The following is a 144,179-nucleotide window of genomic DNA, read 5'->3' as shown; positions in this document are numbered from 1 at the left end:
TTCTTTCTTTCTTTCTTTTTATAAGTCCATTCAAACAGGTGGTTTTCTAACGCGATGAGATCTCCTAAAATTATTATTATTATTATTAAATATAAAAGTAGGCAATAAGACTTCAAACAACCCAATGTATAGGTATACATTTTTAAAAAAAAATAATTATTCAACCAAAATTTGGGTCAAATATGGACAAATCCAACCGTGAATAATTGGGTTTCTTTTAACACTGAAAACAGGGAGAGCTTGATTGCAGCAGAACAGCAATAAAGTACAGGGCTGCGTTTCCCGAAACCTTCTTAACGCTACGTCGTTCTTAAGTTACACCTTAAGCTGTACCTTATCGTTAATACGTGTTTCCCGGAACGTTCTTAGTTAAGTATACCTTCTGTAAGTCATACGTTCGGAAGGTTGGTCTGGACCACTCTTAGCTTTACCTTATCACTGTTGCAGGGCTATATGAATATAATTCTGAAGTTTTAATACACCCAGACAGTGTTCAATTAGGCTAATTCAAGTGTTTTCATGCAAAGAATAAAATTGTCATTACACTGATTGTTGTTAAATGTTTAATTATATTGTTATATATATTATATTATTACCATTTTTCTTGATTGCTTAAACACATTTCTTGAAACTATGCCTCGTATTCTCAAAACTATAAACACAAATCCACAACGTCTCACCCAATTCCCCAAACATCCTATTTTCAGGTCAAAATGAAGCTCTAAACTCAAAACCATTCACTCTTGCTGAAAAACCAAACTTTACCCTCAGACAGGACACACAAGCCCTCAAAATCACACACACTACAACATAGTCTAACACACTGCTGCAATAAATTCTAAACAACATTTCCAAAACTGGTAAGTTATGTTGCTTGTGCCTAACCCCCCCCCCCCCCCCCCCCCCTTTCTCTCCTCTAATTTTTTTTTTTTATATTTACTTACAGTAAGATGTGTGTGACCAACATATGACAGTAAAAGAGCAGACACAAACCATATTCTAATATGGAATTCGAATTGTATTGAAATGGTAAAGAGTGTTGGGACGTGACAGGAGGGCCTCCACTCAAGGATACAATATGATGGATACGTCTATGAATGTTCCACATATGGTTGAAATACCATCATTTGCCTAGAAAGATAACATTCTGGGGGTCAAGACTATAAAGGAGAAAGGATGCCCTCCCTTCACTGTCACACTCTGCAGCCACTCTGTGTGACTGTACGACTGCTGGCCTTTTCTTGCAAGAAAATAAACCTCATCAAAGACTATTGGAAATGTTTGTCTCTTATTCAGTGATAGAATTTTGTTTGCCACCACTCCTCCATGAAGGTTCTCGAGGCGACGGTAAAGCGACTCAAATTTGGCCTTACTCGTAGCCCAGCCTCCCTCATAGTCACACCATTGACAAAGACATGGGCAACTAGAGTGGCTTGAATTTCATCTGAGACTGCTTGTCTTCTTGCCCTTGCCCTTCCTCCTCCTCATTCTTATCCCTCCTCAATCTCTTCCTTCATGTCTTTCTGGATCCATTGTTCCAAAACGCAATAAACTGATTTGGGCCCTTTTCTCTCTATTGAAGGATCTGATTGATGTGTGTTAAATTTTGACTCTTAGTGTTTCCACCTGGATAATTGTGTCTAACTGAGCTGAAGCTGTGCTGATTTGAGTGAACAATATTGAATGCTAGTGCTTTATACATGACAACATGGTCTAAGCAATGAGAAATGTAGGGATTTGTGTGTAGAGTTTTGCAGTGACAGTTCAACAAATCTGACTCATGTGTCAAAACAGGGAATAGTGTTTATAGTTTAGTGAAATGGGTGTGCTTTTTGATAAATGGCGTTATGGTTTTGAAATTTTAGTTCAAAAGCCTGGTTATAGTGTTTAAGCAATTGAGGAAAAACTGTAATTTAATTAAAGAGCGCTTTTAAAGGCCAGTGAAGGCATAGGCTACTATAACTGCCACACATATTATTTCTGTTATTTAAATTGTTTTAATCCATTCATGAATATTGAGTGTCGATGTTAACTAGGAACTAAAGTACATTTTGCGTTGCACACGGACACTTTTAAAGGTGCAACAGGAAAAACACATATTTGGTGAGAAGTTATTCCCAGGGGGCCAATGTTTCGGAAAACACTGAAGCTTCCCCGGGCGCCACCATTGATTAGCAGCCCATCACCTGCTGTTAGCATCCCATTGACTCCCATTCATTTTGGCGTCACTTTGACAGCGAATAACTTTACATCTGAGGTGTTTAAAGACTCCATTTGTCCATTATTTATTTCTGAAGAAACACGAAAATGTATAAAAGGCTCCATTACCTTGTATCTTACGTTATGGCCCCGTAGAAGCAGTTTTTGTAAAAATAGGCTAACGATTGCGTCATAACCACACGACTCTCTGTCGCACAGTAGAGAGATTACCGTATGGACAGGAGGAGAAGCTTGCGGGCAATCAGGGGGATGTGGAGGCAAAATGACAAAATAATTAATCAGAATACTTAGCAAAAGTTTCTCCTGCTCCAAGCTCATGAACAGCTCCTACTCACACTCTCCGTCTCTGCAAGTTTCGGAAGGGAATGATTCAGATTTCTCTTGGCACAGCTACTAGAAGACAGACAGGTTGCTCACGTCACATCTACGTCGTCAAGCTCAGTTTGAGTCTGCGCAGTACGCTCAGCCATCAGGAAGCGAGTGCTTCTAATTGACTTCACTTGTCTCCATTGAATCCAATGGGGTTGCTGTGTCCATTTCTTACTGTCTATGGTTATTCTCCATGCGTGGATTTCAAGAGTTACTCGTGTTTTGAGCGAAGAAGTAAAGATGTTTTTCATTTTTGTTTTTTGAACCGGGTATTTTCAAGTGAACTCATTCCCTCTTGGTTATAACACATTTTAGTTTTGGCTCAATTATTATTATTATTATTTATTTATTTATTTACACAAGCAACATACACATCACTGCTACAAATGAATACTTATGACCTATCATTTTCGTACAGTTGCACTGAAAGTGACAGAAGTGCAAATGTTACAACTTACCCCATATGTGGGGTTAATTGTAACAGACAGAGGGGTTAGTTGTAACACTTGTGTGTAACACATAATTCAGTACTATTTTATCTGTATAATTTGATATTGTTTGTACATCTATATAGATAGATATCCAAACATCCATCCCTCATCCAAACATCCTTCTATTATGGATCAATATCATGGATAGAGATATAGGAAAGGGCTGCACAGTTTTGTAATAAATAAATAAAATCATAAAATATTGTAATTGCTTTTGAATTATATTTGTGTGTGGCAGCTGCATGCAACATTTTTATTATTAATAATAATAACAGTAATAATAAAAACGCTCAAAATCACATTTTAAAGGGTTTATTGCATGAAAAACAGGCTTGAGTGATCAATGCATTCCAGATTTGGTCCTGTGGGCGTCAGTATCACACAGTGATCACAGTTCACACAGTGAAGCCCCTCACACAACAATTCACCAATAAATACTGGGAATATTCAAGATTTTTAATATTCAGAAAATAAGTGATTTAAGAGCAGCCATATGTGTGAATAAGTTATTCTACTATTATAATCATGTGTTTCTGTCACTGTGAACAAGAGGCTGGCAAGTGAATGGTGTGTTTACAGCTGTACTCCTATTTCAGGCCCGTAAGAATGTGTCATATGGTGAAGACCTTCCCACCTGTCCATCTCTTAAAATATCTGTAGAATGCGTTACCACTTTGGGAAGGATGTGTGGATATATACTTGAGTGTGAGACAGGACTCTGCAGTTGTTTCAGCAGAAGCTGCTTAGCTTTATATATTTAAAGAATAAAGTCCATCTCTGGCATCAGAACCCCAAGACTGTGTTGTTAAAGATGGAGTTTATTAAAGAGGAGATTGAAGAGATGAGTGATCCAGAACCATCCAGCATAAAACATGAAGATACTGAGGAACTAATAGGTTAGTTTCCATTCTTGATTTTTCAATAATTCTATGAATTAATAATCAGTATATGGATGATAAATGATAAAGAAATGCATGTAAATGATCATAACCTTGTATATAACTGAACTGACCTTTCCAGATCAAAGATACATTATACTCACAAGAGACAGATACCTTATGTTTTTTTTTATTCTAACAGCATAATACATTTTATTTTAGACCAGCTGGAAGTGACGGAGAAAAGGCAAAAACTAAATGACGTAAAGAAACACTGTGACTTCAAAACTCAAGAAACAAAAGTCAAAAAGCTGCACTCCTGCTCACAGTGTGGAAAGAGTTTCCAAAAGAAAGGAAACCTTAAGATACACATGAGAATTCACACTGGAGAGAAACCGTTCAACTGTGATCAGTGTGGTAAAGATTTTATTTCATCATCAAGTCTAAAATCTCACATGAAAGTTCATTCAGATGAGAAGCCTTATGTGTGTCCTCTCTGTGGAAAGAGTTTTTCACGGCTTAACAGTTTTAAACTGCACCAGAAAACACATAATGAAGTGAGAGATCATGTGTGTTGTGACTGTGGGAAGAGCTTTATTACAACTGGTGATCTGAAACCTCACCGAAGAATTCATACTGGAGAAAAACCTTACAAGTGCTCATATTGTGACAAGAGTTTCACTCAGTCTGGATCTCTGAAATCTCATGAGCGAGTTCACACTGGAGAGAAGCCGTACTACTGTACTCAGTGTGGAAAGAGTTTCCAAAAAGAAGCAAAGCTTAAGACACACATGAGAATTCACACTGGAGAGAAACCGTATACATGCAGTCAGTGTGGAAAGAGTTTTAATCAAGCATCAAATCTCAGTGTTCATCTGCGTACTCACTCTGGAGAGAAACCATTCAACTGTGATCAGTGTGGTAAAGATTTTATTTCATCATCAAGTCTAAAATCTCACATGAAAGTTCATTCAGATGAGAAGCCTTATGTGTGTCCTCTCTGTGGAAAGAGTTTTTCACGGCTTAAAAGTTTTAAACTACACCAGAAAACACACAATGGAGTGAGAGATCATGTGTGTAGTGACTGTGGGAAGAGCTTTACTAGAGTTGACTATCTGAAACTTCACCGAAGAATTCATACTGGAGAAAAACTTTACAAGTGCTCATATTGTGACAAGAGTTTCACTCAATCTGCATCTCTGAAATCTCATGAGCGAGTTCACACTGGAGAGAAGCCGTACTACTGCACTCAGTGTGAGAAGAGTTTTAATCATTCATCAACACTCAGTGTTCATCTGCGCATTCACTCTGGAGAAAAACCATTCAACTGTGATCAGTGTGGTAAAGATTTTATTTCATCATCAAAACTAAAAGAACACCTGAAAGTTCATTCAGAGGACAAGCCTTATGTGTGTCCTCTCTGTGGAAAAAGTTTTTCACGGCTTAACAGTTTTAAACTACACCAGAAAACACATGATGAAGTGAGAGATCATGTGTGTTGTGACTGTGGGAAGAGCTTTATTACAGCTGGTCAACTGAAACGACATCAAAGAATTCATACTGGAGAAAAACCTTACAAGTGCTCATATTGTGACAAGAGTTTCACTCATTCTGGACACCTGAAATCACATGAGAGAATTCATACTGGAGAGAAGCCGTACCACTGCACTCAGTGTGAGAAGAGTTTTAATCAAGCATCAGCTCTCAGTGTTCATCTGCGCATTCACTCTGGAGAAAAAAACATTCAACTGTGATCAGTGTGGTAAAGATTTTAATTTGTCATCACGTCTAAAACAACATCTGAAAGTTCATTCAGATGAGAAGCCTTATGTGCTCTCTTTGTGGAAAGAGTTTTTCACGACTGAACAGAAAACTGAAAACTTATAATGAAGTGAGAGATCATGTTTGTTGTGACTGTGAACTAAAACGGAAACTAAAGAATACTTAATTTTATTATAATTGTATTTGTTAATGTACCAAATGCAGTTGCTCAGATCTACTTTTTTACTTACAGTTACTCAGTTCATATGGTATATGTCATTAATCAATATTTTTAAGTGTTAAAATGTTTCACCAAAAAAAAAAAAAAAAATTAGTAAATCATAGTAAAAGTTGTTAGAGTGAGTGTGAGAAGAGTTTTAAACATTTATCAAGCCGTCACACTGTCATGATTCCTGCCTCATGTTCCCCTTCTCTTACAGTATGTGGACTTTTGTCATTTCCTGTTTCATGGCATGTTTTGTAGTCCTTTGTAGTTTTTCTTGTTGATTAGTTCCTGATTGTTCCCAAGTGTGTCTTGTTTGCCAATCACCCCTTGTGTATATATACTTCAGTGTTTCCCATGTTCTGAGGCCTATACCATGAAGCCGGTTTAGGTGGCTAGCCAGATATGTTTCAGTTTAGTTTGTGCGAACCCTGGGTTTTAGGCACCATCAGAGAATGTCTAATATGGCGAGAAGTAGTGATGGCAAAATGAGGCTTCCTGAACCACTGAGACCTTGCAGGCCATTGCTTCAGCTAAAGGTTCATTACTCGAAGCTTCATTCATCATTGCTCACTAGTGACACCTAGCGACTGTGCAAAGAAATAGCAGACAAAAAATTAATTCATTCTGAACCAGTGTCGCACCCTCCCTCCCTCCCTCCCTCCCTCCCTCCCTCCCTCCCTAATTTTATAAAAAATATTTATTTTATTAAAAAATATATATTTTATAAAAATGCTTTAATAAATAACAATATTTATTTGTAATGTAAATATATTTATATTTAAATGTATATTTTATAAAAATATTTTTATAAATAATAAATATTTATTTATTTATTTTGTACTCACTGTTGATGTTTGTAACCTTTCATTTGCAATAATAAAAAGACATGATCAGACATTTGTCCATTACTGTGTATAATATAAAATATGTATCTTTCTCTGTCTGAATTTACTTGTCCAGAGTCACACACACAGTTAATTAATTATTCATAAATTGTTTGGATAGGGACAGTATGAACAACAACAGTGACACTGTTGAGTGCAGTGCTTATGTTAGAGGGAGTGTAATAAAGTACATTTATTAATTTAACAGATTATAGATAACAGATTAAAGTAAACTGCAACAGAATAGTCCGGAAGGAAGGAAAATAAAAATTGATTTTTTTATTGAGAAACAGAATTATTTCAAGTGTGTTGGGGTTTAGATGATTCCTCTTCTTGGACAAAATCTCTCTAGCCTTGGAAAAGATCCTTTTACAAGGAACAGAGGATGAAGGGGAACGTAAAAATGGCAGTGGTACAAATGAGGACACTGATGCTTCTGTTGAGCCCAGACAGGGGAGGATTCCCTCTTTCTTGCTGGCTCCATTACCAGGAAAAAGGAAGAGTCACAAAAAGCAAACAAATCCAAAAGGGCAATCCAAATCAAAAAGCAGTCCAGTCCAGATCCAAAAATCCAGAGCAATCCAAATAATCTTATCTAATTAATATAACAAGACTATAATATAGGCCTACTATAATAATAATAATATAACTACTAACCTGATAATGTAATAATATACAGCCCTCACATATGACACAATACTATGATAGTTTTATAACTCTCTGACTCTCTGACTCTACAACTGCTTGTACTACTGCTGACAACACCCACAAGGAGGCGCGAGTTTCGAACCTATGGCAAGCCATTTTAACATTTAAAAGCTAGACTGGATATGTGTTGCAGATATCTTTAATTCAGTTTTGCCTAGTCAAAAAGAACATTTCAGATATCCGCAACTACATTCTTCCTATCCATAATTGTCATTTCAGATATCCACAAAGACATTCTTCCTAGGACAAATGACATCACTTTTGCCATTCATTTGAATGGGGTTTATCATTACAGATATCTACAATTCAGTTGCAGATATCCACTAAATTACGGATATCTGTAACTGAATTGTAGATATCTGTAATTCTAGTTTGAGATATCTTCAATTTGATTCCGACTAGTCATAACTCCAGTTCAAGATATCTTTAATTCACCTCAATTCAAGATATCTACATGTTCTTTTTCAGATATCTTAAATTAAGTTTTGACTAGGCGAAATTACGTTGTAGATATCTGTAACTGGAGTTATGTCTAGTCAAAATGGCATTGTAGATATCTCAAACTGGAGTTAGGGATAGTCATAATTTAATTGTAGATATCTATTATCAAGTTAAAGATATCTTGAAATTAAGTTTGATTAGAGATATCTGAAATTTGAGATATCTGTAACTTTTATTCTGCCTAGTCAAAATGTAATTATAGATATCTTGAATTAGAGTTTTGACTAGGCCAAATGACGTTGCAGATATCTGTATGCATGCATCACACTTTAGGCGGGAGCAGAGCGTGTTCAAATCATCAAATCACATAGCACCTGTTAACTGTTAACTTTAATTAGCACTGATTAGCACCATGTCGGAGCAACCAGAGTTTTTAATCGTCTTTTTTCATGCTGTTTCAAACTGAAAAAATAAAATAAAAAATAAGAACTAATCTGAACTAAGAACTTTGTTTCTCATCTAAGGAAGTTAATGTTATTGTACTTTCAAGAATAGCATGCATGTAAGCATCTTTATTAAAGTGAATTAGTGTGAATCTTTTTCACGCATAAATCTTACGGCAACAACAACCTTTTAAGCATGAACATAAACATAGCATTGTAAAAATTATTATTATTTTTTTTTGTATATAAAAAACATTTTCTGGTGTTTTTTTTTGATTACAGCCAACGCCATGCCTGCTTCTTTCTTCTTCCATTCATAGAAATAAAGAAATTAACCTACTTTTTCTTTGATTATGGTGGGGAGGGGAAATGGATATGTAAAATAGAGCAACGTCATGCACAATAATTTGCACTAGTCATAATGACGTTTGAGATATCTTTAACTTTCATTCTGCCTAGTCAAAACTGAATTACAGATATCTGCAATTGTCATTTAAGATATGTGACGAGTTGAATGTCATTTTCAATGATGTCATTGCAGATATCTGTAATTCAGTTTTGCCTAGTCAAAACTGAATTACAGATATCTCTATCTGTCGTTCGACTAGTCACAATTACGTTACAGATATCTTGAATGACAATTCCAACTATCCAAAATGTAATTACGACTAGTCAGAAAGACATTGTTGATATCTACAATGTTAATTCCGGATAGTCAAAATTTGCTTTTAAATGTTAAAATGGCTTGCCATAGTCAGAAAGACATTGTTGATATCTACAATGTTAATTCCGGATAGTCAAAATTTGCTTTTAAATGTTAAAATGGCTTGCCATACTAACAGGCTTTAATCCGGAAGCGACACTCAGACCGAACCGATGACGTAGCCACACAAACCGAGGCCTCGTTTGTCATTAGTCACGTGATTTTCACGTTAACAACACAAGCCTCGAATCGCGGCTTCATCTGGCACGCCCACTTTTTCTCGACACACGCTCCGACGCCTCGGTTCAAATGTCACATCACTAGCGAGAAGTTTCACTCTCACTTCTGGCTTCTGAACTGGTTGCAGTTCCTCTCTGATTCCATATGAGGGCGCTCACAGAACGAGTGCAGAATGAATGTAGCCTGGTAATACCAGACTCTGCTACTTCACTTTGCTTCGTAGAGAGAGTCTGGAATAGCATAATAGAGAAGTGTTTTCTCTCGCGCGGGGGGGGGGGGGGGGGGGGGGGGGGGTTAAAATCATTGGTTACCCGTAAGCCAATCACATAACGTTTGGTTAAGGCGTGTGTTATGCGCAAACAGAAAGCTCTGAAGCTGTCTCAGACTGAGTACAGAAGCGAAATGAAATTGAGCGGAAGTACGAAGTCTGACGTAGTCAGGCTAGAATGAATGGAGGTCTATAGGCTTGTTCGACTTCATGCAGCTCTGCGCAGACCGATCGGCGGCTGACTTAAAGCAGTGCATGTCGGTTAGAAATTTTGTCCGACTTGATACAGCGCCGACGCCACGTGACTGTGACGTATGCCATCAAAGTACCGCGAGAGCAATTCGAGAGTAGCCGGAGAACTCAGCCAGCGCAGCTTCTCAAGAGCGGCTGCACTGGGCTGCAGGAGGGCTGATGACGACACAGCTGTTCCACGATTGGCCGGATTCACCGCATGACAACGATCACGTGTGTTTCGTGTTTATTTCGAACACCTTTAGTTCCTCTAAAGCTCTCAAATCAGTTTATTATAACAGTGAACACTCTTTTCATGTCGTTGTCATGTTATTTTGTGTCATGTTTATCAAATTAAAACTGCTTAAAAAGCGTAGACTCCACTTCATTGATAGTAGCTTATGTTGAACTTTATTCTTGTTCAACAGACGCTGTATAAAGCTGTGCATAAAGTATTGAATGAAAATGTCTCTGAAACATGTGTATTATTTGGCAAATATTGCATTTATTTCACTTCAGCTGTGGTAAAGTATGCAAACACCACGTGAGCGGTCACTACGGGAACCAGAAAGTGTCCGACTTCACGTCTCCGTTTGCAGCTCCTCCCCGCCTGCACGCGGCTACTCTCGCCGATCGGTTACATCCAGCCGCAGCCGATGTCGAACACACCTATTGGCTCTATACACATTAAAATCCACTTTTCTCAGGATAAAATTTTTTGTCTAGTAATTTGAATGTTGTATTCGAAAGGAGATGCAAAGAAATTACACATTGCTGGGTGTTAGATTTTTTTAGAGTCACTTATTTGCTTTAAAAAGTCTTTTAAAGTGTCAATGACGTCATACACATTGTACGACCAGAGATACTGCTTTATGGCAATCCTTCAGTCACTTTGGTGCTTTCGAGGATAGATATCATATATAAACGTTAGATGTCTTATGGCGCAGTCACTTCCGGCATCACCGTTCGGCCATCTTGTCACAGGCAGGCTTAATGTAAGGTGAATGATCAGCACGCACACATATCCTCTTATCTCCCTGAAATCTTGACGGATTTACAAACGGTTTGGTTTCTTACATACCTTATTAACGTGGCTATAATTCCGAATGCTTGAACATGTATGTTATAATTATTCATATGTATGCAGTGTATGTATGCAGTGTCATAACTCCATCTCTGACGTTTATAACAAAAAAAACGTTTGAAAATCGGTAGAAAACTGAGCAAGTTATGGTTATTTAAAAGTACATGCACCATTAAACGAGTGAGCGAGCTGCCTGTGGCATGATGGCCGCCACGTGCTGACGTCGACCTCTCTCGAGGCATCGACAACACAGCTGACACAGGTAAATACACGTGCTAGAAGAGTTTTTGTTTTGTTTGTTTCTGGTCCCGCTTCGGATGACACAATGAATATTTCCATACAATATAAAATTGTTCCTGGAATTGTTGGACTATGCAGATTCATTGCAATCTCAAGGTCTTATTCTTTTTCTTGATTTTTACAGAGCCTTTGACACCACTTTCTTTTAAAAGCACTTAAGTTGTTTGGTTTTGGTGATTCTTTATTTCTATGTTTTATAAAGGTGTTAACAGTTCTGTTATTATTAATTTTGACACTTCTCATAGATTTGATGTAAGATGTGGTGTGGTTGCCTTATTTCTCCTTTTTTATTTTTATTAGTTACTGAGTTGTGAGCATTGTTCAAAATCAAAAATGGAAAGGAATCTCTATTTTTGGGAGGGAAATTAAAATTTCACAGGTGGCAGATGACACCCGTTGTTCTTAAAAGATGGAAAATATGTGTCAAAGGCTTTAGATTTAATTTACCAATTTTCTTGTGCTTCTGGTTTAGAATTCAATATCTCAAAATGTGAGATCATGCCTGTCCATGGTTTAAATTATGATTCAATAGAAAATATCCCTGTTAAGTCCACAGTGAAATAACTAGGCATTTATTTGAATTAAAATCTTTTGGCTAGACAAAATTTTAACTTTTCATCTAGGATCATTAAATCTAAAAGTATTCTTAAAATCTGGCTACAGCGGGACCTGTCGTTATAAGGCAGAGTCCTCCTGTCAAAGGCAGAAGGTCTTTCTCATTTTGTTAATCCATCTTTATCTTTATTTGTGGAGAACAAAATTGCTAAAAAGTCAATAATTTATTTATTTTTTTCATTTGGAAAAGGAAACCTCATAAACTAAAAAAAGAAGTGCTATCTAACGACAGAGCAGATTGAGGCATTGAGTTTTTAGAATTTTCTGACATGTAAATATCTTTCAAATAAATTGGCTTTAAGATGTCTCGCCAATCCAAAATCAATTTGGTACTTTATCTGTAACCAAATATTAAATCAAATCTGTAGTCTCTCCTTTATTCTAAAAAGGTAATTTACTGTCTAGCTAGCTATCGCCTTGTCCAGATTTCATCAACAGTGTCTCCTTAATTGGAAGCTGTGTTACATTCACGGTTTTTCACCTCATAAAACACTGTTATGGAATAACATTGATATCACTGTCAGAAATAAATCTTTATTTTTCCCCAGGTGGTTCCAAAATGATACAGTGCTATTGTAAGACTGAAAATACTGGTTGGGGCCTGGTCTATGAGACAAAAGGGCTTTACTGGCTAATTAGCATTCAACCTCCCCATACAGCCTGACTTCCTCTCAGAAACAACGAAGAACTCACACAAGAACATGGTTTAATGTGAATGTTTATCAATAACTTATGTTTTTGGTGTCATTTGAAAGGTCTCAAAGTGAGTGGTACAGATATCTCATATCCAGATAGATAAAATAAAAGGTAATAAGGTTTATAGAAGTTTAGAGAAAACTGGTTAAACCATTTGAGGGTGGTTTTCCCCATCCCCCATATCACCTGGGCAAACAGTATAAAGGAAGGTGTGCTTGCTCTATCGGGTCTCTTCTTCTTGGCTGGACAGAAATGGGATAGGTGTCTCTCTCTCTCTCTCTCTCTCTCTCTCTCTCTCTCTCTCTCTCTCTCTCTCTCTCTCTCTCTCTCTCTCTCTCTCTCTCTCTCTCTTTCCCTTTCTCTCTTTCTATCAGGTAAAAGCTGGGTAAGATTATTTGGTGTAACCAATGTATAACCATGTTCTAGATATTTGAATTGATTGTGGAATTGATCTCTGATATCTGAAACATTAGGATGTTACATTTGATTATTCTAACTGATCTTGACATTGTTCCTTCAATGGTTAAAAGGAATAGTCAAACATTCGCTCACTTTTAGTGAGGCACAGATATTATTAAAACCTTTCATTTATGGAGTCAGATGAATTAACGAGAGAATACATAACTAAATGTATTGTAAATTTAACCAACCAATACTTTGCACGAGTAAGGACAGAACATGTGATAACCTTCCCTGTGTTATTGGAGGACCGGCATATTGGACCAATTTCACGGCCTTACACTATGCATAAGTTTAGACACCCATGCTAAAGTTGACTAAAAAGAGGAATAAAAAATCATCTTTTGGAAATTGAACTTAATGCCTTAATTTAAAAAATGAGGAAAAATCCAACCTTTAAAGACACCAATTTTCTTTGTGAATGAATAATGTATCGTAAATAAATCAATGTTCTTCCTTAAAATACAGGGTGCATAAGTTTGGACACCCCTATGTTAAATTCCCATAGAGGCAGGCAGATTTTTATTTTTAAAGGCCAGTTACTTCATGGATCCAGGATACTATGCATCCTGATAAAGTTCCCTTGGCCTTTGGAATTAAAATAGCCCCACATCATCACATAGCCTTCACCATACCTAGAATCTCTAGGTATGGTTTTATTTCAGTTAGCCTAATAGCTGGTTTGATTTGCATTGAGAGATGATCTTATGGAAAGTACTCCATGCCAATCTCTAGGTAAAAACCCATAGAAGTTAGTTAGTTAATTTCTTTATTTTATATAGCAAATTCTTTATTCATAAACAAAAGTTTGCAAATGGTATTCTCTCCTTATTTTGACACTTATTTTGACACTGGATTAATCTCACTTCTTAAATCTCTTTGTTATATAAATAATAAAAAATCCCTAAGATTTAGAAATATTTAAAGAAAATACATGCACTTAAAGGGACAATGCATAGCTTTTTAGGTATTTTATTATCTAAAATCAATATTTTTATTCATAAATATGCCCTCAATGGTGCACAAATACCTCTGCCAATGATCAGACTAATCCTAGTAAACGAAGAATTTATTATCTTTATATACATGGGAAGGGTAGGTCCACGGAGGCTTCCATGTAGTTCCGCCATCTTGAAAAACTATAATAGCAGAGAGGGACAAAAAGTACTAGACCAACGCGTTTTGTTTAGAGCCAGCGTCACGTGACTGAAGTCAGCAGAAGCGGAGGAGCAAAGCAGAGAGAGGCACTTGTCACTGTCGCGGCAAGTTTAAAAGGCTGCACTGTACGGTTATTTATACACCGTTCATTCATACATATGCGGAGTCACAGGATAAGGAGTCCTCATCATCGAAAAAGTCCTAAATAGACCGTAAAAGGAAACGTGACCGGAGATTACAAAAACAAGGGTTAATGTCGGGACAGCTAATGCAGGAGAAAGCTTTCAAAAGAGACGCTGAAGTTGCCTGGTTTCTTCTCGACAGGTAAGTCAATGTTACGGTCTTAATTACAAGCTTTTTTTCATTGCTTGGTTGTGTACTTTATTATATAGACAGTAGAACATTTACAGTGCCCTCCACAATTATTGAACCCCCTGGTAAATATGATCAAAATTGGCTGTAAAAAATAAATCTGCATCGATTATCCTTGTGATCTTTCATTCAAAAAATGTGCAAAATTCTAACCTTTCATTGAAGTAAAAGAATTGAAAGTGGGGGGAAATCACATTATGAAATAAATGTTTTTCTCCAAAACACGTTGGCCACAATTATTGAACCCCTTTTATTAAATACTTTTTGCAATCTCCTTTTGCCAAGATAACAGCTCTGAGTCTTCTTCTATAATGCCTGATGAGTTTGGAGAATAACTGACAAGAGATCAGAGACCATTCCTCCATACAGAATCTCTCCAGATCCTTCAGATTCCCAGATCCATGTTGGTGCTTCTCCTCTTCAGTTCAGCCCACTCATCAGGTCAGGGGACTGAGACGGTCATGGCAGAAGCTTCATTTTGTGCTCCACAACAAATTTTTGTTTTGATTTTGATGTTTGTTTTGGATCGTTGTCCTGATGGAAGATCCAACCACGGCATATTATAAGATTTCTAGCAGAAGGCGTCAGGTTTTGATTTTTTATCTGTTGATATTTGATAGAATCCACAATGCCATGTATCTGAACAAGAAGTCCAGGACCTCCAGCAGAAAAATATGCCCACAACATTAAAGATCCAATGGTATATTAAATTGTACACATGGGGTACTTTTTATCCTTGTGTTCACCAAACCCATCTAGTGTGTTTGCTGCCAAAAAGCTCTGTTTTAGTTTCATCTGACCACAGAACCCTGTGCGGTTTGAAGATCCAGTCGTGTCTGACAATTACATTTGCTGGAATTTGTTTTTGGAGGAGCGAGGAGGTTTTTTTTTAAACCCTCCCAAACAACATGTGGGGATGTAGGGGTTGTTTGATAATTTTTTTTTTAGGCTTTCTGACCCTAAGACTCAACTAATCTCTGCAATTCTCCATCTGTGATCCTTGGAGAGTCTTTGGCCACTCAAACTTTCATACTCGCCGTGCATTAAGACAGTATAGACACACGTCCTCTTCCTGGCAGATTCATAACATCTTTAGTTGGTTATAACTTCTTAATTATTGCCCTGATGGTCAAAATGGGGATTTTCAATTCTTTAGCTATTGTCTTACAGCCACTTTCTAGTTTGTGATGCTCAACAATCTTTTGCTACGCATCAGAACTGTATTCTGTGGTTTTACTCATTGTGATGAATGATTAAGGGGATTTGGCCTTTGTGTTTCCTCATATTTAAACTTCTGTGAAACACGAAGTCATAGCTGGACAGTTTCATGTTCCTAGTCACCCTGGTGTACTAAAAAAGGTAAATATTAATGGGAATATACTTCAGAGATATTTTACTCATAAAAAATTCTAGGGGTTTCAATAATTGTGGCCAACATGTTTTGGAGAAAAACATTTATTTCATAATGTGATTTCCCCCCACTTTCAATTCTTTTACTTCAATGAAAGGTTAGAATTTTGCACATTTTTTGAATGAAAGATCACAAGGATAATCGATGCAGATTTATTTTTTACAGCCAATTTTGATCATATTTACCAGGGGGTTCAATAATTGTGGAGGGCACTGTATAGTTAAAAGTTAAACAGGCTCTTTGATGAATAGCAGCTATTGAGTAAAGTAGAGAAGGCGCTGATGATGATGATATCTAACAATGCACGTACTTCAAAAAATATAACGAGTAAAGAAGGCATTACTACTAATTACCATAGTTCATGTTTTTCACAGTCAGTAATTCATACTGTAACATTCTTTTTTTCGTTGTTTCAAGTTGCAGTTTGTTTTAAATAACAAACCTGTTCACCCGAAGAAAAACTTGATTAAGTAGAAGACATCCTGTCATAGCTTTTTGGTACATAACGGCTACCGTAGATGCGACACGCGTTTGAAAACGCAAGGCGCTGTAGAGCACAATTTGTTTGAATGCAAAATACAATTTCACCACTAGATGGGAGAAATTCCCACACATTGTCCCTTTAAAAGCTTTCCTTGTATACAGTATGTATGTTATTGTGTCAATGCAATTGTAGGGTATGCCTTGTCATATCTCTTTGCCTTGTCATCCTTTGTTTTTCATTGTTTTTGTATAATTTTTTTTATTTTTTTATGTATTTGTATGTAATTCCTTGACAATGTTCTTATGTTATAGAGCATAGAATTTATATTTATTTATTGTAAAAACAAGGACTTAGACTGGACTAAACAAGGAGGCGGGACGAGCACATGGCAAACACAAAGACAGAGCCATGTACTCAAACATAAGACAAATCAGGCAGAACCCTGACAATGTGTGTATAATATTTTTATTTAATTAAATTATATTGTCATTTTAATAATTCATGTTAAAAATTCTAAAATATTATTGAAATAGTATATTGTTTAAACTATTGACTTATATTTATTATTATCAATAATAATTATATATTATTATATTTTATTCTATAATAGCATGTCTATAGTAAACCTGATGCTGACTGTACTTAATGGAATATGATTTCAATTGTTGCTGTGTGGCTTGTGCAAACAGCATTTGTAGAAAAAAAAGACCTTTATTATCTGTTTGACACATCAGTGATCTGGCAGTTTTTTTCAGTCCTTACAGTCATGTAGAGTCAAGATCCTGAACCTCTGGTCCCGTAATTATGTATTTATGTGTCATCTAAATATGTGCTAAATATATATAGCATTTCATATTCATGCCACAGCTTAAACGTATAAGATAATAGAAGGATATCATCCATATGACTGAAAAATGTGTTCTTATAGAGTGTTTAAATGAGATGATACTTTGAACCACAAATGATGCTCAACAAAATGTATTTTTATTTGTTCCAGCATTATGCAGACATGCTGACATTAGTTTACTCTAACAATAATTACCAGCTAATCAAGCACACGCAATATCACAATTTATGCATTTCACAGATTGTAGAATTTATTTGCCAATTTTAACGTTTACTGCAATTGCTGTAAAAAGGAAAAAATCCTTAGCTAAATAAAACTGTCTATGTGTGAGGAAAGAAACTAAAGTATAAGCATTACTTACAGGCGTTCACATTCAGCTTGGTTTCTCTCACACTGATAATATGGCAAAGAACGTGCAATTGTCTTCAGTCTGTTTATCACTTCATTCCTTTCATCAGATCCTCCTTCCCATGCAAGTTTGTTTTGGAATGCAAAGGCTTTAATTCCATTATATCTTTGTAAACGTCTAAGACTGGTTTTTATAGTGGAATGCCCTGATAGGCATTTTGACAAACAGGGGGAATTAAAAGTGAAATAAACCACACATTTATCACCAACATTCAATATGTCCCCCAGATAATTCTTCAGGCGAAACTCTGAATCTAGTTGTAAATCTTTATCAGCCTTTGCAGCAATGAGGTCACGGTCATTACTCCGATAAACCTCATTGTTCCGAAGTGTTTCATTCACTTGAGTTAGTAAGATCTGATCTGGATAGCCAGAAGCTTCAAGACATTTGCTCTTCTCGACTCTGAACACAACAGCGTATTGTCCTATGTCCTCAGCCAACCTGGAAATGAAAGCAGTGGGAATTTAATTTAAGTTGTGTGTTAAAAATTACAAATATTAATAGAAGTATTGTATTTATTTGTATGTAATTATGTAGTATTATAATAAATATATGTAAAGTTTAATGTTAAAATTATAACATGATGATGTAATTAAAAAAGACAAATACTTCTGATTTATAACTTTTAACAACCTCTGTTACTAAATCCACTACTTTTTTAGTTTTTTCTTTATATATTTCTTGTCATTTCTTTATTTGGTTGTGTACAGTATACGTCATTTTTCTTGTTTTTTATTTATTTATTTTTACTACTAATATGTTCAGTCAAAAACACTTACACATTCTGAAATTTCTGCACAATACTCATGAGGGTTTTTGGGTCCACATCCTCTCCTACTGCACAAGTGCTAAAGTGAAGCAGGCAGAGCAGGAGGATCCTCAGTGGCACAGCGAAAACCTGGAGCAAATACACAAACACTTATACAAAATAAATGCACAGTACACACAAAGTGCATATACATTTAAAACAGCATTCTGTTTGTTGTAGGAATGGAATTTTCCTTGACATCTTATGGCCACTTTTTTAAATATATTTTTGGTAAAAATTATGAGTTTTCGGGAAAAAAAACTTGAGCAAATGTGCAGCTTTAGCTCCACTAACAATTATTAAGTGATAAAGAAGTATGAGTGTAACTTACCATGTTATCTGTTGCTCAGATCAGAAGGTTCAGAGATGTTGTGTGAGTCTGCAGTGAAGCAGGAGTGAAGAGGAGGAGGAAGAAGATGCTTTTTATTCTGACACTCGACCAGCCCTCTTCTTCAACTCCATGAAAAGACCAATTAAAACGGTTCACACTTGCAGCACTGACTCCTTTAATAATGTCACTGAGCATCTTTGTGTGTCTCGCCATGTTGGACTTCCTCAAAATGGTCAATAAGAAATAAAACAATGAATAATTCCTCCAATAAAGCGATCCAAGGAAACGGATTTAAAGCAAGCAATTGCCTTGGACCCCAAATAATGTGCAGGAACATAATTATGAAAATGAATTATGATCTTTAACAATGTTAAGTAATTGTAGGCCTAATTGCAGTCACATTGCATACAATATATATATTTTTTCTTTCTTTTTTTCCCTCCCTCAGCCATTGCATTAGAAACATAGATTAGATTATCTGAGTTATATTTAAAACTATCCTTGCTCTTCTAAGCTTTATAATGGGAGTGAATTGAGGGTGAGATTTTGAAGGCCAAAAAAAATGCACACATACATCATAAAAGTAATCCATATGTCTCCAGGGGTTAATAAAGGCCTTAGGAAGCAAAGCGATGAGTTTGTGTAAGAAAAAAAAAAAGTTTTCTGCGTTTCTGTGTTCGTCAATACATCATGCTGTCTGCTGGAAGCTAGTTATTATCTGATAAAGTTTTAAATATGGATATGTTTCTTATAAAAACCTATCGCTTCACTTCAGAAGGCATTTATCAAAATCTCGCCCCCCATTCACTGCCATTATAAAGCTTGGAAGAATTAGGATATTTTTAAAAATAGCAGATTGTGTTTGTTTGAAAGAAGAAAGTCATATACACCTTGGATGGCTTGAGGGTGAGTAAATCATGCATGGTATCATTTTTATTTTTGGTTGAACTATCCCTTTAGTTATTTTTTTTTTAAATTAACTGCCAAGGAAATATAACACAAAATATAGCATTGTATGTTATTTAACTTTTGTACTTAGCTTGGGTTCTTTTACAGTCTCAGTTCTAATAATCTCCTGTGTGACTAACATTCAATCAGTGTCTTTGAGCCGAAAGCAACGGTTGTCTTTTACACCAATGCCTCTCTGTGACGCCTCTTCCTCCAGTGTGAGGATGACTGCTGGATTGGCATTTTTTGTATATCGTGGACTTTAGCTGTACGATGTCTTTGTTTGTGTTGTTGCCAAAGAAGAATATGCTCTTCTGCTTGATGATACACGTGTCACTGTTAAACACCAGACATGTTTCCACAGCTCTTTCCATCAGGCTTATCAGATTCTGATTCACGGCACAATGTTTTTTCTTCACTGGTCACGAACACTCATGCGGATTATTCTATAGTTGTTCACCTCCAAAACTCACCTAAACCAGCAAAGCATTTCATTTATGTCTCAAAATAAGCTTGTTCCAGCATAACACTGGCATCAAATCTCACTCAGAAAGCATCGTCACTCATAACTCATTGTCCTTAAATTAACAACAGGGAATATTTCAATAATGATGACATTTTATTTTTCACATAAATCAGTATTTCATTCTAGAATAAGAATAGCATCTTTACATTTTACGGGCTGTACTACAGCAGTTGTAACAAGAATAAATCAGAAACTTTGCACATAGTGATTTATTTGTAAAAAAAAAAAAAAAAAAAAATGTGAAGTGAGTGACCTACTGGAGATTACAGTTTTTCTTCGATTGCTTAAATGTGAAATTAAAAAAGGAGACCTTTCTCAAAACTCTAAACACAAACCCATAACTTCTCATCCATGTCCTTAAACTTCCTATTTTCAGGTCAAAATGAAGCTCTCCACACAAAACAATTCAATCTTTCTGAAAAAAACAAACTTTGCCCTATGAGATATGACACACAAGCCCCCAAAACACACACACACACACACGCACGCACACACACACACACACACACACACTCACTCACTCACACTACAACATCTTACACACTGGTGAGATCATTTTAAAAAAAAACAGTAATACGCAAATTATTCACACGACTGTAACAACTGGTAAAAACTGCCAGATCGTTCACATGTACAGAGATAAGTGTCAGATGGACCGTAAGGCGCTGCAAAACACTGCAGTATTGATCAAATCTGCTGCTTTCACAAGGCCAAACAGATCAAGCTGATAAATAGTGTCGCATTTCACTGATCATGTTTATTATTATTAACGTTTTTTTGAATTGCTAAAACACTAAAACCAATTCTCTGAACCACATTCTCAATAACCAATTTGTTGAATAAATCACTCTTTCTGTAAAACATTAAACAAGTTCATGTAGTTAAAACACTGTTTGCAAATCTCATGCACTCTTTTTGCAAAACTCTAAACACATTCTCACTCACTAAAACACATTTTGCACTGTGATGCACTTTTGTTTCAAAACGCTAAACACAGGCAGGCAAAAGTTAAACACAACTACTACACAACAACAAGATGTCATCGTTTACACACAACGACTCAATATTGTTCACACTTATTTCTAATGATGAGCCCAAACCAACTGTACATTATACAAGTCAGTTCAGAGATCCAAAATGGACTCACAATGTTGCACTGAATGTTGACCAACAATGGATGGAAACAATTTAAGAGGGAGAGGAGGAAGAGTGTGTATAAGAGGAGGTGAACGAGGATGAGGAGGAAAAAGAGCAGGTGTGGAGAATGTTGTCAAGGCTGGATCTGCTTTAGGGTTTGTTTGTTTTTAAACCTTTGACTGCAGAGACGACAGTGTGTGTGATGTGGACAAACTCCTCAGATCCAACATGAACACATGATGCTGAAGCAGATTCAGTCTCTCTCACTGGCTGTAATGTACTGTAATACGCTTTTCATTTAGAGGTTTTTTACTGTAACCTTTTTGGCTTTTACAATTGGGTCACTGTATTTTCACAGTACACAAGTGCTGAATATACAGACATTCAATACTATACAATATCCAGTACAATACTATACTTGCAGTGCATACAGTATTTATTCACCTTACTACTGTAAGTAGTAAGCCTGGATTTTCAGTTTGTTTCCCCCAACTTTTTATATTCACAAGTAAATTACTATGTGCAAATTACACATTTTACAAAAAAACATTCTTGTTACAACTGCTGTAGTACAGTCAGTAAAATGAAAAGATATTCATATTATTCTAGAATGAAATACTGATTTATGTGAAAAATGTTAGCGTGACTGAATACGCGCAGAATATCTCACCCTGTCCAAATAAAAAAGTGCCAGATCATTCAGAAGTTTCAAAACACAGTTATTACAAATGATGTTTGCTCAAGACCCACAGCAAAATTCTAAATTATTATTTCATAATTTCATAGTTAGAGTTCACCTCGAGTTTACCCCGTGCCACCAAATTCAGTTCACACATCAGTGGTCACCTACTGGTCATACTACAACACTGTTGAAATTGTTTAATTGGTAATGTACCGTTTATCACAACAGTATGTGGTTATGTATGTTTAACATTTAGTTATTTACTTATGTTTATTTGTTTATTCCCGAAACTACCTATAATGCATAATTCATGTTTATATGGTGAAACCCAGCCTGCACATAAATAAAAGGTGGAAAAGATATGATGACTCCTACTCCCTGATCAGAGTACTGAAGTGATTAAGAACATTTAAAGAACCGGCATTCAGTGGGGTAATCCCCAACATGCATAGTTAAAAAATTAACCATTCAAAGTGATGACAACCTACTAGCCTACTTCCAATAACACTATTTGTGTGTTATGAGCCTTTAATGTGACTGACCATGTTGTTTGTGATAAGGAGTGATAAGAGGGAAAGAGGAAGTGGGTGGGATTTATTCTGAGTGTAGACCAGCCCTCTTCTTTAAAAGACTAGAGAATTACAAAGAAAACTGTCGTAATCACTGACTTTCACAATCTTGAATAATGCCATTGGCATTTTGTGTTCATAAGGCTCTTAGAAAGAATCCGTTATGAATAAGAAAAAACAACAACATATTATTGGTTTTAATAAATATCTGCATCAATGTTTAAGCATGTTTGCATATTTCTTTTAGAATTTAAAAAATCAATATGGCAATAATACTTGAGGTTAAAGTTGACCCGATGTCCGTATCATGAATAAATCACTCTTTTAAATATTCAAAATTCAGTCAAGTAGGAATATGCTTTGAATCCGTTTACAATTCTGTCTGAATCTATTGAAAGCTTCACTCAGGGAATGCATTATTTGGAGCGCTTTCTTATTCTGAGAAAGTTTATAACACAAATAACTAAAAGGGTGATGGAGGAAGAGGATATTTAGTACCTTGAAACTGAAGGGGGTGGATTGGAATCCACTGCTGCTTCAATGTATATGTAATGAGTGATTATAATCAAGGTATTAATCAATATTTTTCCTTCTAAATATCACATGAGTTGAATGACTTCTCTAGGCATGTGAGATTTTACCCTGTTATAGAAGTTACCAGCATGATTACTGAAATGCCTTTTCATGTATTCTTTAATGTCTGTATTTTTGCTTTTTAGCCCAGCTTCCAGAAATGAAATAGGGACTTTTTTTGTCTTTGAGAAAGTTCTTCAACGTGTTAAAAAATATAAGGGTCATTGAAGCCGATAGTTTAAGGGACCATTTCTTTGTTAAAGCCTTACTTTCCTTTTAAGTGTAGCTCTCCTTGAGAGAAAGAACACATTATCTTGATGTTCTGAGAGGACTCTCCTGTTTATAGTTAGAGCCAGGCCCTCTCCAACCTTGAGGATACTTGGACTTTCTAGGGCTTTGTGTGTGCGTTGAATGTTCTGTGCAGGTCTTGTATAGTTATGGAACACTGTATGCAACAACAGACCCCGAGGCGCCTTTCTACGACCTCCGAGGTCACCCACAGACTAAATCTTGGAATTGGACGACAACTATCTTGACTAATGGCGACATACCCTTCTATCTATCCACGTATGTTTAGAATTGTTTAGACTTTGTTTTCTTAGCCAATCAGAAACTGCAACTTGAAGCAAGGACGGAGCTTAGACCTTGGTGAAGGGTATAACTTCTGTGATCTTTGTAACTGTATAAGCGGGGCGGCCTACAAACTCTTTGTGAGTATTGAAGCTGATCTCTGCTGATGAAACTGCAAACTATCTTGAGTAAAACTTTTCTTCAATTTATTATAATTCTGACTCCGGGTCTTCATTCATCATATCTGGTTGGGGATATTTTGGGGATATTTAATTTTATTCTGTCAATCAATAAATTCCACTAGAAACAAACTTTGTTGTATTATTTTATTTTAATTTAATACTGTGAAGCTGCTTTGATACAATCTGTATTGTGAAAAGCGCTATACAAATATACTTGATTTGATTTGATTTGATCATATCTGGTTCTGGGTCTTTGACTGTAAATCCCCTTACAAAACCAAACCTGAAAATCTATCATATCATGTGTCAGAGATGACAAATGTCTTTTTTGTTTAGTTTGACATGTATTTGGAACCTGTAAACGGCACTTTACTTCAGGAAAAAACTGTTTCCAATCGAAGGAAACACATTGTAGAATAACATTGGCGTATGAGGCAAAAACAATGTGAGTATTGATTTAGTACCAATGTATAGGCCTATATCAAAGTACAGTGATTTTCTCATGTTACCCATTACTGTACAATAGAGTTATGGCACCTGTACGCTAACTTTATGAAAGAAAATTTGCTACTGATGTGGGGAATAATGGAAAATATTGTTTGTATTCTGCAGTAAGACAGGACATTGTTAACACTTTAAAGGTGCCTTGTGTCAAAAAAAAAAAAATTCATACTCCACATTCCATACCAGATGGGGGCAGTATACCTCCAGAAAGTGAGTTGGTCTACTCTAGAGTATGAATATGACATCTTCAAGCTACTCCCAAGCGGGAAGGAAGTCGACCGGAAGTTGAAGCCGGCCGCGTGCCACCATCTTGTAGCAGAACTTCACCTGCTGTTAGCATCCCATTGACTCCCATTCATTTTGGCGTCACTTTGACAGCGAATAACTTTACATCTGAGGCGTTTAAAGACTCCATTTGTCCATTATTTATTTCTAAAGAAACACGACAATGTATAAAATGCTCCATTACCTTGTAGCTTATGTTATGGCCCCGTAGAAAGCAGTTTTTGTAAAAGTAGGCTAACAATTGCGTCATAACCACGTGACTCTCTGTCGCACAGTAGAGAGATTACCGTATGGACAGGAGGAGAAGCTCGCGCGCAATCAGGGGGACGTGGAGGCAAAATGACAAAATAATTAATCAGAATACCTAGCAAAAGTTTATCCTGCTCCTAGCTCATGGACAGCTCCTGCTCACACTCTCCGTCTCTGCAAGTTTCGGAAGGGAATGATTCAGATTTCTCATACCACAGCCACTAGAAGACAGACGGGTTGCTCACGTCACATCTACGTCGTCAAGCTCTGTTTGAGTCTGCGCGTCAGGAACGAAAGTCCTAAAAAATCGCTAAAAATGGGCTTCACTTGTCTCAATTGAGTTCCAATGGGATGGCTCTGTCCACTTCTTATACTGTCTATGGCTACTCCCCTTCACCTTTACCAGTAAATATGTTCATATTCGTTTTGTTCATATTACATTTTTATTGTTAGTTTGAATTACATTAATTTGACAGACAGCATTCGCTGATGTTGACCAAGCTAGCGCCAACGTATAAAGTACCCTTTTCCTTGTACACTCCATTTAGGTCAAACAGCCTACTTTTGTTTCTTTACACGAACACACCTGCATTACATTAGCACAATCTTATTTTTTCCCGCCAAAACAACAATTATTTATTTTGTTAAATAAAGGGGAAAAAAACTATTATATAAGCTAACTATCAAAATCACTATCTCCTGCCCTCCAACTGTTCTTATCCCTTGTCCTGATCCATCTATGACTCTCCTTCTTAACCTATTCTTGTCTCTTACTCAGATGTCTCTCTCTCTGCTTCTGTCTTGTTGTGCATCCATGCTTAACAAAAGCAATTCAAAGATTGTTTTTTGTGTGTGTGTATGTCCAAGTAATGTAAAGAACTTCAACACCTGACTATGTCTCCGACTGAGAGTGGAATCAGCTATTTCTCAATATTTCACTGATCTGTTATCTAAAACGGCTTATGTCTCAATATTTTAAGCATATTTTTTTCAGTACTTCTGAGCTACTGTTGTTGCTGAAGTAGAGGCTTTATACTATATTTACAGTCTTGAACATAGGTATTAATTTCTGACATGCTGTGTTTAAGCATTTGTATTGTGTAGCTGAATAACTGTTAATGTGTTGCGTTAACATACCGGACACCTACTCAGCCTGTTGTTCTGTGTGCTACTGTGTAGTTGAATAACTTGCCTTTCCAGATTAAATGTCTGTTCTTGGTCTTGGATTTTGTGAAATAAAATAAAATAAATGTTTTTTTCCTCTTCATGACGCATTTTTTGACTGATGCGATTTATACTCCGGAGCGACTTATAGTCCGGAATATACGGGTATATTCATTCTTCGTTTGTAGTTTTTATTAGATCGTTTCCTTAAACCATTTGGCATGGTTGGGCTTAGATATGCCTTGCATGAATTGCCCAGTTAGGACCCACATAAGATCCTTACAGAGCCCACTTTAAGCCCATAGGGGCATTCACGGTTGAATCCTGGTGCAAGCCCACTTTAAACCCCTTTAGGCAGGTGGGGCCCAAATGGGTCTGGCATGAATTGCCCAGTTAGGACCCACATAAGTCTTACAGAGCCCATTTAAAGCCCATCTGGGTAGCCATGGTTGGATCCCGGGTGCAAGCCCACTTTACCCAGCTGGCATTCGACTGACCTTAAACGTTTAAATGTGGTTGAAATAATGTCAGTTTATGAAAAAACATTCAATCAACGTCAAAACAACGTTGAACACCAAATGGCTGAAATGGTGTTGTTAACTAACTATGGATTCAACATAGAAATATAAATAAAATTTGAGTTGTACGTCAAATCAACATTATTTTTACAACCATGACTTTTAAACATTTTGTTGAAATATATCAGTAGAAAAAAAACGTTCATCGTTGATTAGATTCGCAAAATCTGAACAAAATCCAACGGTTATCCAACACTGACACCTGACGTTGATTCAACGCTGACTCGACGTTAAAATGCCAGCTGGGTTAGACCCATTTGGGCAGGTGGGGCCCAAATGGGTCTGACATGAATTGTCCAAGTAAGACCCATGCAGGTCCCACTTTTAGTACGTCTGGGCTTCCACGGCTTGCCCCAATGTGGATCCCGGGTGCAAGCCCATAATGGGGCCCACATTTGCTGCCCATGTAGCCCTAATCTGGGCCCCACATGTCATTGCTGGCTGGGATTGCATTACAGCAGAGAATTCAAACAACAGGCGGAGCATGTGCATGAGAGCGGTTTCTGCAGTTTTTTTTTTCTGTGCTCTAAACATGAACCCACACTGTGTATGCGCGCATATTTAATCACGTCTTCTTCAAACAAAATACATGTGCACTAAGTCATGACACTTACATTTACATTTAACCCTCAGACGGTCTTCGTTTCGGAGTCACATCCTGGGCCTTCCCGGTCAGAAGTGACCGGAGGCCTAAAAATGAAACTTCCTCCATCCCAGTAAAACCACTGCAATTTATTTTTGTTCTATAATATTTATTCTTTTTAATTTTGTATTTTGAGATCATTTTATTGAATGTATTAATATTTATGCAATATTTATGGTCTATTTTTGCCATTGAAATTAATAAAAAAAATTATATAAATATATGTATTTTTTTATTTTTTATTTATGCAGTATTTTAGTTTAATATAGAGTCTAGGCCTTCAAAAAAAAATGTTTGAAGCAGATTAGCACCATCTGGTGAGAGTATGGAGAGAAAGCGTAGAAGCATGGTGTAACCACTAGATGGCATCTATACAGTTCTCTATGGAGAGGCATGTGAATTCCCCAGCTGTTTATGGACACATTTACTTTTTTTTTTTTTGTACAGAATTTGTAACAAAAAATGCAATTCATTCAATTGACCCTTCGCTAAGCCCCGCCCTCCTTAGTTACTGTTGCTACGCCTGTCAAGCTTTTGCGCCTGGCACGTCTATTACAGTATGTATGCACTGGTTTTAGACATTCCTAAGGAGATAATTAGTCATTTTTAGCGGACAAGTGAAAATTTGAGAGAACAAGACTGCAGTATGCATTCGAGGGCTATATCCACGTCATAATATGCAAACGATTAGAGAATAATTTAATCAAAATTGAAGCTAAAGTCTATAGTCTCAGCGCAAGCAGCAGCGCCTCATACGCTGACCATTCAAATGGGAAACACACAAATTGAGGAACAGCTTTGTGCAAGCACAGCAGGGTAAGTGAAATGTGAAAATATTCTAATATTTATAAATCAAACTTATCTTTTACTTTTACTAGAACTAACACCGGGAGAGTCGCGATCGGATTGGGGTAACGTTACTAGTTTGGCCGCCGTCGATTAACAAAATGCTGAAATATATTTTGAAGTACCGTTAAGTTATGTCAGTGAGCCTCCGTCCTGCCTTTAATCACACTGCTTGATCCACGAGCTGGACAATAACTTTATTCTAGAGCTGCTATAAAGCCAAAACACTTTACTTTTAATTTCCTATTATCAATGTAAAGCTGCTTTGGAACAATCTACATTGTTAAAAGCGCTATATAAATGACGCCCGGCATTTCTCCCCTTGGGTTTTAGGTTTCGTGAAGGGAACAAAATCCACCACCCCGTCCAAAATTTTAGGATACCGGGTATCAGATTTGCACAATCCATACGCACAACGCTTCGGCATGTTTCCCTCTCGCTCGAAAGCTTGCCAGACCTCCCGCGCCTAGTTACGGTTGCTAAGCCACGATTGGCCTGTGGCGATTTTCGGGCGTGGCTTAGCGAAGGGTCAATTATAACACTTTTTGTAAAATAATATTTATTTTTTTTATTTTTTTTATTTTTTTTTTTTATTTTTTTTCAATTTCCCATTCATTTTCTATGGGGGTCATTTTTGACCGAAGACCACAAGTGTGACTATTTTTTTTACGACTACTTAGCATGCTCGAATCATGACCTCAATTTTTTTGTGTGTGCACATACTGTACCTAATGCCATACAAGTCACCAAGTTTCGTAACATTCCAATGAAGCTGTGATTTCTAAAAATTCAAAACAGATTTTTTGTAATCAAAATTTATTGGTGTTTATGTGTATAAAAGTGTGTGTGTATGTGTGGGTGGGTGGGTGGGTGTGTCTTTTTTGTACTCTTGATGTTGTAGAGTGTCACCCCTTTACAGCGGTGTACTTTTTTTTAGGATTGAGGCCGTTTTGTAGATTGTACACACAAAAATTCGGAGAATTTTTTATTTTTTGTCAATTTCCCATTCATTTCCATATGGGTCGGTCATTTTTGACCGAAGACCAAAATCGTCACTATTTTTTTTTACGACCACTTAGCATGCTCGGATCATGACCTCAATTTTTTTTTGTATTCACATACCTAATGCCATAAAAGTCACCAAGTTTCATAACATTCCGATGAAGCTGTGATTTTTAGAAATTCAAAACAGAAAATGTTTCGGTCAGAAATGACCGAGGACCGTCTGAGGGTTAATCATTTAGCAGACGCTTTTATCCAAAGCGACTTACAAATGAGGAGAACAATAGAAGCAATCAGACCAACAAGAGGGCAACAGTATACAAGAGCTGTAATCTCAGTTAGTCTAGTACAGTACACAGCAAGTTGTTGTTGTTGTTTTTTTTTGTTTTGTTTTTAAATAAAACACAATAAATAGAATAGTTAAGTATAGAATAGAAAATAAAAGGTAAGTGCTATATTTGGTCAGGTTCTGACGAAAAATATGTCTTTAGGTATTTTTTGAAAATGGCTAAAGATTCAGCTGCATTTTCTTGCTATAAAGCATAAAGACTTGCTTGATTTTCTGTCTCTATCCATTAAAATAAACCTACCATAACAATTCTAGACCCTTCATTTCTTTGTAAGTGGGCGAACATACAAAATCATCAGGGGATCAAATAATTATTTTCTCCACTGTATTTTCCATTATTCCCCACATCAGTATCAACATTTTCTTTCATAAAGTTAGCGTACAGGTGCCATAATTCCATCGTACAGTAATGGGTAACATGAGAAAATCACTGTACTTTGATATAGGCCTATACATTGGTACTAAATCAATACTCACATGGGTTTTGCCTCATGACAATGTGTTTCCTTCGATTGGAAACTGGTTTTACCTGAAGTAAAGTGCCGTTTACAGGTTCCAAGTACATAACGTCAAACTAAACAAAAAAGACATTTGTCATCTCTGACATATCATATGATAGATTTTCAGGTTTGGTTTGTAGGTACAATCCTCTTCCTCCATCAACCTTTTTGTTATTTATGTCCTAAATGTCTCGGAATAAGAAAACGCTCCAAATGATGTCTTCCTTGATTGAACCTTTCAAAAGTTTCAGACTGAATTGTAAACGGATTCAAAGCATATTCCTATATGACTATGAATTTAATTCCAAAAGAAATATGCAAACATGCATAAACATTGATGCAGATATTTATTAAAACAAATAATATCTTGTTGTTTTCTCTTTTCCACAATGGATTATTTATAAGAGCCTTATGGACACAAAATGCCAATGGCATTATTCTAGATTGTGAAAGTCAGTGATTGCGACAGATTTCTTAGTAATTCTCTAGTCTTCTAAAGAAGAGGGCTGGACTACACTCAGAATAAATCTCATCCACTTCCTCTTTCCCTCTCATCACTCCTTATCACAAACAACATGGTCAGTCACATTAAAGGCTCATAACACATAATTGTTATTGGGAGTAGGCTATTAGTTGTTGTTGTTTTTTCACTTTGAATGGTTAATTTTTTAATATTGTATTTATAATTGTATTTTGTTTTTATGTGTGTTTTTTGTGATTTCAGAAGTTCACTGTGTTTCTGAGTGGACTGCTGCTCTTCCTGCTTCCCGACTGGACAGAAAGTGTTGAAAACACTGAAGACACTGTGGACATCAATACTCTCGCCCGCATTATTAACTTCTTTGAGCAGAAGTAAGTCTGTCTCCAGTGTCTATGAAAAATTAAAAGCTCATAGTCTGAATCAAAGTTAGCAATGAGGAAGTATAGCAACAAGAGGGCTTTTCACACTGTGGTTAACCCATGGGTTATGATCAATCTAAACTGCGCTTTTAACCAGTAGATGATGGGATATACAATATTATCTTCGGGGGTGGGTGTCAATTTTTTACTTAATATGTAGTGAAAAAATTTGAAGAAAAATATTTTGTTTTTTCAAAAAGTTGATTTTGAAAGTCTGTGTTTAAAATAAAGTTGCTTTTAATTTTCACTGATGACTAATTATTGCAGTGTTCAGACCTATTACTGTTATTATATAACTTATATAATTAATTGTATAATAGACCTCAATGAGGCATAAGCTATCTATCTATCTAATATTTTATTAATATTTTATTATCCTTGCATTATGTCGGTTATGAGGTTGTGCGCTATGAAACTAAGGTGGGACAAATGAAATGATATTAATTTAATAAAAGTAGGCTAATAATAACAATAATAAATTATTCATATCTTCTTCACTCCAAAAGACGCAGTGTGTACCCGTCCGCTATGATACAGATCTATACAGTATCTACTTAAACAGTAGCCTATGTGATTTCGGACGCAGCGCTTGAGTTGTACGTGTAACATAAGACTCTTCCTTAAAATAAAGGTGACATAAAAAATGAAAAATGTTATTGATTAATACAAAAGGAATAAACCTATGTAAAAAGATAAATAAATGTAATGACCAAAAATAAATCATACAAGAAAAAAACTTCTTCTTTTTAAATACTGAATTGTTATTCAAATAAAAAAGTAATTTCTACTTTTTTATTTGAAGATATATACTGTTTATCGCCATTCAGCCATCAAATACAGAGATATGATTTTTTTGGACATTGGCCACCCCTAGTCCACAATCTGTGTCTGCATTAAAGCATAATGCCCTGATTTAGTGAAAGAAAGCTAATGCGAAAAAAATAAAACAATAATTTCATTTTCACTAAGCCTACCTGCTCACCCAGATCATGTCTTATCATGTCAAAAAAAGCCAAGGAAGTGCTATCAGACAGCACTCTTCAATGCATAAGACCGGACCCCATCTCGAGGCCTCCTTTCAGGTGCCTGCCTAAAAACCCTATAATTAGAACCACTGGTAACCACTTCACCGGCTACATACAGTATGTTTGAGTGGAAAATGTCAAATGGCAACGGAAAAAGCATTTTTTTGAAGTGAAGAAGAGCTTTTAATTCCGTAAATTAAATTTCAATTAATCTTTATAGTCTGAAAAGTCCATTCAGAAAAAACTTGACAGTAGTCGGTAATGAGGATGCGCTAGAGCCTCATGTGAACAGGTTGTTTGCTATGTTCGTTTAATCAATGACATTTAATTTCCAAATATACAAGAACGTTAACCCACGGTCTAGAAATGTACAATGTGAAATGTCCATGTATGGATATCCATTAATTAATTGTTAACCCCGGGTAAATTATGAGCAGAGGTGGGAAGATTAATAAAATATTCTACTAAAATAAAAGTACTACAACTTAAAAAAAAGTTGTACGTTTTTTAAGTACAAGGTAAATTACCAGTCTAAAAATCTACTCAAGTAACAGTAAAAAAAGTAGCTCATTCATAATTTACTCAGAGTAAAAGTTACTCAGTTACTTTTTTAACAGCGGGGGTGGGGGACACTCGTGTGGGGTTTTAACGGTATGAGATTTCACAGTATGATAACGTCTCAGAAAATATCACGATTTATGGTATTAATCAATTATTATATAAATAAACGGTATTATTAAATTATGGTTATTATTATTATCATCAGTTAAAATGGCAGTTAAATGAATGAAAACATGTTTTTTGGTTGAACAAATGCTTTTATTATAACAAACTTGAAACCATTTGTTTGTTTTGTTTATTCAAATTTCAATAAAACATGTCTAATCTACTAAATTCAATAATTGATAATGAATTAGATTAACAACTTATTCTTAACATTAATAATTTATTGAAATGTTAGAAAATAATAGAGTCCTATGAAATGTATTTTATTCAGAAATACAAACATATCAAAAACGGTGGTAATCAAATGAAGTGATTGATTGACTACTCATTGAGTTAACAGCTATAAGAGAGTCGCTGAAGAAGATGGTTTTCACTATCAGTACGCCATCGCCATCAATGTGCCGAAGGATCAGTGTCAACAGAACTTCAATCTGAACACCTTCCTGACTCAGGAGAATGCTGTGAAAGTGAAAAATGCTATTGATGATGAAACAAACGCACTTTACCAGCAGGATTCGGATTCAGAATCAGATCTCATCGCTGCAGGAACTAGGAAAGTTGTAAATAAAAAGAATTATTACTACAGGCATTCAGAGTCTCTCCTGCTGAATCCTGCTGACAACTCTCCCATGACCAATCTTTTGAATAAAAGAAAAGACGGCTGCTCTGTTTTCTACACCTTTAATTCTCCTTGTGTTAAAACGTGTCTAGATGCAACAGGCAGACACAACATTTTAGATGCTCTGAAGAACTGGAAACAACATGATGGAATTAAAGCTTTTGTCTTCAGGAATTTCTGGACGGCTGACGAAAACAACACTGATCTTGAGACTAAGTTTAAGCAGATTGTGGCTCATGTTCCTCTCTTCCGCTGTGTGAGTGAGAATGAGTGTTATGCTTGTAAAGGGGAAGGAAACACTCCCATAGACGCGCACTGTCTGCCTCCAAAAAAGACCAATATTGAACTGTAGCATTACAGGTCTTTTCTTTTCTATATGTGATTCTATATTAAGATCTACTATCTTTTGTTTTAAAATTCAGCATATATTAACCAGGAATTTAAAATTCCGTTTTAAAATCCATTTAAAAATAATCTTGTCGTAGCAATCGTTTTTGCAAAAATTATATTATGCTTTATTGCGCTAGAAAATAACGTAGCTTACCTCCTAACCAAACCGATATCGTCAACCTCATATAAAATCCTATTTACCGAAGCAACATTTTACCTGTTTTTTACAGCACTGCGGCTAATGAATTGAAGTCTCTTACAGACACAGAAAATAGTCTTTTTTTCCCAGAAAACTGAATTTAAAACCAGCATAGGGCCTCATATAATGAACAAATTAGGTTAAATATTTCAAGAGGGTTACCAACGAGACTATGTTAGTGGTTGGTTAGGATACAATTGAATAATTAGTGCTATAAAATATTGAAAAAAGAAAAAAATAGGGTAATTGTTTTTAACCTGTTGTGTGTTTTATGTTTTTGTTGTAATGCTTACAGTATGTGTGTTGTAACTTTGATGTAAAAACTGTATGTAAACTGAGCTGCCTACACTGAAAAAAATGATTTGTTGAATTTACTAAAAAAAATGTATGGTAAGTGGTTCCACACAATTGATTTTAGCTACATTTAAACAAATGCATTAAGTTGAACTAATTTAATAAGTTCAACATGCATTTGTTTAAATGTAGCTAAAATCAATTATGTGGAACCAATTAACAATTTTTTTTTAGTAAATTCAACTAAGTCAATGAATCATTTTTTTCAGTGTTGAAAGCACTTCTACCAAAGTTACATAGTGCACCTTTAACAAACTCACATTAACAAGAGGAAGTCTCGACTCTTGTGCGACAGCTAAAGGAGAAGGAAACATTCCCATAGATCAGGACTGTCTGCCTCCAACCTCATGAATTAACATGAGTTACATTACACTTTCCTAAACAGGTTAAGCTTGACATGAGTCTAAATGAGTAATGATTTAGACCAGCACGTCGCAGTAATGGATTGATGTACAAAGACGGACATTTTATTCAGAGATCAAATGGGTTCAGAAAACCACCTTTAAAAAACTTTTTAAAAAAAAGAGAAAAGAAAAAAATGTTTGTGAAAAAAAATAATAATAATTGTATGCCTTGAATTGTAAAATGGATTGTTAATTGATTGCTTGTTTTGCCATTGGGCTGGTGTGAATTGTTGATAATAATGTGATGTTAATGATGTAAAACTTTTTTACATCAGGGATATAATGAGTCTCGTACAAGTTGTTGTACGATTGTACGAGTTTAGTGCATTTGCTAAGGAATGGTGTGGTAATTTGTGTATGATGGGTGTTTCATGTGGAATAAAGACGCCAGCACCCACAATCCCTTTCTCTTTATTTGTGGTCTGTTGAATAATACAAAACTGTTTTGCTTTGTACATTTTAACAGAATTCCCCCATGTTCACAGACAAGGCTGAAGTTTAGTCCTAGACTAAAATGCATGTTTGAGCTGTTTTAACTGAAACAATTTGCAATTTAAAAAATGTCAGTTCCATTGTTTTGTCTCAAGATACACTCCAGTAATGTTTTCTATAAGACATGTTTAAAAGCTACTTAAATGTCCTAATTGATCCTAAAGGCCTAATCCTTGCTTAATCTAAGCCCTGTCTGTGAAACCAGGCCATTATGTTTGATCATCAGTGATTCCCATAAACCTAAAATATTCAGTATTTGCTTCGTTAAGTATGTAAAACAGATGTTACAACTTTGTAGCTGGCAATAGATTACAATAATTAATCATGATTCATTTCATAACTTCTTTGTAGGCTTCTTAACATGTTAATAATGCATTTAGCTGCATTTAGTTTCTACACAATGTAGAAAATACAATTCACTGTCAACAAGTTCCACTGCCTGATGTCAAATCTTATGACAAGTAAGCTTCATGTGTCTCATTAAAAAGAAGAAACTGCTTGGTGAGTTTGTTTTCTGCCATATTGTTGGTCAATTGGCGACCCCTACTCATAGACAGTATATAAACTGGACACAGCGACCCCATAGGTTTCAACGGAGAGAAGTGAAGCACATTAGAAGCCCTCATTTCCTGATTGCCGAGCGTACTGCGCAGACTCAAACTGAGCTTGATGACGTGGATGTGACGTGAGCAGCCTGCCTGACAGTTGTAAGTCTTCTAGTAGCTGTGCCAAACGAAATCTATAACCATTCCCTTCCGAATCTTGCAGAGACGGAAAGCGTGAGTAGGATCTGTCCATGAGCTAGGAGCAGGAGCAACGTCATGACTCTCTATGGGCTTCTCCCTTGACTTTATCGGACTTTATGCCTCCATGTCCCCCCGATTGACTGCAAGCTTCTCTTCCTGTCTCTACGGTAATTTCCAGAGAGTCGCGTGGTTATGACGCAATCGTTAGCCTACTTTTACAAAAACTGCTTCTACGGGGCCATAACGTAAGATACAAGGTAATGGAGCCTTTTATACATTGTCGTGTTTCTTTAGAAATAAACCATGGACAAATGGAGTCTTTAAACGCCTCAGATGTAAAGTTATTCGCTGTCAAAGTGACGCCAAAATGAATGGGAGTCAATGGGATGCTAACAGCAGGTGAAGGCTTGTTAGCCAATGGCGGCTCCCGGGGGTACCTTCAAAATAATATGAAACGCTGCCCCCCTGCCCCTACTGGACAGTTACTTCTACATTACTTGGATACTCTCTACATAATAATTTGTTACTGTTATTATTAGGCTACTTTTATTATTAGATTAATATTATTTAATTTGCCCCATAGGGTGAGACAAACAATGTAATGACAAACAAGTGAATGCAATAATTCATCATGAGTCTGGGCAAAGGATTATGGGGACTGAAGTTCATGGCTGAGTGGTAAAGGTCAGAGAAGGAGTGCCCTCTAGTGGTCAACCTGGGCACACCAGCTGGTGTCTGTGACATTCGCTGTCAACTTGCAATTTCATATTCCACAAGTGCTAAGTGTCATGTTTTTCTCACAGCAAAATCTTTGATCTGATCTTTGAAATCAAGCCGTCTCGTGTTGATCTGAGGTATAGTTATTTACTTGGTTAAGCTTACTGAAGGCTCTCTGTCCACTTGCAACACTTACAGGCAAGTGCACAATATGTGCAAGGCAATGCACACTTCACTGAAAATCTGGAGCAGCATCTTGTAGATTTGATTCAAAAGCTAAAAATTATTATTATCAATTATTCACTAAGTGAATAACAAGTTTAACACACCAGCAGCTCCAAAAAGAAACTTGGAAATGATCTAAAACAGCGACAGGATCATTGAATCGGTGATTTGAACTCGAGAACCAAATAAGTTCTATTCATGAATGAATCATTCAGACTGGTTTTATCAACAGGTTTCTCCTATTCATTGAAATGGGCCGATTCAAATGATTCATTCACAAACTGGACATCATTACAACTTATTTCATAAACTCTACCGGGACAATTAAGCCATATGTATATGACTTGTATATGACAATTAAGCCATGACTTGTATATGACAATTAAGCCAGATGTGTAAAGTATGTACATCGTACATTTTTGTGATTTTCTGTCTTTTTTGAAGCTCAGTGGCATAGGCACACCCCTATGTAAAATTATACCAAACATGAAAGGGAAAAAACAATAGATTCACAAGATACATCATATGTGGTATGTAGGCATTCTTAGTGAACTTTCAGTGCCTCTAATAAGGGGAAAGTAGAGAGAGTCGGTAGAGAAGGGGATGCATAGATAAGCAAGGAGAGAAGATTAGGCAAGGCGTGTCTTAAGCTCTTTCTGTGAGATCTTCTCTCTAGATCACATTGTAAGTTTTATTGTTTTGTTGCAGGGGGTTTTATCTCAACTTTTGCCTTAGCAGGAAAACCAAGTTTTACAGGCCTCCCCTGGCCCTTTGGGGCAAATTCTGATGGGCCACTTTTGGACATGTCATGTTTTGGACATTTCATTTTTGACATTTCATGAGTCGATGATTTCAGGTGTAAGGGTGGAATTCCTACATTGGTTCAGGCTGCAAGAACTGCGGAATGACTAAAGAAATGTTATTAGCAAGATGGTAGAAAATTGCACATTTCTTGTCTATACCACCCACTGCCACTTATACCAACGACGGAAATAAGAGCAGTTACAATAAATATTTGTGGGAGAGCATTGCTATAGATAGTGACCATATGGCATTGCAATATGTTGCACTTCAAAGTCAGTACCAAATCAAAACTAGTTAGCACATTAGTTGTAATTGAAAATGTTTAATGACAAAATATGTTTATGATTACACTTAAAATAGTTACAAAATAGATTTATGAAATGATGATAACTTATATTATTAATTGTACCCAGCATATATGAAAAATGTTAGAGAGAGAAAGAGAGAGAGAGAGAGAGAGAGAGAGAGAGAGAGAGAGAGAGAGAGAGAGAGAGAGAGAGAGAGAGAGAGAGAGAGAGAGAGAGAGAGAGAGAAAGAAAAGAGGAGCCCTCAAGAAAGGGACCCAGAGAAGAAGATAGCCAGAGCATCAAAGAGACAGAGCAACAGTTTCAATCTTCTGTTATTCTTTCCTTGACCATGTGACTAAAAACAAACTGTGAGACATTCAAACTGACCAATCAGATAATTACACTCCCACCACTGTACTAAAGGTGTGACAATTCATCAACCCCCAAAGTACAAACATTTGGCCTGCAGGCCTACAGTGATCACTATCAGCCCCTCTGTGCCTTTAGGAACTACAAATGGCCATTGTGATAGAAAGAGGGGGTAGAAAAACAGTCAAGCAAATATCTTTGTTCATTTAAAATATCTTGGATTATTTTCAATTCTACACAGGGGTCAAGTAGTCACCTGAAACAACAGCATTTAGACAGGGTTAGCCTTAAGATTAAAGCACTGTAAAATGCACCTCTGTGGCACCTTTAGGTGTGGTGTACTGCGCTGAATGGATGCGGTAGCATCTGGACAGGATGTCTGCAATCCTGTTGATCGGGTTTGCTTCTACCTGCACTTGTTTGTGGTGGTAATCATTCTGTAGAATGACTTGTTGCACCAAGTCAGTCTGTTGTGTTGGTCTGTGTCCTCCTCAGTTGGCTTAACTGACCCTCTGAGAAGTCCTCGGTCACCTCTAAGTAGAAGTTTTGGTTTGCCGGGCAGGTCAGATCTCCACAGGTTAAGGAATCATTTCACTGATGACGCTCCATTGCGTATGAAAAACCCGGACAACTTTTTAATGACGATGCAATAATTGCACACTGATGAATTTGTTGTTATTGTAAGATGAGAAGGGAGTTGTTAGACAAACACAGGAACATAAAATAACACATGATGAACTCATGTCAAAAGTGCAAGTGGCTCCTTTTCAGAATCATATATTTAGTGAGCTCATTTGATCACATAGTCTTCACTTCCACTGCGATATGGTAGTGGAATGTGCTGCGTCCCAATTCGCCTACTTATACTATGCTCTAAAAGTATGTAGAAAAAGTGAGTGTGTAGCAAAAGAGTAGGCAAGCTTTGGGACATACTACCTCGTCATCTTTAACGGACAGATCTGTCACGTGCATCCTGTCACCGTAAACTGCCCTGTCAATCATCTCATCACAGTTAAAATCCTCCATTCAATCTGATTTAATTTCCTACCGTTTCGGAGAGAAATGTAGTTGCATGTTCATCTGCCAGTCGTGGGTCTTTCATGCGGAGACTCTCCTCATGTGTTTGCAATTTGAATATAATGATGCATTTAAAAGTTAATGGCAAAACGTATCTTTACAAAAGTTCACAATGCTGCTGCAGATGCAATATAATGTAGACAACATTGAATAAATAACTTTTCGTCAGCTTAGACACTGATAATTAATCACTCAAACCCCTTTATCTAAACCTCTCTTCATAACCGCCGGTCGCGTGTCCTCCATGACTGTAGTTTTTTAACACTTTTCACTCCTGTGTGTAGTTCTAACCAAATCCCCGTCCAACGTGCGATGTGTTATTAGCAATATTAGCCGTTAGACTGCGCATCAATCTGCACTTCGGATTCTGACCGGAAATAGTAGACCATCCGGGTCTCTTTGGAACACTCATTTCAACATACTACAATTTGGGATGTACTAATTCTATTTTCGAATACTATTTAGGACGGATAGTATGCGAATTGGGACGCACCGTTAGACTTTGTCTGGATGAATTAAAGGAAAGGTAGCAAAATAACAATAACATTTTCAATAACTAGTATATTTACCAGCGGTATGCATAATTAAAATATAAAACATAATTAAATATAGAAATACACAATTTCATAATTACAATTATAAAATCGTCTATATTAGTTGTTTTAATTGCAAATCATTAATGCAAACCTAAAGTTTTAATCAGGTCAATTAGAGAATTCGATTTACAGAAACAGAGATTTAAAATCCCTAGTTTAATTCAACACAAGACAGATTTTCTTCACACTGTCAGGATCCTACTCTTACTGTCTTGTCTGTTTTGTCATTGTTTAATGTTTTCTTGTTGGTTTTGTGTCTGAGCACATGTCTCTGTCTTTGTTTGTGTTTGCCATGTGCTCCTCTTGTCCTGCCTCCTTGTTTTCTGTTACCACACCCCCTTGTTTAGTTCTCGTCTTGCCCTCATTTCACTAATTGTGCTCACCTGATCCTCATGTGCTTTGGTGGTTCGTTTTGGTGTGTTGTCTGTGTTCCATGTGTGTATTAAGTTTCCACAGAAATTGACAACTTCTGGAGATCGTTTGGAGTTCTTCATTCCGGTTCCCGTTTGGCTTCCACTCAGCATTATTCACACCACTCATCCTCTCCGTTGTTTTATGTCCTGGTCGCCCGCCTGCTAAATGTGGTGTTTCGAGTATCCTCATCTGTACGAACTGTCCTTAAAGGTGAACTAAGTAACTTTTTTATCTTAACCGAACAGCTTCGGAGTCATTGGAATGGTTATATGACTGTTTTCGGGTTGAATGGTGGTCTTCTCGCACCCCTCGAGCGCCTGTGAGATGAAAAACCACCCTTGAACTTTGGGCCGGCGGGCCGCAGCATCAGGAAGTATCGCGTGATATCAGGTCTCGCGATGTAACAAACTGCTTTACGGCACTGCACACATATACTATCTAAACATTTATATGCTAGCCTTCTGTGTATTATACATACCTCAGTGGACATGGCTCTGTGCGTTCGCCGGGTTCTTTGAAAACAAATGCACATGACCAGCGGGAGAAGATAGGACGAGCCAACAAGTTTTAACGACAGTGTTGTCAAATATCTATTCCGAAGCTGTAGGGGGGAGCTCTATAGAGAAACCCGCGAGCAAAAAGCGAGAAAACGGCGAAGAAGTCGGCAAAGCTGCATAATGCAGCTTTAATAAACTGTTTGCTCTGTTCATTCTGCGCCTAGGTTCTCGCTCTCTGAATCGTGACATAACGAACCAGCCCGAATCGGACCCAGCAGAATGAGCATTCGTGTGGGTCCCCCCGCTTCAGCTCAGTAGAGACTAGCACTCCAGCAGGCGTTGGCATCGCTACGCCAGCAGGGCTGTGAGGTAGGATGCTTTGCCCAGTTCTTCTGGACAATGGCTAGGGGATTGGATTACCATGATGCAGCTCTTAAAGAGCCTTTCAACCAATGTCTGGATGATCCCCTTCCTCAGTGGGAGATGGAGGGTTTAAGGATCCTGGACTTTTGGAAATTCACCTATTACCTGCGGCATCGCAAGGATTGGAGGATCCTGCCACCATTAGAGCCTGATTGTATTGACCACCTTACCCATCCTTCTTCGCCGAGTCAAGCTCTTGCTCTTTCGAATCCAACTGAAAGACGAAAGTTGAGAAGGAGGAGAGCAGCTCGGACTGCTGCATCAGTCTTTGTCTCCGAGTCAGTTCAAGATCTTCCTAAGCCAGTTCCAGTCATCCCAGAGCCTGCAGAGATTGTTCCAGTCATCCCAGAGCCTGCAGAGATCGTTCCAGTCACTCCAGAGCCTGCAGAGATCGTTCCAGTCATCCCGGAGCTTGCAGAGATGGTTCCAGTCACTCCAAAGCCTGCAGAGACCGCTCCAGTCACCCCAGAGCCTGCAGAGATCGCTCCAGTCACTCCAGAGCCTGCAGAGACCGCTCCAGTCACTCCAGAGCCTGCAGAGACCATTCCAGTCACTCCAGAGCCTACAGAGATAGTTCCAGTCACTCCAGAGCCTGCAGAGATCGTTCCAGTCACCACAGAGCCTGCAGAGATCGTTCCAGTCACCCCAGAGCCTGCAGAGATCGTTCCAGCCACTCCAGAGCCTGCAGAGATCGTTCCAGTCACCCCAGAGCTTGCAGGGATTGTTCCAGCCACCCCAGAGCCTGCAGAGATAGTTCCAGTGTTGGCTCCAGCCCCGGAGCCATGTTCAGTGCTTGCTCCTGAAGCCCCCGAGGGCACCCCAGGTTCAGTGTCTGTCAAGTCCACTCTAGTGACTCCTGAGTCTGTCAAGTCAAGTCCAGCCACCCCAGATTCAGTCAAGTCAGTTCTAGTCAGCCTGGTGTCAGCTGAGACTGTTCCTGCAGTTTCCACTGAGTCAGTCAAGACCACTGCAGTCATCCCAGAGTTCGTCAAGCCTGTTCCAGTACCTCCAGAGTCTGGTTGCAGTGACAAACTTTCTCTCCCACCTTCGAGTCAAGTCCTAGATCGTCTTCTGACTCCAAAGAAATGAAGAAGGAAAGCAAATAAGATCACTGCATCAGTTTATGAACAATTTGAGTCTGCTCTTGTCAGTCCAGAGCTTGCCGATTTGGAGGATGCTGCCTCAGAGCATGCCGGTGCAGCCCAGGAGGGAGCTCCCGAGCCAGACCCTGAGCATGCCAGTGGAGCCCAGGAGGGTGCTCCCGAGCCAGAACCTGAGCACGGCAGTGCAGTCCAGGAGGACGCTCTCGAGTCTATCCCTGAGCACGCCAATGATATCCTGAGAGACACCTCAACAGCCCTTGGGGACATCCTAGTATCCAGTCCTGTGTTTATCCCTTCAGCTACGGAGAACAGTTCCGAGTCGGTGTCCAATACTGTTCAGGTCTCTCCTGAACACACTCCCCTGACACGCACCCTTCCTGCCTGTTCATTCTGTGCCTGGGTTCTCTCTCTCTGAATCGTGACACACACACAATATGAGTTGCAGTCTGACACGTTTTTCCGCACCCTTTTGATTGACAGGATATAATTGCCACTGATCATTGGCTGTTTTTAAACAAGTGTCTGTTGGCCGATAGCAAAAAATAATAAGACTTAATCATCCGATACTGATTATTGGTACTGCATTCAGTACAACACCATTGTACCATCTCATACACAGAAACTATTGAAACTCTGTCTGGATGTCTTAAGCTGTCTTATAAAATACGCTTTCACGGATTGCCCTAAGACTTAAGTAAGATCCAAGCTCAGCTTTATTGGAAAATCCAGAATCATAGTCATGCCAGGCAATGGGTCAAAACACTTGCAAACAATTCACAAAAAAATGAGAAATGATAGAGAGAACATGGTACAAGTAGGGTGAGACAAACAATGTAATGACAAACAGGTGAATGCAATAATTCATCATGAGTCCATGCAAAGGATTATGGGGACTGAAGTTCATGGCTGAGTGGTAAAGGTCAGAGAAGGAGTGCCCTCTAGTGGTCAACCTGGGCACACCAGCTGGTGACTGTGACATTCGCTGTCAACTTGCAATTTCATATTCCACAAGTGCTAAGTGTTGTGTTTTTCTCACAGCAAAATCTTTGATCCGATCTTTGAAATCAAGCCGTCTCGTGTTGATCTGAGGTATAGTTATTTACTTGGATAAGCTTACTGAAGGCTCTCTGTCCACTTGCAACACTTACAGGCAAGTGCACAATATGTTCAAGGCAATGCACACTTCCCTGAAAATTTGGAGCAGCATCTTGTAGATTTGATTCAAAAGCTCAAAATTGTTATTATCAATTATTCACTTAATGAATAATATGTTTAATACACCAGTAGCTCCAGAAAGAAACTTGGAAATGATCTAAAACAGCGACAGGATCATTGAATTGATGATTTGAACTCGAGAACCAAATAAGTTCTATTCATGAATGAATCATTCAGACTGGTTTTACTAACAGGTTTCTCCTATTCATTGTAATGGACCGACTCAAATGATTCATTCACAAACTGGACATCATTACAACTTATTTCATAAACTCTACCGGGACAATTAAGCCATATGTATATGACTTGTATATGCCAATTAAGCCAGATGTGTATCTACATCGTACATTTTTATTGATTCCTCACAGAAAGTGGTACCAAGGCTTCGGAAAGCCTGAATATACATCACTGGGCTAGTTTTATTGTGGCTTGGTGATTTTCCGTCTTTTTTGAAGCTCAGTGGCATAGGCACACCCCTATGTAAAATGATACCAAACATGAAAGGGAAAAAACAATAGATTCACAAGATACATCATATGGTATGTAGGCATTCTTAGTGAACTTTCAGTGCCTCTAATAAGGGGAAAATAGAGAGAGTCGGTAGAGAAGGGGATGCATAGATAAGCAAGGAGAGAAGATTAGGCAAGGCGTGTCTTAAGCTCTTTCTGTGAGATCTTCTCTCTAGATCACATTGTAAGTTTTATTGTTTTGTTGCAGGGGGTTTTATCTCAACTTTTGCCTTAGGAAAACCAAGTTTTACAGGCCTCCCCTGGCCCTTTGGGGCAAATTCTGATGGGCCACTTTTGGACATGTCATGTTTTGGACATTTCATGAGTTGATGATTTCAGGGGTCACGTAGTCACCTGAAACAACAGCATTTAGACAGGGTTAGCCTTAAGATAAAAGCACTGCAAAATGCACCTCTGTGGCACCTTTAGGTGTGGTGTACTGCGCTGAGTGGATGCGGTAGCATCTGGACAGGATGTCTGCAATCCTGTTGATCGGGTTTGCTTCTACCTGCACTTGGTTGTGGTGGTATTCAGTCTTTAGAATGACTTGTTGCACCAAGTCTGTTGTGTTGGTCTGTGTCCTCCTCAGTTGGCTTAACTTACCCTCTGAGAAGTCCTCGGTCACCTCTAAGCAGAAGGTTTGGTTTGCCGGGCAGGTCAGATCTCCACAGGTTAAGGAATCATTTCACTGATGACGCTCCATTGCGTACAAAACACCTGGACAACTTCTGAATGACGATGCAATAATTGCACACTGATGAATTTGTTGTTATTGTAAGATGAGAAGGGAGTTGTTAGACAAACACAAGAACATAAAATAACACATGATGAACTCATGTCAAAAGTGCAAGCGGCTCCTTTTCAGAATCATATATTTAGTGAGCTCATTTGATCACCATAGTCTTCACTTCCACTGCGATATGGTAGTGGAATTTAGACTTTGTCTGGAAGAATTAAAGGAAATGTAGCAAAATAACAATAAAAATGTCAATAACTAGTATATTTTCGAGCAGTATGCATACTTAAAATATAAAACATAATTAAACAGAAATACACAATTTCATAATTACAATTATAAAATTGTCTATATCAGTTCTTTTAATTGCAAATCATTAATGCAAACCTAAAGTTTTAATCAGGTCAATTAGAGAATAAGATTTACAGAAACAGAGATTTAAAATCCCTAGTTTAGCTTTTGCAATCATCCTCTGTGCATTTGATGTACAGGCTATGTCCCTCTCGATAATGCAGGTCTGACTGGGAACTGTGTGGTTGATTGATAGAAATACCTCCATTCCAGATCTAACTCTAAATTTGTATTGTCATTAGTCATATTTTGTGGGTCCTCCTAGTTTACAACAATGCAAATGACTGGACATAAACATTTTATAAAAAGAGACCAGTTGCACTGCATTTGAATGTGGAATTTGAATGATTAGAAATTAAATTAATTGATGTGTGACTATAGCCATAAACACGTCCAATGCACATTACAGTGTTTTACATACAGGAAGTTAACAAGACTGTAGCGCTGTAAAATTGTTTGACACAATTGAGAAGAAATTATGAATGCTTTTGGCCTGGATAGTCCTATGATCTATGCCAGGTAGAGATGCTGTGAGGTTGTAGTAGTGAGGGTGTGTTCTGTATCTTTGTGTATAGGAGATGGGTGGTGTCTCTCCTACCATAATCTGTGGTGTATAATTTAATTCCGGAGCTACACCAGGAGGCCATGGATCTGCCGTATGAGTGCTATGAGGTGTGAATTGCCCCTTGAAGTATCTCCACACCCATCTCCTACATTTCAAGATGTGTGTGTCCTGGCCCAGACCCTTGTTGACCCTGATTCTGAAAAATGGCAACCATCAGCCTGAAAGGAAAACGGACAGGGAGAAAAACTGTTTAATCTTGAACCTTTACACAAATTGCAAGAAATGTTATCTTTAAGATGTGTGTGACCATCATGTGACAGTAAAAGAGCACACACAAACCTTATTCTAATATGGAATTGTATTGGAATGGTAAAGAGTGTTGGTACGTGAAAGGAGGGTCTGCACTCAAGGATAACATATGATGAACAAGTCTAAGAATGTTCCACATTTGGTTGAAATACCATAATTGGCCAAGAAAAAGAACATTCTGGGAGTCAAGACTATAAAGGAGAAAGGATGCCCTCCCCTCACGGTCACACTCTGCATTTACTCTGTGTGACTGAATGACTGCTGGCCTTTCCTTGCAAGAAAAAAAACCTCATCAAAGACAATTGGAAATGTTTGTCTCTTATTCAGTGATATACTTTTGTTTGCCACCACTCAAGATAGTTGTTACAGATGGCTTTCATCTGCGGTTTTGTGCCATCAAGGAAAAATTGTTTTATTTTACAAAGACATGGACCATTATCATGATCATGTTTCTGCAAAGAAAAAGGCCAGCTAAACTGAGTGATAATGGTCAGATGGTTACTGCTGGTAATAAATAAAGTCCTTCTGAAGTGAAGCGATGTGTTCGTGTAAGAAAAATATTCATATTTAAAACTTTAACGACTAAGATAACTAGCTTCCGACAGACGACCGTACACAAGTCGTCTTATGCCAAAAGAGTAACATTTGATGATATATGACGTAGGATGTAGGAGTGACGCCTCTCGTGGTTCAAACAAACAGGGCTGGGCAACCGCATTCATTATTACATTGTGCATCAAATTCAAGGGTTACTCTTTCACCATAAATCGATGCGTATGGCCGTCTGCCGAAAGCAAGTTATTTTAGTCAATAAAGTTTTAAATATGAATATTTTTCTTACACGAATGCATCGCTTCACTTCAGAAGGCCTTTATTAACCCCCCCCAGAGCCACGGAGAGCACTTTATTCAGGGATGGATGTGCTTTGAAGGACTTCCAAAAACCCATTCACTCCCATTATAAAGCTTGGAAGAGCCAGGACATTTTTTAATATAACTGACGTTCCGAAGCTTTTTGAGATCCTGAAGCGCAGATGTTTTAAAACACTGATCCGAAGCGTGATTCAAAACACCCATGTCACGTGACTTCGGCTAAATGAAGCTTCGGAGTGTTTCACAAGTGTTTCAACACGTGGCATGGTCCGCCGAATCAGCGTTTGATTGACAGGGTCGGGAACAGACCACACAATCGCACATCTGTATAAAAGTGAAGTCAACGCATCTTGACCTTGTGGGTTTTTGTGAGAGGAGTTTGTCAAAGGCTGGAGAAATTATCTGTAAAAAAAGAAGTAGGCTAAGTCCTTCCACAGGAGAAAAAATAATATTTTTAATACATTTTCTATAAAAAAGTGAGACATTGTGGCTTGATTTATTTTATTAATATTAATTTTTCATGACCAAAATAACATTATGCACAGTGAGGAGCCTACATGTTACAAGCTTCACATATTAGAAAAATACAATAATACAAAATAAAAATAAAATTTGATTGGCTCATTGTCAAGGTTGTTTCAGATCAACACCTGCAAGTGACCACTAGGTGTCACCGTTGAGACTGGTGTCGGATTGTTTCGAAGCCTCAACACATGGCACATTTGCTTCCACTGTTTCATTGTTTCACGAGGCCTCGATCTGCCCACCACTAATGAAAACTCAAAAAACAGAACATGAACAAAGACTTACAAACAGTGGTCTACAGGAAACAATACTTAACAAAGACACATGGCAAACATGAGGGCTAAATACGCAGACTAATGACAAGACAGAGGACACCTGTGAAAAATGATCAGACAATTAACCAATGACAAGACACATGGCAGGATCACATGACAAATGGAATCACATGACAGACATGAAGCGTGACAAGAACAAACCCAAAATCATAACAGTGTGTGATAGGGCGCTTAGTTGTTTGACCTCTAGAGTGAAGGTATGTGTTCACCTTGACAACTTCATCTTTTAATTCCAAACACAATGACTTCAGTTTTGTCTTTGTTTAACTGAAGAAAGTTTTGGCACATCCAACTGTTAATTTCATCAATGCATTGGCACAGGGAGTCAATGGGGCTGTAGTCTTTAGGTGATAGGGCTAAGTAAATCTCAGTGTCGTCTGCATAGCTGTGGAAAGCAATTTGGTTCTTTCTCATTATTTGGCTCAGTGGGAGCATATACATGTTGAACAGAAGTGGTGCGAGAATTGAGCCTTGAGGGACTCCACATGTCATGGATGTCCACTCAGACTTATAGTCTCCTATACTCACATAATAACCTCTCCCATCTAAGTATGACCTGAACCATTTTAGGACTGTCCCAGAAAGCCTGACACCGTTTTCCAGCCTGCCAAGAAGTACGTTGTAATCGACAGTGTCAAATGGAAATGCCATTAACGTGAAACTATGTGCGTCGCGTTCATATGCTCTTGTCTGTAGCCTATAGTTTTCCTCCCATAAGAGTCTATTATAAAGAAAAAGCTTAACGTCAATTCAGTAAGATGGTGATATTAAAACTCAGTAGCCTATACACCTTATTGAACATGCAACGTGCTATTGCACGTTAAGCGTTTTATAGTGTTGTACGTTCACACCGCCGCCGGCGAGAGCGCCAAAATTAATTGAAAATGAATGATTTCCGGGCACTTTGATGCTCTCGCCGGTGGCGGCGTGAACGCAGAGTAACAGCTGTCGTCTTTTGCTAACAATGACAGAAGTGTGTGATAGGTTGTTTTGAGGTTTGTGATATCTATGGTTTTCAATGAGACCAGAGATGACCCAACAGTAGAGCTAGATTATTTACGGAGGAATTATTACTGCTCGATTATCTTAAAAAACCTTGTCTGCTTTACACAATTTAGCTACCTTGGAGTTAATCCTAGTCCATAGTTATGCAGCTAGCTCGCTAACAGACTTGATAGCTATAGAAAGACCTGGAACTACAGGACTCTACGTTGAAAATACCCGTTTGTTGCCCGCCAGGTATCCGTGGTAGTCACGTGACTGCAAAGTATCAATATAGGTAAATTGTCATAATATTTCACAATAATATTTTTTTTATATATATTGTTTTTATCAAACAAATGCAGCCTTGGTGAGCAGAAGAAATTTCTTTTAAAAACATAAAAAATCCTACCGATCTAAAACTTTTACTTTTAGTGTGTATGGCTATATATATATATATATATATATATATATATATATATATATATATATATATATATATATATATATATATATATATATATATATATATATATGTGTGTATGTATGTATGTATGTATGTATGTATGTGTATATATATACATACACACACATATATATATATATATATATATATATATATATATATATATATATATGTGTGTGTGTGTGTGTGTGTGTGTGTGTGTGTGTGTGTGTGTGTGTGTGTGTGTGTGTGTGTGTATATATATATATACTAAGGGTTAAATTCAACGAATAAGGAAACGTCGAAAAACTTTCTTTCTTTCTTTCTTTCTTTCTTTCTTTCAAAATTCCTTGGGGGGGAAACTGCCCTCTAAAACTCTATGCACAAATGGGGTTTCCATTTACTTAAGGGAAAATTATAATTTCGCAAGAGATTAGTTTCAGATTTGGGATTGAATGTAGTGCCCAAACTGACCAACCCACACACTGTCATACAAGACTGTCCGGTGGCGGGATTGTATTGGATATAATCTAAATCAAACTATTGTGTATAGGAAAAGTATTATACTTCTTTGAGAGGCCATTGAAAACTAGTTTGTGTATTCTGGAAGAAAAAAAAAAACCCGTTTGGCATCATATTAATATAGCCTAGAGCTCTCCCGTTTGGTATCATAGCCTGAAGCTTGTCTTGAATCAGAACTCTCTGACCTCATTGGAACTTTTTTAAACATGCGGGTGTGTTCTATTGTTCTCCAAACATCCCGCCCCAAACTCACGCCATTGGTTGAGCGCTAACTTAAATACTCTCTCATCCTGAGACAAGTATGATTTTCCAGCAGTTCATTGTATGATTGCAGGTGGAGAGGATGACAGCTCGAGTATATTTCGCTGTGTTATTGTGTCTGTCTGGATGCTTGAGCACATCAGAAGCTGCTCTAGGACGAAATAGGCCTACAGGTGAGAAGATCCATGTTCTTTAACTTCATTATGCAGTCAGCTGTAGCCTGAACCATTTTTCATTTTAATTATACTAATGTCTAATTAAAACGTCTACAAATAACTAAAACTGTAAAACCCATAGACACTTGTTCATTGGTTCTTCTCATTGACTCATGATTCATTGACAGATCATCGCCACCAGCGGGGAACCATTGAAATTTCACATAATGAAATTTCATGCGTATATGAAGCCTCGTTTACTGAAATCTGGTGACTCTGGCCGTTTGAACCCCGCTACTAACCAATGATTCGGAACAAAAGCTCGACGCTTCATGAATCAGTGTTTTGAAATTGCCGTGACTAATTTGATCTACCAACTCCAGTGGAGTTTGGTAGCGTTGTTGTTTGTGTGGGCCCATGTCCCATCTAGTGGAAGTGCAGCGAGAGCAGCGGAGTGTATCGCGCACTGTGTTCATTAAGCTTTTAACATTTTCCAACTATATTGCTGGCCAAATTGAAATGGGTGGATGTAAATCCTTTTATTATAAAATGGTAGGCTACTTAATTTTTTGAACAGACAGAACCCAGCAGGTGGTAAAAGATTAATAAGATGATATCTGATTCTCATTATCACGTAGGCTTACAGGATTCCCTCAAGTGTCTGTGCACACAATGGTTGTGTGAGCAAAAACATTAACAATTGCATTGTGAATTTCAGTGCTGATACTGCCATTTATTTTTTTTTAGCCTGGCAAGCCAGACCTAGGTCTGGGCGATATATATCGTGATATTGATATGCGCATCTCGTTAGTAAAGCCAGTTCCTTGATTAGTAGCAAATCGCCATCACCTGCTTTCAGATGGAGCGGCATTTACTACACAGAGCCGTAGTTAACTGACAAGCTGAGCCATATCGCATTAATTATCGCAGGCGATACGTCCGTGATAATTTATGCGATATGGCTCAGCTTGTCAGTTAACTACAGCTCTGTGTAGTAAATGCCGCTCCATCTGAAAGCAGGTGATGGCGATTTACTACTAATCAAGAAACCGGCTTTACTAACGAGATGCGCATATCAATGTCACGATATATATCGCCCAGACCTACATCAAGATGTTAGGTCTGGCAACTCTCCATAGACAGGGCTCAATTCGAGGGGCGGGATAAACGGTTGTCTCTCAAAATCCCTCTGCACGCAATAGGACAGCACTACAACCAATCAGAGCAACAAGCGGAGCTAATCGGTATCAGAGCCATAGAGAGAATGAATAGAGAATCTCTCTATGACTCTGATCGGTATATTAAACTTTTTCCGTATCCAGTCGGCAAAACTCCGAACACATCTTCCTTTTTTAAAAAATACTGAAGTGCCGTTCTTTGCTCTTTTCTCAAAGAAAAACTTAACTGCAAGTCCTCCAGTGTCGCGGCCAAAGCCGATTCAAAAGACCGCTGTTCGCCAGCAGCAGCCGCCATTCTTTGTTTTCAAGGTTCCCTAACCGTCGCAACTGTCATTTTGTTAAGCCCGCCCCACCGACTCTATACACGACGTGATTGGCCTGACCCAATTTAGGTTTTTGCGTCTATTTAGGTCTATGGAGAGTTGCTAGACTACCCTGGCTGCAAAATACATTTTGCTGCCGCTAAGGTGCATCTAGATTTCTAGGCTAGCTATTTTTAGCTTGTATAAAAATCAAGACGTCTCGTCTTGCCACTCTGAAATGAAGTTTGTAGAGTGGTGTGATGCCCACCACATAATTGTGAATTTAATGGGGTAATGAACTGGCTTTTTAAACTTTTTTTTTTTTTTTTTTTTTTTAATTAAGTAAACGCCTACTGCTATGATTGGATAACAGTTTTGCATAATGAGTTTCATGTAATGTGTGAATTGGTGGGCGGGGTTAAATGGGCAGTGTTGATGTAGGCATTGATCTTCTGCGGAGGTGGTGATCCCCACTTTGAAAAACCTGTTGTTTGCTGTGTCAGCTTTTATTTGACCATGCGGCAACATTCTGATCTGAAAAATGAAGCCTACCCGGAAGTGCGAAAAACTGCAATACATCGAAAATCCGCTAGAGGAAGGTCCCAAAAGGGAGCAAATGTCCATAGCCCCCATGTTAAAATGTCCGTTTTCACAGCATAAATTCATGTTTTTACAGGTTGGTCCCATGGACTTTTATTGTATTTTTCGATAGGTTCCGAGTGCCTGACAACCATGAGGGCTGTGAATTTTTTTCTAACTCATTAGTTTAGATCGTATTTAGATATAAAATGTATGACAATAAGGGCGTGGTTAACTTTGATTGACAGCTTGATTGACAGCTGACAAGGCAGCGCCACGGAGAATGACAACATAAGAAGCGCCATTTTTTAATACAGTTGACATATAATACTACTGTTTCTGTATCATGAAATGTAGTTTTAAGAGTTTTTCAGGCGAGAATGTAGTTGTTTAAAGCTCAAATCTGTGGTTTATTTATAAAGATTTATGAAAATTGTATCCAGGTTGTGAGATCCAGCGATGACCCCGGCGCTCATGTACCCCGCCTGGAACAGCCTTTTCTCGGCTTGTCGTTATGAGGTTTGCCGCTGTCTCTGTAGTGGTTAAACATGAGATATAATTCGTCTTGTGTATATCTAACGGGCGATTTTTGGTTTCGTGAATCTATAATTTGTTCCCTGGGCAATCGTTTTGGCTGAGGGGAAGTTTCATAACTTTATAAGCTATTTAACTTTACCGATGTATGGTTAGACTAGAGCGCTGACTTTGTATGTTTGACTGAATTGTTTGCTTTATTTGTATAGCTTCTTGTAACTTTACCTTTTACTTTTATAATGGCTAATATTGATAAAAGTGAAATTTAACAAAAAGAGACTGGGTTGAGTTTTGTCATTTTAAATTTTAATACAACGAATATGATCTGTAATGTTGTTTACTGCAACATCTGTTGTTTAGTACAAACGCACATATTGCCTGGACCATATTAAAATGTTTAATATTTTTATATTAGATTTAAAACGAAAAGAGGCAGGTTTGTGTTTTATATTTTGTTTTTTTATAAATAGGCAAACGTTATGTGCAGTGAATATAATCAATACGCGTTGCCTGAACCACATTTGTGTGGCTATAATGTTTAAGATTTCTTTAAATGAAAACGAAAAGAGTTAGTATGGTGTTTTATAACATATTTCGTTGCCTAAAATATACACAGAGATAACCGGAGTAGCAGAGCGAGCTGAGTGACGCGCGCTGCGTCAGAAGGTGGGCGGGGTTAGGATTTTCCAAGATGGCGCCGCCCATACCCCCCATAAACGGCTTCAAACCCGTTCTTCAGAAAGTCTATGGGTGACGTCACAGACGCTTTGTCCATATTTTTTACAGTCTATGTATTTGACTAACAAGGAAGTTTTCAGTTCTGAAACTTGCAGGATATTCTTATAGTATGATGACCTCTTATGTCAAAAGCTTTTCTCAGTTCATCACCCCTTTAAAGAAAACTGAGGCCTAGTCCACACGGACACGGGTATTTTTATAACCGGAGTTTTTCCTCCTGCGTTTTAAAAAAAATCCCGTCCACACATGCTCGGTTTAAAAGAAATCTCCGCCTTCATGAAAATGCAAAAACACACTATCACGCGCTGTCAAGAGCATTCCACACCAGCAGGCGGCGGTCGTAAAGCCACGTTGGCCAATCAGAAGCCTGAATCAGAAGCATTTCGTTACAACACAACGAAATTAATCCACAACACAACGGAAAATGTACAACACAACGAAATAAAGCCGCAACACAACGGAAATGCTCCCGACCACTAGAGGGTTCTCGGAGCGCGGTAAAGTTAGTTTTCCTTGCCATTGTTCTATAGAGTCGGTAGTCTTAATTTATCAATCCCACGATTAGTTTTTACAGTATGCAACATTGTATATCGAGATAAAATATACTTCAAAATCACCAACATGAATTATAGCTGTGTATTTATACTGGAGAATTATTTGACGTGCTACCACAGCGCATGATCCCCAAGGGAACGTCTGGCAATTCCACCAAGTGGTTAAAATGTATCATTTATAATATAATTTGATAAATAAACACAAACCATTTGGTGAACTGCAGAATTACAGGAATGAGACAATTTCACCTGTAATAAGTCAGTCTGGTCACTAGGAACCTACCACAAGCTTTAGGACATGAAAAAAGTAGGCCTATATTGTTTTTATAAAAAAAACCTAATTGTGTACTGTGCATATTGGCACAATTTCACCTGTTGTAAGTCAGTCTGGTTAATAGGAACTACAACCTTTGAAACATGATAAAAGAGAAAAAAAACTTTTATTATAGCCTATTACAGAAATGTCCTAAAAAATAACAATTGTTTACTGTAATGAAGGGAGGTATTGGAAAGAAATCAGCTGTAGTAAGTCAGTCTATTACCAATACAATAAAGCTTTGGATTTGGAACATGTCTGTTTTTGAATGTTAAAAGTAATTTTAATTAATACAAATTATACGTTTTAACAACTTGAAAGAATTGGCGGAAGTTCCCTTAGGGATCATGTGCTGGAAACGCGTCAAAACATTCTAGACTCTAGAGTATAAATATGCAGCTATAATGCAGGAAGGTGATTTTGAATGAATAAATGTCGATATACAATGGTACATACTGTTAAAAATAATAGTGGTGTAGTTAAATGTTTTAGACTCAGTGGCATTGAAAACTAACCTTATCGCGCTCCGAGAGCCCTTGGGAGCATTTCCGTTATGTTGTACATTTTCCGTTGTGTGGATTCATTTCGTTGTGTTGTGCACTACTGGGCCACCGTAGTTCCGCCCAACAACTTTGTTTTAAATTCACTTAAATTATATTTTCACAAACTCATTGTAATGTCACATTTACCTCCCCTTCAATATATCAGAGGTAATTTCTTTGTCTTGTTTCTGTATAACAGTGAAGCCAGGAGTGTGTCCAATCCCAGACTATAAAGGAGTGTGTATCATGGCGCGTCCAGTGAGGTGTGCCAATGACACTGACTGTGCCGACAAGAAGAAATGCTGCAGCACTACATGTGGTGGACGTGAGTGTATGGCTCCAGTTACAGGTATTATATTATATTATATTATATTATATTATATTATATTATATTATATTATATTATGCAGTCAATAAAAATAAAATTAAACTAATTGCTCATTTTCTGTAATTAAGCGCAATGAATCACACCTAATATTAAAGTTATTTTACATATTTCTATATTGTAGTAATTTCACATTTAATCTCAGTTAATTTAGAAACAACATGATATGGTTGATGGCTGATATTTCAAATATTTGTTTAATGCCATCTTTTTATAAAAGGCATCACTGATACCAATACTGCTCCTGATGTCTCTATGAAAATGTTTTTTATTTTTCACCTTAAATTTTAGCCATTAATTATAGGCATTCCTCATTACAGTATAATTAAAAGCGATACATTTTTCTATTAATATATTATGTTTTAGTTAAATACAGCTAATCACTTCTGTAATCGCGATTTAAAAACATCAGTTAATCTTTTTATATTGTAGTAATTTCATAGCTGCTCTCCAAATCGATGTAGAAACAAATTAAAGACGGTATATTTTAATGATTTGTTGTAATGGCATCTTTTTATGAATGAAGGCCAGGATCACTGATATTAATACTGGAACTGTCTCTGAAATTGATCTTAGTTTAAGTTGTATTATTAAATATTGAGACATTCAACACTACAGTAATTGAAGGCTATAAATTTCAACATTTATTGTGCTTTAAAAAAGTGAACTTAAAAAATCTTCACATTAACCCATTATAATAATTTACATTTTATAAACCTTTTCCTGTGGCATTCCTACCTGTCTAACGGGTCGAAACATATTTTGAAACAGAAATTGAATAAAGTTATCAAACACTTTATAGTATTTATTGCATGAATTATAAATTAAATATATTTCTCACATTCACTATTTGCTTTCTATAATTCACATTTATTTTACTGCATTGTTATTATTTAACATATTTGTGTATGTAAGAAAACAAAATCACAAAAGAAGAAATAAAATAAACCAAAGTGGGGATTTGGGCCCCCCTAGCGTCCTGGGCCCAAATGCCTGATATACTCTGCACCCCCTAGACCAGCCCAACACCCCCATTATAAACGCACCCCTGACTACAGGGCTGTTAAATGCTTGAATCTGATTGGTTGACGAAGATTCTAAGGTATGCAATTATTTTTAGGGGAAAGAAGGCTAAAGTAATTCCAGACAGGTCTTGACCGCATTACATGTCCATATCACTGCACCAAATGTTTTCAAAGATATTTCTTTTAAATAGCAAAATAACCAAAAAAGTTAAAACCTAGTAAAAGATGTGCTCGAAAACTGTTGAAACTTTGCACACAGGTCAGAACCCACGGCCATCAGGGCCGGGCTGAAGCTGGTACCCGGGCGTGGCAGGGGGGGGCTCAACAGCGCCCCCTTGAATGGGGTCCGAAAACTTGGTCCATATATTAAACCCGCTTGCATGAATTAATATGAATCTCGGTACACATATCTCATCGGGCCGAGCAACTTGCAATCTATGTTATTAGCTCCACCCAACAGGAAGTCAGCTATTATGGGTTGTTTGAAAAACACATCCTCTGGAATTTGAAATACTCCTCCTAGAGAATTCATCCGATTGCCACCAAACTCGGTGTGCATGAAGACAAGACATTGAGGATGATAAATTGCAGACAGATTTTTGATATCTCGAACGGTTTGGCCGTGGCAAGGAAACAAATTTATGGCGAATAAGGGACACAGGAAGTGTGTTATAACTTCAGCATACATTAACTGATCTTGATGGAACTTCAGCAGTGTGTTCGTTGTAAGAGGACGATCTCATGGATGTAACTATTGTGAGTCGAATGAACCTCATTTGTTGTCCCGAAGTTGAACGACATGAGGGTGACTTATTGATGACAGAATTTAAATTTTTTTGGAGAACCCTCCAAGTAAATTCTATAATCTCTGGTACGTTTACCTTGAAGGTCGTCCCAAGACCCCGTGTGAGCAGGAGAGAGACAGAATTCAGAGTGAAAACGGTGGTCGGATTGGAGCCTACATCCCTCAGTGTGATGAGAAGGGTCAGTACAAGCCTCAGCAGTTCCACGGGTCCACAGGTTACAGCTGGTGTGTGGACAGTAGTGGGAAGGAGATACCAGGAACCCGAACTCCACCTGGACCGAACAGTATAAACTGTGACAAGCCTGGTAAGCATGTCTACCTGAACCTGAAGTTTTTTTGTAGAAAATTGTCATAGTCCTCTCTCAATAGGTCACATGTCCTATTTTAAATAACTATTTCTAATGTTTTTTACTAATTAATTGTCTTGGGATTTGATATTAGAGAGGTAGCAAATGCTTTTTTGTTTATTTGGGGTCAGTTTTAAAGTTCTTAAAATAAGTCTCTTCTGCTCACGAAGGCTGCATTTATTTGATCAAAAATACAGTAAAAACTGTAATATTGTTATTAAATATTACTACAATTTAAAACTAGAATGCATTTCCGGAGGAACTGCGAAGTGTGCTTGCTCGGGTGCGGTTCACTAACGTGAGCAGGAAGTGGATAAGGGTGTGTTGAAGTTTGCTTGATCTGAGAATTTCAATAGTACTTTTTTCAAGATTGTGCAAAAAGGTGAAAAGTTATGTGCATTAAGAGACATGCAATGTAGACTAGTGCCAATGGCATTGTTTATGTGGCTTGGTTGATGGTTTTGAAATATTTGGTTATGAATATACAGCAGAGAGTGGGAGTGTTTTGGGTGATGAAATAGTATTGAAAAGAAGTTAACAGTCTTCATTTACTGTATCCAATAAGCCAATAAATAACTCGCTCAGCTGTTCTGTGGTTGAGTGTTCCCTTTGATTAGGAACAAATTTACTATCTCAAATTAAGGTCTACTGTAATTAGCGCAATGCTTTGATTGCTGCTGTCAAGATGGTTGTCATCACCTAGAAACGCTGATTTTTATAGCCTACCGTCAGTCCTCATATTGTAACTAAATGAAAAACGCTATCAGTTTCACTATTAGCTTACTCTAGCGATGCAATCGCAACAACATGGATAACGCTGTTTGGCCTTGCCTAACTTTATATGACATATGCGCCATATGCTAGAGTTACACATCCCGCTCCCACATCCTGGCCGTAGACAGATCATATGTTTCACGCTGTCAATGCAGTGGTCTGCGTTGCGCTAATCTTATTCACACTATCGAGTGTAGGTGCAGCATTCTAACATTGAGTCATAAAGCTGTTTGTGAATAGATTATCCGCTTCCAAATTATGTCATTTTAATCCCGAAATTGAAACATTAAAAACCATTTTTCTCTTTATGGTGTGCGAGTGATAGAGCGCGGCAGCAACGAACCGACTGATCAGCTTGCAGCGTAACAACATTGAATGTTCGGCCGAACAGCTGATCATAGCTGTACAGGGTGCCTTATTATTTTTCATCTCCATAAATATATCTAGTAGTAAAGCTAATGCAAGGGCTAGAAATCAATTAATCCTTTGCTGATACTTCCTCGTCATTATGGAGAGCGCAGTTCATGGTTGCATAGCAACGACAGACGCCACGGGAGAGCAAGCGCTTGTGGAATGGAGAGAACGGTGCGCTCACGCTTTCCACTTGTTTTGACCATAGACTGTAAAAAATAGGTTTTTACACATCTAGAGCGACGTTGTTGATTGTTTGAGCATGTGACTGTGCGTTTCTCCTTGTTTTCTATTGTGATGCGCAGCATATTTCCCGCGCGCACAAACACAGCCACAGACAATGAATTGTTCGGTTAGCGAAGAAGAGCATGATGTATTTTGTATAAAGTTTTTTTTGTTTGTTTTGTTATTAACTGTTTTGAGAACTGGAAATGCACAATTCATGCATACAAATCTGTAGATAAATTAAGATTAATAAATGAAGATGATTAAATTAGACCGATGCATCAAAAGTTATTCTTGTGACCCATGTAAGCGGTGCAATTCCCTCCCAGTTTAAAAAACGAAATTCAGGCCCTGCATTTAAGACAAACCTAGTAAAAACGAATGCAGTCTATTCACTGACTTGGCAGCTCTGTGAAATGTAATACAACAGTGCCACCTACTGTCTAAATGCATTAACATTAAAAGTGTGAGATGAAACTCTTTTGCATAGACATAGGTAAATGGGTTTGTCAATTAGCCTGAAATTTAAAAAAAATCAAAAATTCAGATCTTGTGCATCCTCACATTGGAGTCCCGAGTTCATGTACAAAGTTTGGTTTCGATATGTAACCGAGTTCCTGAGATATGGACGACTTCCTGTTTGGCGACTACGCCGCCGATTTCGTTTGGCTGTGACGGGCAAACGCTTCCGAAAATCAAAAATCCTTCTAGTAACTTTTGTGAGGCTTGGTCCAAGGATCATGTACATCCAGTTTCGTGAAGTTCGGACCAAATTTGTGACCTGTGAAAATTTAGTTTCACTTTCTGTTCAATCCAATATGGCGGACGAACGACATGGACTCGTGATTTCATCTTCGCGAGCAACTTACACCGGTACTGACCGTACGTTTTAAAGTTGGAACGGTGTCTCTGTCTCAAAGGGCCTAGGCGCAGGAGCTGGCCAAAATATATAGAATAAGAAGAATTAGAAGAAGAAGAATTAGAATAAGAAGAATTAGAAGAAGAAGAAGAAGAATTAGAAGAAGAAGAAGAAGAAGAATTAGAAGAAGAAGAATTAGAAGAAGAAGAATTAGAAGAAGAAGAATTAGAAGAAGAAGAATTAGAAGAAGAAGAATTAGAAGAAGAAGAATTAGAAGAAGAAGAATTAGAAGAAGAAGAATTAGAAGAATTAGAAGAAGAAGAAGAAGAAGTGCTGTTTTCAGCAAGCACACTTAATAACTGTTTCTGTCAGGACCACTACCGTCAAATATGATTGACAATTAGCATACAGTTTGGATTGGCGGAATGGTTCCGTTCTGGGCGAGAACTCCCTGCGCATCCATGCAGCCTAGCATGGATAAGAGCAGGGAGAGCAGCAATAATCCCCCAAAACAAAACCATATGCCAATATCCCCCAAAACCAACTGACAGCGCAATCTGGATGCTTTGTAGTTACCTGAGTGAGCCAAGGCACCTGAAAAGCTTGAGCAACAGCATGTGACCAACAATACCAGAAGCCTTAAGCAAGTATGTTGCCCTTACCTAGATGGCCTAAATGAGTATGATGCCAATACCCACATAAGCCATAGCAACAAGCATGTTGTTAATACCCGAAATGTTCAGCAGTAAACATGCATATTGCAATGAATGACATACCACCTGAAATGAAGAAGTTAAAGTTAGATATCAAAATGAATCAGCTGCTTGCTTGTTGTATATCCACAGTCCAGTTCCAGTTTCTTGAGTGACGCCTGTGAGCTAGAGATGAGAGATGGAGATTTAATTTTCAATTATCTTTTTCATTGGAAATAAGTACTGAAGTACACAATACTGAAGTAATCCTGGTGGAAACTTCTGGTTCACACAGAATTAGCAATACTGAATTAGAATTAGCTGGATGGTTTAATGTAACAAGCATGATGCTGACATTTACTCAAAGTTATAGACAAGTAATTTGTTGACGTGTACTGCGTACACTGCCACCTGTCAATGACGTCATAACCTTGTTATACTTGGTTGTAGTTTACTTCTGTAGAAAAGAAAAAAAAATTATAAAAAAAAAATATATACACACACACATTTTGTTATTATAATTTTTACACCCACCATGACTGAGGCTGATAGAATGGTTACATCCTGATTTTAGCATCATATGTTGAGCACTATATATATCCAATCTAATTGGGGAAGCATCACACCAAGCTGGAGCAAGCCAAGGACACATGGCAACAAGCGTGTTGCTGTAGCCAATTTAACAATTGTATGGGATCTATTGGGGGGAAGCTTACACCCCTAGCGGCAGCAAATCTAATACAAGCATGTTGTATAAATCGCGGAAATATGCTAAAACTAGTGTAGTTTGGCAGGGGAAGCATACACCCTACAGCAATAGCTCCGACTAGCAGCAACAAACTAATACAACAATCATAGTGTGTAAATCACAGAACTATTGCTAAAACTAGTGTAGTTTGGCAGGGGAAGCATACACCCTACAGCAATAGCTCCGACTAGCGGCAACAAACTAATACAACAATCATAGTGTGTAAATCACAGAACTATTGCTAAAACTAGTGTAGTTTGGCAGGGGAAGCATACACCCTACAGCAATAGCTCAGACTAGCGACAAGAAAACTAATACAACAATCATAGTGTGTAAATCACAGAACTATTGCTAAAACTAGTGTAGTTTGGCAGGGGAAGCATACACCCTACAGCAATAGCTCAGACTAGCGACAAGAAAACTAATACAACTAGCATGTTTGTATAACCAAAGGACTAGTATTAAAACTAGTGTAGTCCGGTCGGAGAAGCATACACCCTCTAGCTCTGAGTCAGATGCAGTGTGCACTGCGCAGCTAAGCAATGACATACAGTGTGCTTCCTCATTAATGAACATGATTACTGCTCCCGTCCTACGGATTCCTTCGGCTGTGGAGGTGAAGATGACGACTCCCATGATTCCACACTCCTTCACAGGACCAACAAGCTACAGTGTTGTTAGTGTTGAATACCAGACCTCTGCGGTGAATGTACTGTGAATTAAGCACAAGTATGTTACTGATATCTAGATAGCTTTAGCCACAAGCATGTGGTAACTTTAACACATTGTTGCAATAATCAGATAGAATAAAGCACAGGCATTTTTCCAATGCAACCAGATAGCATAACAACGCTTGATTACTATAGCATGTTGCGGAGGACAGCATGCACAAGCCGAAGTAACAAACACATATTCGATAACATTGATTTAGCAACCACTATACAGTACTGATAGCTGTAGCAACAATGGGTTGTACATTAATATTAATATTAGCTCAAATGATCTATAGGGAATTTTAATAATTAATCATGAATATGATTAATATTTTGTATGTTACAGTTAAATTAATTTATCGCAGCTGAACTAGATTGATATATGAATGATTACCATAACGGGTTATGGTTCGTCATTAATACATCAAATAGTCTTATTTCAGCTCGAAGTAATGGGATAACTTTAATGGAATTAATTTAGTTATCAAACAATCTGTTTTGAACGTAAGATTAACTTAATTCTCAAGGAAAATTATCCTTCTTACAAACACGAGAAAGAGTATCTTTTCCAGGCCTTGAAAAGACAACTTTCTATGTTTGTAAAATTAGCTTACTTAAATCGTACCAAGATAAAGCATATAGCTAAGATCGAACATTTCAGGGACTAAGTAACATGGGCAATTAAAACAGAGTCAGTCAAGGACATATGGAATTTAATAATTAGACTAATACTACATTGAAACTACGAGTATACACAGAGTAAATACATATTTACAACAGAAACATACGGATGAAAACATTACAAGACCAAACGGATAACAGATGAGAGAGGGAGAGGATGAAAGGGAGAAAGTGAAACTAAAGTTCAGGATGAGAGAGATCACCGAGATGATCTCTGCATGGCAAAATCACAGGCAACCTTTTGAGAGACAGCAAGGAATCAAATCACATTAAAAGTTCAATAAACTTATCTTGCAAAATGGTTCTCTTTGTTGCTGAAGAACGCAGAGTTCATGCGTGTGTCCTAAGACCAGCGTGCGTGTGTTTCTTTAAGAAAGCAGGGCTCGCGCTCTCGTGTCTTCTGGTGAGCGCGGTAGCGGGGTTTTCGAAAGAGTCTTTCTCTTTGAGTTGAAGTTGTCTGCTGCGTTTGCTTCGTGGAGTCCGAAGACGAAAATAAAGAAAAGACTTAAAGAAAATTGAAAACGCTCCCAAAGGGAGCCATAAGGTCTTCTCGCTGACGAGGCGGGTTCGTGAAAATGCAGGAACAAAACAAGACGAAAGGAAATACAGAACAGAACTCAGCGGAACGCGGAGTGTAACCGCTTTTCTAGGGCACAGGAATTTCACTCCTCCCTGGGCTTGAGCCAATTGGAATGCGAAATTCCAGGCGGGAGAAAAGTTCTTTGTCTCACTATGAGTTTGATTTGCATGTTTTATGGCAGTCTTAGGATCATGCCATTTCTACGTTAAACGATTATAACTGCAGTAAAATGCATTTTATCATAATTTGGTATCCATATCTTTCCTACGGGTATATGGAGGTTTAATTCAAGACCAAATTTGGTATGTTTAAAAGCTACGGCCTAGAAGTACCTTCTTACTCTGTAAGATAAGTATTAAAAGTTCGATTAACAAACTGGGAATAAGACTAACCTAAAATGTGATGTGCATTTACAAGTGGGAATGAAAATTGGACTTTTAAAAAGACCACATGACATATACCTATGAATTCGCAACAGTGTGCACCTCTGAAACATTATTCCTTTAAGGTTTACAAGAATACAAAAACATATCACAGAGAAGAACAATCGTGGAAAAGAGAAAATACATTCAGGTTTGCATATTTCTTCAATGGTTATACATCTAGGATGAACACTTTAATTCTGCTCTCCTGCCAGAATCTCAGTGAGATTCCTGGGTTGTCGACATTCCGTTAGGACCATAAAATTTTATGGTCTGGGGGGAGTTAGGGTACAAATATAGTGTATCATTCTTAAAATACCCACTTAGAATTCAAAACTACACACTAGGGAATCACACTATAGAATAACACAAAACTAATCACATGCATAATGGAATTGTATATCAAAAAGAATATCTCTAAGTTCTAAGTTAAATTCAAAGGATGTTTGTGTGTGTGTGGGGGTGTGATGTCACGTAGCAGGAGAAGGTTTTGTTATCTCTCTGTGGTCCAGAGAGGGGGAAGGGGGTTTGGAATGCAGAACTTTGCAGAGTTAACGAAAGATGTTGACTGTTTATCCTCCAAGGTACAATAAAGTGTCACGAAAGTCCATTTGCTCCAGTCTTTCTGGAGCCTGGCGTATGATTTGCAATCTTTGAAGTCAGGAGGTTACAAGCTTCGGTAAGCTTAGCAAAGAACATTTTGGACAGGAATGTGCTTAGAAAAACACAGAGTCCGAATTGGTTAATTCAGAATCAAACGAACGAATGATTCAAATAGCCCAGTCGCTACATAGCAATGCTGCTGAAATGACAGCATATACTGATGCCTGAAAAATTTAGCATAGCATGTGCCAATGACACCAGGTATAAGACTAAAACACAGCCATGTTCCAAAAACCGACTGAGCTAAATAACCTTAAAAATAAAATAACTGTTTCAATAGCAACTAACATCTTTTAAAGAAAGCAGTTTTTTAATAGCCACTATAGCCTTAGAACAAGCAGTGTTTCAATAAGTTTTTTTTTTTTTTTTTTTTTTTTACATATACACAGCTTAAATATACCATCATGTTGAATTTCAGCCTATAAAGATGCAAGCCCTTAAAAAAAACAATGCATTAAAATCATAGTCTGTAAAAAATAGATTAAAATGAAAGCACTGTAAAATACAATATACTGTAGCTTTAAGAACGACGTGTTTCCAAGAATTAGATAGACCAAGCGTGTCCAAAGTGACTCAACTGAATTGTGACTGTTTACTATGTATTTAAAAGCGGTGCCACAGCAGAATATTTGCACCATGAATTGTTAATTCACATCAAACAGCTGCTTGAATCTAAAATAGCACTAAAAGCACAGCGTGTGCAACGCGATCAGTTGCCAATGACAACACATAGTAACGCACATGGCCAATATGATTGCATAAGCCTAGCAAGAGCATTTTAATGAAAATGACTAAGTTAGAATAGCCCAAGCCACATGTATAGCATTAGCAACAAGCATGTTGCCAAAACCCTGATAGATTTTAACAATGAGCATTAAAAAGGAACTTAGCTTAGCTTTGTGAAAACTTTCAGAGATGAATGGAGAATGAATCACGTCGAGTCCTGTGTCAATAATGCAGCGATGCGAGCAGCAATGCAGACTGAGGTAACTTATGATCAATGCGGCAAATCTCGTGTTCAAGTTTAAGATGAATCTGAGGTGAAATCCTTGTGGGGAATGAATTCCTCTTGCTAAATTCCCGATTGCACGATTCCTTGTGAGATGATGTTGTTTGCCTGACGAATTTCGCCATTTAATTTGCTCCTGAGAAACGCGATAGCTGCTGATAATACTGAAGGAGCTTATATATGTACACGGTGATAGGTGTCGTATTCCTATAGGTAGATGTGGATCAGCTGAGGGTCAGCTGATGCGAGCTTGACTAACGTGACCTGCCAGAACTAACGCTATGCTTGATTTTATGTCTTAGGATTATTTTTATTAGGGCCCAAGCCCTGGAAGGGTGAAGTAGAGAATTCAGACATTCAACATTGAAGGCTATAAATTTCAACATTTATTGTGCTTTAAAAAAAATTAACTTAAGAAAAGTTAACTTAAAAAAAGGTTTAATAAAGGCCTTCTGAAGTGATGCGTTTATAAAGTTTTAAATATGGATATTATATATTTATTAAAGTAAAATAACAAGCTTGCGGCCAAACATACAGATTCTGCCTGAGTCTAAAGCACAACTTATGCGAGTGATTGGACATATTGCTAATATTTACGCCACACCATGATGCATTACGCTACTTCCGACGTCACAAGTTGCGCAAATAGACTGTGTTTGGCCGGAAGCTAGTTATTTTACTTTATAAAGTTTTAAACCTGGATATTTTTCTTATACAAATGCATTGCTTAACTTCAGAAAGCCTTTATTAACCCCCCGTATTACTTTTATGATGGATGGATGCACTTTGATAAACTTCATAACCGAAACAACCATTCACTGCCATTTTAAATCTTGGAAGCTTTTTTTTTTTTTTTTTTTTTTAAATATAACTCCGATTGTATTCGTCTGAAACAAGAAAGCCATAGACCCATAGGATGACTTGGGTGAGTAAATCATGGGCCAATTTTCATTTTTCCATGAACTATCCCTTTAAGCATAAATAACTGAAGGAAAATGAACAAACTGAGCCAATTCGTATTATTTATATTCCTTTGGTTTCTCTACCCAATATATTTAAAAATTACAAATCCAGTGAAAATGCAGGAATCGGACTCGTTCTGGAAAAAGTTGTATTGGTGCATCCCCGAGTCACATTTACTTACCCTTCAATATATCAGGACTTTTTTTTCTGTCATGTCTGTTTAACAGCAAAGCCAGGAGTGTGTCCAATCATACAACATATAGATCTGTGATTTAACATTAATGACAGACATTACAGCAACTGGTTTATTATGCTGCTGTCACTTTAAGATCTGCTGCCTTAAGTGTTGCAAACCAACCATCCTACATTTGATCTAAGATCATTTCTCAAATGTTTAAGTGTGATTCCAGGAAACAAATGTACGCACAAAAAACATGTGTACGCCTGTCTTCCAGATGTTCCACTTGCAGAGGTTTCACACAAACACACTCCAAAAAAACAAACAAAAAAAACATCAGGTAGCATTATACAATGTTTTCTTTATCTTTACAAATCAAGAATGACACTACTGCAGTAAGCATGTTTATGTTACATGACATAATGTTTGCATTACAGTACAACAATTTTCGTAAGTTTTCCCCTTTTGTATGGTAATGAAATTGAAATGCTAACCACTTTTGTAGGTGTTCAGTTATATCACTGATAATATGGCAAATCAGGTGCTATTCCCTTCAGTCTGCTTATCACATCTACCTGTTTATCTTCTCTCCAGATTATTTTGAATGCAAAGGATTTAATTCCCTCATATTTTTCTAACATTACAAGATTGTCTCTAATGCTGAATTCCCCGGATACTGATACACATTTATTCAAACAGGGTGAATTTACAGTGAAATAAACCACACATTTATCTTTTACATTTTTACAAGATGAGCCCCAGATGATCCCTCAGGTGAAATTCTGAATGATCTTGTTTACCTTTATCAGCCCTTGCAGCAATGAGGTCACCACTCACATAAACATCATTTTTCTGAAAATATTATTTCACTTTAGTTAAGTCCGGTACTGCAGAATGTGATTAGACACGGATTACACTGTTATGGCAAAAAAAAAAAAAAAAAACTTTTTTACGTTGCCTTATCTTCTCTGAAAAGCGTTCCGCCCATTCAGCTAACATGAAAAACACTTTAAATAAGCAAAACAAAACATATCCAATGATGAAATGTTTTCTGTGTTGACAGATCAGTCCTAACTGCCGGGATAATCACACAACGCATACAAGTCCGCTAATGACACGTCCGATTCGCGAACTAATGACTCCTTTGAACCGATTCCATTTAATGAATGGTTAAAACAACTGATCTGTCCAACACTGAATCCGTGTATAACAAATCGGTAATGCTTTACAATAAGGTTCCATTTATTAAACTCTAGTTAACTACATAGTTAACATTTACTATTAATAAAATGATTCTACAGCATTTATTAATATTTATTAATGTTAATTTCACCATTTACTAGTAAGCCTATATTATTTAAATCAAAAGTTGTATTTGTTAACATTAGTTAGCCTAATGCACTGAGTGAAGATAATAAAAATAATAAAAATACAGCTGTTCATTGTTTGTTTAACTAAGATTAACAAAGATTAATAAATGCAGTAACAAATGTGTTGCTCGTGGTTCATGTTAGTTATAATACATTAACTAATGTAAACAAATCAAACCACATCTAACACTTCTTAAAATGAGAATGTAAGTGAGATTACCCCATTTTTTTAGTAAGAATGTTTAGCAGGATAAACCTTAATAAACTACGGTAGGCTATTTTCAGGTTACTGTATATGACAATGTGTAGAACAATTACCAAAACAATATTTTAGTTTAGACTGTTTGTGGTAAATGCAGTTGGGTTGTCGAGGTCAAAACTCTAAATAAGCTGTGAACCATATAAACTTACTATAAATAATGTTATGTAATTTTTTACTCTTACACTGAATGTTTGGATTTTGTGAAGGTGTGAATAATTTTTGATTAATATTTAATATAATAAAGTTCTGTGTAACGAATTATTAACGAAGGATAATTTCTTTACAGAGAATGGTCATTTGTTAATTCCACTAAATTAAGCAGTCAGAAGAGTTAAGCGCTCTCTCCCTTCTCACTGCCATCACACTATAGTGGGGAAGAAATACAGTAAATACAGTCATTTGTTTAGTAAAATGAATTAGAATTTTTTCACTAATCTGTTGAATAAAAGATTCAACTCACTCATTAAGACTGACTTGCTGCCACCCAAAGATGGATTTTATTGATGATACAGGTAATTGCCACACAGTGTCTTTCTGATTAAATTTTATTAAATTTAAGAAATCTGATATAACAGGTCACAGATATGACAATACATTTAAACATACTGTAATGTTCATCTCTGTCAGTGTTATTATGATCAGTCTGTCTCTGAGCAAATCCAGGATTTTATTTTATTATAATGACTATATCACTGCTGAACTTTGACTTGACTAGGCATATTAAAGCATGGCTATGCATTCATTGTTCTAGGAACCTCAAAGCATATTTTAATTTGTATATTTTGTGCTCCATAAGTATGTTCTAGGTCATTTGTAGCATATAGGTCCAAAACATAAACCCAAGCCCCCATAAGTCCTGTCCTGATTATAACCTGCTCTTCAGTAGTGTTCCTTACAGCCTACAACTGCAAAATAACCAAAAAACCCAGTGAAAGACATTCAGCATTCAGTGATATAGCTTCTCTGTCATGTGTCTGTATAACAGTAAAGCCAGGAGTGTGTCCAAACACAAAGTATAAAGCAGAAGTGTGTGCCCGGATACGTTTCGTGTCGTGTGCCGTTGACAGTGACTGTGCCAACAATAAGAAATGCTGCAGCAATGGATGTGGACGTCAGTGTATGGCTCCAGTTATAGGTATGGTATTATATGTGGTCAATAAAAAAAGTAACTAAATTACACGTTTTCTGTAATTAAACGCAATGAATCTCACCTAGCATTCAAGTTCTTTTTATATATTTTTATATTGTAGTAATTTCATATTTCATCTCCAAATTAATTTAGAAACAACACAGACAGTGGGCTGATATTTCAAATATTTGTGGCATCTTTTTATGTAGGAGGGCCTCACTGATACCAATACTGATCCTGAATTATTATTATTTTTAGCTATTAATTATAGGCATTCATCATCAGTAGAATTAAAAGCAATACAGTTTTCTATCAATATATTTAGTTTTTTTAGGCTTTAAAAATATATACAGTAACAAATATATATTAAATTCTCTTAAATTATATCTTCACAAACTCACTGTAATAAATGTCACATTTACCTCCCCTTCAATATATCAGAGCTAATTTCTTTGTCTTGTTTCTGTATAACAGTGAAGCCAGGAGTGTGTCCAATCCCAGACTATAAAGTAGTGTGTATCATGGCGCGTCCAGTGAGGTGTGCCAATGACACTGACTGTGCCGACAAGAAGAAATGCTGCAGCACTACATGTGGTGGACGTGAGTGTATGGCTCCAGTTACAGGTATATTATAATATGCAGTCAATAAAAATAAAAATAAACTAATTGCTCATTTTCTGTAATTAAGCACAATGAATCATACCTAACATTAAATTTATTTTATATATTTCTATATTGTAGTAATTTCACATCTCAATTAATTTAGAAACAACATGATATGGTTGATGGCTGATATTTCAAATATTTGTTTAATGCCATCTTTTTATAAAAGGCATCACTGATACCAATACTGCTCCTGATGTCTCTATGAAAATGTTTTTTATTTCTGCTTAAATTTTAGCCATTAATTATAGGCATTCCTCATTACAGTATAATTAAAAGTGATACATTTTTCTATTTATATATTATGTTTTAGTTAAATACAGCTAATCACTTCTGTAATCGCGATTTAAAAACATCAGTTAATCTTTTTATATTGTAGTAATTTCATAGCTGCTCTCCAAATTGACGTAGAAACAAATTAAAGACGGTATATTTTAATGATTTGTTGTAATGGCATCTTTTTATGAATGAAGGCCAGGATCACTGATATTAATACTGGAACTGTCTCTGAAATTGATCTTAGTTTAAGTTGTATTATTAAATATTGAGACATTCAACACTACAGTAATTGAAGTCTATAAATTTCAACATTTATTGTGCTTTTAAAAAAAAATTAACTTAAGTGAACTTAAAAAATCTTCGCATTAAACCATTATAATAATTTACATTTTATAAACCTTTTCCTGTGGCATTCCTACCTGTCTAACGGGTCGAAAAATATACAGAAATTGAATAAAGTTATCAAACACTTTACAGTCTTTACTGCATGGATTATAAATTAAATATATTTCTCACTTGCTTTCTATAATTCACATTTATTTTACTGCATTGTTATTATTTAACATGTTATGTATGTAAGAAAACAAAATCACAAAAAAAGTAATAAAATAAACCAAAGTGGGGATTTGGGCCCTCTAGCGTCCTGGGCCCAAATGCCTGATATACTCTGCACCCCCTAGACCAGCCCAACACCCCCACTGTAAAAGCACCCCTGACTACGGGGCTGTTAAATGCTTGAATCTGATTGGTTGACGAAGATTCTAAGGTATGCAATTATTTTTAGGGGAAAGTAGGCTAAAGTAGTTCCAGACAAGTCTTGACCGCATTACATGTCCATATCACTGCGCCAAATGATTTCAAAGGCATTTTTTTCAAATAGCAAAATAAACAAAAAAATTTAAACCCAGTAAAACAGGGATAGGCAACTCCAGTCCTGGAGGGCCACTGTCCTGCAGAGTTTAGCTTCAGCCCTGATAAAAACTCACCTGCCTGTATCTATCTAGTAATCCTGAAAACACTGATTGCCTTGTTCAGGTGTGTTTAATTGGGGTTGGAGCTAAACTCTGCAGGACAGTGGCCCTCCAGGACCGGAGTTGCCTATCCCTGCAGTAAAAGATGTGCTCGAAAACTGTTGAAACTTTGCACACAGGTCAGAACCCGCGGAACCCGTGTTTGAAAAACGCATTCTCTGAAATGTGAAATACTCCTAGAGAATTCATCCGATTGCCACCAAACTCGGTGTGCATGAAGACAAGACATTGAGGATGATAAATTGCGGACAGATTTTTGATATCTCGAACGGTTTGGCCGTGGCAAGGAAACAAATTTATGGCGAATAAGGGACACAGGAAGTGTGTTATAACTTTAGCATACATTAACTGATCTTGATGGAACTTCAGCAGTGTGTTCGTTGTAAGAGGCCGATCACATGGATGTAACTATTGTGAGTCGAATGAACCTCATTTGTTGTTCCGAAGTTGAACGAAAATCTTATGAGTTTTGGAACAACATGAGGGTGACTTATTGATGACAGAATTTACTTTTTTTGGAGAACTAACCCTCCAAGTAAATTCTATAATCTCTGGTACGTTTACCTTGAAGGTCGTCCCAAGACCCCGTGTGAGCAGGAGAGAGACAGAATTCAGAGTGAAAACGGTGGTCGGATTGGAGCCTACATCCCTCAGTGTGATGAGAAGGGTCAGTACAAGCCTCAGCAGTTCCACGGGTCCACAGGTTACAGCTGGTGTGTGGACAGTAGTGGGAAGGAGATACCAGGAACCCGAACTCCACCTGGACCGAACAGTATAAACTGTGACAAGCCTGGTAAGCATGTCTACCTGAACCTGAATTTTTTTTGTAGAAAATTGTCATAGTCCTCTCTCAATAGGTCACATGTCCTATTTTAAATAACTATTTCTAATGTTTTTTACTAATTAATTGTCTTGGGATCTGATATTAGAGAGGTAGCAAATGCTTTTTTGTTTTTTGGGGTCAGTTTTAAAGTTCTTCAAATAAATGCAGCCTTCGTGAGCAGAAGAGACTTATTTTATCAAAAATACAGTAAAAACTGTGGCCGCGGCCATCACTGACTCCTGCGCCTTTCTCCCCAAAAATATCACTTTAACCCTCTGATGGTTTACGGGGTCTTTTGGGACCCCAAATGACGTTTACTCAAATTAAAAAAAAATGTTCCCTTTGTCCAAATGGTATGAAACCTTCTACGGCTCTCAACACTTTCTAGATTTACAAAAAAAATAAATAAATTGAAATGATATCTGTTTTTATGTTAGCGTGACAAAAATTGTGACACTCGTGGTCTTCAGGGTCTCTGGAGACCCCGCAATCAAAATAGACAAAATTCATCATCAAAATCAGAAACAACGCAGAACACATCAACAGAAATGGCACAAATAAAGTGGCACACTTCCACCAATGCAAAAAACATCCACAATGCTAAATTATATTGCTCACAACACGCGTGTACACACACACACATATAGAGGAATACATTTTTGAGACTATAAAAACTGTTCTCTTATCATTTGTCAAATAAAATCATCCAAAATGCAGTACCACCACAAAAATAAATTGGTGACACTGACACATTGAAAATGTACACACACACACACACACACACACACACACACACACACACACACACACACACACACACACACACACACACACACACACACACACACACACACACACACACACACACACACACACACACACATTTGTAAGGCTATAATTTGTCAAATAAAATTATCCAAAATGCAGTACCACCACAAAAATAAATTGGTGACACTGACACATTGAAAATGTACACACACACACACACACACACACACACACACACACACACACACACACACACACACACACACACACACACACATTTGTAAGGCTATAATTTGTCAAATAAAATTATCCAAAATGCAGTACCACCACAAAAATAAATTGGTGACACTGACACATTGAAAATGTAAACACACACACACACACACACACACACACATACACGCATACACACACAGGAACATTTGTAAGGCTATAATTTGTCAAATAAAATCATCCAAAATGCAGAACCACTACAAATATAAAGTGGTGTGGTAACACTGGCACATCGACAATGTGTACTCACACACTCTCTCTCTCTCTTTATCTCTCAGACACACACACACACACACACACACACACACACACACACACACACACACACACACACACACACACACACACACACACACACACACACACACAATTGTGTGTGTCTAGAATCTAGAATTAGATTAAAAATAAATGATTGAAATAAATGATAAAATCTTAAGACTCCAACATTTCTCTTTGTAACATTTTGTTCAGGTTTGGTTCTAATCATAATGTAACATTATTGAAAAACTGGGTTTTTTTGGTACAAAAAAATGCTAAACTTTGACAAAAATATTTTATTTTTGTTATAATTGTGATTTTATAATATTTAGATATGAATCCAACTGAATCCAACTTGTGAAAAGATATCTTTCAGGTAGTCTAATAGCAAATAGCATATACTGGAGCTCTATAGCCATCTAGTGGTTAAAATTATTATTTTTTATTTTAAAACTGCATTTTCCAAAAAATGGGCAAAAATGTTACATTAAACCCCATGAATGAAAGTTAGAAATCTGGGTCTTTTATAAAGTGAATTTTACATCAAATGCTGTTTTTTTGTAAAAAGGCTATTTAAATATTTATTTATTTATTTATTTATTTATAGAAATTTAAAAAATATCATAAATTCTCCAAAAACTGCACAAATGTTGAGTAAAAACATTAACAAACAGAATAAAATTACATTTGTAAAAAAAAAAAAAAACTATTATCTTGTTACAAAATTAAATGTTATTGTCTGGGGTCTCTAGAGACCCCAAAAAACTCGAGTGTAGACATAAATAAAGACCATCAGAGGGTTAACAACAACGCTTTAGAAAACGTAATTCCATTGTGGATCCTCTTGATCTGCTTCCTCCATGTCTCTTTGAGAAATCTCAGCGTCTCAGTCTCACGCACGCTGCATGTGAGTTAATCACGCCCACTTATTTACATGTTGCGGTATTCGCAGAATAATTTTTTTTTTTTTTTTCTGCTTAAATTTTAGCCATTAATTATAGGCATTCCTCATTACAGTATAATTAAAAGCGATACATTTTTCTATTAATCTATTATGTTTTAGTTAAATACAGCTAATCACTTCTGTAATAGCGATTTAAAAACATCAGTTAATCTTTTTATATTGTAGTAATTTCATAGCTGCTCTCCAAATCGATGTAGAAACAAATTAAAAGACGGTATATTTTAATGCTTTGTTGTAATGGCATCTTTTTATGAATGAAGGCCAGGATCACTGATATTAATACTGGGACTGTCTCTGAAATGTATCTTAGTTTAAGCTGTATTATTAAATATTGAGACATTCAACACTACAGTAATTGAAGGCTATAAATTTCAACATTTATTGTGCTTTAAAAAAAAATAACTTAAGTGAACTTAAAAAATCTTCGCATTAAACCATTATAATAATTTACATTTTAGAAACCTTTTCCTGTGGCATTGAATAAAGTAATCAAACACTTTACAGTCTTTATTGCATAAATTATAAATTAAATATATTTCTCACATTCACTACTTGCTTTCTATAATTCACATTTATTTTACTGCATTGTTATTATTTAACATGTTCGTGTATGCAAGAAAACAAAATCACAAAAAAAGTAATCAAATAAACCAAAGTGGGGATTTGGGCCCCTCTAGTGTCCTGGGCCCAAATGCCTGATATACTCTGCACCCCCTAGACCAGCCCAACACCCCCACTGTAAAAGCACCCCTGACTACGGGGCTGTTAAATGCTTGAATCTGATTGGTTGACGAAGATTCTAAGGTATGCAATTATTTTTAGGGGAAAGAAGGCTAAAGTAGTTCCAGACAAGTCTTGACCGCATTACATGTCCATATCACTGCGCCAAATGATTTCAAAGGCATTTTTTTCAAATAGCAAAATAAACAAAAAAATGTAAACCCAGTAAAAGATGTGCTCGAAAACTGTTGAAACTTTGCACACAGGTCAGAACCCGCGGAACCCGTGTTTGAAAAACGCATTCTCTGAAATGTGAAATACTCCTAGAGAATTCATCCAATTGCCACCAAACTCGGTGTGCATGAAGACAAGACATTGAGGATGATAAATTGCGGACAGATTTTTGATATCTCGAACGGTTTGGCCGTGGCAAGGAAACAAATTTATGGCGAATAAGGGACACAGGAAGTGTGTTATAACTTCAGCATACATTAACTGATCTTGATGGAACTTCAGCAGTGTGTTCGTTGTAAGAGGCCGATCACATGGATGTAACTATTGTGAGTCGAATGAACCTCATTTGTTCCGAAGTTGAACGAAAGTCTTTTGGTTTTGGAACAACATAAGGGGGAGTTATTGATGACAGAATTAAAAAATTTTGGAGAACTAACCCTCCAAGTAAATTCTATAATCTCTGGTACGTTTACCTTGAAGGTCGTCCCAAGACCCCGTGTGAGCAGGAGAGAGACAGAATTCAGAGTGAAAACGGTGGTCGGATTGGAGCCTACATCCCTCAGTGTGATGAGAAGGGTCAGTACAAGCCTCAGCAGTTCCACGGGTCCACAGGTTACAGCTGGTGTGTGGACAGTAGTGGGAAGGAGATACCAGGAACCCGAACTCCACCTGGACCGAACAGTATAAACTGTGACAAGCCTGGTAAGCATGTCTACCTGAACCTGAAGTTTTTTTGTAGAAAATTGTCTTAGTCCTCTCTCAATAGGTCACATGTCCTATTTTAAATAACTATTTCTAATGTTTTTTACTAATTAATTGTCTTGGGATCTGATATTAGAGAGGTAGCAAATGCTTTTTTTGTTTTTTTGGGGTCAGTTTTAAAGTTCTTCAAATAAGTCTCTTCTGCTCACTAATGCTGCATTTATTTGATCAAAAATACAGTAAAAACTGTGATATTGTTATTAAATATTACTACAATTTAAAATAACTGTTGTTATTAGGCACCAAGCCCTGAAAGGGCGAAGGCCCTATCGTTTTCCTTAGGATTATTTTTATTTGGGCCCAAGCCCTGAAAGGGCAAAGGCCCTATTGTTTTCATTAGATTCTTTATTATTATTTTTCTGTCAACCTTTCGGGCACTTTTGAGGCCCTTAACATGCTCGAAAACTCTTGAAACTTTGCACACAGGTCAGAACCCGTGGCCATCACTGACTCCTGCACCTTTCTCCCCGAAAATATCACTTTAACAACAACGCTTTAGAAAACGTAATTCCATTGTGGATCCTCTTGATCTGCTTCCTCCATGTCTCTTTGATAAATCTCAGCGTCTCAGTCTCACGCACGCTGCATGTGAGTTAACCACGCCCACTTATTTACATGTTGCGGTATACTCGTAATAAAAAAATCTATTACAGTTGACATTTTCTACTGCGGTAACGATATATACCGTCATACCGCCCAGCCCTAAGTTACAGGTATTATATTATAATATGCAGTCAATAAAAATAAAAATAAACTAATTGCTCATTTTCTGTAATTAAGCGCAATGAATCACACCTAACATTAAAGTTATTTTACATATTTCTATATTGTAGTAATTTCACATTTAATCTCAATTAATTTAGAAACAACATGATATGGTTGATGGCTGATATTTCAAATATTTGTTTAATGCCATATTTTTATAAAAGAAGGCATCACTGATACCAATACTGCTCCTGATGTCTTTATGAAAATGTTATTTTTTTCTGCTTAAATTTTAGCCATTAATTATAGCCATTCCTCATTACAGTATAATTAAAAGCGATACATTTTTCTATTAATATATTAGGTTTTATTAGGTTTTAGTTAAATCCAGCTAATCACTTCTGTAATGGCGATTTAAAAACATCAGTTAATCTTTTATATTGTAGTAATTTCATTGCTGCTCTCCAAATCGAGGTAGAAACAAATTAAAGACGGCATATTTTAATTATTTGTTGGAATGGCATCTTTTTATGAATGAAGGCCAGGATCACTGATATTAATACTGGAACTGTCTCTGAAATGTATCTTAGTTTAAGTTGTATTACTAAATATTGAGACATTCAACACTACAGTAATTGAAGTCTATAAATTTCAACATTTATTGTGCTTTTAAAAAAAATTAACTTAAGTGAACTTAAAAAATCTTCACATTAACCCATTATAATAATTTACATTTTATAAACCTTTTCCTGTGGCATTCCTACCTGTCTAACGGGTCGAAACATATACAGAAATTGAATAAAGTTATCAAACACTTTATAGTCTTTACTGCATGAATTATAAATTAAATATATTTCTCACATTCACTACTTGCTTTCTGTAATTCACATTTATTTTACTGCATTGTTATTATTTAACATGTTCGTGTATGTAAGAAAACAAAATCACAAAAGAAGAAATAAAATAAACCAAAGTGGGGATTTGAGCCCCCCTAGCGTCCTGGGCCCAAATGCCTGATATACTCTGCACCCCCTAGACCAGCCCAACACCCCCACTATAAACGCACCCCTGACTACGGGGCTGTTAAATGCTTGAATCTGATTGGTTGACGAAGATTCTAAGGTATGCAATTATTTTTAGGGGAAAGTAGGCTAAAGTAATTCCAGACAGGTCTTGATCGCATTACATGTCCATATCACTGCGCCAAATGTTTTCAAAGATATTTCTTTTAAATAGCAAAATAACCAAAAAAGTTAAAACCCAGTAAAAGATGTGCTCGAAAACTGTTGAAACTTTGCACACAGGTCAGAACCCACGGCCATCAGGGCCGGGCTGAAGCTGGTACCCGGGCGTGGCAGGGGGGGCTCAACAGGGCCCCCTTGAATGCGGTCCGAAAACTTGGTCCATATATTAAACACGCTTGCATGAATTAATATGAATCTCGGTACACATATAGATCTCATTGTGCCAAGCAACTTCCGCAATCTATGTTATTAGCTCCACCCAACAGGAAGTCAGCTATTATGGGTTGTTTGAAAAACACATCCTCTGGAATTTGAAATACTCCTCCTAGAGGATTCATCCGATTGCCACCAAACTCGGTGTGCATGAAGACAAGACATTGAGGATGATCAATTGCGGACAGATTTTTGATATCTCGAACGGTTTGGCTGTGGCAAGGAAACAAATTTATGGCGAATAAGGGACACAGGAAGTGTGTTATAACTTCAGCCAGGGTTTCCGTTGTCCGGTAATTGCCGAACATTGGCCGAAAAAAAAATGAAATGTCCGACAAAATTAAATCTCTCCGGTCAAATTGTCCGATTAAAATTGCCTAATAATCCCGCCCCCCTAAGACAATCTGAATTTGAGAATAAGCCTAAAATATATAAAGCAAAAATACACCGACCTTTGGCTATGCTATAAAGGAAAAGGCTCTACCATTTGAAAGTTATTAAACATTATTACATGGCTTGGTTGAATTCCAATGTGGAATGCGGTCTGTTATTTCTTGATATCAGACCGCTGCGAAGCACTAGCGGCACCAGGATTTTGATTGTAGCCTAGGTGGGCCTCCAGAAAACTGGATAGGCTAAGCCAAAAAATAAAAAATAAATAAAAACGGGTTCCCCTTCATCTCCATTTCAGCGCTTTTCTGGACACTGAGGACAGCGACTAAAATTATAGGCCTATTATTTTTAGTTTATTAACAGCAATAATAGCTGTAAAGATGATGTTGGCGATCGCCATCTCCGTAGTGAACGCGCCTATAGAGAGAAATGCACATCATGGATTACATAATCAGAGAGTAGCCTATTTCTTTTCGTTTTAAATTGTTAAAAAGACATTTCAAGCTTTCTTAAGATATTTCATGTCTGTGAGGCCTACGCGCTGAGTTTCGTTAAATTAGGATGAGATGCGCTCCCGTTCACGAGCAATGCAAGTGACTGCGCGGGCGCCGTCTTGTAGGCCTATCGTCTGCTATATTAAAAATTATTATTATTATTATATTACATTTAGGCAATTGGTTGATAAATTATTAAAATTAAGATACAATTTATACAAAACGAAATTCACTTCAAAAAAGGCTTTCTACAAAACAAAAAACTTAAGTGGTCAAGATCATGTCTGACCCGCTCCATTTCTCTCAATATTGCGCATACTATTTTACACGTGCGGTTTACTTTTCATAATCCACATACATTAAAAAATAACATTATAATATTTTAACAAATATTAAATTAAATGAGCTTATTTAATGGCTACAACACGTATAGTAGACCTAGACTCTCTATTTGTACAAATTGCTGCACATTCATTTTATTCTGAATTTTGCACATAAGTTGAAAGGCATTTGTTTGTGCATGCATAGCAAAACATATCTGCAACATTTATCAAGTTCACTGATAATTATGCGTGCATTTATTAATTATCTTAATGAATAATGAAACAAGGACGACGCATATAAACTGCGTTGTTTGTTTAGAATGGAATGGATCGCAAATAGATCCGAATGAAGAAACGTACAAAACCATAGTAGAAAATGGGTCTCGAGTGTTCCTGCAGAGGGGGGGTTCTCGCTGCAGAATCGGATCAAGACGAAGCAGCGAAGTCGCCTTGCGGAGAACAAGGTTACGCGGCTTATGCGCATTGCAAGTTGTGGAGAGACACTGGGAAGTTCTCTTGAGTAAAAACAATAGGCTTCAGATAGTTTATGTGGGGAAGGGGGATTGGTTTGTTAAACTATGAATGTGAAACCATAGTAAAAACAATTGGCGTTGATTGACGCCAATCGGACGTTCATATTTTTTTCCATCTATTTGAAAGTTAGGCTAATAAACATGTTGCATTCTATATGGCCTGATTATGTCATTTTTTTAAGTTACATAGCCTGCCTCCAGTTTTCCTCAACTTGACTAATTAAGAGACGATATTTGACCGGCATATTATCAAAATGTCCGGAAAACGAAACCACTGCCGGTCACTTTGACCGGCACCATTTTTTTCTAGCGGAAACTCTGACTTCAGCATACATTAACTGATCTTGATGGAACTTCAGCAGTGTGTTCGTTGTAAGAGGCCGATCACATGGATGTAACTATTGTGAGTCGAATGAACCTCATTTGTTGTTCCGAAGTTGAACGAAAGTCTTATGAGTTTTGGAACAACATAAGGGGGAGTTATTGATGACAGAATAAAATTTTTTTGGAGAACTAACCCTCCAAGTAAATTCTATAATCTCTGGTACGTTTACCTTGAAGGTCGTCCCAAGACCCCGTGTGAGGAGGAGAGAGACAGAATTCAGAGTGAAAACGGTGATCTGATTGGAGCCTACATCCCTCAGTGCGATGAGAAGGGTCAGTACAAGCCTCAGCAGTTCCACGGGTCCACAGGTTACAGCTGGTGTGTGGACAGTAGTGGGAAGGAGATACCAGGAACCCGAACTCCACCTGGACCGAACAGTATAAACTGTGACAAGCCTGGTAAGCATGTCTACCTGAACCTGAAGTTTTTTTGTAGAAAATTGTCATAGTCCTCTCTCAATAGGTCACATGTCCTATTTTAAATAACTATTTCTAATGTTTTTTACTAATTAATTGTCTTGGGATCTGATATTAGAGAGGTAGCAAATGCTTTTTTGTTTTTTGGGGTCAGTTTTAAAGTTCTTAAAATAAGTCTCTTCTGCTCACTAATGCTGCATTTATTTGATCAAAAATACAGTAAAAACTGTAATATTGTTATTAAATATTACTACAATTTAAAACTAGAATGCATTTCCGGAGGAACTGCGAAGTGTGCTTGCTCGGGTGCGGTTCACTAACGTGAGCAGGAAGTGGATAAGGGTGTGTTGAAGTTTGCTTGATCTGAAAATTTCAATAATAGTACTTTTTTCAAGATTGTGCAAAAAGGTGAAAAGTTATGTGCATTAAGAGACATGCAATGTAGACTAGTGCCAATGGCATTGTTTATGTGGCTTGGTTGTTGGCTTTGAAATATTTGGTTATGAATATACAGCAGAGAGTGGGAGTGTTTTGGGTGATGAAATAGTATTGAAAAGAAGTTGACAGTCTTCATTTACTGTATCCAATAAGCCAATAAATAACTCGCTCAGCTGTTCTGTGGTTGAGTGTTCCCTTTGATTAGGAACAAATTTACTATCTCAAATTAAGGTCTACTGTAATTAGCGCAATGCTTTGATTGCTGCTGTCAAGATGGTTGTCATCACCTAGAAACGCTGATTTTTATAGCCTACCGTCAGTCCTCATATTGTAACTAAATGAAAAACGCTATCAGTTTCACTATTAGCTTACTCTAGCGATGCAATCGCAACAACATGGATAACGCTGTTTGGCCTTGCCTAACTTTATATGACATATGCGCCATATGCTAGAGTTACACATCCCGCTCCCGCTGCCATTTCAGGGCTTGAATTTCGGTGCGGGAATGTGGGGATTGCGCATTATTTAAACCATTCCCGCAATGTTAGCTTTTATGGTGCGAGAAATTCCCGCACAAATATTCGCTTCATCTCAGAGCAAATGATTAAAAAATAAATTCACAGATGCGAGAAAAAAGATGTCAAACTGTCTTTTATTTTCGAATTTAATTCCTCAGTCAGCGCTGGACCGGCATTTTCTGTCTTCCGCTGAGCCCTGGCCGTAGACAGATCATATGTTTCACGCTGTCAATGCAGTGGTCTGCGTTGCGCTGATCTTATTCACACTATCGAGTGTAGGTGCAGCATTCTAACATTGAGTCATAAAGCTGTTTGTGAATAGATTATCCGCTTCCAAATTATGTCATTTTAATCCCGAAATTGAAACATTAAAAACCATTTTTCTCTTTATGGTGTGCGAGTGATAGAGCGCGGCAGCAACGAACCAACTGATCAGCTTGCAGCGTAACAACATTGAATGTTTGGCCGAACAGCTGATCATAGCTGTACAGGGTGCCTTATTATTTTTCATCTCCATAAATATATCTAGTAGTAAAGCTAATGCAAGGGCTAGAAATCAATTAATCTTTTGCTGATACTTCCTCGTCATCATGGAGAGCGCAGTTCATGGTTGCATAGCAACGACAGACACCACGGGAGAGCAAGCGCTTGTGGAATGGAGAGAACGGTGCGCTCACGCTTTCCACTTGTTTTTGCCATAGACTGTAAAAAATAGGTTTTTACTAGGGCTGTGAATCTTTGGGTAGACAGCGAATCGATTCGATTCACGATTCAGAGGTTTTTGATTCGATTCAAAAACGATTTTTGCAAATCAGAACGATTCAATTCGATTCGATTAACAATGAAATTTGATTCGATTCGATTATTAACGATTCTATTCTGTAAATTTTAGTATACATCTGTATCTGAGCAAATAAAATATTTTTTGGGGAAATTCATGACTATTAAACTCAATTTAATAACTTGATTCAGAACTTCAGTTCAATAGCTTAACTTCTTAAGACTCAAAAATACATTAAGGCAAGTAAACCAAGAAAAATAAAACTACTACATATTCAATGCACCATGAGTGCTTTTATTGTAAACATTGCACACATTTCCTGAACATTTAGGAAATACAGCAAAGTGTGTAAATACAGCAAATAAATTGTGTAAATACAGCAAAGAAAGTGTGTAAATACAGCAAAGTGCAGAAATGCAACAGGCCAAGTCCAACGGGCAGTAACACCACACCACACAGAGTGTGATTAAAACATGGTGGTGAGTGTAGTAAGACAGATATGAACAAACACATGGCTATGATATGACTTGCTTTTTTCTAACCCCATCTACTTGAGATTCTTTTTCAAAAATATTAATTGATCAACACAATCTGGCCGTAAACTGCTTCTCTGAGAAGACACTATGTCTCCTGCGGTGCTGAAAACTCTCTCTGAGGCCACACTAGTAGCAGGAATGCAAAGACAACTTCTTGCCAGATTTGCAAGGATTGGTAGCTCTGTCTCATGGGACTTCCACCAGTCCAGAGCATTTTCAGTCAGTGGCAGAGGAACCATGGATCTGTATTTGAGTACCTCGTCTCTGCTGACCACGCTAGCGGACCTTGATAGTGGACAGGTCTCTGGCACCTGCTGAAAGATGTTGCCGAAGAGCAAATCCATAGCTTTCAATTTTTTTGCAGGACGCATCTCATCTGAAAAAGAAAATTAATTAGATTGATGGAAACACATAATGAAAAAGTTGTTTGTTTGCATCTCATTTCTTGTCCTTACATACATTTTGAATTACAAATGCATCCCAAACTTTTTTGCTACAGTATGCCTAGCCTACCCTTTAAATTTAAACAGATTACTTATTATTAACAAGTTATTAAAATAAATACCTTCTTCAGCTGTGTCTGGTGGTTTCTCTTCAACTGCATCCTCCTGCTGTTCCACTTGAATCTGTAACAAAATGAAATATAAATACGAACATCAGTCAAGTCAATAATTTCACTAAAACAAGCCAAGTACTATTTCGGACCATCATATTTATAATCCTTAATACAGTCTAGTTAATTAGCCAGCATTTGGTTCATGAAAATAAGGGAAGTTGCAAACATACACTGTTTGTGGCATCAACAGTAAGTTTGGTGAAGACAAATTCTCTTTCTTCGTTTTCTAGAAAGGGTAGCCCTTTGAAGCGGGGGTCCAATGCAGATGCTAGCAAAAAAATAAATAAAATACTATTAGTTGTTAATGTTACCAAGTCAAAATGAAAACTTTGAACAATGTTGTGCTATTAAAAGTTTTAATATAAGCAACAATTTGGTCTTAATAATAAATAATTCAAAGATTGTTGAGCATTTGCAATACTTTTGCTTTTGACAATTAGAGAGACATCTCTTACCTTTAAGCAGAATGTCGCGGGAGTTGGTATACCGGGATGAAAAGTCCGTTGTCATCGCTGATTTCATTTCTCGAGTCATGTCTGTATCGTCCTCGCAGGGCTCGAGATGTTTGAGTAGTTTAGCCTGGAGAGGCGCAATCACAGACACGGTTGGTTGTTCTTCTTCACACATCATAGTAGTGGCGATCTTAATGGGGGCCATCACTTTCACAATATCCTCAGCATTACTGATGTCCGTTTCTGTGAGAGTGTGTACTTCTGTTCCCCTCCGCAAATCCTTCGACATAAGCGTTGCCAAGATTGCAGTTTGTTGTTCTAAGAAACGCTCAAGCATTTCCACAGAACTATTCCACCTAGTGCAAACGTCCTGTTTAAGTTTGTGTACCGGCAAGCCGAGAATTTGCTGTTTCTCTTTTAACGTGCATGTAGCAGTTGAACTTCGGTGGAAAAAAGAGACAATACGTCTTACTTTGCCCAACAATCGCTCTGCACTGCTAACTTTCATGGCCTTTTGAGACACCAGGTTCAGAGTGTGTGCAAAGCAAGTGATGTGCGGGGTAAATCCAGCAACTTTACCTGCAACAATCATATTGCGGGCGTTATCAGTAACAAGAGCAGGACTCTTGTCTGCAATTGTCCACTCGGAACAGGCATCGCGCAGCAATTCTCCAATGTTTTTGCCTGTGTGGGCTTCGTTTAGAGTCCTTGTTTGAAGAACGAAGCTCTGCATTTGCCAGTTCATGGAAATCAGATGTGCGGTAATAGTCACATAAGACTCTGTCGAACACGACGTCCAAGAGTCAGTCGTGAGAGCAACACGGACAGATTGAGAAAGCTTGAGCTTTAGCTCCTCTTTCGTAGACCGATATAATTCCGGGATGCATTTTTCACTGAAAAACTGACGGCTGGGTATTTTGTATCTTGGTTCTAAAGTGTTTATCATTTCTCGAAAACCAGTGTTTTCCACCACGCTATAGGGGCGCATATCCTTGCAAATAAATCTTGCAATAGATGCAGTTATTGCTTTAGCACGATGGGTGTTTTCGGGAAGACTCTGAAGTTGACCAAATAGGTTAGGAGTAGCACTTCTCACGTCTGACCCTGAAATACTAGCAGCTGCTTTAGGTGCAGGTATTTCTATATTAATGGCATGACGTCTGCGGAGATGGTTGCTAAGGTTCGTTGTATTTCCAAAGTATTTTAACTCAGATTTACAATGTCTGCAAACTGCAACGGACTTGTCAATCTTTCCATTTACTTTGTGAAAGCCGAAGTAATCCCAAACCTTTGATCTCATGTTGGCTGGTGCCTTGCAAATTTCTCCTTCTTCGTTGCCCTCCATTGTGCACTGCTGCGTTTATTCGAATGACAACAAACAGGCGCGAATTGAAGATTAGTGACGTAATCCACTGCGCCACTGCAGTGAGGGCGCACTTTACGTCGCAGACGCAACTAATTTAAGATTTATATTTATTTATTTTAAATTAAAATTATCCATCGTATATTCGTTATAAAATCGCGATTCATTCGATTTTTTAATATAAAATCGATTATTGACCAAAACAAACGATTCACGATTCAAAAATCCATGTTTCAAGATCGATGCATATGCATCGGCAGGATTTGTAATCGATGCATCGAGAAAATGAATGAATCGTTACACCCCTAGTTTTTACACATCTAGAGCGACGTTGTTGATTGTTTGAGCATGAGCATGTGACTGTGCGTTTCTCCTTGTTTTCTATTGTGATGCGCAGCATATTTCCCGCGCGCACAAACACAGCCACAGACAATTAATTGTTCGGTTAGCGAAGAAGAGCATGATGTATTTTGTATAAAGTTTTTTTTGTTTGTTTTGTTATTAACTGTTTTGAGAACTGGAAATGCACAATTCATGCATACAAATCTGTAGATAAATTAAGATTAATAAATGAAGATGATTAAATTAGACCGATGCATCTAAAGTTATTCTTTTGATGCATCTTTAGACCCCCCCCCCCACCCCCCCCCCCACCCCCCCCCGTGTGACCCATGTAAGCGGTGCAATTCCCTCCCAGTTTAAAAAACGAAATTCAGGCCCTGCATTTAAGACAAACCTAGTAAAAACTAATGCAGTTTATTCACTGACTTGGCAGCTCTGTGAAATGTAATACAACAGTGCCACCTACTGTCTAAATGCATTAACATTAAAAGTGTGAGATGAAACTCTTTTGCATAGACATAGGTAAATGGGTTTGTCAATTAGCCTGAAATTTAAAAAAAAAATGAAAAATTCAGATCTTGTGCATCCTCACATTGGAGTCCCGAGTTCATGTACAAAGTTTGGTTTCGATACGTAACCGAGTTCCTGAGATATGGATGACTTCCTGTTTGGCGACTACGCCGCCGATTTCGTTTGGCTGTGACGGGCAAACGCTTCCGAAAATCAAAAATCCTTCTAGTAACTTTTGTGAGGCTTGGTCCAAGGATCATGTACGTCCAGTTTCGTGAAGTTCGGACCAAATTTGTGACCTGTGAAAATTTTGTTTCGCTTTCTGTTCAATCCAATATGGCGGACGAATGACATGGACTCGTGATTTCATCTTCGCGAGCAACTTACACCGGTACTGACCGTACGTTTTAAAGTTGGAACGGTGTCTCTGTCTCAAAGGGCCTAGGCGCAGGAGCTGGCCAAAATATATCGAATAAGAAGAAGAATTAGAAGAAGAAGAATTAGAAGAAGAAGAATAGAAGAAGAAGAATAGAAGAAGAAGAATAGAAGAAGAAGAATAGAAGAAGAAGAATAGAAGAAGAAGAATAGAAGAATAGAAGAAGAAGAATAGAAGAAGAAGTGCTGTTTTCAGCAAGCACACTTAATAACTGTTTTATGTCTTAGGATTATTTTTATTAGGGCCCAAGCCCTGGAAGGGTGAAGTAGAGAATTCAGACATTCAACATTGAAGGCTATAAATTTCAACATTTATTGTGCTTTAAAAAAAATTAACTTAAGTGAACTTAAAAAAAGGTTTAATAAAGGCCTTCTGAAGTGATGCGTTTATAAAGTTTTAAATATGGATATTATATATTTATTAAAGTAAAATAACAAGCTTGCGGCCAAACATACAGATTCTGCCTGAGTCTAAAGCACAACTTATGCGAGTGATTGGACATATTGCTAATATTTACGCCACACCATGATGCATTACGCTACTTCCGACGTCACAAGTTGCGCAAATAGACTGTGTTTGGCCGGAAGCTAGTCATTTTACTTTATAAAGTTTTAAACCTGGATATTTTTCTTATACAAACGCATCGCTTAACTTCAGAAAGCCTTTATTAACCCCCCGGATTACTTTTATGATGGATGGATGCACTTTGATAAACTTCATAACCGAAACAACCATTCACTGCCATTTTAAATCTTGGAAGCTTTTTTTTTTTTTTTTTTTTTAAATATAACTCCGATTGTATTCGTCTGAAACAAGAAAGCCATAGACCCATAGGATGACTTGGGTGAGTAAATCATGGGCCAATTTTCATTTTTCCATGAACTATCCCTTTAAGCATAAATAACTGAAGGAAAATGAACAAACTGAGCCAATTCGTATTATTTATATTCCTTTGGTTTCTCTACCCAATATATTTAAAAATTACAAATCCAGTGAAAATGCAGGAATCGGACTCGTTCTGGAAAAAGTTGTATTGGTGCATCCCCAAGTCACATTTACTTACCCTTCAATATATCAGGACTTTTTTTTCTGTCATGTCTGTTTAACAGCAAAGCCAGGAGTGTGTCCAATCATACAACATATAGATCTGTGATTTAACATTAATGACAGACATTACAGCAACTGGTTTATTATGCTGCTGTCACTTTAAGATCTGCTGCTTTAAATGTTGCAAACCAACCATCCTACATTTGATCTAAGATCATTTCTCAAATGTTTAAGTGTGACTCCAGGAAACAAATGTACGCACAAAAAACATGTGTACGCCTGTCTTCCAGATGTGAAATCTATAAATTCCAAATCGGTCAGGCTCTGTGTTTTATTTTAAACTTTTCTGCATGGGTTAAAGTACTCTAAATACTCACAATAAAAACTAAATACTGTGATTTACAGTTTTATTTTACTCTTTCAAAACTCTTCACACATTCTCCTAGCAGTTAATTTAACATTCAAAATGCACTAAAACTACCAAAACACTTAATTCATGTATCAAATCAGCTCATTCTTCCTCAACACTTGCAGAGGTTTCACACAAACACACTCCTTAAAAAAAAAAACAAAAAAAACATCAGGTAGCATTATACAATGTTTTCTTTATCTTTACAAATCAAGAATGACACTACTGCAGTAAGCATGCTTATGTTACATGGTCAATGTTTGCATTACAGTACAACAATTTTCGTTTTCCCCTTTTGTATGGTAATGAAATTGAAATGCTAACCACTTTTGTAGGTGTTCAGTTACATCTAATTGCTTTGAATATGTTTATTTACTAATTCTGAATCTCTATCCTTGCAGAAGTTTTGCCCTAGTGAAGGGAATCCAGTGTGTGCCGAATACTGTTCCCATGATGGTCGGTGCCCTGCCGGACAGAAATGCTGCTCAACACCTGTGATCGTACATGCAGTGTAATCATATTAGAGAAAAATGATGTAATGATGTAATGTTACCTTTGTCATGTACCTATCCTATATAAATTGTTGTATTCTTTTTGCCAGTGGCATTCTCTGTGATTGATATGAGGTCCTGTGATTAAAGCTTATTCAAAGGCATCATTTGGAGTCTGTCTCTCAGTCAGGCTAGACACTAGAGATCTTACTTATATTCTCAAGTGATAGTGCTGAAGTGGAACTCCACAAACCTGGGGAGAGATGTCTAGTAGAGTATAAAATTGTAGGTGTCTAGGAGACACCAGGTTAACTTAAAGGGCATCTATTATGCAAAATCTACTTTTATATTGTGTTTTGGACATAAATGTGTGTTGGCAGCATGTGAACCCAATCACTCTACAGTGATAAAAATCCACCTACTCCTCTTTGACATCATACTGCTCAGGTCCCGCCCACTGCTGCTGATTGACAGTCCTGTATTACCATAGTTTCCGCCCTCAGCGAGTTGCACACTATCTGCCATTTTCTCAGCGCTCGAGCAGCTGTTGTGACAATTTCTCGTAAGTGCAGGAAATATAAGCGGACTACACCACCTCCTTATTTAAGGCAGGAGAAGCCCTCCACAGATCCCAATACTTGATTCTAGGCAACAAATATAGTTCATAAAAAAAAACACAATTTTGTTCCAACACAGACCATCAAATGTTAAAACGTGTCAACAATAGAATCCAGAGAAGTAGGAAATAGCTCTCCTCAAGACTGCAAGAGGGTCGGGCCTGCTCTTATGGACCTCCTTTAAGACACAGAAGAAAACCCACAGCACACAGCGCAAATAAGAAGGAACCTTTAAATCACCATTTCAGTGCGAACCTTCTAGTACACCTAGTCAGGGAGCCAAAGTCTCAAAAATGAGTTGAACCTGACATGGTCTGCCATACTTTTTATTTGTGTTTTCTCTGTTAACTTTGACCCTAAGAACCAATAATTGGAGGGTCTGCTCTGCCGGAAATATCGCGGAAAGAAATTCCGGAAATATTGAGGCCATTTTAGTGTGGCCACTAAATTTATTTTTTTTATCAGAATTTTATTTTTTTTCCTCAAATCCTCAGTGGGTTGGGTAGGCTGTCAATAAATGCATTCCAGATGCACAGAACACATGTGCTGACAACATCCACTGAAAAAAAAATACTCTTAAAACATATTTCTACATGATTTTGCATCAATTTAATGAAAAAAAAAGTAGGCAGAAAAATTTAATGCAAAAAAAATTTTTTTTTCCAATATTTTCATCATTACTTCAGTCAATATGTCATTCTTTTCACCAAACAGTATACTCATTCCACAGAAAAGAAAAAAAAATCCACCCAAAATCAATGGACCTGTGATTTCACTATTAGTTGATCAGCAGGCTCAGAACCTCAATAGAATTTTAGGCTACTTTCAAAATTCTGAAAAACATGCTGGATATTTAACATCATGGCACACTTACGTACACACATGTGATCATAGTAATTTGAATGAGTTTGTTTGGAACAACCAATAGTAACCAATGGTTACCAATGGACTTTGAAGCTGCTCATCATTGTCTGTGGTAAGTGACAGTGACTTTAGTGAATACCGGTAGGTCTGCCCCAGTGTTTTGGGAAAAGAATAGTAATATGGATATTGTAATGGTAATTAACTTAAAGGACCACGCCCATTTTCAAACAAGTATATTTCTGATGATTCCTCATCCCAAACGTATCCCTGTAGCAGCAACATTCATTCTCTACTAGTTTACTTATCTAGCTTTAGCCGTTTTAGCTAATTTCTGTGGTTTCTTTAAACGGCCATAACTCCTAACAGGAATGGGGTAGAGACTTTTTTTTAAATGCTCAGAACAGTGTTAATTTCGTTGACACTATAATATTCGTCATTATTTTCGTCAACAGCATTTTTTTGTCATTGACATTGACAAAAGTTTCAATACATTTTCTGCAGTTACTGCAGATGTCACTGCAGTTAAATCTGTGTCTGTATTGCATGTTCAAACTTTAAAAATGATTCATATTAACAGGTTAATTAATAGATGTTTTCTCCGGGAGTATATAATGGGTTTGGAAATTTTAGAGAAATTCTAAATTAATGCATTGCAATTTAACTAAAACCATTAGATTTTAGATTTAGTCGACTAAAATCTTATTGTATTTTGTCGACTAAAACTAGAGTAAAACTAAAACAATTCAGATGACTAAAATATGAGTAAAACTAAAACAATTCAGATAATTAAAATATGACTAAAACTAAAATGGCATTTTAGTCAAAAGACTATGACTAAAACTAAATCAAACACTGGCTCAGAATCTTATGCTTTACGAGAGGTATGTGTCCTATATGTCCATTTTGCTTTGACTGGAATTTGAGAAATTGCGAAAATTTCAACTGGACTTGCTAGGTAAAGAAATAGAAATGAGAATAAATGCTGCTACAGGGATACGTTTGGAGCGAGAAATCATTAGAAATACACTTATATGAAGGCTGGTGTGGTCCTTGAAGTGTTTTTCATGTCAGACAGATAGTAGGCTAGTAAGGATAACTAAAGGTTGCACTAAACGTTAGCTTCCATTAGCAATTAGCTACATGGACAGTTGTTACGTTAAGGTTTAGAAAAATTGTAGCTAGTTAGCTTGTGGCATGAATGGCCACACAAAAACGATATGTAGCTATATTGGATATCAGACTGTACACAATAATTAACAATACAAATGTTCTGTAAGATGTAAACATACTATATATTATGCATAGTTTGTTTTTCTATATAGTACTGTACAGTATATAGAGTGAGTGATTTGTCAAAAGTTAGTTAGCTAGTAGTGTCAAACATCTAGATTTCTTTCACCAGAATACACAATATTTCCCATTTGCAGATTTGGTTCTGATCTTATTGGGTTTGCTGTGTAGGAAAAGTTAGCAAGAAGAGAAGGCAGCAGAGGATTGGAAAGGACAGTAAAGAGTAGTGGAGAGTGGAGGATTGAACAGAAGAGAAGAGAGGAATGAGGAGAAGAGTGAAGAGGACAGGAGTGGACTGAACAAGAGAGAAGAATAGTGGAGGAAAAAAGAGGAGTGAATTGACCAGGAAAGAAGAGTGGAGTGGAGTGGAGTGGAGTGGAGTGGAGTGGTATGAAGAGGAGTTGATTGAATCGGAGAGAAGAGGGAAGAGTGGAAGAATGGAGAGGAGTAAAAGAGGAGAAGAGTGGAGAGGATAGGAGAGGAGAGAAGAGTGGAGAGAAGCGGAGTGGATTGGAGAGGAGACTAGAGAGTGAAGAGTACAGGAGTGGATTAAACAAGAAAGAGAAGAGTGGATGGAATAGGAGTGGAGATGGTAGAAGAGTGAAGAGGAGAGGATTAAACGAGAGGAGAAGTGTGGAGGAGAAAGGAGAGGGGAGAGGAGTGAACTGAACAGGAGAGGATAAGAGTGACGAGGAGAGAACAGGAGAGGAGTGATGTGAATTGGAGAAGAATAAAGGATGGAGCCTGAGTTCTCAACCAAGCAGCTGGAGAGAAAGCTGCTCAGTACCAACTATACTGCTTGCATAATATGTCAGAAAACAGACAGTGACTCTGGTCCTCTTCAGAAACTGACAAATCACGGCTACCCTGTTGTAACCAACAGAAAGGATGATGTCTCATACAGACTTGACAATCAGATGAAAGCTCAATGTGACTTTCTGGGGAGGAATCCTTTGTGGCACACACAATGTCGTGCAAAGTACACAAATCATAAAACTGTTCACCAGAAGAGGAAAAAAGTTGAAAAGCCAGAAGGGACTTCATTTGAAGCAGAACTTAATCCAGAGAGAGACAGCAGCAGGCCTGCTAAAAAAAAAAAACACGGATGTCAATGCCACAGCCCATCAAACACAAGGAAGAGTGCTTCATTTGTGGAAGAGCATGCATGACCAGAGGGAATAATCCCTAATTTTGATCGCCACTTATGACAGACAGAATGCAGTATGGGAAAAAGCAAACAAACTTGAAGATGAAGAGATACTACACAATATTTGTGGTCCTGATGGAAACAGGTGTACTGATATGATTGTTGAGGACTTCCGATACCACAAGGAATGCATGACCAACTACATGACAAAGCATCTTCGTTCACAGGAAAAGACTAGTACTGCAGGACCAACGTAAGCAGGCCCTGAAGGAAGCAAGAGAAGCCAGAACAGCTCAAGCCAGTGGAAGTCACCAGATGCCTGGAAGTATGACTGAAGACCCGTCACTGCAGGAAGAGATATCATACCTGGAGGCATCCCGAAGAGAGAGCTCTAACCTGTATAACCACCTGGCATGGATGATAACAGATGCATCTCCAGAGTTAGGTGAGGACGGCCGAGTGAAAGTCAGTCCAAACCAGCAAGAACAAGTTCTAAACCTTGCCCAGGATGACCCCACACCAAAGGTTAGTTTACCTCTACTGAATACCCACCAACCAGCCTTTGAATCTTCTCAGTCTTTTCAAACCAAGGAAAGCCACCTCAGTCTAAAAGATCATCAAAAGAATCGCTCCCTGGTTGGAGTTGAAACAGAGCCTAAGCTTCCTGTGTGTCTAGCAGAACCTCTTGACCACCTGAGCATCCTCTGGCATTTAGTGCATAGCTGCCCTACTGTACTATTGGAGGACCTGAAACCAAGTTGCGCTGCTCCAACATGGAGTTCATTCTAAGCATTTCTCATCCCAGATACCATCCACCATCAGTTTCCCAAAGTCACCAACAAACCCATATGTGGTTGAACAGTCTGTTCAGTTCTGCATGGATGTGTTGAGAAAACATGGTCAAGAGTATGCCATCATCACATGTGACCAAGCAATCTATGAGGTGGTGCTGAGTCTGTAAAAGAAGAACAAAGAGAAGTATGCCAAACATATCTTGCGCATGGGTGGCTTCCATATTCCTCAGAATTTCCTTGGAGCCATTGGGCATTTGATGCAGTCCACTGGAATCGAAGACATCATGGTCGAGGCTGATGTCTGTCTCTGTGGAACATCAAACAAAATCATCAGTGGTAAAGACTACTATGCAATGCTGCATGCCCACACTATGGTGTATGCAGCCATGTTTGCTCTACACTGGGAAGCATTTGCCAGACCGGTGTACACCTGAGTACATGTGTGTGCTGGATATGGTAATGATTCTTAGATGGTTCATCCATGCTGGCGGAGCTGCGATCCTGTACAAGCGCTTCAAAAGACGCAAACGAGGGAAACGCGCGGGCGCGCTCGTGAAGTTTCGACAGCGCGGATTCAGGACTCCGCTGTCGAGCATTCACTTGGCAAATCTCCGTTCTCTAGCAAATAAAACAGACGAACTACTACTTCTCACCCGCACAAACAAGGACTTTTCAAACTCGGCTGCTCTTTGCTTCACAGAAACATGGCTGAACGGTTCCATACCGGACAGTGCGCTAAATCTAACGGGCTTCCAGCTGTTCAGAGCGGATCGCGTCGCCGAGTTAACTGGGAAAACGAGAGGCGGTGGATTATGTTTTTATATCAACGAAGGCTGGTGTTCAGATGTGACAGTGTTGACGAAGATGTGCTGCCCTAATTTGGAAGCTCTCTTCATTAACTGTAAGCCTTTTTATTCGCCGCGGGAGTTTTCCTCATTTATTCTGGCGAGTGTGTACATCCCCCCTGACGCGTGTGTGAGCGCGGCATTGCAACAGCTGGCTGATCAGATCACACAAACAGAGCAAAGTTACCCGGACTCTTTCACTATCATTCTCGGCGATTTTAATAAAGCTAATCTCACCCGTGAACTGCCTAAATTCAGACAGCACATCACCTGCCCCACCAGGGACACTAACATACTGGACCATTGCTACACTGCTTTAAAGGACGCATACCACTCTGTCCCCAGAGCAGCTTTGGGACTCTCTGATCATTGTTTGGTTCATCTTCTCCCAGCCTACAAGCAGAAACTTAAATCTGCTAAGGCAGTTGTAAGAACTGTAAAGAGATGGACCAGCGAAACAGAGCAGGTCTTACAAGGTTGTTTTGACTGCACTGATTGGAGTGTTTTTGAGGCTGCAGCCACTGATCTGGATGAGCTCACTGACACTGTGACATCTTACATCAGCTTCTGTGAGGACATGTGTGTCCCCACTAGGACTTTTTTAACATATAACAACGATAAGCCATGGTTCACTGCAAAACTAAAACATCTTCGTCAGGCCAAAGAGGATGCCTACAGGAGTGGGGACAGAGCCTTGTACAAACAGGCCAAATACACACTGACAAAGGAGATCAGAGAAGCTAAGAGGAGCTTCTCTGAAAAGCTGAAAAGCCAGTTTTCAGCTAACGACCCTGCATCAGTGTGGAAAGGCCTGAAAGCCATCACCAGCTACAAAACACCATCCCCCAACACTGTTGAGAATCAACGACTGGCCGACGATCTCAATGTATTTTACAGTAGATTTGAAAAGCCTGCTCTCACACCCCACACCCGCTCTGACCGTCTCTACACACAACCATCAACACCCCCCTCCCTCCCCCATACTGCTTCTCAGCCTGCACCTCAGATCAGTGAGGAGGATGTATGCAGAGTCTTCAGGAAACAGAAGATAAGGAAAGCCAAAGGCCCAGACGGTGTCTCACCAGCCTGTCTCAAAGCCTGCGCTGTCCAGCTGTCATCCATCTTCACACTGATTTTCAACAGATCACTGGAGCTGTGTGAAGTCCCCTCCTGCTTCAAACACTCCACCATCATCCCGGTACCCAAGAAACCTAAAATCTCTGGACTTAACGATTACAGACCTGTTGCTTTGACATCTGTGGTCATGAAGTCATTTGAGAGACTGGTGCTGGCCTACCTGAAGGACCTCACTGGACCCTTGCTGGACCCCCTGCAGTTTGCTTATCGAGCAAACAGGTCTGTGGATGATGCAGTCAACATGGGACTGCACTACATCCTCCAACATCTGGACAAACCAGGGACTTATGCAAGGATCCTGTTTGTGGACTTCAGCTCCGCTTTCAACACCATCGTTCCGGATACCCTCCTGAATAAACTAACCCAGCTCTCTGTGCCCTCCTCCATCTGTCAGTGGATCATCAGCTTCCTGACAGGCCGGCAGCAGCTAGTGAGGCTGGGAAAAGTCACATCTCGGACCCTTACCATCAGCACTGGTGCCCCCCAAGGGTGCGTTCTCTCCCCACTGCTTTTCTCCCTCTACACAAATGACTGTACCTCCAAAGACTCCTCCGTCAAGCTCCTGAAGTTTGCAGACGACACCACAGTCATTGGCCTCATCCAGGACGGTGACGAGTCTGCTTACAGACAAGAGGTTGAACAGCTGGCTGTCTGGTGCAGTCATAACAACCTGGAGCTGAACACGCTCAAAACTGTGGAGATGATAGTGGACTTTAGGAGAAACCCCCCTGCACTCCCCCCTCTCACCATCATGGACAGCACTGTGACAGCAGTGGAGTCATTCAGGTTCCTGGGCACTACCATCTCTCAGGACCTGAAGTGGGACAATCACATTGACTCCATTGTCAAAAAGGCCCAACAGAGGTTGTACTTCCTTCGTCAACTGAAAAAGTTCAACCTACCACAAGCGCAGATGACTCAGTTTTACTCAGCTGTTATTGAGTCGGTTCTGTGCACTTCTATAACTGTCTGGTTTGGGTCAGCCAGCAAATCAGATATAAGAAGACTACAACGGACTGTTAGGACAGCTGAAAGGATCATTGGTGTACACCTCCCCAACCTTCAGGACTTGTACAATGCCAGAGTGAAGAAACGGGCAGGGAACATCATCACAGACCCCTCCCACCCCGGCCAAAACCTGTTTGCACTTCTGCCGTCAGGCAGACGTTACAGATCTCTGCGCACTAGAACATCTAGGCACAAAAACAGTTTTTTCCCCCATGCTATCTCCAGCTTAAACAGCTAAAACAGCTGCTGTATAATTCATTCAGTACTTGAGAGAGAAGCAAGAGGTTTTTTTTGTGTAAATACATATACAAATTTTATTTATAGAGCTGTACACACAATGCACAAAACTGTACATAACCGTTTCAGATGTATACTATAACTATTATTATTGTTTATTCTATTTATTTATGTTCTCATTTAAATGCCTGTTCTAATGTCATATATGTATGTATGTACCAAGAGCTCCTGTAAAAACCACAAAAAATTCCTTGTGTGTTTGTGCACACTTGGCGAATAAAGCTCATTCTGATTCTGATTCTGATTCTGATTCTAAGCGTGCAGGTCTGTGGGATGAACATCTGGCTGAAGTGGAAAAGATGTTACCATACCTTGTAGCTGCTGGCCACTACAAGTACGTATCCTGCCTACCCCACCACCTACAAGCTATGAGAAGCTTGCCTACACTGGCGCCAAACGTCTATAGGGAATTCAAGGATGGGAAGTTCACTGTACGTCAAACAGAAGGACAGTTCAATGTTGTCTGGACAGACATGGCACTTGAAAAAACCTACAACCGTGATACCAAGACAAAACTCTTCACTGGCATCAGTCAGCAGCCAGCGGCCATCGAGAAATACTTGAAAGCTCTTCCAGTTCTGACAGCTGTGTCAGAGCAGACAAAGGTTATGGCACACATGGATGCGGATGACACCAAACACCATGAGGACAAGGACAGCCAAGGTGCAAAGGAGGCAGAAGGTGTAAGGAAAATAACAGATGTCATCAACAACCAGATGATCAATCCTTTCACATGTGAAGAACAGGAGCTGATCAACATTTCAACAGGCCACAAAGCCACATCTGCTGACTCACACGTCTCACTCTGGCACTTTGTCTGGTCTTGTTCATGAGTAAGGAGGACTCACCTTCCCATCTGCACTTACATCCTATGAAGTGTATGATACGTATGTTTGTCTCCCGTCCTGTTTCTCCAAGTCTCTATCGTCTTCCTGATCTCCTTCATCTTCTCCTTCCTTTTTCATTGTATATTTCCAAATAATGGAAAGAAATTCAACACCTGACTCAGACTGAGATTGGATTCAGCTATTTCTCAATATTTCAGTGATCTGATACTTAAAAATGCTTATCAGTTGTTTTAGTATATGTTTTATTTTGAGCTGCTGATGTTGCAGAAGTAAAGGCTTTATACTATATTTAAGGTTTGGAACATTAGGTCTTCATTTATGTCATGCTGTGTTTAAGGATTTTTTTTTTTTTTTTAAACAGAAAGATCCTTGATTTTTGTGTGGGTAAAGCTTGTATGAAAAGAAAATGTAAGAATTTTAGACACATTAACTGACTACATATTTTATGAAACCAACATGAATATAGTCACAACATACGGATGTTGTGCTTATTGTGTTTAAAAATGTGACTACAGATCGGACAAAAGGATGTTAGCAATTGTTAAAAACTGTCAAACATTTCAAACATGCATTTTAGTCTGGGGCTAGACTTAAGCCTCGTCTGTGGGAATTCTGTTAAAATGTAAAAAGCAAAACAGCTTTATATTATTTAATAGACCACAAATAAAGAGAAAGGGATTGTGGGTGCTGGCGTCTTTATTCCACATGAAACACCCATCATATACAAATTACCACACCATTCCTTAAAGGAACACTCCACCGTTTTTTGAAATAGGGCTTATTCACCTTCTTTCCTACATTTAGATAGGTGGGCAAATGCATTTTTGTCTCAGTGCATGCATTGTTTTAGTTTGACAGGGTCGGCGCTAGCTTAGCTTAGCATAATGAATGGAATCCTTTGTTGCCAGCTAGCATGTCCTGAGTAAAAGTGATATAAAAAAAAAAAAAAAAAAACACCTAATTACTTCTTGTGGCCTGCGTATTCACAACAAGTACAAATAGCGATGCAGATTAACACTAGGCGATTTCTTATGCAGATATTGACTTGGGACTATATTAAGGGGAAGCACAGGCGAAGCACTGCTACTTGGGCGCAGAGATATCACGCCCAAGTAGCAGTGCTTCGCCTGTGCTTCCCCCTAATATAGTCCTTAATATATAAGTCAATATCTGCCTAGGAAATCGCCTAGTGTTAATCTGCATCGCTATTTGTACTTGTTGTGAATACGCAGGCCACAAGAAATAATTAGGTGTTTTTTTTTTTTTTTATATATATATATATATATATATATATCACTTTTATTCAGGACATGCTAGCTGGCAACAAAGGATTCCATTCATTATGCTAAGCTAAGCTAGCACCGACCCTGTCAAAATAAAACAATGCATGCACTGAGACAAAAATGCATTTGCCCACCTATCTAAATGTATGAAAGAAGGTGAATAAGCCCTATTTCAAAAAATGGTGGAGTGTTCCTTTAACAAATGCACTTAAGTTTATACAATCTGTTACTGCCATCTGCTGGACTAAATCATTACTCATTACTATTAGACTCATTACATCAGTTTAAAAACAAAAAACAAAAACTGTTTTACATCATTAACATCACATAATTATCAACAATTCACACCAGCCCAATGCAAACAGCAATCAATAACAATCCACTTTACAAGGCATACAATTCTCTCTTTTTTTCTTCACAAACCTTTCTTTTTCTTTCTTTCTTTCTTTCTTTCTTTCTTTCTTTCTTTCTTTCTTTCTTTCTTTCTTTCTTTCTTTCTTTCTTTCTTTCTTTCTTTCTTTCTTTCTTTCTTTCTTTCTTTCTAACCCGATTAGATCTCTGTAAGAATGAAATGTCAGTCTTTGAACATCAATCCATTACTGCGATCTGCAGGACAGAGGCAGACAGTCCTGATCTATGGGAATGTTTCCTTCTCCTTTACAAGCTGTCGCACAAGACAGAGTCGAGACTTCCTCTTGTTAATGTCAGTTTGCTAAAGGTGCACTATGTAACTCCTGTAATACCAGAGTTCTGCAGTTTCAGAGAACCTGCATTTCTAGAACCCTGTTTTTTTCTTTCAGCAGTTTCAACTATTCTATAGCACTTACTATTCAATTCTAACCTAACCAACTACTAACCCATAACATAGTCTACCCATTGGTAACCCTCTTGAAATATTTAAATAGTCTGTGTGAGACTTCAATTAATTAGTCGCAGCGCTGTAAAAACAAGGTAAAATAGCACAGTTGCTTCAGCAAATAGGTTTTTATATGACGTTGAGGATATCGGTTTAGTTAGGAGGTAAGCTACGTTATTTTTTAACGCAATAGAGCATAATATTATTTGCGATGAGCTCTGAGTCTGAACCCTGGTAAAGTGACACATTGATGGCGGTGGCATACTGACGGGGATGTCCATATCGACTCTCTTATAGCTGTTAACATTGTTTAAGGTGATTAATGATTATTATAATGTTTTGGTTTTTTTGAGTAGGTAACCAATCACTTCTCATTTCTCTACTACCTCATTAATAGGGCTTTTCACACTTGAAATAGTGATCACTCTAAAGGCTCAGGTAGGATACTTCATTTTCCGCGTTCCGCTCAAATGTCAGTCGTGTCTCAGATTTCAAAGTATATCAACCGTGGATGAGTTTGACACCTGCATAGGTTATCACTTGCATTTTCACCCTGCTCATAATTTACTCAGGGTTAACAATTAATTCATGGATATCCATACATTGACATTCTAGACCCTGGGTTAACGTTCTTATTTGCATATTTGTAAATTAATTGTCATTGATTAAACGAACACAGCAAACAACCTGTTTACATGAGGCTCTAGCATTGTGCATCCTCATAACAGAGTCCGACTGCTGTCAAGTTTTTCCTGAATGGACTTTTCAGACTATAAAGATAGGAATTGAACGCTCTTCTTCACTCCAAAGGATGCGTTTTCCGTCGCCATTTGACATTTTCCACTCAGACATACTGTATGTAGCCGGTGAAGTGGTTACAAGAGGTTCTAATTAGAGGGTTTTTAGGCAGGCACCTGAAAGGAGGCCTCGAGATGGGGTCCGGTCTTATGCAGTGAAGAGTGCTGTCTGATAGCACTTCCTTGACTTTTTTTGCACAGACATGATCTAGGTGAGCAGGCAGGCTAGGTTAATGAGTGAAAATAATGTTTTATTTTTAACATTACATTGCTTTGTTTCACTAAATCAGGGTTATCTAGACACAAACATTGTGGATTTGGCCGATATTGGCAAAAAAAAATCACATGTCTGTATTTTGGGGCTGAATGGTGATATACAGTATATATCTTGGTATTTTCTACCTTTTTATTTAAATGAGAATTCTGTATTTAAAAAAAAAAAAAGTTTTGTTGTATGATTTATTTTTTGTTTATTAAATTGATTTATCTTTTTAAATAGGTTTATTCCTTTTGTATTAATAACTTTTTGTTGAGTATGTGACATTTTTTATGTCACCTTTGCTTTGAGGAAGATTTTGTCCTTATGTTACACATACAACTCAAGCGCTGCATCCAAAATCACATACTGTTTGAGATATATCTGTACCATAGCGCATGGGCATGCTTTTGGAGTGAAGAAGATGATAATAATATAATATAATAATAATTTATTACTGTTATTATTAGGCTACTTTTATTATTAGATTAATATTATTTAATTTGCCCCACCTTATTTTCATATCGCATCACCTCATAAAAAACAATAAAAGATGAGATAGATTAGTTTATGCCTCATTATAAATGTTTTAAAAACATTTAGGTCTATTATACAATGAATTATATAACTACAGTTATATAATAACAGTAATATGTCTGAACACTGCAATAATTAGTCATCAGTGAAAATTATAAAATTACATTTCATCAAAAATTTTCTCTATGTATATGAGCCCATTCACTTCAGTAATTAATGAGAAAAAAAAAAAAATGCTGCCCTCCTCCCAAGATAATATTGTGTATCCCATCATCTACTGCGGTTAAAAGCGCAGTTAAGCACAGTGTAAAAAGTCCTCTTGTTGCTACTTCCTCATTGCTAACTTCTGATTCAAACTATGAGCTTTTCATTTTTCATAGACACTGGAGACAGACTTACTTCTGCTCAAAGAAGTTAATAATACGGGCGAGAGTCTTGATGTCCACAGAGTCTTCAACACTTTCTGTCCAGTCGGGAAGCAGGAAGAGCAGCAGGAGTCCATTCAGAAACACAGTGAACTTCTGAAATCACAAAACACACGCAGAGAAAATCAAAATACACTCATAAATACAATGTGCATAGTTCAAAAATGAACCATTCAAAGTGACAAAAACCTACTACTCCCACTAACACTTGTGTGTTATGAGCCTTTAATGTGACTGACCATGTTGTTTGTGATAAGGAGTGATAAGAGGGAAAGAGGAAGTGGATGAGATTTATTATTAGTGAAGACCAGCCCTCTTCTTTACATTATAGAGTGTGTGTGTATATATTATTTTGAAATTATGTATCTTTTTTAATTTGCATTTGTTTATTTCTATTATTTTTATTATTTCTTGGCAATGTTATTGTTGTCAAAGCATTATTATTAATAATAAAAAGTTTCTACGAAAAGCAAATATGTAGATTACACATTCAAAAAAATTATTTAAAATAATAGACTGTCTAAAATAATTATAATAATAACTATTATTAATGGTAATAATGTAAAAAATGTTATGTATATTTTATGCTTGTAGGTTAAAAAAAATAGTAAAAAATTGCATTAGTATGGATTCAAATTACAATTATTATTTAAAATAGCATTAATTTAATTACATATGAAGAGTTCAGATGCAAAAGCCTCTAAGTGCCATCTGAAATTTTCTTCTAGAATGATAATTTTTATCAAGCTCGTATATTTAAGTTCAGTAATTTCAATTAAATGGCAATGAAAATTACCTATGAATTGTCATTTAAGTGAAATTACTGAACTTAAATATTCGAGCTTGATAAAAATGATCATTCAAGAAGAAAATTCCAGATGGCACTTAGAGACTTTTGCATCTGAACTCTTCATATATAGCCTTATGTGTGTATGTAATATTTTGTTATTTAATTATAATAATGTAATGTAATGTAATAATGTAATCTTAATTTTAAACATTTAATAATTTCAATTATTATTACAATTATTAAAAATATGATAAAATATTAATCGACCAATAATAATATAAGAAATACAAATAATAATAATAATAATAATATAATATAAGATGATAAGATGATAATGTTAAAGATAAAAATAATATTATTTAAAGTATTTCAACATTATTATTATAATATTAGTGAATGGCAGAACATTTTGAGGAGCGGAGAGCAGGGGCCGGTTGCATAAACCTCTGAGACAGTCTTACAACTTAGACATCAATTTATTTTCTTTAAGACTGTTCATATCTTTTTTAAATCAGTTACATAAAAATGTAGATTAGCCTAATTTGATACCAAAAACTAAGACTGACTGCCCCTGATTAACTGCTAGTGGGTCATACTGGAACTTAAAGGAACACTCCACCATTTTTTGAAATAGGGCTTATTCACCTTCTTTCCTACATTTAGATAGGTGGGCAAATGCATTTTTGTCTCAGTGCATGCATTGTTTTAGTTTGACAGGGTCGGTGCTAGCTTAGCTTAGCACAATGAATGGAATCCTTTGTTGCCAGCTAGCATGTCCTGAGTAAAAGTAATATAAAAAATAAAAATAAAAACACCTAATTACTTCTTGTGGCCTGCGTATTCACAACGAGTACAAATAGCGATGCAGATTAGGCTAACACTAGGCGATTTCCTAGGCAGATATTGACTTACATATTAAGGACTATATTAGGGGGAAGCACAGGCGAAGCACTGCTACTTGGGCGTGATATCTCTGCTAATATATTCCCCCTAATATAGTCCCAAGTCAATATCTGCATATATCGGCATCTATTGTCCATATCCCCACACAACATGCTTAATAAACAGCATTATCATAATATCTTTCTCCACGCGCACACCAGCGCCAAATTAACCATGACATGGGATGATGTTACATATCTTTAATCCACAATCGACTGGGTGACGTCACGTGTCACATTCAAGACACTAATAAAAGAAACCAAATGCTGAAGAAAACCAGCACTGAGAGGTGAATATATTTATTCTACAAAAATATGCCTATAAACCTGATGCTCATTGTAAATAATGAAATATAATTTCAAATTTTAGGATTCCAAAAGTTCACAAACTGTTCGACATTCGACATATATGCGACATTTTTTTTATTATTATCAGTCCTTACAGTGGTGTGTAAAATATAATTTTTTTAATATGTTGAAGTATTGTTATTGTTATGTTTTTTATGAAGCCTACTGATGTGCTATTAAGTGCGGTTTGTACTTTTTTTGGCCTTGTAGCTTTTATTTACTGGTACTTTTCCTTTATCAGGGCTTTCAAATTTTTTTATTTGATATAAGCTCATATTCATGATTAGAGTCACTCATATATGGAAAGGCTTATGCAAAGTGTCAGAAGCGAACTAGCTCATCGGTTCATTTAAAGCATCGCTGTCAAACAAGAAACTCAAAACGAGTAAGCATGTGAGATTTATTTTGTTACACATTGTATATCCACTGCTGTGTTTGAATTTGGTTGCCCGCACAGAATACAACCTTTATTGTTACAGCGGTAAAGCGGCACGCGATCAGCAATTTTCTTTAGTTCAGTTCTAAGAGTATCTATAGGATATTTTTTTTGATCCTGTGTGTAGATATGTGTGAAAACAAAGGCTTTAATTCCCTGGTATGCTTTTAATTCATCAAGACCTGGTATAATATCGTTTTTAAGACATCTGTCTATACAGGGAGAGAGTAAGGTGTAGAAAACCGCACATCCATCCTTTTTTTTGTTCATCAAGCGTGTCAAAGGAGAATTATCTAGAGGATACATCAGTAAATGCTCTGAATGTGCATTTCTATGAAACCCTGCAGCGATGAGTTCACTGCCTTCGTAGACATCCATGCTGTCACGTTTTATATCAGGTTTAACTTTTGCTGATGGGTCACAGGTCAGAAAGTTGCTTTCTTTGGGTCTGAATCCGCTTTTGCACTTGCCCTTTGGGACATTGATGGCTACTGCATACTGGCAGTTGTTTTCATAACTGGATAAAAACAAAAACAAAAAAAACAGAATTATCACCATTTACATATGCAAAGTTATTGAGAAATCAAACAAGGATGCTGGGACTGTAACAGACAAACTTTAACAGTAGGGCAAACTCATTGTGGGTCATTTTTATGTGTCTATGCAATCATACAAAAATGTATTTGTGCTGTTAACACATTTAAGTTATGATTACCTATGAATACAGTGAGAACACATTGTCGTTGTTAGCTAATGTTAACAAATACAACCTTATTGTACAGTATTGCCCCTTCATTTCATACAGCAACATGAAAACATACTTGCGATGAAAAAATGTCTGAATCCTGGAAAGGGTGTTAATGTCCACATCTTCATTCATCACACTTTGAATGCAGGAAAGCAAAATAATCCCGAGAAGGATCCTCAAACGCACAGAGAAAACCTAAAAAGAGCAAAAATATAAAATCATCAGTCATAATTCTCCTCTGTGTAATATAGTTATTAGCATAATGGCTAAAGTCTGATCTGAGTCGTGTTCATTTCCCACTCTCCTCTCTGTCACTCCTGTCCTATCAACTGGAGTTTTGACACTAAATTTAAGCAGATTGTGGCTCATCTTCCTCTCTTCTGCTGTGAGTGAGAATCAGTGTTATGCTTTTAAAGGAAACACTGTCATGGACTGTCATAACCCTGACCCAAACCTGCTGTCTCCAGAACAGAACATGCAGTAACATGATGGATATGGACAATATGGAGCAGAGGAGAATAACAGTGTTTATCAGAGAGTTGTTTACAATAGTTAATTAGTCTACATGATTATGAGAGAGATTAAAATCTGACATATTCTACTGCAGGTGTCAAAGTCATTTTCAATTAATTTAGCTTTCAAATTAGCTGAATATTAATCTTTCTTTATAGATGAATGAATAATTATTATATTATATTATTGTATTATAAAATTATTATAATAACTACAATTATTTTATTTTATTATTATTGTGGAATCCGGCTTGTCCCCGTTTGCGCTCTGCAGAGTTTTTCCATTATCAAATCCGTCATGTAAATAGCGAATCCGCCAAGGCACAAGTGCTAGTGGCTTTTAAAGGAAATGGGAGATGAGACTCTGATTGGTTTATTTCACGTTACGCCCAAAACACACTCGTTACTCGTTAAGAGAATAGGGACAACCCTTTTAGACCATACCACCATTTTTCCCGTCATTAAACTAGCAAAAGTGGATTCGGACAAGTGCACTGACTTGCACCGTGCGCTTTAGACCATGCGCTTAGATCCTTAAAATATGACTCTATATTTACATCACATTACACAAGTATTTTTAATAAAAAATACTACTACTGCAGTAGCCTAAGTAATAAATGAGTAAAAAGAAAAAAAATAGTAATGCAAATTTCAAGTAGGCTATTAAGTGGCTTGAGCATTAAACTCTTATTGAACAGCGTAACATTAACCCTTGTTACGTTCCAAAACAAACTATACTATAACTCCTGGTTAGTGCATCCCTTTCATTGTAGTTTTGGCCTGGCCTGAAATTAAAAATTCTAAAATATTAAAACAGCATATTGTTTAAAAATATAATATTATTAATAATAATAATAATTATTATTATTATTATTATTATTATTATCATCATTATCATTATCATGAAGAGTCACAGTAGAATTACTAGGCCTATAATAAATATATTATATATATTTATTATTTATTATATTACACATAATAAATATAATATGTGAGTCTTGTGGAAACAGTATAAAAGGACCGGTTTGACAGTGGGTTTGGTGCATCATGCATGTGAATCATTTGACATTTTTCTCATAGAGAATTTATATTATATTATATTATATTATATTATATTATATTATATTATATTATATTATATTATATTATATTATATTATATTATATTATATTATATTATGCATAAAATGTTAATGCATAACATAAAATTGTTTTTATTATTATTATTTAGTATTAGTAGCCTATAATTTAAAAAAGTACGGTATGAATATGACTTACCATGTTATCTGTTGCTCAGATCAGAAGGTTCAGAGATGTTGAGTGAGTCTGCGGTGAAGCAGGAGTGATGAGGAAGAGGAAGAAGATGCTTTTTATTCTGACACTCGACCAGCCCTCTTCTTCAACACCATGAACAGACCAATTAAAACGGTTCACACTTGCAGCACTGACTCCTTTAATAATGTCACTGAGCATCTTTGTGTGTCTCGCCACGTACGGTGTGTTGGACTTCCTCAAAATTCTCAATAAGAAATAAAACAATTAATAATTCCTAAATATATAATTAATAAAAGAACTCTAAAAACTGTCATGGGTTTCTCCAGTAAAGCGATCCAAGGAAATGGATTTAAGGCAGGCAATTGCCTTGGGCCCTAAATAATGTGCAGGAACATAAATATGAAAATGAATTATGATCTTACATTGTTAATTTAATAATTAACAATGTTAAGTAATTGTAATTGCAGTCACAATGCATACGATACATTTTTTCTTTTCTTTTTTTCTTTTTCACTCCCTCAGCCATTGCATTAGAAACACCCTTGTAGAAGTGTTATTAAATGGATTTACTCCTCAAGCCATTCTAGGTGTATATAACTTTCTTCTTTCAGACAAACACAATCTGAGTTATATTTAACACTGTCCTTGCTCTTCTGCTTTATAATGGGAGTGAATGGAGGGCGAGATTTTGATCCATAATGTCTCAGGGGTTAATAAAGGTTAATACGATGCGTTTGTGTAAGAAAAATGTTTTCTGCGTTTCTGTGTTCGTCAATACGTCATGCGTCGGGTCAAAGGTCACTTTTCCTCCGCAAATCACGGCCGTCTGCCAGAAGCTAGTTATCTAATAAAGTTTTAAATATGGATATGTTTCTTACAAAAACCAAGCACTTTGCTTCAGAAGGCCTTTATTAACCCCCAGTATGGATTATTTTTATGATGAATGCCTTCAAAATCTCGCCCCCCATTCACTACCATTAGGCCTATAAAGGTTGGAAGAACTAGGATATTTTTAAATATAACTCTGATTGTGTTAGTCTGAAAGAAGAAAGTCATATACACCTTGGATGGCTTGAGGGTGAGTAAATCATGGGCTAATTTTTTATTTTTGGCTGAAGTATCCCTTTAGTAAATTTTTTTGTAATTGCCAAAGAAATTTAACACAAAATATAGCATTGTATGTTATTTCTATTTTGTTCTTAGCTTGGGTTCTTTTACAGTCTCGGTTAATAATCTCCTGTTTAACATTCAGTCAGTGTCTTTAAGCCGAAAGGAACGGTTGTCTTTTACACCAATGCCTCTCTGTGACGCCTCTACCTCCAGTGTGAGGATGACTGCTGGATTGGCATTTGTTGTATATCGTGGACTTTAGCTGGTACGATGTCTTTGACTGTGTACAAGTTACCAAAGTAGAATATGCTCTTCTGCTTGATGATACACGTGTCACTGTTAAACACCAGACATGTTTCCACAGCTCTTTCCATCAGGCTTATCAGATTCTGATTCACGGCACAATGTTTCTTCTTCACTGGTCACGAACACTCATGCGGATTATTCTATAGTTGTTCACCTCCAAAACTCTCCTAAACCAGCAAAGCATTTAATTTATGTCTCAGAATAAGCTTGTTCCAGCATAACACTGCCATCACATCTCACTCAGAAAGCATACATTGTCACTGATAACTCATTGTCCTTAAATTAACAACAGGGAATATTACAAAAATGATGAAATTTTTTTTTTCACATTGATCAGTATTTCTTCCTGGAATAAGAATAGCATCTTTACATTTTACAGGCTATACTACAGCAGTTGTAACAAGAATAAATCAGAAACTTTGCACAAAGTAATTTATTTGTGAAAAATAAAAAGTTGGAAAAACAAAATTGGAAATTCCAGGCCTGCAATAATAATTAATCATAAATATGATCAGTGAAATGCGACGTGTTCGATGTGTTGCAGCGCCTTACGGTCCATCTGACACTTATCTCTGTACATGTGAACGATCTGGCAGTTTTTACCAGTTGTTACAGTCGTGTGAAGCCATAGGATGAGACGCACCAAGTATTTAGGAAAATTATTTTCTTTTTTGTCTTTCGTTGAATGTGTGAGCAGGGTAGAAGAAGCTATTTGCCGTGTTGAATGCTTATTTAGAAAAAAATATAGTGAAATAAACGTATAATATTTATAAACGCAATATTTTGCAATATATAGTGCTTTGAGAAACCACCACAATATAACTAGAGATTGGCATGGTTTTATTTCAGTTAGCCTAATAGCTAGTTTGATTTGCATTGAGAGATGATCTTATGGAAAGTACCCCATGCCAAACTCTAGGTATGGTGAAGGCTATGTGATGATGTGGGGCTATTTTAATTCCAAAGGCCAAGGGAACTTTATCAGGATGCATAGTATCCTAAAAAAAAAAAAAAAAAAAAAAAAAACTTAAAAATAAAAATCTGCCTGCCTCTATGGGAATTTAACATAGGGGTGTCCAAACTTATGCACCATGTATTTTAAGGAAGAACATTTATTTATTTACGATACATTATTCATTCACAAAGAAAATTGGTGTCCTTAAAGGTTGGATTTTTCCTAATTTTTTAAATTAAGGCATTAAGTTCAATTTCCAAAAGATGATTTTTTATTCCTCTTTTTAGTCAACTTTAGCATGGGTGTCTAAACTTATGCATAGCACTGTATGTATACATTTGCACATTTTTATTCCTTAATGTACTGTACTGTACAATACACCAAACAACACTTATTAAACTTCTTTTAACTTCTTAAAGCCTTGATTTAAGAATGTTTAAATATTTGGACTGGAAACAAGACAAAAATACTTAGTAAGAAAAGCATTTTTTCAGTGTGTGGTGTGTCTCATCCTATGGTTTCACACGACTGTAACAACTGGTAAAAACTGCCAGATCGTTCACATGTACAGAGATAAGTGTCAGACGGACCGTAAGGCGCTGCAACACATTGCAATTTTGATCACAACTGCTGCTTTCACAAGGCCAGAAAGATCAAGCTGATAAATAGTGTCGCATTTCACTGATCATATTTATTATTATTAACGTTTTTCTGAATTGCTAAAACGCTAAAACCCATTCTCTGAACCAAATTCTCAATAACCAATTTGTTGAATAAATCACTCTTTCTGTAAAACATTAAACAAGTTCATGTAGTTAAAACACTGTTTGCAAATCTCATGAACTCTTTTTGCAAAACTCTAAACACATTCTCACTCTAAAACACATTTTGCACTGTGATGCACTTTTGTTTCAAAACGCTAAACGAAGGCAGGCAAAAGTTAAACACAACTACAACACAGTTGTCATCGTTTACACACAACGACTGTTCACACTTATTTCTAATGATGAGCCCAAACCAACTGTACATCATACAAGTCAGTTCAGAGTGCCAAAATTGTGGCTGTTAATTATCAAGCCTGTTCATTATCAAAATAAAATTTAAAAATACCAAACATATAAAAAGTTACACTGCTCAATTTAATATTATACAATCCGTGCTGACCACTGTGGCACATGTTTGCTCACAATTATTTTTTCCCGTCGATATTGGAATGAGAATTGTGAATGTGAAAGTGAATGAAGTGCAAAGCCTGATTTACATTAGCCTATTACAGTTTTTCTCAATTGCTTAAACACATTTCTTGAGACTCGTATTCTCAAAATAGTGAACACAACATCTCTAACGTCTCACCCAATTCCCCAAACATCCTATTTTCAGGTCAAAATGAAGCTCTACACTCAAAACCATTCACTCTTACTGAAAAACCAAACTTTGCCCTCAGACATCACACACAAGCCCTCACAAACACACACACACACACACACACTACAACATAGTCTTACACACTGGTGCAATAAATTCCAAAACAAAATTTCCAAAACTTGTAAGTTATGTTGCTTGTGTCACAGCTCAAGTTTGGCCGTACTCGTTTCCCAGCCTCCCTCATAGTCATATGGACAAAGACATGGGCAACTAGAGTGCAGTGCTTGTCTCTTTGGCCTTGCCCTTCACCTTCCTCATCCTCTTCCTTCACCTCTTCCTCCAGTCCCATCTACTCCTCCTCCTCCTCCTCCTCCTCCTCCTCCTCATCCTCCTCATGAGAGAGGTGAGCTATGTGAGCCCAACGTTGGTTACTTTCAATTTAGCTTTAAATGAAATTGTTTTGGCCTGTTTAGCTACTAATATTTCTACATTCTTGTTCTGTTCTCAATAAGCTACGGTTAAATTTAAAGATTGAAGGGAACTTAAATAGATGTTTATAGTGTTTATAATGTTTGTGCATATCATTTTGCTTTATGTAGCCGGTATTACCTCTGAATGTAATAAAATAAGACTTATAGCCTATGTGACTTATCTGTTTGTTTGTTCCCCATTACTAGTGTGAGCAGGAAGTATAAAAGGGCGCATCGAGAACATGTCAACCTCTGTTCGTCTTCATGGACTGTTTTGCTGATACTGTGAGTTCTCTGGAAACAAACGCTTCAGGAAGTGTGCCGACCCGTGTAAGAGGTTTCTTACACCTGTGACACTCATGTCCCATGCCTGTGCTGTTTGGGTGAGGAGCACGCGCACTCGGTCCTTGAGGGGGATATGTGTGCGAACTGTGAGCGCTTCTCCATGAAGACGCCCCGCTCTCTTCTTATCAGAGAGTTGTGATTTAGGCCCTTCGCTCCTTGAGCTCTGTGCAGTGCATATCAAGAGCCTAGCTGTTAAAAAAAAAGGCAGGCCTCCTCTTCCTTAAAAGTGTCATCTTGCAGAGGCCTCCATGCAAACAACCTTTCAGGTAGAGCTGGAGAAGTGGTCTCTCTTTTTCCGAGAGGTTTTTAGGCCCCTCGCTCCCTGAGCTCTGTGATAGTTGAGCTAGCTGTCCCCCAAACATGTGTCAGGCCTCCTCTTCTTCGAGAGTCATCCTGCTGAGGCCTCCATGCAAACAGCTTTGCAGGTAGAAGTACAGAAAGGGCCCTCTCAATAACAGAGAGCTGTTCTTTAGGCCCTTCGCTTCCTGAGCAATATCGCGAAAGCAGTCTGCAGCAGTTGTGATAGTACAGAGAGAGAGATGACACACACTCTTTAATCTGCTGCGGACAATTCATGATGTTGCCTCTAATTACTCAATAAAACAAGTGTTGTAAGTGTTGGACTGTTCCCTGCTGGTGGAATGACCAGCCTATCTCAATTCATGCCTAAAGACACATATTTTTCTTCAGCACCTGACCAATTAATACTAGCACATACCTTTTATTTTCTATTCTATACTAGCCTATTCTATTTGTTTTGTTTTTCTGAAGAAACATTTTTTCATGTTTTGTTTTTCCCGCACATCAACCGTGTCAACCACCGTCTGGCCATCTACAAGAGAGCAGCCACACCGATATTCTGGTGTCCCAAGCCCCATGATCCTGGCCAAGGCTGGGAAAAGACTGAAGAGGGTACCCTGGAACCAGTGTGGTCTTGTGGACCTATCCTCCCCACTTCACTCACTGACTTGCTAGAAGAAACAGTCGAGGAGATGGATGGAGATGGTGAAGAAGACGAGGAGCAAGAGGTCGATTATGAAGACCTGCTGTATGATGAATAGACATCATTGCCCTTGACCTTTTGACCTTTGATTAGAATCACTTTTTTCTTTTTCAGTTTATTCTAATAGGGATTTGTTATACCCTATATATACACATATTTGACTATATGAGTGGTTTTCTGTTTTGTTTCAATAAATATAATACCAATATAACGGTTTGAATAGTAACTCCTTATTATGGGAGATGTTCATCTGGACCAACATGTGACAATATTTCAAGTAGGGATCATCAACATTTGCTTATTAGACATCATAAAGACTTATAAAAATACAAAAGTTAGAAAACATATATCAATAGATATATGATAATAGATAATATATATATATATATATATATATATATATATATATATATATATATATATATATATATATATATATATATATATATATATATATATATATAATGTATCATATATCAATATATTAGTAGGGGAGGAGTTCCAGTGATCCAATGTCACCGATTTTTTTTTCTAATTTTTTTTAGTTTATTTGAGTTTTAATGCACCATACATCATCTAATCATGACAATCCTCATATCTATCAATTCCTCATGCAAAGACGAAGAGAAAATGGGCTGGATTGTGTCTGTAGGATGTATTGTTCAGATTCTATGTAGATTTAAAGTTTTCATTTTTCACAGCCGAAAATCAAGCACGGACACAAAAGATGATACAAAAAATCACATATGGGACAATAATTTGCGTGGGGAACATCAAAATTCCTTTTCTAGACACCTTAAGGATTACAAAAAACTAGGTTAAAAAAATATACCTTTCGGGTGCAGGTGAACCCCCCCTTCCTACCCTACTATCCCTTTTCCTGATCCAACTCTCCTCCTTCTTCTATACCTCAGACTGAGATTGGACTCAGCTATTTCTCAATATTTCAGTGATCTGATACAGTTGTTTTAGTAGTTGTTTTATTTTGAGCTGCTGATGTTGCAGAAGTAAAGGCTTTAGACTATACTGTATTTAAGGTTTGGAACATTAGGTCTTCATTTCTGTCATGCTGTGTTTAAGCATTTGTAAATAAGACCAGAAAGATTTTGGTGTGGGGTAAAGCTTGTATGAAAAGAAAATGTAAGAATTTTAGAAGCTTATTAATTGACTGCATATTGTGTGAAAACAACATGAATATAGTCACAACAGACGGATGCTGTGCTAATTGTGTTTAGAGTTTTAAAATTGTGACTACAGATCGGACAAAAGGATGTTAGCAAAAACTGTCAAACATTCAAACATGCATTTTAGTCTGGGATTAGTCTTAAGCCTTGTCTGTGAAAATGGGGGAATTCTGTTAAAATGTACAAAGCAAAACATGAAACACCCATCATATACAAATTACCACACCATTCCTTAGCAAATGCACTTAAGTTTATACAATCCATTAAGTTTAAACAATCCATTACTGCCATCTGCTGGACTAAATCATTACTCATTACTAGTAGACTCATTACATCAGTTTTATATATATATATATATAAAAAAAAAAAATGTTTTACATCATTAACATCACATAATTATCAACAATTCACACCAGCCCAATGCAAACAGCAATCAATAACAATCCACTTTACAAGGCATACAATTCTCCTTTTTTCTTCACAAACCTTTCTTTCTTTCTTTCTTTCTTTCTTTCTTTCTTTCTTTCTTTCTTTCTTTCTTTCTTTCTTTCTTTCTTTCTTTCTTTCTTTCTTTCTTTCTTTCTTTCTTTCTTTCTTTCTTTCTTTCTTTTTTATAAGTCCATTCGAACAGGTGGTTTTCTAACCCGATTAGATCTCTGTAAGAATGAAATGTCAGTCTTTGGACATCAATCCATTACTGCGACCTGCTGATCTAAATCATTACTCATTACAAGCTTAATGTGTTTAGGAAAGTGTAAACACACTGTTTTCTTTTCTTCTTTCTTTTAGCAGTTTCAACTATTCTATAGCACTTACTATTCAATTCTAACCTAACCAACCACTAACCCATGACATAGTCTACCCATTAGTAACCCTCTTGAAATATTTAAATATTTATTTACAGCATTGTAAAAACAAGGTAAAATAGCACAGTTGCTTCAGCAAATAGGTTTTTATATGACGTTGAGGATATCGGTTTAGTTAGGAGGTAAGCTACGTTATTTTCTAACGCAATAGAGCATAATATTATTTGCGATGAGCTCTGAGTCTGAACCCTGGTAAAGTGTGTTTCATCAGTAATAGCATTTTTCACATTCACAGCATTGTCAAGGTGTTCAGATTGAAGTTCTGTTGACACTGTTCCTTCGGCACATTGATGGCGGTGGCGTACTGACGAGGATGTCCATCTGTATCGACTCTCTTATAGCTGTTAACATTGTTTAAGGTGATTAGTAATGATTATTATAATGTTTGTTTGTTTTTTGTTTTATCAATGAGTAGTTAACCAATGACTTCTCATTTCTCTACTACCTCATTAATAGGGCTTTTCACGCTTGAAATAGTGATCACTCTAAAGGCCCAGGTAGGATACTTCATTTTCCGCGTTCCACTCAAATGTCAGTCGTGTCTCAGATTTCAAAGTATATCAACCGTGGATGAGTTTGACACCTGCGTAGGTTATCACTTACATTTTCACCCTGCTCATAATTTACCCAGGGTTAACAATTAATTCATGGATATCCATACATTGACATTCTAGACCCTGGGTTAACATTCTTATTTGCATATTTGTAAATTAATTGTCATTGATTAAACGAACACAGCAAACAACCTGTTTACATGAGGCTCTAGCATTGTGCATCCTCATAACAGAGTCCGACTGCTGTCAAGTTTTTCCTGAATGGACTTTTCAGACTATAAAGATAGGAATTGAACACTCTTCTTCAATCCAAAAGATGCGTTTTCCATCGCCATTTGACATTTTCCACTCAAACATACTGTATGTAGCCGGTGAAGTGGTTACCAGTGGTTCTAATTAGAGGGTTTTTAGGCAGGCACCTGAAAGGACTCAAGATGGGGTCCGGTCTTATGCAGTGAAGAGTGCTGTCTGATAGCACTTCCTTGGCTGTTTTTGCACAGACATGATCTAGGTGAGCAGGCAGGCTAGGTGAATGAGTGAAAATAATGTTTTATTTTTAACATTACATACCTTTGTTTCACTAAATCAGGGTATCTAGACACAAACATTGTGGATTTGGCCGATATGGCCAAAACAAATCACATGTCTGTATTTTGGGGCTGAATGGTGATATACAGTATATATCTTGGTATTTTCTACCTTTATATTTGAATGAGAATTCTGTATTTAAAAACAAAAAGTTTTGTTGTATGATTTATTTTTTGTTTATTAAATTGATTCATCTTTTTATATAAGTTTACTCCTTTTGTATTAATAACTTTTTGTTGAGTATGTGACATTTTTTGTCACCTTTGCTTTGAGGAAGATTTTGTCCTTATGTTACACATACAACTCAAGCGCTGCATCCGAAATCACATACTGTTTGAGATATAACTGTATCATAGCGGACGGGCATGCTTTTGGAGTGAAGAAGATAATAATAATAATTTATTACTGTTATTATTAGGCTACTTTTATTATTAGATTAATATTATTTAATTTGCCCCACCTTATTTTCATAGTGCATCACCTCATAACCGACACGCTGCGAGGATAATAAAAGATTAGATAGATTAGCTTATGCCTCATTATAAATGTTTTAAAAACATTTATGTCTATTATACAATGAATTATATACAGTGAGGAAAATAAGTATTTGAACACCCTGCTATTTTGCAAGTTCTCCCACTTAGAAATCATGGAGGGGTCTGAAATTCTCATTGTAGGTGCATGTCCACTGTGAGAGACATAATCTAAAAAAAAAATCCAGAAATCACAATGTATGATTTTTTAACTATTTATTTGTATGATACAGCTGCAAATAAGTATTTGAACACCTGTCTATCAGCTAGAATTCTGACCCTCAAAGACCTGTTAGTCTGCCTTTAAAATGTCCACCTCCACTCCATTTATTATCCTAAATTAGATGCACCTGTTTGAGGTCGTTGGCTGCATAAAGACACCTGTCCACCCCATACAATCAGTAAGAATCCAACTACTAACATGGCCAAGACCAAAGAGCTGTCCAAAGACACTAGAGACAAAACTGTACACCTCCACAAGGCTGGAAATGGCTACGGGGAAATTGCCAAGCAGCTTGGTGAAAAAAGGTCCACTGTTGGAGCAATCATTAGAAAATGGAAGAAGCTAAACATGACTGTCAATCTCCCTCGGACTGGGGCTCCATGCAAGATCTCACCTCGTGGGGTCTCAATGATCCTAAGAAAGGTGAGAAATCAGCCCAGAACTACACGGGAGGAGCTGGTCAATGACCTGAAAAGAGCTGGGACCACCGTTTCCAAGGTTACTGTTGGTAATACACTAAGACGTCATGGTTTGAAATCATGCATGGCACGGAAGGTTCCCCTGCTTAAACCAGCACATGTCAAGGCCCGTCTTAAGTTTGCCAATGACCATTTGGATGATCCAGAGGAGTCATGGGAGAAAGTCATGTGGTCAGATGAGACCAAAATAGAACTTTTTGGTCATAATTCCACTAAACGTGTTTGGAGGAAGAAGAATGATGAGTACCATCCCAAGAACACCATCCCTACAGTGAAGCATGGGGGTGGTAGCATCATGCTTTGGGGGTGTTTTTCTGCACATGGGACAGGGCGACTGCACTGTATTAAGGAGAGGATGACCGGGGCCATGTATTGCGAGATTTTGGGGAACAACCTCCTTCCCTCAGTTAGAGCATTGAAGATGGATCGAGGCTGGGTCTTCCAACATGACAATGACCCGAAGCACACAGCCAGGATAACCAAGGAGTGGCTCTGTAAGAAGCATATCAAGGTTCTGGCGTGGCCTAGCCAGTCTCCAGACCTAAACCCAATAGAGAATCTTTGGAGGGAGCTCAAACTCCGTGTTTCTCAGCGACAGCCCAGAAACCTGACTGATCTAGAGAAGATCTGTGTGGAGGAGTGGGCCAAAATCCCTCCTGCAGTGTGTGCAAACCTGGTGAAAAACTACAGGAAACGTTTGACCTCTGTAATTGCAAACAAAGGCTACTGTACCAAATATTAACATTGATTTTCTCAGGTGTTCAAAAACTTATTTGCAGCTGTATCATACAAATAAATAGTTAAAAAATCATACATTGTGATTTCTCCGACCTCGTCTACTCCGTGCGTTACTCAGCATCGGTCACGAGCGTCGAGGCCGCGATCAGCTATGGTCTCGTTTACGCCGGCTCCAACATGCCACCACGAAGCCTGGATATTTCCGCAGCGGAAGACGCGAGTCAGGTCTAGACCAAGAAAACTCTCTCCGACCCTCCCGGTTTTCGAGATATCCACACAAAACCGCTTCTCCCCTCTTCGCGAAACAGAACGCGATGCTGTGATCATCGGTGATTCCATCGTTCGACACGTACAAGCTACGTTAAATAAAAGTAAGGTGCATAGTCACTGCTTTCCTGGTGCTCGTGTTTCTGAAATCGCTGCTCACGTTCCCGAGATTCTGAACGAGTGCGTCGGAACTGTGGTCCTGCACGCGGGAGGGGCCGACATCAGGCTGCGACAGACAGAGGTTCTGAAGAAAGACTTCAGGAATCTGATCGATACGGTACGCAGCATATCGCCTGATATAACGATCATTGTGTCAGGACCGCTTCCCACGTACCGACTAGGTCATGAAAAGTTTAGTAGATTATTCGCGCTAAATGAATGGTTAATGTCATGGTGCAATGAGCAGAAACTGCTCTTTGTAAATAATTGGAATCTGTTTTGGGAGCGTCCTAGGCTTTACCGTGCTGATGGCTTACACCCAAGCAGATTCGGATCGGATCTTCTGTCAGATAACATCTCCAAAATGTTAAATACCTTTTGACTAGTAACCAAAAGTTCAAATCATAGTCTCTGCTGCACCAAATTAACTGATATAAATAGTGTAGAACATTGCATAGAAACTGTGTCTATTCCTCGTTTAGTGAGATCAAATAATAAATCTACTGCAGGATCTAGAAAAAATCTAATTGTTATTAAACCAGAAAATGTTGCTATTAGTAACCAAAAACAATTTCTAAAGCTAGGTCTTCTAAACATTAGATCACTCACACCTAAGGCAGTTATTGTAAATGAAATAGTCACGGATAATAGCTTCGATGTGCTTTGCCTTACTGAAACTTGGCTTAAACCTAATGATTATTTCGGTCTAAATGAGTCTACTCCAGCAGGATACTCCTATAAGCACGAACCCCGTCTGATTGGTCGTGGCGGCGGTGTTGCAGCGGTCTATAGAGATATTCTCAATGTTACTCAGAAAACGGGTTATAAGTTTATTTCGTTTGAAATACTTGTACTAAATGTTACGCTCTTAGATGTTAGAAAAAAATCCATATTATCTCTAGCCTTGGCTACCGTATATAGACCGCCTGGGCCTTACGCTGATTTCCTAAAAGAGTTTGCAGATTTTCTCTCAGATCTATTGGTCAATGTAGATAAAGCATTAATTGTTGGAGATTTTAACATACACGTAGATAATCCAAATGATGCGTTAGGGGCTGCGTTTATAGATTTATTAAATTCCTTTGGGATCAAACAAAACGTCACCGGACCAACTCATCGTCTTAATCACACACTCGATTTAATTATATCATATGGAACCGATCCAACCGATATAGATATCATTCCACAAAGTGATGATGTCACTGACCATTACTTGGTAACTTGCATATTACGTACTGCTGTAATATGTCATGTGGCGCCGCGTTTTCGACCAGGCAGAACAATCCTTCCATCCACCATAGATAATTTCTCGAGTTGCTTGTCTGATCTGTCTCAGCTGCTGCCTGAACCCAAACAAACAGATGAACTAGAAGAACTAACTAGCACTATGAGCACCATTCTCTCTAGAACATTGGATGTTGTTGCACCCGTTAGATTAAAAAAGGTCACAGAGAAAATTAAAGCACCGTGGTGCAACAATACTACGCATGTTCTAAAGAGAGAAACCCGTAATTTAGAGCGTAAATGGAAACAAACTAATTTAGATGTCTTTAGAATCGCGTGGAAAGACAGTATGTCACGTTATAAAAAGGCCCTAAAAGCGGCCAGGGCTGAGCATCTCCGCAAACTAATAGAAAACAACCAAAACAATCCTAGGTTTTTATTTAACCCCGTGGCTAGACTAACAAATAAACAGACGTCACCCGAACAAAATATCCCGTTACAGTTTAGTAGTAATGATTTCATGAACTTCTTCACTGAGAAAATAGAAAACATCAGAACCACAATTGTAAACGTTCAATCCTCAATCGCACCTTATAATTCAGCCTCAATTTTCCCCCCGCAAGAACAATTACAGTGCTTTACAACTATAGAACAAAAAGAGTTAAATAAACTTATCACTTCATCTAAAACAACAACATGTTTATTAGATCCTATACCAACTAAACTACTGAAGGAAGTGTTACCTGTAGTGGAAGAGCCTCTCCTCAATATTATTAACTCGTCTTTATCTTTAGGTCATGTTCCAAGAACATTTAAACTGGCAGTGATACAACCTCTCATTAAGAAACCACAATTAGACCCGCATAATCTAGCAAATTATAGACCCATTTCAAATCTACCTTTTATGTCTAAAATACTAGAAAAAGTTGTGTCCACTCAACTGGGCTCTTTCTTGCAAGAAAATGATATCTATGAAAAGTTTCAGTCAGGATTCAGGCCGCATCATAGCACTGAAACTGCACTCGTTAAAATCACAAATGATTTACTCTTAGCTTCTGACCAAGGCTGCATCTCAATACTAGTTTTACTTGATCTAAGTGCTGCGTTCGATACTATAGATCACACAATACTCTTAGATCGACTACAAAATTATACTGGTGTTCAAGGACAAGCATTAAGCTGGTTTAGATCATACTTATCTGACCGCTACCATTTTGTCTATTTAAATGGAGAAAAATCGATCATAATTCCAGTAAACTATGGAGTGCCGCAGGGATCTGTGTTGGGCCCTCTGTTATTCTCAATATATATGCTGCCACTTGGAAATATTATAAGGAAACATGGAATTAGTTTCCATTGTTATGCTGATGACACTCAAATATATATTTCATCACGGCCGGATGAAAACGCTAAATTATCCAAATTGACAGAGTGTGTTAAAGATATAAAAGATTGGATGACGCGTAATTTTCTATTATTAAATCCAGACAAGACAGAGGTAATACTTATCGGTTCAAAAAACCGCCCACAGAACCTCTCACAATACAACTTTGACATCGTAGGATGTCCTGTTACTTTATCCTCTACAGTAAAAGACCTGGGTGTTATACTCGATTGTAACCTGTCTTTTGAAAATCATATTTCGTATGTTACAAAAACAGCCTTTTTCCACCTTAGAAACATTGCTAAGCTACGTAATATGCTATCAGTTTCTGATGTAGAAAAGTTAGTTCATGCATTCATGACCTCGAGACTAGATTACTGTAATGCTTTATTAGCCGGTTGTCCTGCATCCTCAATAAACAAGCTACAGTTAGTCCAAAATGCAGCCGCTAGAGTTCTTACTAGATCAAGAAAATATGATCATATAACACCGATTTTATCATCACTACATTGGCTACCTATAAAGTTCCGTATTAATTATAAGGTATTGCTACTGACTTATAAAGCCCTAAACGGCTTAGCTCCAGTCTATTTAGCGGATCTTCTATCACCCTATAATCCATCGCGCTCTTTAAGATCAATAAATTCAAGGCTTTTGGTCATACCTAGGATATCCAGATCAACCAAAGGAGGGAGAGCATTTTCACATTTGGCTCCAAAACTCTGGAATAGCCTTCCTGATACTGTTCGTTGCTCGGACTCACTCTCCCAGTTTAAAACTAGATTAAAGACGCATCTTTTCAGCCAGGCATTCATATAATATTGTTAATCTCACAGTTTCAAACTACAATCCGGCCTCTAGTTCATAAATGCCAGAGGAGAACTGGCCCCCGACTGAGCCTGGGTTCTCCCAAGGTTTTTTTTTTCTCCATTAGGTCACCTGATGGAGTTTTAGGACACCATTAGGCCGCTTGATGGAGTTTTTTCGGTTCCTTGCCACTGTTGCCTTTGGCTTGCTCAGTTGGGGATATTTTGGGGATATTTAATTTTATTCTATCAATCAATAAATTCCACTAGAAACAAACTTTGTTGTATTATTTTATTTTAATACTGTGAAGCTGCTTTGATACAATCTGTATTGTGAAAAGCGCTATACAAATATACTTGATTTGATTTGATTTGATTTGATTTCTGGATTTTTTTTTTTTAGATTATGTCTCTCACAGTGGACATGCACCTACGATGACAATTTCAGACCCCTCCATGATTTCTAAGTGGGAGAACTTGCAAAATAGCAGGGTGTTCAAATACTTATTTTCCTCACTGTAACTACAGTTATATAATAACAATAATATAGGTCTGAACACTGCAATAATTAGTCATTAATGAAAATTAAAAGCAGCTTTATTTTAAACACAGACTGTCAAAATCAACTTTTTAAACACAAAATACTTTTCATGTCATTTTTTCTCTACGTAATTAATGAGAAAAAAAAAACAAAACAATGCCGCCCTCCCCCCAAGAAAATATTGTGTATGCCATCATCTACTGCGGTTAAAAGCGCAGTTAAGCACAGTGTGAAAAGCCCTCTTGTTGCTATACTTCCTCATTGCTAACTTCTGATCCAAACTATGAGCTTTTAATTTTTCATAGACAATGGAGACAGACTTACTTCTGCTCAAAGAAGTTAATAATGCGGGCGAGAGTCTTGATGTCCACAGTGTCTTCAACACTTTCTGTCCTGTCGGGAAGCAGGAAGAGCAGCAGGAGTCCATTCAGAAACACAGTGAACTTCTGAAATCACAAAACACACGCAGAGAAAATCAAAATACACTCATAAATACAATGTGCATAGTTCAAAAATGAACCATTCAAAGTGACAAAAACCTACTACTCCCACTTACACTTGTGTGTTACTGACCATGTTGTTTGTGATAAGGAGTGATGAGAGGGAAAGAGGAAGTGGATGAGATTTATTATTAGTGAAGACCAAATTAAAAAAGAAAAACAGAATAATGCCATTGGCATTTTGTGTTCATAAGGCTCTTTGATAGAATCAGTTATAAGAAAAAACAACAACATACTATTGGTTATGATAAATATCTGCATCAATGTGTAAGCATGTTTGCATATTTCTTTTGGAATTTAAATCAATATGGCACTCTGCATTACTTGGAGTTAAAGTGGACCCGATGTCCGTATCATGAATAAATCACTCTTTTAAGTAGTTTCAAATTAATTCAAATACGAGTAGGCTATGCTTTGATTCGGTTCACAATTCAGTCTGAAATTCTGAATCTTTTGAAAGGTTCACTCAGGGAATGCATCATTTGGTGAGTTTTCTTACTCCGAGAAAGTTTGGGACATAAAAACAAAAAGGATGATGGAGGAAGAAGATATTAACCAACAGTAATTTGAAACCAAACCTGAAAATCTATCATATCATTTGTCTGAGATGACAAATGTCTTTTTTGTTTAGTCTGACATGTGCACTTGGAACCTGTCAAGGATATACTTCAAGTAAAACCAGTTTACAATTAAAGGAAAATTGGCGTATGAAACAAAAAACATTACTGTACGATGGAATTATGGCACCTGTACACTACCTTTATGAAATAAAATGTTGATACTGATGTGGGGAATAATGGAAAATACAGTGGAGAAAATAATTATTTGATCCCCTGATGATTTTGTTTGCCCACTTACAAAGAAATGAAGGGTCTATAATTTTTAAAGGTTTATTTTAACGGATAGAGACAGAATACCAAGCAAAAAATCCAGAAAAAAAACAAAACAAAAAAACACATTACATACAGTATAAGTTATAAATTGATTTGCATTCACCAAGTAAAACATAATTTAGTACTTAGAGGCACAGGGGTAAGATGTTTCTTGTCACCAGGTTTGCACACATCTCAGGATGGACTTTGGTCCACTCCTCTTCACAGATACTCTCTAAACCCTTAATGGTTCTTGGCTGTCTGTTACTATGATTGTAAATAGGTGTCCTTTGTGTTTAGCTCACAAATTATTGATCCGGGAAGTTCGAATCTGTGAATGTATCGCCAACTTTACTGAACTCCAGTCTTTGATAACTGACTGCATTTCTTTATATTTGAGTCCAAGTTCAAACACCATGAAACGCTTGTTATGGAAACAGGAAGTGTCTGTCTGATCGAGTTTACAACCGTTTTTGCGTGGGAAAGCAAAGTTTATCTGGGAAACGCAAAAGCTTTGCGAGGGAACGCAAACGATTAAAAAAAAAATTCTCCCATCCCAAATGTTTGCCACCACCACATCCCTTTAGCAGATCACTGGATTTACATAAATAATTTCACTTTTAAGGAGTTTTCTCAACATTGCCTATTAAATTAACTCAACAGTAATTACTATTTGAAATATTGCTCAGTCATTTATTGAGTCATTTAACCATGTACTACTGTCAATTTGGAAGTTTTTTTTTTTACTTTCAAACACATTTTTATTATAATTGTTTATTATTTTACAATTATTATAATTTTACATTTTTTTAATGATTTATTTAATTTGAGCTTTTCTGCGGAAACCCCCTGTAGTTCCTTCATTAGAAACCCTGACGTAATGCAATGTTTAACGCACTTCATGTTGTTGATAACTATAAATGGAATATACTTTTTTTTTCTTTGTAATTGTATATCAATATGGCTACAATATTATCATAATTCAATGTGATAAACAAGTTTGGTCAAAAGTAATCTAATTGTAATCAAAAAGTAGTCAGATTATAGTACCTAAAAAGTGTAATGTAATAGATTATGTTAATATAACTACAATGGACTACTTGCACAACTACTTCCGCGTTCTAGTTAGTACATGTCGGGAGTTTCCGGTTAGAGCGTTCAGCGCACATACATGAGAATGCAGATATCACTGTTTTATTGCTGCCAAGCCAATTGATTAAAACAATGAATCATGATCTCTGTATTAATCAACCTGAGTCTGCTGAAATGTTCCTATAAATATATTTTATTTCCAACTGTGCATTCTGAATAATAAATAGGCTAAATGTATTTAATCTGCAGCAGTCCAATGCTCGTCTTCTCATTAACAGTGTTTTTCTCTTACTGATATCTCATACCTGTTGAGTTTACATTTTTAAATGAATTTGACTAATGAAAAGGATTGCTTGTCTGTGTTGGTGCTTTTATTCCAGTCTTTTAAAATAGTGTGGTAAAAGTATAGTTTTCTCCAAGACATTTGTTTTTCTCAAAACTGTAAAAAAATACATTTCTATTCTACATTGTGATTTAAACAAAGATTATTGGATTATGCTTTACAAGAAAAATGCTACTTTAAATTGTCACGTTTAATTCAATGTGTTACTTGCTGTTGCTTTGTAATTGTTTATAAAATTTGCTAGCAATTTCTACACCAATTGTTCTTGTTTTTTCAGTGCATGTGAAACAAGCTGGAAAACATGAAGCTGCTGGGAATTAATAATAGATATTTTGTTATTTGTGTGTGTTTGTAGCTAGAAATTGCAATTGTGTTGTATTATTTAAAAAAATAATAACGTCAAGTCAAGTCAAGTCAAGTTTATTTACATAGCGCTTTTCACAATACAGATTGTATCAAAGCAGCTTCACAGTATTAAATTAAAATAATACATCAATGTTTGTTTCTAGTGGAAAACGTCCACGTTTGGTGGATAACGTGTGTATATATTATATGTTTTATTAGATAAACAATTATGTAATTTTAAAAATTCATGTTAAAAATTCAAAAGTATTATTGTGTATTGTTTAAAATATTTACTTATTATCAGTAATTAATAATTGTTATTATTATTATTATTATTATTATTTAAAAATATTATATAATAATAATAATTATATTAATTCTACAAAAACATGCCTAATAAACCAGATGCTGACTGTACTTAATGAAATATGATTTCAAATTTTGCTGTGTGCCATGTGCAAACAGTGTTTGTAAAGGCATGTCAATGATCTGGCAGTTTTTTTTCAGTCCTTACAGTCGTGTAGATTCAAGGTCAGACTGAACCTCTGTTCCCATAATTATGTATTTATGTGTCATCTAAATCGGTGCTAAATATATAGCATTTTTATATTCACGCCACAGCACAAGTAGGCTATAAGATGGAAGGCTATCATAGTTAAAATAGTCATGGCCACTCCATATGACTGGATAATGTGTTCTTATAGAGTGTTTAAATGAGATGATACTTTGAACCACAAATGATGCTCAGTAAAATGTATTTTATTTGCTCCAGCATTAAGTTTACTCTAACAATAATTACCAGCTAATCATTGATGCAATATCACAATTGATGCATTTTCCAGATTATACAATTTTATTTGCCAATTTTAATGTTTACTGCAATTAAAACAGAAAAAAAATCCTCAGCTAAATAAAACTGTATGTGTGAGGAAAGCAACTGTCAAATTGATGGTCTAATCGCAGGCGAACACATCGTGTTTCTCTCTCACACTGATAATATGGCAAAGCAGGGGCTATTTCATACAGTCTGTTTATCAGCGCCTCCTTTGTATCACGCATCCAGATTATTTTGAAAGCAAGGGCTTTAATTCCTGCATAGTTTTGTAACTGTGTAAGACTGGCTCTAATGTTATATGGCCCATTTGATAGGCATGTTGCCAAACAGGGTGAATTTACAGTGAAATAAACCACACATTCATTTCTAATATTCAAGATGGCCCTCAGATAATTCATCAGGCGAAACTCTGAATGTCTGTCACCAGGCCTTGCAGCAATGAGGTTATTACTCCAATAAACCCCATTGTTCTGAAGTGTTTGGTTCACTCGAGTTAGTAAGTTCTGATCTGGAAAGTCAGAAGAACCTTGAAGACATGTGTTCCTCTCGACTCTGAACACAACAGCGTATTGTCCCATGTAAGCCAACCTGGAAATGAAAGCAGTGGGAATTTAATGTTGTACGTTAAAAATGACAAATATTAATAAAAGTATTGTATTTATTATTATGTAATTTAAAATATGTATTATTATTATAAATATATGTAAAGTTCAATGTTAAAATTATTACATGATGATGTAATTATAAAAGACAAATACTTCTGATTAATAACTTACAACAACCTCTGTTACTAAATCCACTATACTTTTTAGTTTTTTCTTTGTATATTTCTTGTCATTTCTTTATATATTTTTGGTTGTGTATATGTAATTTTTCATTGTTTTTATTCTTTTTTTTAAATAGTAAATTCTACTAATATGTTCAATCAAAGACACTTACGCATCTTCAAATCTCTGCACAATACGCTGGAGGGTTGTTGTGTTCACATTCTGACCGACAGCACAAGTGCTAAAGTGAAGCAGGCAGAGCAGGAGGATCCTCAGTGGCACAGCGAAAACCTGGAGCAAACACACAAATACAAGAGATGTAAGGCATGTTGCATTTTGTGTGTGCAATTCTTGGATTTGTGTGTTAAGTGTTGAAGAAAAAGAGGCAAAGTTTTGAAAATGTGTGTAAGCAGTTGACAAAAACTGTAATACATTGACTAATGTTAACTAATGAACCTTATTGTAAAGTGTTACAGATGGTATTAAGTGATAAAGAAGTATGAATATGACTTACCATGTCATCTGTTGCTCAGATCAGAAGGTTCAGAGATGTTGAGTGAGTCTGCGGTGAAGCAGGAGTGAAGAGGAAGAGGAAGAAGATGCTTTTTATTCTGACACTCGACCAGCCCTCTTCTTCAACACCATGAAAACACCAATTAAAACGGTTCATCATACTTGAGGAGGTCAAAAACACTTCAGCACCTGAGCAAAATTATTCAATTTGGTGCAAATGTTCTTTACTGTATATGACCAAAAAGTAAAATGAGCTTGTAATAATTATCTCTCTATATCTCTCAATATGTCTTAGTAAGGTAATATTTAAATATAATAAGATAATATTTTACTTAGTTTCATGATCAGAGTTCTGTAGTTTTAACAGTACACAAGTGCTGAATATACAGACATTTTTTTACATGATTGCAAAATTTGTTTACTTTGTTACAATATACATTTTTCCTGTAACTGCATACTTTGGATTCTTCTCTATGTTTTGATGTAGTGTCTGATGTCTGATCTGTAGTGTTTATAATATTGACTCATGTGTGTATGATCTGAAAGCATTGTTTGATTTTGAGCACAGATAAAATGGTTTTGAGGCAATTGAGTCAGAGGTTTTCTGAATGTGGTTTGAAATTTGATTTTGTGATAAAGGTTTTGAGAAAGTGAGTTATGGTTTCAAGAAATGTTTTTTAGCAATTCAGAAAAACTAATATATATTGACAGCTCCAATGTTTTTAAGTTGGAATTTCTGTTTTATAAGTGTTTGGAAATCACTGATTAAATGTATAAAACTGTTTCCTTCACCTTTACAAACATAACTGTGAAGTTCATATATTTTGTGAACATGCTGTATATACCGTGTATTTGTGCCGTGTAGCCTGTGTGTGACAAACTCCTGTGCACTTCACTGCATACTGAACATGCAAAAGATTTTTTACATTCTTCAATGTAGTCTGACGTGTGTATGGCTAACATTTGATGGATGGTGTGTAAAGTATGCAAAAAAACAAAATAGCTTTGAATGAAATGTTTGCTTTCGAAAGACATGTGTGATTGTTTTGCATGATGTGTGTGTTTTGTGGTTTTGTGTGTGGAGTTTTGAGAAAAGGAGCCATAATTTCAGAAATTGTGTGCAAGCAATTTTTTAAAACTGTAATGGATTAATATTGTAGTGATTAGCCTACATATGACACTGAAGTTTCAAAGCTTTATCGAGTTGGCAGCGCAATTTCTCATGAATCTCCATGCATGCCAGACAGAGCACGTATTGTTTTCAGAGAAACACGTGATCAACGAAAAACGAAGCGGCACTGGACCACTTGCACTGAGCTTTGTGACTCACTTCCGTTTTGAAATAGTACATCTCACCTATTTCCGGTTATGTGTAGGCTATTTTCAATGTACTGTCATTGAGTTGACTATGCCACCAAAAATGAGTGTCCGCAAGAAGATTTAAAAATTTGGAGATTTGTATAGACTGGAGAAGGGATATTCTCATGTTTACTGTGTACAGAATTTTCCAAACTCATCAGAACATTAAGTTTTAATCCAACACAAACCGATCTGAGAAAGCTGTTGAACATACGCCATTATTTCACTTCAGGGTCTAAACTAGTGACCGCGACGCTGAAGTGTGTGAGAACAGATGAATAACATCAGAACGAACATTTATTTATTTGAATTAAATATTTCAAACACTATTGTGTGTCATTTTTCATGTTTATGCCCAAAATTCATAATTTATATTCAATATATATGTGTGCGTTACTGTTTAAGATGAATTAAATAGCCTAGCCACTTTTAACATCATTACAGGCACCTATCAAGCATTCATTCATTCAATTACTTTAAAAGACTGGAATAAAAGCACCAACACAGACAAGCAATCCTTTTCATTAGTCAAATTTATTTAAAAATGTAAACTCAACAGGTATGAAATGCCAGTAAGAGAAAAACACTGTTAATGAGAAGACGAGCATTGGACTGCTGGAGCTTAGTGGGCAAATACATTTAGCCTAGGCTATTTAGGCCTATTATTCAGAAATTCAGAATGCATTTCAGCAGGCTCAATGTAATTAATGCAGAGATCACGAATCATTGTTTAAATCAATTGCTAGCCATAAAACGTAGCAGGCCTAAGTTACAATCTTCTCATGTGTGTAGGTGTGCTGAACGGAAACTCCCGACATGTAATGTGGAAGAGTTGTGCAAGTAACGTGAATACTTCATTTTGCATGGTTGGAATGTTTGAATCCACACTAATCTAAAAGGGTTGTTTATGGAAGTTCAAGTCCAATTACTAACACATACAGACACACACACACACACACACACACACATATAGGCCTATATATATAGCCTATACCCTATAGGGTAAAAATTTGTACATGTAAATTAACGGTAAAATACTGGCAGCAGGGTTTCCAGCTGTGTACCGTAATTTTACATTTTCATTACCGTAATCTAAATTACAGCTTTTCTATAATTTAACAGTAAAATACTGGCAGCAGGGTTTCCAGCTTTGTACCGTAATCCTGCAGTTTCATTACTGTATTCTAAGATACATATTCTTTATTAACTTTAATATCTATACTTGTACAAATAAGCTGGTATTGTAATATTTAATTTAGAAGATTTTCCCAAGAAAAAAAAAAACAGCTCAAGAGGTTATTTCTTATAGCACACAATTTATTGACAGTTTAGTGACAAATAATCTGAATGCTTAGAAAAAAACAAAACAAATCATAACAACTGAACCACGTCCAATAGAATAAGCAGTCTTTTTGTGTTTTAAAAGCAGCCTTTAAGAAATAGTAAATGGTGCAAATTTATTTTAGTTTAATAAAAGTCAAAACCTGTATTTGGTACAGGAACAGGCCAAGAATGTGCTTGGGGTGCCCATTCCCCTAAAAACAGCCTTTAAGAAATAGTAAATGGTGTGAACATTTTTAAACTTGAATTTAGTTTAATACAGTCAGTCAATCGAAGTCAAAACCTGGCAAATATTTGAAACAGGAACAGGCCAGGGAGAGGCCAGGAATATGCCGTAATCTTCAAACTGATGCAGGTGTAGTCTGAAAGATAAAAAAAAAAAATGGGGGGAAAAAACTTCAAATAAATTTGTATGTTGTTTGCTTGAAAATAAAGTGTCAGAAGAACATGTCAAAAAGCAACATAATGCTACACTACAAAAATAATGACTAAGAAGAATTTAGATTAACTTAGAGAGAGTAAATGGGGAGACAGTTTGAGCTTGAAGAAGAGGCGACTGGCTTTTTTTTATTAGCAGCAGCATGGTACAATGATGCCCGTCACAAAAAAAGGGCTTTACTAAACTCTGGGTTATTGTTCTTTCTAAACCCTATTTTTACTCAGGTAAACTTAAGAATCCGCAATATCATAGCCTTTGGGTCATGAGCAGCATTCAAAAATCAATGGCAATGACAAATATGCAAATAAACCCTGGGTATATTATGAGCAATGCTAAACATTAATCAATATAACATAGGATGCTGTTTATCTGGGGTTTAGAAAAGGCCCAGGGTTAAATGGCTAGTTTACCCAAATAATGGAAACTGTCATTAATTACTCATCCTCATGACATTCCAAACTCGTAACACTTTTGTTTATCTTAGGAAAACAAATGAATATCTTTTAATGAAATCTGAGAACTTTCTGTCACTCCACGGACAGCCTTCACAGCACTTTCAAGCATCAGAAAGGTAGTAAAGGCATCATTAAAATACTCCATGTGACTCCAGGGTTTAACTTCAATTTTCTGAAGCGAAAAAGCCCACACAAAGTATGTTTAACACGCATGCATCATGGCGCAAGTGTTAATTTTTTTTCCCCTGCACACAAAAAGCACTTGCGTTTCTTCATCAAACTGAAGTTAAACCGCTGGAGTCTCCTGGATTACTTTAAAGACCTTAACCCCCGGTTTCACAGACAAGCCTTAAGTTATTCCCAGACTAAAATGCATGTTTGAGCTGTTTTAACTGAAAGAAACTTGCACTGAAATTTCTTAAAATATGTCAGAGCCATTGTTTTGTCTCAAGATGCACACCAGTAAGGGTGTCACGATTCTCCAAATCCTCGATTCGATTACATTTTCGATTCTAAAGTCACGGTTCGATTCGATTCTTGATTTAAAAAATGTTTTAAAGCACAAGCTATGCCATTTTTAGACTTTTAAGCAATATAATAATATCTGACCTTTGTTTGCAATGTACCACACACTACATTGTCAAATTTAACACGTTTATTAACAACATAATGTAACAATATATCTTCAGTCAATTGGAAACTTAAACAAAATAACCTGCCATCTAATTTCTCTATTGTAACATGATGACATTCAAGTTCACAAAAAAAAAAACAAGTTCACTTTTTTTTGCAGTTTCAAGTTCTGGTTAAAGAGGAATATGAAAAGAGAGAAAATTCGTGACACCCTTACACACCAGTAAATGTTTTTTATCTAAGGCATGTTTATAAAAGCTACTTAAATACCCTAATTGAACTAAGGCCTAATCCTGACTTAATCTAAGCCCTGTCTGTGAAACCGGCCCTAAAAGTAGTAGTTTTGTAGGCTGTGTAGACAGAAAGATTTCATTAAAAAGATCTTCATTTGAGTTCTGAAGATGAACAAGTCTTACGGGTTTGGAAAGACACACACTTTAGTAATACATTGTAAAGCACATCTGAAATTAAAATGAAAAGAGCTTTTAGTAGTGTATTGTAAACTGTTCTACAAAAAAGCTGGTATACTGTAATAACTTTAATGGGAAGCAGGTACATAAATTAGTGTGTATGTGCAAATTTACTTACCTAGATGAAATCCCACTCGAAATCCGCAAGATTTCTCAGTAGAGAGGCAACCTTTGGATTAACTGTGGAAGACTTTTTATTCACCACCTTGCCCGTCTTCTTGGAGACCACCTTGCCTCTGCAGGTCTTTGAGCCTCTTTCTGGGTTTATTCCGACGAAGCGTCTAAAGACAGTTATATAACAAATTACCATTGAATGCAAGAATGATGCATCAAAATTCTTATGAAGATGATTCTGAAAGGTAAAAAAAACCACCAAAAAACAAAGCAATAAGGACTTAAGTGTCATACCTTTGAAGAAACTCCAATGTGCAACAAGCCTCCTCTTGATACTGCAGGTTGAAGACGTAGTACACGGCAAACAGTGTTGAAAGTGCAGTCAAAAATGATGACTGGACACACTCACAAATAACACGGCCTTCTAGGCTTATCATCCATCGGACAGCATTTGTCTGCTCTCCCATACCTAAAATAAAAACAGCAAAAACAAACAAACAAAATAAATAAACCAACCATAAATATATAACAACAATAACGAAAACATTGGTGCAACTCATTTAAATATCTGCCTTTGAGAAGACTTCATTGTAAATGGATATGGATAGTTCACCCAAAAATGTTATTCTGTCTAAATTTACTGCTGAACACAAACGAATATATTTGGAAGCATGTTTGTAACCCAACAGTTGTGAGGCACCATTGCTTTCCATAGTAGGAAAAAAATACAACAGTGTGGAGTATTCAAGAGCAAATACATTTATACAGGTTTGGAACAACATGTGGTTAAGTAAACGATGACAATTTTCATTTTTGGGTGAACTATTCTTTAACAACTGTATACAATAGAAATGTTTTATTTTATTTTATTGTATCTTCCCCATTTGTCAATGTTTCTTCTTAACATACTAACCCAGTAAAATAAGACGAGGACTTCCAGGTAGAATAAGTTTCTTCTCAACATCAGCTGCAGATGCAGCAACCTGAAGAGGACACAATACACAAATCAGAATACATATCATCACTTAATAAATTAAAAAAGAAGAAAACTAAATACTCACATCTGCATGCAACACCAGTCCATCTTCATGTTCCTGAAAATGGGACATTAGAAGCTTGATATGCAGGTGTGCCATCTCTGTGTTTTCAGGCTGCCAAAACGCTTAATTCGTGCATCAAATTATCTCATTCTCAAAACAAAACCAAAACAGTGTTTTCTTTATCTTTACAAAACAAGAATGACACTACTGCAGTAAGCATGCTTATGTTACATGGTCAATGTTTGCATTACAGTACAACAATTTTTCAGCGTTTTTTCAATTTTTCCCCTTTTGTATGGTAATGAAATTGAAATGGTAACCACTTTTGTAGGTGTTCAGTTACATCTAATTGCTTTGAATATGTTTATTTACTAATTCTGAATCTCTATCCTTGCAGAAGTTTTGCCCTAGTGAATGCCGAATACTGTTCCCATGATGGTCAGTGCCCTGCCGGACAGAAATGCTGCTCAACACCTGTGATCGTACATGCAGTGTAATCATATTAGAGAAAAATGATGTAATGACTCATGTTTCCTTTGTCATGTACCTATCCTATATAAATTGTTGTATTCTGGATTCTCTGTGATTGATGTGAGGTCCTCCCGGCTGTGATTAAAGCTTATTCAAAGGCATTATTTGGAGTCTGTCTGTCTGTCAGTCAGGCTAGACACTAGAGATCTTACTTCTATTCTCAAGTGATAGTGCTGAAGTGGAGTACTAGAGATCTTATTTATTCCTAAGTGATGGCGCTGAAGTGGAACTCCACAGACCTGTGGAGAGATGTCTAGTAGAGTATAAAATTGTAGGTGTCTGGAGACACCAGGTTAACTTAAAGGGCATCTATTATGCAAAATCTACTTTTATATTGTGTTTTGGACCCCAATCACTCTACAGTGATAAAAGTCCACCCACTCCTTTTTGACATCATACTGCTCAGGTCCCGCCCACTGCTGCTGATTGACAGTCCTGTATTACCATAGTTCCCGCCCTCAGCGAGTTGTACACTATCTGCCGTTTTCTCAGCGCTCGAGCAGCTGTTGTGACAATTTCTCGTAAGTGCAGGAAATATAAGCGGACTAACACCACCTCCTTATTTAAGGCAGGAGGAGCCCTCCACAGATCCCAATACTTGATTCTAGGCAACAAATATAGTTCATAAAAAAACACAATTTTGTTCCAACACAGACCATCAAATGTTAAAACGTGTCAACAATAGAATCCAGAGAAGTAGGAAATAGCTCTCCTCAAGACTGCAAGAGGGTCGGGTCTGCTCTTATGGACCCCTACCACACAGCAAAATCTCCAGTGTTGAAATCCTGGTGTTAAGGACTCTTAGAGTAAAGAGTTAAATTTCTGGTGTTGAATTTCAAGGGATTGACACTGCTAGTGTAAACCGCACCCTCTGGCTGGTGTAAATATGTAGAGTTACTAAATTTACACCGAGAGAGTGTTATTAGTTACATCCGGGACATTTACGCGCTGGGCGCGACGAAACCACCTGAAACTTTTTTCACAGACGCCATTTTCTTTGACTCGCGATGCAAGGCATACGAGGAGGGAAAACGCAGATATGAAGTGTTTTATCGCATTTATATATGCATTTTATACAATTTTATTACATTATATTGTTTTATTACAATATGTATGTGCTGTGTGAACGGCTAAATCGTAGAAAGGCATTTTCGTTGACGCGCGATGCGGAGCAGACCAGGATGAGGTTGCTTTTAAACAGAGAAACGACGAAAGTAAGTGTTTTATCTAATTTACAATATGTATTTTATAACATATTGATTTATAGAGAAATTTAAATGCTCTGCGTGCTTAAACGAGCCGAAACCTTTCTCAAAGGCGACATCTTTGACTCAATACGGAGCTGACGACGAGAAGGTTTGCTTGTAACGTCAACAGGGAAAACACCCAAAGTAAGTGTTTTTAACCTAATTTACAACATGTATTTCATGGCATTATAATGTTTTATAACGATATTTATGTGATGTGCGCCTAAACCTTTCTCACAGACTAACATTATGCCCTGCTGCATCTTCTTTGACTCGTGACGCAGTGCAGACGCGGGGTTTGCTTTTAACGGTGAGAACACAGAGTAACAGTGTTTTAACTCATTTAACGTACAATACGTATTTTATAATGTTATTTTGTTTTATGACAATATTTGTGATGTGCAAATATCATAATGTATTTATCCTCAAACTATCTTTTACTTTAATTTTATCTGAAAAACAAACTTTCTTAGAATGTGTAAGTAATTCTTTAAGATTATGTTTATGAAAATGTATTTATCAGATTCAATTTTGGTTGATATTTGAATATGCTTTCATGTTTAAATGTATTGATTGTGTTATTTGTGTTTGCTAGGAGTATTTCCATGCTGCACCAAGTGGCTAAGGCTAACCAGGCTTGGTCTTTAAAGGCTGTAACGTTACAGACTAGAACCTGGTGAGGGTCAGATTTTACAGATAACATATGAGATAATCATGTGCATAAACATAAATAAAAAATTCTAGCTTTGTTGCTATTTGGTATAACTAGATTTTTTGTGTTTCATAACAGTCATTTTGAATTTGTCCAGTCAAATTACTTTACAAAAGTTACTTTTCCTTTTCCTTAAATAAAATTAGTTTTCAAACCAATTGTTTTCATGATTTGATAGGTAGATGTTTTCTTGGTTTTTAATTTTAGACTCAACTGATTGGGAAATCTCTGCCCATCACCTGCCTCCAACATCACAAAGCCACAAGAAGGGAACGAAGATTCTTCTGTCAGCTGACTATTTAGAGAGATTTCTTAAGGTGCGTGTCTAAATTTATTCCTAAAGGGTTAGTTCACCTACAAATGGAAATTATGTCATTACTTACCCTCATCTCGTTCCAAACATGCAAGACTTTATTTCATCTTCACAACACAAATTAGGATATTTTTAATTAAATCTGAGAGTTTCCCGTCCCTCCATTGACAGTCCACGCAAATACCACGTTCAAGCCCCAGAAAGGTGTAAAGGTACATCATTAAAGTACTCCATGCGACTCCAGTGGTTTAACATACATTTTATTAAACTACGCAAGTGCTGTGTTTGCAGCAACAAAACATTTACCACTTAATTTATAAAATATTAATTTCCAACATGCGTTAAGTGAGCGTGCATCGAAGATTAATAATTTGTAAATAAAGTTGAGTTTTTTTGTTGTTTTTTTGTGCAAACAAAGCGCTCTTTTTGCTTCATAAAATTTTTTGAAGTTAAACCACCTGAGTCACATGGATTACTTACTTATGATTTCCTTTATACCTTTCTGTGGCTTTGTAAGTGATAGTTGAATAGGCTGTCGATGAAGGGACAGAAATCTCTTAGATTTTATAAAAAATATCTTAAAGAGATAGTTCGGCCAAAAATGATATTTAACCCATGATTTACTCACCCTCAAGCCGTTCGAGATGCATATGTCAATCTTTTATCAGACGAACACATTTTCAGTTATTTTAGAAAATGTCTTAGATCTTTCAGTGATTATAATGTGAAGTTATGGGGTCCACCTCCTTCAAGTCCAAAAATGTGCATGCATCCTTCACAAAAGTAATCCATCCGGCTCCAGGGGGATAAACGAAGGCCTTCTGAGGGTAATCCGTGCGGTTTCGTCATAAAATATATACATATTTACTGGCTGCGCTGTCACGTTCGTTCTACGTCACAACGCTTCCTACGCTACGTCCTACGTCATACGCCAGCATCCATCTCCGTGAACGTGCGTCGACCGTTGCCGGAAGCCAGTTATTTTCGTTTATAAAGTTTTAAATATGTATATTTTTACGACAGAACCGCACGGATTACCCTCAGAAGGCCTTCGTTTATCCCCCTGGAGCCGGATGGATTACTTTTGTGAAGGATGCATGCACATTTTTGGACTTGAAGGAGGTGGACCCCATAACTTCACACTATAACCACTGAAAGATCTAAGACATTTTCTAAAATAACTGAAAATGTGTTCGTCTGAAAAAAGATCGACATGCATCTCAAACGGCTTGAGGGTGAGTAAATCATGGGTTAAATATAATTTTTGGCCGAACTATCCCTTTAAGTGTTCCGAAGATGAGCAAAACTCTTACTGGTTTGGAACAACATAAGGGTGAATAATGACAGAATTTACATTTTTGGATGAATTAAGTCTTTAATTTACTTGGAAATCAGTTTATTAATAGTTTAAAATAGTTTATTGTTTGAGTCACCTTGCTGTATTTATAAAACACAAATAGTATTAATTGTAAATGGTCTGGTTTTGTGTTGTCTACTCTAGGGAACCAGCACTCCAGGATTTTGAGAAAGTTGGATCTGCACAGCCTTTCCTGCTCTGTGAAACAACTAGGCTATGCACTGAACTTTACTGTTAGCAACTGGACACAACTGATCCACTCATATCCTGCAACTGTTTTTCATCTGTTGAATGTTGTTGCTGTACTGTTGCAAAGTCGAAGGTATTGACTCAACTTCACTGACACAGGACTTACATTCACTGACATGTACAGGATTTGAAGTATTACAGAGATACAGACCATTTGATGAGCAGCGTTCACATAATTCTGATGACAGAAATGCCTATATTTTGCCTTCATTTATTTTAAAAGTTAACATATGTAAAGGGACTTGTTCGTTAATAAAAACTAGTTTGTTAAAACAACTGTTTGCATTTTGCCTTTATTTTTAACTTTACAATGAACCGAATTCTAACTTTCTGGATTGTTTTGATGTGCATTCAATGTTATCAATAGGTTAAATGCTTTGCTTTTATTTCTGAAAAGATTCCTTTTGTCAAAAAGCACATCTCATAAATACAAACTCAATTTGAGTCAAATTTAACACTCCTGAAATGTATATATGACTCCCTCCATTTTGGAGTTAAAATAACACTTTTGAAAGTGTGAAATATGCACATTACTCACGGAGTACATTTTAAACACTGTAAGAGTTTAAATGTACTCCATGAGTAATGTATATATTTCACACTTTCAAAAGTGTTATTTTAACTCCAAAATGGAGGGAGTCATATATACATTTCAGGAGTGTTAAATTTGACTCAAATTGAGTTAAATGTACACTGGCTTTTTTGCTGTGCACCTTTAAGACACAGAAGAAAACCCACAGCATACACCGCAAATAAGAAGGAACCTTTAAATCACCATTTCAGTGCGAACCTTCTAGTACACCTAGTCGGGGAGCCAAAGTCTCAAAAATGGGTTGAACCTGACATGGTCTGCCATACTTTTCATTTGTGTTTTTTTTTTGTTAACTTTGCCCCTATGAACCAATAATTGGAGGGTCTGCTCTGCCGGAAATATCGCGGAAAAAAAAATGCCGGAAATATTGAGGCCATTTTAGTGTGGCCACTAAATGTTTTTATTTTTTTTTCTCAAATCCAGATACACAGAACACATGTGCTGACAACATCCACTGAAAAAAATACTCAAAAATATATGAAAAAAATTAAATATAAAAACATATTTCTACATGATTTTGCATCTATTTAATGCAAAAAAAAAAAAAAAAGTAGGCAGAAAAATTTAATGCAGAAAAAAATTTTTTTTCCAATATTTTCATCATTACTTCAGTCAATATGTCATTCTTTTCACCAAACAGTATACTCATTCCACAGAAAAAGAAAAAAAAAATCCACCCAAAATCAATGGACCTGTGATTTCACTATTAGTTGATCAGCAGGCTCAGAACCTCAATAGAATTTTAGGCTACTTTCAAAATTCTGAAAAACATGCTGGATATTTAACATCATGGCACACTTACGTACACACATGTGATCTTAGTAATTTGAATGAGTTTGTTTGGAACAACCAACCAATAGTAACCAATGGTTACCAACGGACTTTGAAGCTGCTCATCAGTGTCTGTGGTAAGTGACAGTGACTTTAGTGAATACCGGTAGGTCTGCCCCAGTGTTTTGGGAAAAGAACAGTAATATGGATATTGTAATGGTAATTAACTGAAAGGACCACGCCCGTTTTCAAACAAGTATATTTCTGATGATTCCTCATCCCAAACGTATCCCTGTAGCAGCAACATTCATTCTCTACTAGTTTACTTAGCTAGCTTTAGCCGTTTTAGCTAATTTCTGTGGTTTCTTTAAACGGCCATAACTCCTAACAGGAATGGGGTAGAGACTTTATTTTTTTAAATGCTCAGAACAGTGTTAATTTCGTTGACACTATAATATTCGTCATTATTTTCATCAACAGCATTTTTTTGTCATTGACATTGACAAAAGTGTCAATACATTTTCTGCAGTTACTGCAGATGTCACTGCAGTTAAATCTGTGTCTGTATTGCATGTTCAAACTTTAAAAATGATTCATATTAACAGGTTAATTAATAGATGTTTTCTCCGGGAGTATATAATCAATGTATCAGTATATAATTAATGTATGTGCAGTGCAAATTTAGAGATGAAGGCATTTTGCACAGTTTCCTTTATCATATTTTTGTCAGACATTGTTACTGGTTAAATTCAGATATTTTGTACCAAAGCAACTTAAAGGACATAACAGAACAGCATTAAAATGAGATCAGTTTTGTGAAGGATTACTTATGGCTGCTTATACATATGAAAAGACATGTTTATCCATAACATTATATTTTGTTCAATAATAATAATTAAAAAAAAAAGTTATCTACACTCATTTCTTTAGTCTGGTAAAACCCATCAATTCATATTTTTAGGTATATAATTGTACAGCCGGACCTCGGCTGGTGAGGAGGGTTCATTTACTGGACCTCAAGCAATTTTAGTTGAAGACCCCTGATATAATGGGTTTGGAAATTTTAGAGAAATTCTAAATTAATGCATTACAATTTAACTAAACCCATTAGATTTTAGATTTAGTCGACTAAAATCTTATTGTATTTTGTCGACTAAAACTAGAGTAAAACTAAAACAATTCAGATGACTAAAATATGAGTAAAACTAAAACAATTCAGATAACTAAAATATGACTAAAATGGCATTTTAGTCAAAAGACTATGACTAAAACTAAATCAAAATTTGCTGTCAAAATTAACACTGGCTCAGAATCTTATGCTTTACGAGAGGTATGTGTCCTATATGTCCATTTTGCTTTGACCGGAATTTGAGAAATTGCGAAAATTTCAACTGGACTTGCTAGGTAAAGAAATAGAAATGAGAATAAATGCTGCTACAGGGATACGTTTGGAGCGAGAAATCATTAGAAATACACTTATATGAAGGCTGGTGTGGTCCTTGAAGTGTTTTTTCATGTCAGACAGATAGTAGGCTAGTAAGGATAACTAAAGGTTGCACTAAACGTTAGCTTCCGTTAGCAATTAGCTACATGGACAGTTGTTACGTTAAGGTTTAGAAAAATTGTAGCTAGTTAGCTTGTGGCATGAATGGCCACACAAAAACGATATGTAGCTATATTGGATATCAGACTGTACACAATAATTAACAATACAAATGTTCTGTAAGATGTAAACATACTATATATTATGCATAGTTTGTTTTTCTATATAGTACTGTACAGTATAGAGTGAGTGATTTGTCAAAAGTTAGTTAGCTAGTAGTGTCAAACATCTAGATTTCTTTCACCAGAATACACAATATTTCCCATTTGGAGATTTGGTTCTGATCTTATTGGGTTTGCTGTGGAGGAAAAGTTAGCGAGAAGAGAAGGCAGCAGAGGATTGGAAAGGACAGTGGAGTGGAGTGGAGTGGAGTGGAAGAGAAGAGAAGAGAAGAGAAGAGAAGAGAAGAGAAGAGAAGAGAAGAGAAGAGAAGAGAAGAGAAGAGAAGAGAAGAGAAGAGAAGAATAGAATAGTGGAGGAAAAAAGAGGAGTGAATTGACCAGGAAAGAAGAGTGGAGTGGAGTGGTATGGAGAGGAGTTGATTGAATCGGAGAGAAGAAGAGGGAAGAGTGGAGAGGAGTAAAAGAGGAGAAGAGTGGAGAGGATAGGAGAGGAGAGAAGAGTGGAGAGAAGCGGAGTGGATTGGAGAGGAGACTAGAGAGTGAAGAGTACAGGAGTGGATTGAACAAGAGAGAAGAGTGGAGAGGAGTGGATGGAATAGGAGTGGAGAGGGTAGAAGAGTGAAGAGGAGAGGATTAAACAAGAGAGGAGAAGCGTGGAGAAGAAAGGAGAGGAGGAGAGGGGAGAGGAGTGAACTGAACAAGGGAGGATAAGAGTGACGAGGAGAGAACAGGAGAGGAGTGATGTGAATTGGAGAAGAATAAAGGATGGAGCCTGAATTCTCAACCAAGCAGCTGGAGAGAAAGCTGATCAGTACCAACTATACTGCTTGCATAATATGTCAGAAAACAGACAGTGACGCTGGTCCTCTTCAGAAACTGACAAATCACGGCTACCCTTCCCTCCTATATGCTGTAACCAACAGAAAGGATGATGTCTCACAGACTTGACAATCAGCTGAAAGCCTAATGTGACTTTCTGGGGAGGAATCCTTTGTGGCACACACAATGTCGTGCAAAGTACACAAATCATAAAACTGTTCACCAGAAGAGGAAAAAAGTTGAAAAGCCAGAAGGGACTTCATTTGAAGCAGAACTTAATCTGGAGAGAGACAGCAGCAGGCCTACTAAAAAAAAACACGGATGTCAATGCTACAGCCCATCTAACACAAGGCTTCATTTGTGGAAGAGCACACACGACCAGAGGGAATAGATCCCTCATTTTGATCGCCACTTATGACAGACAGAATGCAGTATGGGAAAAAGCAAACAAACTTGAAGATGAAGAAATACTACACAAGATTCGTGGTCCTGATGGAAACAGGTGTACTGATATGATTGTTGAGGACTTCCGATACCACAAGGAATGCATGACCAACTACATGAAAAAGCATCTTCGTTCACAGGAAAAGACTAGTACTGCAGGACCAACGTAAGCAGGCCCTGAAGGAAGCAAGAGAAACCAGAACAGCTCAAGCCAGTGGAAGTCACCAGATGCCTGGAAGTATGACTGAGGACCCGTCACTGCAGGAAGAGATATCATACCTGGAGGCATCCCGAAGAGAGAGCTCTAACCTGTATAACCACCTGGCATGGATGATAACAGATGCATCTCCAGAGTTAGGTGAGGACGGCCGAGTGAAAGTCAGTCCAAAGCAGCAAGAACAAGTTCTCAACCTTGCCCAGGATGACCCCACACCAAAGGTTAGTTTACCTCTACTGAATACCCACCAACCAGCCTTTGAATCTTCTCAGTCTTTTAAAACCAAGGAAAACCACCTCAGTCTAAAAGATCATCAAAAGAATCGCTCCCTGGTTGGAGTTGAAACAGAGCCTAAGCTTCCTGTGTGTCTAGCAGAACCTCTTGACCACCTGAGCATCCTCTGGCATTTAGTGCATAGCTGCCCTACTGTACTATTGGAGGACCTGAAACCAAGATGCGCTGCTCCAACATGGAGCTCATTCTAAGTAGGGCTGCACGATTAATCGCAATAAAACCGCACGCGATTTGGCAAAGGCTGCGATTATTTTAAGCGCAGCTTGTCAGTGGAGTGCGGCTGATCGGTAGTAAACACTGCCCCATTTGAACACCAGAGGGCGCTCTCACGCAAACACGCTAAATATGCCCCGCCGCAGAAGTACAATAACGGCGCATCATTCCAGGAAATCCCTGTCGCTGTAGCTGAATAGTCAGAAGATTGAAACGCTTTGATTAAACATGACTTATAAATGCACGACTGCCTTATTCTGTGTCAGAAGCTCATCATCTCACAGAAGGAGGAGCTCAACTGTCCTTATGAAGTGAGTTTGGAGTAAATGCATGTTATTAAATGTTGCATGTTATTAAAACGAGGTTCATAAATGATTCTCGTGTTTGGAAAGATATTTGACTCGTGTTGTTTTTTTCAAATGCACGTTATAAGTGACTCAAACTCACAGTGCTTTCAGATGGAGCAGCGTTTACAGAACCGTACATCAATGACAAACTGCGCATAAAAAATAATCGCAGCCTTTGCGATTTTAAAATCGCGATAAGCGATCTCGATTTAAGTGCGATTACATGGAAATTGCGATTAATCGTGCAGCCCTAATTCTAAGCATTTCTCATCCCAGATACCATCCACCATCAGCTATGGTCCCTTCTTCCCAAAGTCACCAACAAACCCATACTGTATGTGGTTGAACAGTCTGTTCAGTACTGCATGGATGTGTTGAGAAAACATGGTCAAGAGTATGCCATCATCACATGTGACCAAGCAATCTATGAGGTGGTGCTGAGTCTGTAAAAGATGAACAAAGAGAAGTATGCCAAACATATCTTGCGCATGGGTGGCTTCCATATTCCTCAGAATTTCCTTGGAGCCATTGGGCATTTGATGCAGTCCACTGGAATCGAAGACATCATGGTCGAGGCTGATGTCTGTCTCTATGGAACATCAAACTAAATCATCAGTGGTAAAGACTACTATACAATGCTGCATGCCCACACTATGGTGTATGCAGCCATGTTTGCTCTACACTGGGAAGCATTTGCCAGACCTGTGCACACCTGAGTACATGTGTGTGCTGGATATGGTAATGATTCTTAGACGGTTCATCCATGCTGAGCGTGCAGGTCTGTGGGAGGAACATCTGGCTGAAGTGGAAAAGATGTTACCATACCTTGTAGCTGCTGGCCACTACAAGTACATATCCTCCCTACCCCACCACCTAGAAGCTATGAGAAGCTTGCCTACACTGGCGCCAAACGTCTATAGGGAATTCAAGGATGGGAAGTTCACTGTACGTCAAACAGAAGGACAGTTCACTGTTGTCTGGACAGACATGGCACTTGAAAAAACCTACAACCATGATACCAAGACAAAACTCTTCACTGGCATCAGTCAGCAGCCAGCGGCCATCGAGAAATACTTGAAAGCTCTTCCAGTTCTGACAGCTGTGTCAGAGCAGACAAAGGCTATGGCACACATGGATGCGGATGACACCAAACGCCATGAGGACAAGGACAGCCAAGGTGCAGAGGAGGCAGAAGGTGTAAGGAAAATAACAGATGTCATCAACAACCAGATGATCAATCCTTTCACATGTGAAGAACAGGAACAGGCCACAAAGCCACATCTGCTGACTCACACGCCTCACTCTGGCTCTTTGTCTGGTCTTGTTCATGAGTAAGGAGGACTCACCTTCCCATCTGCACTTACGTCCTATGAAGTGTATGATA

General features: G+C 37.2%; 3 protein-coding genes and 2 long non-coding RNA genes across 5 annotated transcripts; 3 read left to right on the top strand and 2 right to left on the bottom strand.

The window, feature by feature from the left end:
* Positions 1–30,703: 30,703 nt before the first annotated feature.
* LOC311297760 (uncharacterized protein) lies at positions 30,704–35,159 on the top strand. The gene is made up of 3 exons (XM_084420196.1): positions 30,704–30,722; positions 30,869–30,996; positions 33,136–35,159. The coding sequence occupies exons 1-3, from the start codon at positions 30,720–30,722 to the stop codon at positions 33,764–33,766; spliced, it is 762 nt and encodes a 253-aa protein (XP_084276322.1). The 5' UTR covers positions 30,704–30,719; the 3' UTR covers positions 33,767–35,159.
* Positions 35,160–48,039: 12,880 nt separating this feature from the next.
* LOC311297517 (thyroglobulin-like) lies at positions 48,040–88,889 on the top strand. Its single transcript, XM_084419847.1, has 10 exons — positions 48,040–48,125; positions 50,211–50,310; positions 55,235–55,384; positions 57,334–57,555; positions 69,133–69,282; positions 69,751–69,900; positions 71,821–72,042; positions 75,770–75,991; positions 80,518–80,739; positions 88,607–88,889. Exons 1-10 carry the CDS (start codon positions 48,048–48,050, stop codon positions 88,618–88,620), a joined length of 1,530 nt encoding a protein of 509 aa, XP_084275973.1. The 5' UTR covers positions 48,040–48,047; the 3' UTR covers positions 88,621–88,889.
* Positions 82,764–85,565, bottom strand: LOC311297508 (E3 SUMO-protein ligase ZBED1-like). Its single transcript, XM_084419827.1, has 4 exons — positions 84,102–85,565; positions 83,817–83,914; positions 83,596–83,656; positions 82,764–83,406 (listed from the first exon to the last, which is right to left on the bottom strand). Exons 1-4 carry the CDS (start codon positions 85,441–85,443, stop codon positions 83,042–83,044), a joined length of 1,866 nt encoding a protein of 621 aa, XP_084275953.1. The 5' UTR covers positions 85,444–85,565; the 3' UTR covers positions 82,764–83,041.
* Positions 88,890–104,038: 15,149 nt separating the features above from the next.
* LOC311297533 lies at positions 104,039–106,872 on the bottom strand. The gene is made up of 3 exons (XR_014628824.1): positions 106,750–106,872; positions 105,034–105,155; positions 104,039–104,729 (listed from the first exon to the last, which is right to left on the bottom strand). It is a non-coding gene; the product is annotated as an uncharacterized lncRNA (long non-coding RNA).
* Positions 106,873–134,634: 27,762 nt separating this feature from the next.
* LOC311296353 lies at positions 134,635–135,056 on the top strand. The gene is made up of 3 exons (XR_014628571.1): positions 134,635–134,709; positions 134,813–134,886; positions 134,983–135,056. It is a non-coding gene; the product is annotated as an uncharacterized lncRNA (long non-coding RNA).
* The last annotated feature ends 9,123 nt before the right edge of the window (positions 135,057–144,179 follow it).

The sequence above is a fragment of the Rutilus rutilus genome (genome assembly GCF_951802725.1).
Source record: "Rutilus rutilus genome assembly, chromosome: 9".
Classification (NCBI taxonomy): Eukaryota; Metazoa; Chordata; class Actinopteri; order Cypriniformes; family Leuciscidae; genus Rutilus; species Rutilus rutilus.
Note: the sequence above shows the minus strand (reverse complement) of the source record. Positions and strands in the feature narration are given on the sequence as shown.

What these genes read in the sequence shown, in the direction of transcription:
- LOC311297508 (XM_084419827.1), bottom strand. Translation starts at nt 85,443, where the DNA reads ATGGAGGGCAACGAAGAAGGAGAAATTTGCAAGGCACCAGCCAACATG. An exon ending in CCGCGACATTCTGCTTAAAG is followed by an intron (nt 83,915 to 84,101) that starts GTAAGAGATGTC and finishes TTTTTTTGCTAG; the next exon opens with CATCTGCATTGGACCCCCGC. An exon ending in CTGTTGATGCCACAAACAGT is followed by an intron (nt 83,657 to 83,816) that starts GTATGTTTGCAA and finishes ATTTTGTTACAG; the next exon opens with ATTCAAGTGGAACAGCAGGA.
- LOC311297517 (XM_084419847.1), top strand. Translation starts at nt 48,048, where the DNA reads ATGAAGCGTGACAAGAACAAACCCAAAATCATAACAGTGTGTGATAGG. An exon ending in GTTTGACCTCTAGAGTGAAG is followed by an intron (nt 48,126 to 50,210) that starts GTATGTGTTCAC and finishes GTATGATTGCAG; the next exon opens with GTGGAGAGGATGACAGCTCG. An exon ending in AGGACGAAATAGGCCTACAG is followed by an intron (nt 50,311 to 55,234) that starts GTGAGAAGATCC and finishes TCTGTATAACAG; the next exon opens with TGAAGCCAGGAGTGTGTCCA.
- LOC311297760 (XM_084420196.1), top strand. An exon ending in ATTAACTTCTTTGAGCAGAA is followed by an intron (nt 30,997 to 33,135) that starts GTAAGTCTGTCT and finishes TTGAGTTAACAG; the next exon opens with CTATAAGAGAGTCGCTGAAG.